At 35.9% G+C, this 140,595-nt stretch overlaps 16 protein-coding genes and 2 pseudogenes across 20 annotated transcripts; 9 read left to right on the top strand and 9 right to left on the bottom strand.

Annotated features, from left to right (window-relative positions):
• The first annotated feature begins 10,642 nt into the window (after window positions 1–10,642).
• LOC125224089 (alpha carbonic anhydrase 7-like) lies at window positions 10,643–12,145 on the top strand. The gene is made up of 7 exons (XM_048127438.2): window positions 10,643–10,810; window positions 10,893–11,104; window positions 11,180–11,286; window positions 11,387–11,501; window positions 11,583–11,750; window positions 11,840–11,893; window positions 11,965–12,145. Exons 1-7 carry the CDS (start codon window positions 10,726–10,728, stop codon window positions 12,043–12,045), a joined length of 822 nt encoding a protein of 273 aa, XP_047983395.1. The 5' UTR covers window positions 10,643–10,725; the 3' UTR covers window positions 12,046–12,145.
• Window positions 12,146–15,256: 3,111 nt separating this feature from the next.
• Window positions 15,257–16,560, top strand: LOC125221003 (carbonic anhydrase Nec1-like). The gene is made up of 7 exons (XM_048123127.2): window positions 15,257–15,341; window positions 15,426–15,643; window positions 15,710–15,816; window positions 15,923–16,037; window positions 16,106–16,273; window positions 16,355–16,408; window positions 16,480–16,560. The coding sequence occupies exons 1-7, from the start codon at window positions 15,257–15,259 to the stop codon at window positions 16,558–16,560; spliced, it is 828 nt and encodes a 275-aa protein (XP_047979084.2).
• Window positions 16,561–21,627: 5,067 nt separating this feature from the next.
• Window positions 21,628–22,663, top strand: LOC125224007 (zinc finger protein ZAT5 pseudogene; annotated as a pseudogene).
• A 2,271-nt stretch (window positions 22,664–24,934) lies between these two features.
• On the top strand, window positions 24,935–27,086 carry LOC125222522 (Ankyrin repeat family protein). The gene is made up of 6 exons (XM_048125183.2): window positions 24,935–25,122; window positions 26,035–26,126; window positions 26,245–26,323; window positions 26,409–26,503; window positions 26,646–26,741; window positions 26,821–27,086. Exons 1-6 carry the CDS (start codon window positions 24,951–24,953, stop codon window positions 26,905–26,907), a joined length of 621 nt encoding a protein of 206 aa, XP_047981140.1. The 5' UTR covers window positions 24,935–24,950; the 3' UTR covers window positions 26,908–27,086.
• A 451-nt stretch (window positions 27,087–27,537) lies between these two features.
• On the bottom strand, window positions 27,538–30,497 carry LOC125222521 (ras-related protein RABC2a-like). Its single transcript, XM_048125182.2, has 6 exons — window positions 30,106–30,497; window positions 29,272–29,340; window positions 29,046–29,111; window positions 28,445–28,566; window positions 27,959–28,087; window positions 27,538–27,867 (listed from the first exon to the last, which is right to left on the bottom strand). Exons 1-6 carry the CDS (start codon window positions 30,242–30,244, stop codon window positions 27,760–27,762), a joined length of 633 nt encoding a protein of 210 aa, XP_047981139.1. The 5' UTR covers window positions 30,245–30,497; the 3' UTR covers window positions 27,538–27,759.
• A 1,154-nt stretch (window positions 30,498–31,651) lies between these two features.
• LOC125221868 (small ribosomal subunit protein bS16m/bS16c-like) lies at window positions 31,652–32,957 on the bottom strand. Its single transcript, XM_048124178.2, has 3 exons — window positions 32,824–32,957; window positions 32,570–32,615; window positions 31,652–32,031 (listed from the first exon to the last, which is right to left on the bottom strand). The coding sequence occupies exons 1-3, from the start codon at window positions 32,954–32,956 to the stop codon at window positions 31,821–31,823; spliced, it is 390 nt and encodes a 129-aa protein (XP_047980135.1). The 5' UTR covers window position 32,957; the 3' UTR covers window positions 31,652–31,820.
• Window positions 32,953–36,035, top strand: LOC125221867 (uncharacterized). The gene is made up of 8 exons (XM_048124177.2): window positions 32,953–33,084; window positions 33,198–33,361; window positions 33,436–33,605; window positions 34,200–34,276; window positions 34,618–34,683; window positions 34,820–34,894; window positions 34,986–35,060; window positions 35,225–36,035. Exons 2-8 carry the CDS (start codon window positions 33,210–33,212, stop codon window positions 35,591–35,593), a joined length of 984 nt encoding a protein of 327 aa, XP_047980134.2. The 5' UTR covers window positions 32,953–33,084; window positions 33,198–33,209; the 3' UTR covers window positions 35,594–36,035.
• Window positions 36,036–36,200: 165 nt separating this feature from the next.
• On the bottom strand, window positions 36,201–43,712 carry PIP5K9 (phosphatidyl inositol monophosphate 5 kinase). Of its 3 annotated transcripts, none has more exons than XM_089062498.1 (10): window positions 43,527–43,712; window positions 43,248–43,369; window positions 41,536–42,851; window positions 40,947–41,114; window positions 40,071–40,236; window positions 39,215–39,325; window positions 38,346–38,533; window positions 37,705–37,862; window positions 37,285–37,447; window positions 36,201–36,782 (listed from the first exon to the last, which is right to left on the bottom strand). In XM_089062498.1, exons 3-10 carry the CDS (start codon window positions 42,804–42,806, stop codon window positions 36,506–36,508), a joined length of 2,502 nt encoding a protein of 833 aa, XP_088918624.1. In that variant the 5' UTR covers window positions 42,807–42,851; window positions 43,248–43,369; window positions 43,527–43,712; the 3' UTR covers window positions 36,201–36,505. The 3 variants fall into 3 exon arrangements, with proteins under 3 accessions (XP_088918624.1, XP_047980132.1, XP_047980133.1); XM_048124175.2 differs by having other exon boundaries at window positions 43,248–43,302; XM_048124176.2 differs by lacking the exon at window positions 43,248–43,369.
• Window positions 43,713–57,426: 13,714 nt separating this feature from the next.
• Window positions 57,427–58,336, top strand: LOC125185652 (thaumatin-like protein 1). Its single transcript, XM_089063145.1, has 2 exons — window positions 57,427–57,478; window positions 57,669–58,336. Exons 1-2 carry the CDS (start codon window positions 57,427–57,429, stop codon window positions 58,334–58,336), a joined length of 720 nt encoding a protein of 239 aa, XP_088919271.1.
• A 3,465-nt stretch (window positions 58,337–61,801) lies between these two features.
• On the bottom strand, window positions 61,802–63,516 carry LOC125224104 (UDP-glycosyltransferase 73D1-like). The gene has a single exon (XM_048127449.2). It carries the CDS (start codon window positions 63,363–63,365, stop codon window positions 61,923–61,925), a length of 1,443 nt encoding a protein of 480 aa, XP_047983406.1. The 5' UTR covers window positions 63,366–63,516; the 3' UTR covers window positions 61,802–61,922.
• A 2,131-nt stretch (window positions 63,517–65,647) lies between these two features.
• LOC125222838 (uncharacterized) lies at window positions 65,648–73,243 on the bottom strand. The gene is made up of 22 exons (XM_048125675.2): window positions 73,200–73,243; window positions 72,304–73,089; window positions 70,958–71,029; window positions 70,628–70,832; window positions 70,375–70,474; window positions 70,076–70,171; window positions 69,880–69,972; window positions 69,619–69,762; window positions 69,433–69,528; window positions 69,259–69,340; window positions 69,124–69,183; window positions 68,994–69,046; window positions 68,727–68,893; window positions 68,191–68,407; window positions 68,050–68,107; window positions 67,919–67,975; window positions 67,595–67,840; window positions 67,149–67,213; window positions 66,964–67,020; window positions 66,785–66,878; window positions 66,261–66,401; window positions 65,648–66,191 (listed from the first exon to the last, which is right to left on the bottom strand). The coding sequence occupies exons 2-22, from the start codon at window positions 72,985–72,987 to the stop codon at window positions 66,063–66,065; spliced, it is 2,916 nt and encodes a 971-aa protein (XP_047981632.2). The 5' UTR covers window positions 72,988–73,089; window positions 73,200–73,243; the 3' UTR covers window positions 65,648–66,062.
• A 2,853-nt stretch (window positions 73,244–76,096) lies between these two features.
• LOC125218760 (uncharacterized) lies at window positions 76,097–81,622 on the bottom strand. Its single transcript, XM_048120510.2, has 8 exons — window positions 81,305–81,622; window positions 81,023–81,220; window positions 80,825–80,953; window positions 80,715–80,755; window positions 80,469–80,637; window positions 76,913–80,395; window positions 76,739–76,836; window positions 76,097–76,653 (listed from the first exon to the last, which is right to left on the bottom strand). The coding sequence occupies exons 1-8, from the start codon at window positions 81,389–81,391 to the stop codon at window positions 76,470–76,472; spliced, it is 4,389 nt and encodes a 1,462-aa protein (XP_047976467.2). The 5' UTR covers window positions 81,392–81,622; the 3' UTR covers window positions 76,097–76,469.
• Window positions 81,623–84,316: 2,694 nt separating this feature from the next.
• On the bottom strand, window positions 84,317–87,643 carry LUT1 (Cytochrome P450 superfamily protein). Its single transcript, XM_048119472.2, has 9 exons — window positions 87,147–87,643; window positions 86,337–86,633; window positions 86,039–86,236; window positions 85,798–85,899; window positions 85,451–85,591; window positions 85,271–85,378; window positions 84,972–85,054; window positions 84,727–84,889; window positions 84,317–84,596 (listed from the first exon to the last, which is right to left on the bottom strand). The coding sequence occupies exons 1-9, from the start codon at window positions 87,612–87,614 to the stop codon at window positions 84,534–84,536; spliced, it is 1,623 nt and encodes a 540-aa protein (XP_047975429.2). The 5' UTR covers window positions 87,615–87,643; the 3' UTR covers window positions 84,317–84,533.
• A 4,463-nt stretch (window positions 87,644–92,106) lies between these two features.
• On the top strand, window positions 92,107–93,823 carry LOC148933493 (uncharacterized; annotated as a pseudogene).
• A 4,243-nt stretch (window positions 93,824–98,066) lies between these two features.
• LOC125224250 (protein RGF1 INDUCIBLE TRANSCRIPTION FACTOR 1-like) lies at window positions 98,067–99,424 on the bottom strand. Of its 2 annotated transcripts, none has more exons than XM_048127617.2 (4): window positions 99,236–99,424; window positions 98,895–99,077; window positions 98,590–98,805; window positions 98,067–98,388 (listed from the first exon to the last, which is right to left on the bottom strand). In XM_048127617.2, exons 2-4 carry the CDS (start codon window positions 99,066–99,068, stop codon window positions 98,197–98,199), a joined length of 582 nt encoding a protein of 193 aa, XP_047983574.1. In that variant the 5' UTR covers window positions 99,069–99,077; window positions 99,236–99,424; the 3' UTR covers window positions 98,067–98,196. The 2 variants fall into 2 exon arrangements, with proteins under 2 accessions (XP_047983574.1, XP_047983573.1); XM_048127616.2 differs by having other exon boundaries at window positions 99,148–99,422.
• Window positions 99,425–110,964: 11,540 nt separating this feature from the next.
• On the top strand, window positions 110,965–115,138 carry VPS37-1 (Modifier of rudimentary (Mod(r)) protein). Its single transcript, XM_048127924.2, has 7 exons — window positions 110,965–111,212; window positions 111,797–112,021; window positions 112,409–112,496; window positions 113,347–113,386; window positions 113,468–113,514; window positions 114,371–114,491; window positions 114,736–115,138. The coding sequence occupies exons 1-7, from the start codon at window positions 111,196–111,198 to the stop codon at window positions 114,897–114,899; spliced, it is 702 nt and encodes a 233-aa protein (XP_047983881.1). The 5' UTR covers window positions 110,965–111,195; the 3' UTR covers window positions 114,900–115,138.
• A 4,427-nt stretch (window positions 115,139–119,565) lies between these two features.
• On the top strand, window positions 119,566–125,594 carry LOC125223012 (aspartic proteinase 36-like). Of its 2 annotated transcripts, none has more exons than XM_048125954.2 (10): window positions 119,566–120,070; window positions 120,378–120,507; window positions 120,601–120,851; window positions 121,062–121,245; window positions 122,758–122,895; window positions 123,488–123,561; window positions 123,664–123,760; window positions 124,052–124,118; window positions 125,131–125,202; window positions 125,304–125,594. In XM_048125954.2, exons 1-10 carry the CDS (start codon window positions 119,832–119,834, stop codon window positions 125,471–125,473), a joined length of 1,422 nt encoding a protein of 473 aa, XP_047981911.1. In that variant the 5' UTR covers window positions 119,566–119,831; the 3' UTR covers window positions 125,474–125,594. The 2 variants fall into 2 exon arrangements, with proteins under 2 accessions (XP_047981911.1, XP_047981910.1); XM_048125953.2 differs by having other exon boundaries at window positions 119,568–120,070; window positions 121,062–121,289; window positions 122,733–122,895.
• A 217-nt stretch (window positions 125,595–125,811) lies between these two features.
• On the bottom strand, window positions 125,812–132,521 carry LOC125221008 (uncharacterized). The gene is made up of 12 exons (XM_048123133.2): window positions 132,284–132,521; window positions 132,062–132,189; window positions 131,884–131,946; window positions 131,519–131,640; window positions 130,296–130,411; window positions 129,397–130,207; window positions 128,155–128,886; window positions 127,755–127,976; window positions 127,241–127,336; window positions 126,970–127,164; window positions 126,698–126,811; window positions 125,812–126,454 (listed from the first exon to the last, which is right to left on the bottom strand). Exons 1-12 carry the CDS (start codon window positions 132,382–132,384, stop codon window positions 126,194–126,196), a joined length of 2,961 nt encoding a protein of 986 aa, XP_047979090.2. The 5' UTR covers window positions 132,385–132,521; the 3' UTR covers window positions 125,812–126,193.
• Window positions 132,522–140,595: the final 8,074 nt, after the last annotated feature.

Genomic DNA, 140,595 nt, shown 5'->3' with positions numbered 1-140,595 from the left:
TATAGAGTGCCAAATAATAATATCCACTAATTAAATAAATCAAGATTTGGAAGATATGGAGAGATTTGTTGGTTGTAGAGGCCGAAAATTTGGAGGATGGTTAGGAGAGAATTTCGAATTCTAGGCTATTAACTTAGCCTATGATTTAAATTCAAATATTTCACGGAGTAGAATAATATATCACGGAGCAAGAAAAAAATTAAATCTCCCCAATATATATATCAAAAGTGGCGTGTATTTTTCCTCTTCCAACAAGGAATAAATTCAAATCCTAATTTAATTAGGATATGGCAATATCTTCTTAGATATGACAAGATATGGTAGGATATTCTAACTTATTTATATTTATTCATGGAGTAGAATAAATAAGAGATCAAATAAATAAATAATTCCCTCTTCTCCAATATATGAGATTTTCGAAAATCTCATGGGAAAAATCAAAGTGGTGGTTCGAAAATTCCATGTAGGATTTATAGAGTATTTGGGCTTTGGATTTAATTTGGATAATTATCCCAAACAAATAATTAAATCCAAGAAAAATAGGATTCCTTCTCCAATAATCAATAATGGCCGAAAATTCCACATGATTTAATAATGCTCCTATTAAATTCTCACTCATCCCTTAGGAAAATAATTCACCCACAATTATATTTCTCCGCATCAAATATTCACACCCAATCAATCATTTCGTTACTTCCTCTTCTTTTTCTCAACGCATTGACCTTTCAACGGCCACGTCATAATTTTCCCATCTTTGACTATTCAATAGCCACGTCAACATTTCAACAAGTTGACTATTCAACTCAATCTCAATTCTCATACGCAATTAGGTCACAAAGACACTATGCAATTAATTACTCATCAAATAATTCACATATCATAGCATTTAAGGCATTTAATGCAAAAATTTTATAACCCGAAAATTAGGGTTTGAAAAAGTGGGGCGTTACATAAATGCTTGAATGTCTTTTCGAAAGCAAAATGCTTGAAGGTATTGTTCTATAAATTTTTATGTATCCTATATAAATTTTTTAATACAGGGTGAACATTGAGCTTACCCTTAATATTTTCACGTTACTATTATGGATACTATATTTATATTTATTTAAAATTTTCCCAACCACAATAGAGCTCGATCCTTGAGCTTGACCATTAAACTTTTATGTCACATTGTTAATTCAGATAAACTGTAATTACTTGATTAAAATACGAAATTCATTTAAAAATTAAACATAATTAAACTTTATTAAATTTGAAATTTCATAAATATTTTAAATGTAATAAACTACATGAAAAATTAATTCTAATTAGTCTTATACTTAGTTAAAATATTGAAAAATAAATAGTACTAATATTTTTTTGATAAAGGAGCAAAATAATAATGTTTGGCGATTGCATTTCAAACTCTAAGTCAAAAGTGTATACTCCTTTCGTCCGCTATTAGAAGTCTCATTTGAATTTGACACAAGTTTTAAGAAATGTAAGTGAAATGAGTTAGTAGAATATAGGATCTACCTACCATTCATATTTCATAGTAACTGAACCGGGACTCCTGACGGTAGACAGAGGGAGTACAAAATCTTTGATAATGTACTCCCTATGTTTCATATTTTTATCAACTTCATCATAGTCGCACCGTCCCAAAACCATTACTCCATTTTTAGGGGATAGAGGGATTATATTAATTGAATATATTCCTTCCGTCCCACTTAAAATGATACGTTTTTCTTTTTGAGATGTTTCACAGACATATTTTCTAAAACGAAACACCATCAATTCTGCTTTATTCTTTTTTTTTATTCATGAAATAACATTATATAAAATATTATGTTGTAAAATAAGTGTTTCACATTTAGTTTTTTCTACTCATGAAATAACAATATATAAAATATTATGATGTGAAGTAAGCGTTTCACATTTAGTGAGACGGGAGGAAATAAATATTAGTAGTACTTTGTTGATATCATTGCGTGAAGATACTTTTAAATTATCTCACGTTTTCGCACCGCATAAAAAATTGGATGAGAAACAAGAAAACTGAGAGAAGTTATAAATATTCCTCTTTCACCCGTCTAAATGATTTATGATTTCTATAAAGTGAAAGAAAATTAAATCTGAATTATTTGATTATTTTTTGTAATATGAGCTTATTTCAAATTTTATTATTTATATCATCATATTTAATTTTAATAAAGGAAATTTAAAATTGCCTCGATGTGTCCAACCGTGCACCGCGTGTTGCACTAGCGAGTCACGGCGTTTTACAGCAAAGAGCCGTGGGTGCAGCTCGAGCCAGCAGCTACGAATTCACGGGCGATTTGCGAGAGCTGATGCTAATCCTTTTGTAAATCGATGTGTGTATAAAAGCAACTACCTCAAAGTGGCGCTTTTTGCGTATGGACACAATTTTTTTTCTTGATAGCATTTGACTATTGAGTATTGTTGTAGTAACTTGAAAACTAGTGGACCACCCCAACTTTGAATCTACAATTCCATCCATCTCTTTAACTGCTGTGTTTTTCAATTCCCTCGATCAAAGCTCCCATATTTTCCACTCCTGTTACCTTTTTCAATATGTTAAAATTTAAAAAACATTGGTGTGTGAGCCTCATTTTGGAATTTTTGACTATGCTTCGTGTGTAGGTCCATCTGAAAGTGAACTACCATTATTTCTTTACTTCCAATTTGTCAGTTTCTGTTGGATCCTCGAGATCTGCATAAATAGTTTCTCAGGGAAACATTTATAAAGGATGATTCGAGATTATACCTTTTACTTTTATAACTATACAAAATTTTACGCGTTCCTTCGATCTTTCTTCAATTCTTCTCATCCGCGAACAATAGTAATAGTCCATATATGACACTCCTATATAGTAACGCCTACTTCAATACATTGGGTCCAATTAGTAATTTTTGGCATTTATTTTAGTTTAGTACAATTAATTATCAATTCGAGTTGCTAGAGAAATGATTTAGTTTATATATACACTACTTAACCTATTATTAGGTTTTTATCAATAATTACTTCCATTGAAAAGTTCAAAGTAGTAACTCTAGTGCTTGCCATATAAGATGAGCTGTGGAAGGTTAGTTAGGAAGAATAACTCACTTTAAATGACATTGTCAATGACGTATCTTCCATTCAGCTCAATTGAAGAAGTATTTCAAGTCCGGAATTTGCCTTATTTAAGGCCAACTACATATATTTATATATTACCATCATTTTTCGTGTCGAGTACATAGTGCATATACTTAGATGCAAAATTTAAATTTCATAGTTTAGCATTTTAATAGTTAGGATTTTAATATTGGGTTCAAACCACTACTAATAGTTATGGCTTTTTGGTATTGACTGTCGCCAAACACACTTGCAATGTGAACAGTAGAGATTGTGAAAGAGAAATAACTAAACAATGAGTGATAGAAATTAAAGATATATAAGGTAGTTATTGTTAAAAGCAAACGTCGAAAGACCAAACAAAGTTGAAAAAGTAGCAATGTCTCCGCCATAACTGTACTATTTATTACACTTTTCATTGAGGACTAAACATTGTAACAATAAACAAACTTCTAAAATTTTGCAGCGTGAAACAAAAAATGAAAGTTGTGGGAAAAAAGAGAGTCATTTTGCAAAAATTGTAAATAAATAAAGGCAATTTGGCTGGTGAAATAAAAGAGAGAAGGGTATTCTGCAAAAGTTGTGTAAATCTGAAAGCAGTTGGTGAAAAAAACCTAACTTACGAGTTTTAACTTACTTACATGTTTTGAACACATGAGATGCTAATATGATAACCTCATATACTATAACGTGGATATACATATATTATGCTCTATATAAAAAGTAAAAATTGCTTAATAGTATAGTCTAAAACAAAGTTCATTACGATGAGCCGGCGGAGATGCGTTAGTGTGCATTCACAGGCCATAGCATACAAGGTAAGTGGAAACATAAATTACTAATTTAGGTAGTGCAATTTAATTGAATTCATGTTTTGGCACAGGAATACGAGAAATGGGATTTAAAGAGGTGGGTTTCACTAATGGACCACAAACTTTTTTCCTGACTTTAAACTTTAAATGGAATCTTCCGGCAAATCTACTGAGAGGAAATATCGAGTACAAAAATATTAAATGCTGGTATCTATAATATATATACATTGATGATGTAAGCCAAACAAATTATTTGTGCTCAGATTACCCAACCTGCCCTTTATAAGACCATCCACTATAGATTTGGACACTTTTTTTTGATATTTTTTTTTTTATCCAGAGCCACTTTTTATTTGTCCATGGCCATAAAAAAAAGTTTTCGTAGTAATAGTGAATACTTTTGTTAGCCACATTTCACTTTATTTTTATTCTTTGTATATTTTAATTCAATTAGACTTAAAATTATCGGACTAAAAATAATTAGAAAACGAGATAATAATAAAATTAAAAAGTGCGATGGGACCAAATATTCGTTGTATTAATGGATACCGGAAAATTATACAACGAACATTTTATAAAAAAAACATATAAAAACAAATAAAAACACCGCCACCATCTACTCGGTGGTGGAGTCGGAATCCTCTGCCTCTTCTTCGTCGCCCACACCCCCAGGCGCCACCGCCCCTGCCCCAGCCGCCCCCAGCGTCGCCCCTGCCCCCGGCGCACCCGGCGCCGCTGGACCAGTCAGCCCCAGATCCTCTCTGATCCTACACATGAGCTCATGGTATATCGCTTTGGTGATCGGGTCGGTGGCCGACTCGTAGAAACGGCAGTTCTCTTGCAGTTGTTTCATCAACTGCACATTCAGGTTCTTGTTCAAGACCACATGGGCCCCATGGTCCACGGACTGAGCTCCAGAAGGCGCATGCGCGCTGCGCGATCCAGACGCGGGCGCCGAGTAGCGGGAGGAACCTGCAGACATTCGGGCGCTGCGGATACTGGCCTTCTGCCCCGGAGGGCGTGAACGCCTAGTGTGTGTATCAGAGGGCTCTCTCGTTTGGGCGTCGTTGAGGTCGATTGATTGTCCGCCGCCGCTGCTGCTGCTGTAGTTCCCAGCTCTGTTGCGTCTATTGCACTTCGCCCCGTGACCTTCAGTCTCCTCTGCACAAATGGACTTGAATTTCGGCAGTTCTCGAGAACGAGAAACTCCTCCCAGTGGGTGAACTTAGGCTTCCATAGCGCGTTGTATTGGGACACAGACAGAGCCTTCACGTCGGCTTCGTTGCAGCCACTCTCAGCGTTGAGGAGGTTGTTGCCGTAGATGCCCGCGAACTTCCTGGTGGGTGTCAGAATCCTCCCAAACTTTTTCCGGAACTATTCCGCGTCACGCGGTTTGGCGCCTCTCGGCTTGAACTCATTGTAGGTCAACAAAACGCGCTTCCAAAAGCCCATCTCGGTCTGATCGGTGCCAACACAGGGGTCTGATGTGACGGCATCCCATGCCCTCGCCCTAGCAATCGACTCGTCTTTGGTGTAGTGCCCACCCCGACTCGCTACCGCCGCTGCCGCTGCCATCCCCGTCGCCGTCGCCGCCAGCCCTCCCCCCACCGCCGCCGCCGCCGCCCCTCCCACCACTGCTGCCTCTCCCACCACCGCCGTCGCCGGAACATCTCGTTGGCGGGGTCTCCGGTAGGCCCGGACTCATCAGCCCCATCATCTGCTCCAGTGTGAACCTATCGAAATTAGACAAAGGAGTCTGGGTGCGCTGGAAAGAGTGAGAGGGGGTATCCGGACGCGGATGGTTGGGCGAGTCCATAGTGGGTCGATAATCTCCGAATGCCGAACGACCCAAATTCCTCTGATGAGATGACTGACCCCGATATTGGGTTTGTTGCCACGGCGGGGATGTCGGTGACCACGACTGGAATGGAGGGGGACTGGGACTCGATACCCACAGCTGAGATGGCTGGGAAGAAGGATAGTATCCGTATCCCAATTCTTCCGTGTCGGGTGAATCTTCGTCTCTCCCGTGCATTTGGTATAAAATTCTAAAGAGTGAAATTGGAGGTGGAGTGAAAATGGGTGTGCAGTGAAAAACAAATTGGTGGGGTATTTAAATAAGCCAAAAAATTAATTACAAATTCGAAATAAAAAGAAATTAAAATAAAAAGCGGCGACCGCCGCGGCGGTTTCGCCGCGCAATAGATAGGCGCGCGGCCGCCGCACTTCTCTCTCCTCCGGCTCGTCCACGCCGCCTTCGGGGCGAATGCCCGTTCGCCCCAACAAAATCGTCCGCCTCCGGGGCGGACGCGTCCCGCCGCGATGGGGGCGGCCGGCGCGCCGCGCCTATAGTGGATGCTCTAAAGCACTTGATCAAACTAACAAACCCAAATCAAGGGATTTTTTTTCAGTATCTCTGCAACATAAGCATTCACCATAAGAAAATGATGAAAATAAACAACATTGTGGTCTGTGACTTGTGAGTGAAAGAGAAATTAGTCGCGATCGAGTTAAAATGAGTGTGATCATGATTAAAGTAGGAAGGTGGAGAGAGGTTAAGAAAATATGAAAATGGTGTTTTGATGTGTTACTAATGTTAATAAATGGAATAAATATCTTGGCCAAGTTTGATAGGATAAAGTGTTAGATTTGATTGAATAGTGTTTGGGGTAAACACCACATTCCACATTAGAATAACTACGGTGCGTTAATATAAAGTTACAAGATATATATAAGGTGTATTCCAACTCTACTATTATAAAGTCTTTTAAAAAGTGTCTTAAAAACAAAATCGCAGTGGTTTAATTAAAAACTGACAATATTATACTCTCTCCGTCCTAATAAAAATGCAACATTTGATTTTCAGCATATGATTTTATGCAGTGTGATTTAATGAAGAGAAGGTAAAGTAAGTAAAAAGAAAAAGTAGAAATAGAGTTGTTTCTATTTTATGAAACGTTTTATTTTTATTAGGACAATTCAAAAAGGAAAACGTTTATTTGTAATGGAACAAATAGAATATTAAAATAAGTTCAGATGTGAATCGACAATTTGTTGGTGCAAAATCATATCACAACGGAGAATTAGTCAATTTGCAAGCAAGGTGTAAGTATTACCCCCAACAAGCCTTATAAAAAGTGTCCCACAAACTTACAATATTTTATTATTATAGATATTGCATCACACACTCTACTTGACTAGTAATTGAACATCAAAGGTCTGTCGACTTGGCCCAAGACGAAATTGAATCCAGCTAGGCCTAGGCATTGTTAAGAACGGATTCTCGGGGCCTAAAGTTGGGTCAATGGCCTGCAAATTCTTGGGCCCAAAAATAGTTTTATTATCTCATTTGAAAATGCCATACATGTGTCAGCTCTTAGAACTTAGATGATTTCTGAACCCGATTTTATTAAATTTAATAACAATAAACTTCATGAATGACGAACTCAATTCATGGTTCTTTGGCTTTTACCATTTGGAATTGCCTGTATCGTATATTCGGATCCACAGTCAAAATTGGTCTCCCTATCTATTAAATTGGTCTGTCAATAATTATTGGTCCATACATTATCTAACCACTGCGTGTGACCCTCCATGACCTCATCTTATGACAAATGTTGCATGCCATTTCATTCACTACAGTACTACTCCCTCCGTCCCACTTTAAGAGTCCCAGTTTACCATTTTTGGGTGTCCCACTTTAGGAGTCCCGGTTGAAATATTCCATAAATGGTATTAGGCCCCACATTCCACTAACATTTTTCCACTCACATTTGATTATAAAACTAATATAAAAAAGTAGGACCCACATTCTACTATCTTTTTTCACCAACTTTTCTTTACATTTCTTAATACCCGTGCCGAAACCGGGACTCCTAAAGTGAGACGGAGGGAGTATATTATAACAACCGAGCTTATATAAATATAATCACAGAAAAAGACGAATGGAAGAACAAAGATAATAATATTAATATTGTTAGTGGCGCAGGGCCCCGGGTCGATGAGGTTAAAATCCGAGGTGTGGGTCGATGAGGCGACAGGGCGTGTACCCCAGCATTAACTGACTAAGAGCATTCCCAATGGAGGTGGCGAATTCTCGGCGATAAATCGCCGGTTATCGCCGAATTATCGCCGGCCATTGTGGCGAAGTCGGCGATAATTCGGCGATAATGTTGCCGTTGCTTCGCCGAGTGGCGTTCTAACGCCGGATTATCGCCGAGCGATCGCCGGCCACTGTGGCGACGCTCGGCGATAATCGGCGATAATTAAAATTTTTTTTTTTTTTTTTTGAACCCAACGGCTATTTTACATTCCACCCCTATAAATATTTCCTCCACTTCCTCCATTCATCACCCACAATCTTCATTCTCTCCATTTTCAATCTCTTCTCCCAATCTTCAATTTTCATCAAAATTATGAGCTTTTGGAAGAAAAGTTCCCGATCGGGTAAGGATAAGGGTAAGGGGAAAGAGTCGAGTTCACAAATTCCCAACACGGATGAAGCAAACGAGCAGTGGATGCAGTCGTTGTTGGCGATGGGTTCTCCTCCCGGCCAACTTCCATACGGGGGTCCGTCTCCTTTGCAGACTCCTCCGGCGCGGAGACTTTCTCCGTACTTCAACTCTGCCGGCAGAATGCCCTTTCCAGCCGACGATGTGTATCGGCCCCAGTTCGACACCCCCGGATCAACCCCAGGCGACCAAGAATCTCAGGCCGCGACACTGAGCGCGGAGGACTTCGAGGTGGAAGAAACGCCCACCGAGCCGCCTTCTAGGAGCGGGAGGGGGAAGGCGCCGGCGTCGTCGGCTGCGACTGATACGGGTTCCGATGAGAGGCCGAAGCGGGTAAGGACTACTTACACTCTGCAAGAGTCCGAGCTGATAGCCGACTGCTGGGCGGACACGTCACAGGACGCGGAGCGCAGCAACTACCAGACTGAGATCATATTCTGGGAGCGGATTGCCGCGAAGTACAGGAGCCACAAGACTGCCTCAATGAAGGACCATGGCAGCGAGGCGATCCGTCGGCATTGGGAGCGCCTCATGAGGGACTGCGGGCACTTCAACGGTATTTATTCTAACTTGATGACTCACATGACGAGTGGCCAGAACGAGCACATGGTCCGAGATGAGGCCATCCGGATGTATAGTAGCCAGTACTTGTCGACGAAGGGCTTCAAGTATTGGAACATCTACGATAAGCTGAAGGATCTCCCCAAATTCCGGACGGGAATGCACGACGCGCTGCACGGGAAATCGGTGCGCTCGCGACTTAGCGTTTCGGAGAGCGAGGGGAGCGCGGCCCACATCGACTTGAGTGGGGATGGTCCGCACGAGCGCCCGGAGGGAGTGAAGAAGGCGAAGGGGAGGCGGAAGGGGAAGGGCGCAACGTCGGAAGTCGCGTCGGAATCCGTCATCGACTTAGAAAAAGCCACTTATTCGAGCAATGTCGCCAATCTGACCCAGATGTACACGCTGTACTTCACCGGCGGCGGGACCCCTGAAGAAAAGGCGGCCCTCTGGAAATGCATCCAACACCTGCAGAGTACGCTGGGGCTCGATCCCGACGCCCCTCCGGCCCCTCCGTCTTAGATTTTTTTTTTTTAAATCTTTGTTTATTTGCGTTTTTTATTTGTAGTTTTTTTTTTCTCGTTGTATTATATTTTCCAATGATTAATACAACGATGAATTGTTCATTATTAGTCTATTTATTAAATACATTTGTAGGGAAAATTAAATAATATAAAAAATAATGATGTAAAAATGAAATGTTGAGTTAGGGAGAAATAAGGGAGAAATAAGGGAGAAACCAATGTAGCACTTGGCTAAAAACTGGGGATAAATTTTGGTGCTGATGTGGCGCTGATGTGGCAGGAGTTAGGGAGAAATAAGGGAGTTTTTAGGGAACTCCATTGGGAGTGCTCTAAATATGTTATCTAGAGCATGCTTTTTGATACGAAAGTATAGTTTTTTCTGTTATTTAGTACTAGTACTATTATTTATAGTATTTTAAAACCTAATATAAATACTTATGTCACTTAATATGATTTTTTTTTTTTTTAAAATTAATCTTACACAGGGTAGAAAAGAATTATTGACGGTATTTAGTTGCTGATAATTATTTAATGAATTCTATTAATTGAGTTATTTTGGGTACAGGGAATATAGGGAAGATGAAAAGTATATATATTATATTTTTTGAAATGATTTAAAGTAAAAATGATTGATCAAAAAAGGTGGACTGCATACTAAAATAAGAAAAAGCAGAGAATTCAGCCTAGAAAAAAACGAGTCACGCCCCAGATCAGTCGCCCGACTCGCCCCCTTCGTCGCTCCAGTTGCCCCCGTATCTCGCTCGGCCCACCCATGTTGGATAATATATTCATTATTCACATTTCTCTCAAAATTGCATAGTTAGGTAAGAACAAAAAACGCAACCCTCAGCTTTCTTGATTATACGTTACTTCTTTTTCTTTTTTTTTTGGTGAAGGACGACGCGTATGAGGTATCATAATCTATTATTCTTTACCTAAAAAAGATATTGGTAATTTGCTGTCACTGCCGGTTTATTAATAGTTATATAGCTAAATCGAGTTTCACACTACGACACACGACAACTTTGAGGAAATTTCTAGTCCAGCACGACGCGCAACCAAATTCAATTATTTTCCGTGTTATAAATACTAACATAACATCGCCTACTCATTATTCAACTTCTTAATTAACAGGAATTCTCATATATAATCCCATCTAGAAATAGTTTTTCTATAACAAAGATCAAGAAAAGAGAGAAGAAATGGAGAGTAGAATTACATCTCTCTACATTCTGGCCCTCCTTGTTATTTCTTGTATTGTTCTGTTTTGCAATGCTCAAGAAGTAGGTATGTATGCAAAATCACCTTCCTCTTAGAATTCTCAACCATTGTTTTTATTTTGATTGTGACCTTTTTTTTCTGGTTACAGAGAATGAAAGGGAGTTTGATTATGGGGCAAAAAGTGAAAAGGGTCCAAAAAATTGGGGAACGATGAAAAAAGAATGGGGTGCATGCAACAATGGCACTTTGCAATCTCCAATAGATATGTCAAATGAAAGAGTAAAAATAATTTCAAAGCCGGAAAATAGGATTTACAAAGTTGGTAATGCAACTGTCAAGAATAGAGGGCATGATATACAAGTAAGTTTATTCAATTACTATACTATATATTGATGTGTTAAAGATCAAGAGATAAGCATATTTATGTTGATGCAGATTGAGTGGAGTGGTGGTGCTGGATCACTATTCATCAACGGCACCGATTACCCTCTCGAGTATGCCCATTGGCACTCTCCCTCAGAGCACACTATCAACGGCCGGAGGTACTTTCTTGTGAATATGTTTGTGTGAGGGTTCGTTGATGCACACCAGAATTCCACATTAGTATGTGTCTTGTCTAGTATTGATGGTTGTTACCAACAGGTACGACATGGAGCTGCATTTGGTGCACCTAAGCACAAATCCTAATCTGAAAAATAGGATAGCTGTCGTTGGAATCTTGTACAAGATCGGAACGCCTGATCAATTTCTTTCCAAGGTACTAACAAGATACTATAGTAAATTGTTAGTAAGAAATTATTTAATTTCAGTGCCTAATTAATTGTATTAATATTCACAGTTAATGGCAAATATATCTTCGATCGTTGATAACAAGGATGAAGAGAGTGCTTTGGGAATGGTGGACCCCAACGAGATACAGTTTGGTAGCAAAAGATTTTACAGATATTTGGGGTCACTCACAGTCCCTCCATGTACAGAAGGAGTTATTTGGACCCTTAATAAAAAGGTACTCCATATAACTTCTATTAAACCACATTATTTTTCATAATTTATATGGAAGTTGAATATCTGATCGATCATTTTAACGACTTTTAGGTGAAGACTGTTTCCAGAGATCAAGTTAGGTTGATGAGAGAAGCTGTTCATGATGTAAGATTTGAATTATTCCCAATTTGATTTTATAGAGTATATATTTATGGTTTTGTTGTTTAATTCGACAGTACGCGGAGGAAAATGCTAGGCCGTTGCAGCCTCACAACAACCGGGATTTGTACCTTTATGGCCCAGGGGATTCCAACTGATTCAATTTTTTCACTGTATGAGTTTGACACATGTAAACATAATAGTGGTAATGATTTTGATGAGTTTCTTTAATATAGTTCAAATTCATCTTTTACTTAATCCCCCGCTAATAGAATTAATGAATATCTTGATGAAGAAAGTATAGAATTCATAATCACGTTAAAGATTACACGGTGATGAGTGGATTAATTTGTACAAAGGCTAAGGCAAAGCAGCCTAAGCTGAAGATGGATTTGAATTTTGAACAATGTTCCCAAGTAGTGAAGGAATAAAGGAACAACACTCGTGCATGATGTGTGGTAGTTTACCTCAGATGTTATCGCACCGTGGATCCAAACCAAAAACAGAGCAACACAAATAGGTCTTTTCCAATAATTCTACGTAATTAAACAAGCCAAAGCTTGATCTATTTTCTCACCATTTTGTTCCCACACACCTGAGGCAGTCGAGATGTGCGGTATGGCAACGTTGCCAAATTTAGATATGTTAGCCTATATATAGCCAAATTTTTCATTTTTGAGTCGACAACTTCTAATATCAGAAATAAGATAAAAAGATAAGTACTACTGTACTAGTGCATGATAAAGATTTTATTTATAAATTGATTGGCGGGACTAAGCTAAATTTAACAAACATCATTTCCACATATTGGATTAAAAAAAAATACTTTCATCTGTTTCCCCCCAAAATAGAAACTCTTCAGTCTTCACTTTTTAGGCTGTTTTCAATAAATAGAAACTTTCCATTTTCTTCACTACTTTTCCTTTTCATCTCTCTTATTTTATTCGTTTTTCTCTTCCATCCTCTTACTTTATCAATTTTGAATTAAAATATGTGCCATTTTTAAAAATTCCAACTTTTAGGAAACCAAGAAAGTATAAAATAATTTTGTCCAATCAAGACTGAATGTTGCTTTCATTTGAATTTGCTTGGAGACTTATGCAGATATTAATCATACAACACTTTGTTACTTTTATTAAAATTTGAAGTTATAATCTTCCTTTTCTTATATATTTATGTATAAAAATGTATATATAACTGAAAAGTACACTTATAAAAAGAATGACCATAATTTCGTTTTCTACTTTTTTTAGTGCATTTAAACGGTTATATGTTTACTAGTAACTTAATATGAAAATAAAAATTAAATTATAACTATATAAGTGTATAAATATATTTTTATATAGAAGGAAATTTTTTTTGGAAAATTCCATATTTTAAAATTATGCAATATTTCATAAAAGTGGTTTAAAGAATATCTTCTAAAATTAAGTTGATATATTTAATTGGATGTGAGCTATTTATATTTTAATTTGTCAAAAATTAATTGATCGGGGATAAAGCAACTTTGGTGTGAAGGTCCACTAAATATTTTTTCTTGATCAAAAGCCCTAATATTCGGTTAATTCCTATCACTACTGCCCATGGATTTGAATTAGATGCATAATTCTCTATATGTAACCGCCGCTTATAAAATGTCGGCTAATTTGGTCATGGAAGTACATTAATTCTTTGTTCTTTATTTGGAAAACTTCCCTATGACCATCTGCCATATAAATGGATGAAATTATATAATGTAATTGCCGCTTATAAAAATGTTGGCTAAGTTGCTTTCAATGGTATTATAATTTATTTCGTTATTAGTTATAATTAAGTTATTCTCATCGTATAATGTAATTGCCGCTAGTAAAATGCCTAAATTACTTTCTCAAAACTCATTCTTTATATATTGATAAATTTATTACCAATATCCACAGACCACAGTCCACAGTCCAAAATTGGTCTCTCAATATACAGTTAATGTTCCATATATTAATTATAACATCTAATTACCATTGCGTGTGACCCTCCATGATCTCATTTAAAGACAAATATTGCATGCCATTTCATTAAATCACTATATAATCGAAACAAATGAGCTAATAAATAATCACTAAAGAGACGAATGGAACAAACGTAAGGGAATGATGATGCACGATTTATATTACTCTAATACCACCATTGACATAGCCAAATTACATTTCGACTGAATCTAGCAAATTTTGAAAACGTGTGATAGTACAATGAGATGTTGCAAAATGAAATGATGCAAGCTAAGAGATGATGGAGTACTTTGATTTTGACTTTTGCCACAAATTCAATATAAATATGTTGAGATCCTTATATTCTGTTGACCATTAATGCACCAATTTTCCGTTTCTATCAAAATATTTGCCTAATGAGTAATTGGTGATCGATCTTCACCATATTTTTCCATAGTAAATAATTTTGTAATCACTCTTCACCATATTTTTCCATAGAAAATTTGAGTCGTTATTCACATTTCTCTCCAATTACTGCAATGTAGCTAGTAGGTACGAATAAAAAAATTGCTAGCCCGGCCACCCATAACTTTCTTGAAAACAGAACATAGTACTCCATTTCTTTTTTTTTTAGTGAAGGAAACGACACATACGAGGTACTCCCTCCGTCCACCATTAGGAGTCCCATTTCTCAATGGCACGAGTTTTAAGAAATGTTAAGAAAAGTAGATGGAAAATAGTTAGTGGAATAGGGGTCCCACTTGTATATATTAGTTATAAATGAAATATGAGTGGAATAAGTTAATGGAATGTGGGACCTTATTACCATTTATGGTAAAAGTGAACCGGGACTCTTATTTGTGGACGGACTAAAATAAAAAAACGGGACTCCTATTCGCGGACGGAGGGAGTACGTAGTATCAAATTCTATTATTCTTTACCTAAAAAAGATATTGGTAATTTGTTGGTACTGCGGATTTATTAATACTCTCTCAATCTATGAATAAATGTCTCTCAATCATTTTTGTAAAAAAAAGGGGTGGAAAAAAATTAATAGAATGTGCTCCTAATTTTATATTTTGATTTTATGGGTGAATGAATTAGCTAATGTGAGGTTCATTTGCTAAATATTATAGAAAAAAAATGAGATATTTATTGGTGGATTGATAAAAAAGGAAAAAAAAGACATTTAATAGTGGATAATGGACGGAGAGAGTATATACCTAATCGAGTTTCACATTATGATACACACCGACTTTGAAGAAACATGCAGATAATTTCCATTTCAGCACGACGTACAACCAAATTCAATTATTTTTCTTGTTATATACCCACATAACCTCACCTAATCATCATCCCATCTGCAAATATTTTTTCTATCACAAAGATACAAGAAAAGAGAGAGAAAATGGAGAGTAGAATTACATCTCTCTACATTCTAGCCCCCCTTGTTATTTCTTGCATTGTTCTGTTTTGCAATGCTCAAGAAGTAGGTATGTATGCAAATCACCTTCCTCTTAGAATTCTCAACCATTGTTTTTATTTTGATTGTGACAATTTATTTTTTCTGGTTTCAGAGGATGAAAGGGAGTTTGATTATTGGGCAAAAAGTGAAAAGGGTCCAAGAAATTGGGGAAAAATAAAGAAAGAATGGGGTGCATGCAACAATGGCAATTTGCAATCTCCAATAGATATTTCAGATAAAAGAGTAAAGATAATTTCAAAGACGGAAAATACTAAGGTTTACTACAAAGTTGGTAATGCAATTTTGAAGAATAGAGGGCATGATATACAAGTAAGATTAATCACTAGATATTGATATGTTTAAGATGAAAGGATAAGCATATTTATGTTGATGCAGATTGAGTGGAGTGGTGGCGCTGGATCACTATTCATCAACGGCATCAATTACCCTCTCCGGTACGCCCATTGGCACTCTCCCTCAGAGCACACTATCAACGGCCGAAGGTACTTTCTTGTAAATATATAAATGTCTGTGTGAGGGTTTATCGATGTACACCAGAATTCCACATTAGTACTTGCCTCATCTAGTATTGATGGTTGTTAACAACAGGTACGACATGGAGCTGCATTTGGTGCACCTAAGCACAAATCCTAATCTGAAAAATAGGATAGCCGTCGTTGGAATCTTGTACAAGATCGGAACGCCTGATCCAATTCTTTCCAAGGTACTACTAACTACTACTAATAATTTAATTTTTCTAATCTCAATATCTATTCGTATCAAAATTCACAGATAATGTCAAATATATCCTCGATTGTTGATAACAAAGACGACGAAAGTGCTCTGGGAATGATGGACCCCAACGATATACAAATTGGTAGCGAAAGATTTTACAGATATTTGGGGTCACTCACAACCCCTCCATGTACAGAAGGAGTTATTTGGACCCTTAATAAAAAGGTCTACTACTCTTGTTTTTCCTAATTCATAATTTAAAATGTGGAAATTGAATATCATTATCGATCATTTTAACGACCTTAGGTGAAGACCGTTTCCAGAAAACAAGTTAGGTTGCTGAGAGAAGCTGTTCATGATGTAAGATTTTTGAATTATTCCTAATTTGATTTTATAGAGTATATATTTATGGGTTTTGTTTAATTTGACAGTACACAGAGGAAAATGCTAGACCCTTGCAGACTCGTAACAACCGGGATTTGTACCTTTATGGGCCAGGAGATTCCGATTGATTCTCTCTTTTTTTATATTTGTAACTAGTAATGATGATGGGCTGGGATTTTGATGAGTTTATTTCATCTATACTCCATTTCAAATACAACTATTTATTAATCTCCCTGCTAATAGAAGTAATGATTATTATATTAATAAGAATTAAAGAATACATTTTCTTATCATCTAGTCCTATTTATTATGATAACTAAACTTAAATTGATATTAGTCTTAGTTATTATTACTCGAATCAACCACACATCTTATTAAAATTATCTTCCATGCAATTTTAGGCAACCAAGCAACAAAATAAAATTCAACACCATATTAATCTTTCACAAAACATATCTTAACTTATCTCATACTAAATCCCACTCTTATTTCATCTCTCAATTCGAACAACAGTTATGATGAGTGTGCACATATGTGACATGTCACCTGGTACCCGTGTATGCATTAGTTGAATTAGAGGTGCCCAAGGTTAACGGTTCCGGCGGTTAATCGTGAAACCGTACCAGTGGTTACGGTTTCGAACCAGAACCATGAGAATTTTTCCGAACCAAAACCGTCGATTTTAGAACCGTGGTTCGGTTCAGATTCAAAAATTTCCGAACTGAAACCGTGCCGGAACTGTCGGTTTTGGGTGGTTCTAAATCGGAACGGTAAAAAACTGCCGAATAACCATGAAACCAAGCCGAAACTGTAAAAAACTGCCGAAAACCGACGGCTCGGAACCGTGAAAAACTGTAAAAAAAAAACCTCCGAAAAACACCGGTTCAAAACCGGAACCCGCGAAACACCCTCACAGTTCGGTTCCGGTTCGGCAATTTCCGAAACTGGAACCGGCGGTTCCGAACCGTAGGTACCTCTGAGTTGAATATATTAGTCAACCAATTCATAATTAGCCGGGTATGCATAATAATAATAATACGGAGTGGACTATATATTTTTTTAAGTTGAGCAGTTTCAATCAAACATTCCTCATCTTCCAAACAAATTACTTCCGCATGTCAAGATTAATCATAGCGACTGAATCTATAAAATTAGGGGATGCATCCAACAGACCGAGATAAATTGCATCTCCAAACTACTTTAATATTGGTAATTTACTTGAATAGCTTGAAATGACTCAAAAGATTTTGTAGTATTATTTTAATACGTAACTATTTACAGATATACGCATGCTATTATATTTCTAAATCGCGTTAATAGTCATTTAAATCACGAAATTTGGTCAAACTATGGTCCATTCCATGAAGTTTAAAATTGGAATACTAAATCATGAAGTTTCAAGTTTCAATTTTTCTCAATTATCTCATCTATATACAATGTATCGTTTTTCTTTTAGTTTCACAAAATGTCATATTTTGATGATGTTTGACATTTTACATTAAAATAAGAAAATAAAAAATAAAAGAAAGGAAAATAAACAAATAACTACTTAATTTTATGAAACACGTCATTTTGAATATCATTATAAGATGACACTTTGTATATAGATGAGACAATTGAGAAAAATTGAAACTTCATAATTTAATATTCCAATTTAAATTTTGTGAGACAAATCAAAATTTGACCAAACTTGATTATTAAAATGACTATTAACCCCATAGGACCAAACTTTGACCAAAATGACTATCACAAACTTTAATAGTTTCCACTGGCAATAAAAAAATAATTATATTAAAATGAAATGAATAACCATATAATAATCATATCTGGCTTTTAGAGATTTTGTAATCATATCATTAACATTTTTTAGTGGTAATCATATCTTATGTAATCTAATAACAAATGAAATGTTACCATATTATGTTTTTGTTGGAAAAAATTCAACAACTATTTAGTTCGTGAAATTATATGTCAAGTTCAACGTTGGAAGAAATATTTTTATAATTTTTTTTGTAATATTAGGCGTCAGTATCACTATTATTAAAATGTTCCTCCACAGGTTTTCGACCTCTTTTGTGCTTAGAGTTAAAATATATATCGACAGTTTATCCAATTTATCTCAATTCATTACATAAGTATCATAATCATGCGAAAGTAATAGACTTTCCTTTAACTTCATTAATTATAACAAACAGAAAAGAGATCCATCGCCACCAAACTGTGTATTTTACTTGAAAAATAAATTAAATTAAAGAATTTCTGTAAACTATTTCAGAAGGAAGCTCCTTAATTATGATAATTTAAGACACTGCAAATGTCAATCGCCGCCTCTTACGCCACTGGCAATTGAAAAAAAATAAAAAAATAACTAGTGTACAAACTAACGTAAGATGGAAAGTTTAGTATACTTCTCCAACATGTGTGTTTGTTCTTCCTTCCGTTAGTATATGTTTATATTCTTCAAAAATTGGGGTTTTACGCTATATATTCTTCATTTCTTTATAATTTATTTTTAATTTTAGGAAAAGGAAAGAATAAAAATAAATGCTTTAGTTACTAGATGGAAATATATATGCTGGCAGAGAAGACAGTTACGTGCCCTCAGCACACTCGTAGAGTATAGTTATAATTAATCGCAATATACGCCAAGAATAATATCTCTCTCAAATTTCAAATTATTAGAGCCCACCGCCCAAAATATCAACATGTTTCTGAGTGGTGAATCATTAGTTTTTGCGGCTTCCTATTTTTGCTATTTTATATCCGAAACTTAAATAATAATGGAGGGATGCGCTTTTGATTATTAGAGTATGTTATAGTATCAATAGCTCTATAATTGATTGTTTTTGTACTAATGATCACACTAATACACCACATACTTTCTTTTTGGTGTAAAATTGTGGTCAGTGACAATGGAGGGAATCCAATTTGAGAAATTTGCTGCGCGTAAAATAAGTTATAATACATGTTCTCAATATATATAGATAATGTTTTTAAGTAATGGTCATTAAATATTTTAAAAATACTTTCGGCCACATCAAAATGGAACAGTTGACCCTTTCGCATTTCAATATACAAATATTAGTCAATTTTAAAATTATGGAGTAGTAATTTTGTTAAATATAAAATTATTTTTAAATCATAACTGTTAGGAGTACTTATTTGACTTTAGTGCCACCTTTAGATTTTTAAACCATGTTAATCAAACCCTAACATATTATAGTCACAGTTATCCCACAATACTAATTTTTGGTGAAATTGGTGATGGCACGCGGAAGCCAAACTAATTATTCGATTTACGATTGCAGTTCACAACTGATCACTGTGGCGCGGAAATGGGGTTGGAGCTCCGCTTTAATCCACACCATCACGAATCAAATAAGCGTCACGTAATTGCTGGGAAATTAGTTTCTTTGGACAATTATGAATTGTAGCATGATTTAATTCGCATAGTTTAAAAGTTATGTGATTAATAAAAAATAAGTAAAAAAATAATTGAAATGATAAAATTTTTTTGTGAACGACTAAAACCTAGTAGTACATTTTTTAGTTGAATGGGCTAAAGGCCTAAAATTGTGTAACGTGTGTAACACTTTACGGTAGATTTAGCAAACTAATTGGGCTAAAAGAAATTAAGTTTAGAAGTGCATTCTCGATGCTAAGGCCATCCGCAACGCTGTCTCTTATCCGTCTCTTAACCGTCTCATCTCTTAACTATTCATGGGTCCCACTGTACTTTTCAGCTCATCTCTTGACTAAGAGACAACACCTGCATCTCTCCATCTCTTAACCATCTCTTATCCATCTCTTAACTATTCATTCAATTTCATTTTTTAATTTTTATTTCCAACAAATTCAATTAATAAAAACACACTTAATTAAATAAAATAAAATCACAATTTAAAGGCCTAAAAATTTATAAAATACATAATTATAAAATAATATAATTAAATAAAATAAAAATTACAATTTAAAGGCCTAAAAAATTTAAAAATGCATGATTAAAAAATACATAATTAAAAATACATAATTAAATATTAAAATTTACAAATTTTTTTTTTCGAATTTTCATTTTTTTTTTAAAAATAAATAAATTTATGACGTCATAATTCCGACGCCCACTCGCGGGCCGTGCGAGTGGGCGTCACGCCATCGCTTAGCGCGCGCCACGTGGCCGCGCGCGTCGTCTCGCCAGCTCGAGGCCGGCCTCTTCCGAACGCGTCGGGCGTCGAGACATCTCGTCTCGTCGAGACCGAGACCGCAACGAGGCAGCGTTGCGGATGCTCTAATGTTAGGTATATAATGGGTTACACAAACTTACGCCTCGGGATGCTACATATTTCTAGCATCTAGCAATCTAGCAACTAAGTCTGGGTGTTGTGTGTGACACGCATATTTGTTACGAAATTAAGTCTTCTAGAGCAGGGAAATAATTGATATTCCTGGGTGCCACAAACACAAAGTGAACGTGCAATTATTCCATGCTTTACCAACTCTAATCATTGGGTAAAGTCGTCATTAGGGATTTAAGTAACTATATTGTTGTAGTACTATTTTTCATCGGCACTATAAGTAATGTTATACCAATATTGTAAGTGCATGGCAACTGCGCAAATAATTTTTGTTCCTATAATTAATAAAGTAGACTAATTAATTATATGCCTATTTTCTTCTGATATTATTTTTAATTAAACGTAACTATATAGTTAAATTATATGTCTCTCATATTACCATATACAAGTGTCAGTTTAAATGCATAATAACATATTGACATTGATATTAAAATTGAGGAATCATGAGGTATAGTTGTTGCCTTACTGGAAAAGGATCAAATTTTACATTCAAAATTCAACGTATTTAGAGTGTAACTGTAAACCACTAAAATTAATCCTGCCTTTCTTATAAGTTATAATCTTCATTTGTCTTATTTAAACGCATCCTAATTATCTGACTTTAAATGCAATCATTAGTTGAAGATGTGAACCTGCAACACTTACAGCTAGGAATTGTAAACACTAATAAATTGGTTGGAAGGACAAATTTAATAGTAGTATAAAAATGGAGCTATGAATATGTCTGCATTCACATTAGAAAGTGTATAACAAATAAAATAAAATAAAATAAAGGAAAGAAGAGAAGAAGTGGTGAAGGTAGCGCAAATTCTGTGGTGCCAGGCTTGCACTCCAATTCTTCACAAGGAAAGGAATCGTTCCCAAAAAGTAATGGGTTTGCTTCAAAGCCAACCGATTCTCACTCCTTCCCTCACTCCATTACCATCACAAACAACCACACCCATATACTATAATATTCATGTTTCTGTATCTCACTTGTTCACGTTACTACACTTATTTATTCCATCTTAAGTTGCCACTGCAAGAAAGGAAGAACCTCATCATAAGTGAACATTTTCACCTTTCCTTCTTCTCATATTCTATATATAGCAACTCTTTTTCATCATTTCCATTCAACCAAAAGCCATGATGATGCTGCAAGAAGTTAGTACTATGATCAAGGGGAAGAGGAGCAAGCGGCCGCGCTCGGCCTCCCCACTCAGCGTTATAAGCGACGTCTCCCCTTCCCACTCCGCACATGATGAGGAGGAGGAAGATATGGCTAATTGTCTAATCCTATTAGCCAAAGGGAGATCATCACCACCACCGGCCGAGGAGGCCTACCAATGCAAAACGTGTAGCAAGTGTTTCTCATCCTTCCAAGCTCTTGGCGGCCACCGCGCCAGCCACAAGAAGCCCTTGATGGATGACACCACGGATCTCTCACTTCAAATCTCAAGCTGCAGATCGGCATCGTCCCCGAGCAAGACTAGGGTTCACGAGTGCTCCATATGCGGCGCCGAGTTTGGCTCCGGCCAGGCCTTGGGCGGCCACATGCGCCGCCATAGGCCCATTCCGGCCAATCATGGAGTCAAGAAGGCGAGGAGTCTCTTATCCTTAGATCTCAATCTTCCGGCACCGGAAGATGATCAACCGGAATCTAAGTTTCCTTTTCCGGCAAAGGAACAAGTCATAGTCTTCGCTGCTTCGCCATTGATTCACTGCCATTATTAACTAGAATATAGATTTATTTAATTTGTTGTATCCATTCTTTTTTTATTTTTTACTTTTCATTCTACAAATTTCACATGAAAAGTAGTGAAATTCGTTGCCATTATTCAATATTCATATGCTCATAAATGTAGTTGATTCTTTTATATATATTTACCACTTTTAAGTATACATGTTCTTTTGCATTCTTCAAACACTATTATCTTCATTTACAATCACCTAGCCTACCTTAGTATTAGTAAAATTCGCAAATACTACTACTATTAATTAATCGTATGGTATGCATTTTGTTCACACAACGTGAAAGTTACAAGTCATAAATTAATAGTTGTCAGCATTACCTAAATTACAAGGTTTTAGTGATTATGATAAGCTGCACTATCTCAGGTCCACACACAACCACTAGGGAATTAGGTCAATTCTGTTAATCTACACAACTATTTTATATATATAGATGTCAGCCATGTGATATAAACTCTGCAGTATATATATCTAGCTAATCCTTTTCCTTCATTGCATATTTACATAAATTTTTTTTATGTTTTCTTTATTAAATACTACTAGTATGATTTTATTTTGACTAACATTCTGTACGAGTAAATATTGAAAGTATATTTTAGAGATAACCACAATCCAAACTTAGCGTCGCCGAATAAGTCATATGACTCATATCAATAACGTTTCAGGGTTGTGACTAAACGATGTCTACAAATTTTCCCAGCCGTTGTAAGCCTTAATTAAAGTTTCAGAAAAATCTAAATTTTAGTAATTTTGTAGTATATTGTTGTGGGACTGGTGATATATTTCCTCAGATACTACGTAAATATATGTAATGAAGTGTTCCCATATATCCTTGATCCGTGACTCGTGAGAGAGCAATGTATATATCCAATTAAATGAAAATTCAGTTTTTTTTTTCATGGAGAAAAGATTAAATGAACGTAACATAAATTAATATGTTTAAGGAGGGAGAACGTCGGGACATATTTTCGTAGAAGGAATTACATATTAGTCACATAAAATTCGGTTAACTACTCATAGTCTCATACTGTCATACATTGTTATCTGAAAGGCATTAAGAAATATGCTATGCGACTGGATTGAAATGTATCCACGTGATGGGTAGTTATATTCCCACAATATTTTTCCAAACAAAGAAATCCATGTTTTCTGGGGATCACATTGAATGTTACTCCACCTTGTAAATTTAATCTTTTCTTTATCATTTGCCCACTACACTGCTGTTATTAGGCACTCGTCACTCGCCACAACTAAAAGCTAACATGCACATGCTTCCTGCTCTCTCTCTCTCTCTCTCTCAAACACACACACACACACACAAGTTCAAATTAAATTATTGACGTTTTGCATGAAGTTAAGGCCCCTAAACAAACGGTAACATGATTGAATTGTATCGGCTAATAAATTTATGAACCCTAGCCTATTGATTTGAGCTTCTATTCTAATTCCACTTCATCTAATCTTATACATGGATCTACAAAGTATTGTTTAGTATTTATTTTCATAGATTGTTAGAATTTTTTTTAAATTTAATTTGATTAATCTTATCTTTAGTAATTATTATTATGCTATGATTAATTGGATTTGAGAAAATGATAGTATTCTTTTGTAAGTACTATGTGTGGAGTATTTTAATAAGCAAAAATCACTAAAAAAAGCGCTAGAGAGTATTTCTTCATTAATGAAGTAAAATCCGTGTGGTCAAAAGACTTACATCCAATTACACCCAAGTACTCTGGAATAATCTTAATTAGTGGCGAGATTAAAAATATATGGATATATCAGCGCAGGTAATTAATGTTATGGTTAGTAGATAGTACTCAAATCCCGATAATTTAATAAAGAATAATGAGTGCACCAATGAGAGGTTGGATTAATATACTATACTAATTTCCTGTGCATTTTGATACATAAAGTGCCCTTAAAATAATTGTTGGGGTTGAGCTTAATTCGGATCCTTGCCACCCACAGAATGATGAGCCAAATTAAGTGTCATACAGTACTCCACTTGTTTAATAGAGGTGCTCCTGCCTCCTCAACTCACCTTTTATTGCGTAACAACCAGCTGTTTATTAATATAGCCAACGATTTATGAGATATGCTAGTGTTACGTACAAATCAAATTTTGTGAGACAGGCTATTTAACAGGTTCCAATGTCAATGCATATATATCGCCATTTTTTATTTAGTTTTTCGAATATTTACTTTCACCAACGAAAAGGGAAATCTAAATCAAAGTAGAATGCTGGAAACAATTAATTTGATGTTTTGGACTCAATTAAAGGTCTACTGTTATTAAATGTTAAACTTATTTCCATAAAAAAGCTTACTTTATGAAAATTGGTAATGGAGGTATCATGGGCCTTGGGTATTGGGCCTAAAAATCCCTACTTATTTTGTAACCGCTGTGTTGTTGCAGAGGAATCATTTCAAAGATGGCGGTAGCTGATGGACGACGCGATGACGACGAAGACGGCGCCGCTCTCTTCGAGGAAGAAGGTGTCGACTACGCCGAAGACATCGATCTTTCCGATATACCTATTCACCTCCGTCCCCTCGCCTCCTCCGCCGAGTCTGGCAACCTCGACGCCCTACGCCAAGCCCTAGGTAACTTCTACTCTCTTACAATCGCACCTTTTTTGGTTTTTTGTTCATTTCTCCTACCGGCGTAGAGCCTGGAAACATTAGGTTCCATCTAGATTTTCAGAAGAGGATGCCCGATTTTAGAGATAGAGGAATGTATGTGGTTTGTATTATATATGGAGGATGAGATTTAATGCTTATGGTCCTGCCTTTTGGTTTTTGACTAATTAAACCTAATCCTAAGGTTGTGCTACAAATGATTCTTCCTGCATACTGAACACTGTTGCTGATGTTATTTTCATTATACTTATTAGTTTCACTTGAGTTCACTTGATCTCTGAAACACTTTAGCTGTCGCTGTCTAATATCTGTTCTATGTTGTTCTACTTTGTGCTTAATGATTACGATACTACATCTATAAATTCAGTTGCTGCATGTTATATGACCAAGAACTTTATATGGAATTGTGATGTTGAAATCTAATAATCACCCTCTAGGATACCATAACTTGAGTTTGTAACCATGGATAGACTTTTTGTGGTGGGTTCGATCGATCAGCTCTGTTATCAATGCTTTTTAGATGTGTTGATTGCTCATTTGTTAATTCATAAAGCACATTAGGAACATAACCACATATTGTGCGGTGCTGCTTGTGTATTCGCAACTGTTAAATTTGTTTGTATGCAAATCTCATAGTTTTACTAACTGAATTCTGGAAAGAATGTGCTTGTCAACAGATATATTTTCTTTGTTATGTTTTTAAAATATGTGGCAAGTTTCTAAGCAGCAAGATCAAAACCAATGGCTAGCTGCTAGTCTGAGTGTGTATCACTTGAGTTAGCGAGCCCTCTGACTGAGAACATTTTATACTTTCTATGATAAATTTGGTTGAGGTTATTTTGTGTTCTGACTCTCGAACCTTATTGACATTTTCAGATGCTTTTGATGGTAACATTGATGAACCAGTGGAAGATGGTGATACTGTTCTTCATCTCACGTGCCTCTTTGGCCATTTGAATTGTGTCCAGGTTAAACAATAACTTATGACTATATGGTTAGAGTGAAAATCCCTTATTCCCACAGAGAAGGATGTTTTTGGAAGCTATAACTTGCAATTACCAAATTATAATATGGGGCACTATACAGTTTTTGTTGGAAAGAGGAGCTAACATGGAAGCAAAGGACGAGGATGGAGCAATTCCCTTGCATGATGCTTGTGCTGGAGGTGAGTTTATTGCTTACTGTATTCATATTGCCATCATGCTCCTTAGGGTGTCTCTTTATTTCTGCTTTCTTAAACCACTTTGCAGGCTATCTGGAAATTGCCCAACTACTTCTAAGCTCTGCTAATGATCCTGTCCGTGTGAACAGAATGTTGGAGACTATTGATATGGAAGGGGACACGGTGAGTATATCTTAGTGTTATCATGCTTATTTGCAGTGTAATAGTGTACGATCTTTTAGTCTTGTTCTAGCTCGAAAAGAATGATATGTGGATCAAGTTGTTTTATGATCTTTTAACCTCTTTTTTTCCTTCTCAATATTAGCCTCTCCACCATGCTGCTAGAGGAGAGTACACCAATGTTGTAAGGTTGTTGCTTTCATATGGAGCTTCTCCAAGTACAACAAATCTATATGGGAAGGTCAATATATAGTTGAAAATCTATTTTCTGCAATCTTAGTTTTTTTGATATCAAAGTAATTAATGAGTAATTTTGACAGACTCCTGCTGAACTTGCTGATGCTGGAACTGAAACTAGGAGCATTCTGGAAGAGGCTCAAGGTGCTCTACTTCGCCAGCAGGCCTAGAAATTATGATGGCACCCTCTACTGCATTGCATATAAAGGATTTCTAGTGCAACTTACTAACTTGAATTACTAGGGTCACCATTGAGTTCAATAGATGAAAATGTATACCCCCTATGAAATGTTGCTACCCCCTATGACACGATCTGATTTTGGTTTGATGCGATTCTTCTCCCCTCTCATAGCCTTTCAAGTGTTTTCATCATTATATTACAGTTGTTGCTAGCCACCTTCCCTCTTCCCCTGCGTTGCCCTGTCTGAAGAATTTTCCTGTCAATCTGTGTTGTGTTTTAACTGTAACCAAGATGTAGGAGAGAATTATACTGTAGGTTTGATGCTGCATTGCTCATTTTTAAGTATAAAATTTGTTTTGCTAACTGTCAACATAAAAGAACAAAGCTGTCAGAATCTGTGTTTTTGTTTTGCTTCTTGTCTGAGGCAAACCCCATATTTAATCTATCTATGCTTTTGGAAACTAGAAATACTAATCTTCGCTTGCAAATGAATGCTCGTCCTATTAAAACATACTAGTTGTATATTTCAGCCCTTATGCTGCTTATGTTATCTTCACCATGCTACATCAGCTCATCATGTAATATGCATTAAAACCAAATATCAGGACGGAACCGTTGATTTAGGTGTATCCTCAACCGGACTAATATAGATCAGAACACCAAAGTGATCAACAGCTTTACAAGTGTTAACAGTTTTACAATAAACAGCAGCACATACACAGAGTGATACCCAGAAGCAGTAGAGGGAAAAGAAGCAAACTATCATTTACACATTGTGAACATATGAACCCGCCGCTTAGAAAGCATGTGAAATGTTGTCTGGCATCATCTCATTGTGATTCTACGTGCAGCAACCACCACTGGGGGGTGTCTGATGTTCTTGTTTCTGTTTCAAGATATTTCTCTTCACTGTTGATCCTTCTTCGAGCAGCCTTGGCACCTCCATTATCTGAGGAAAATGGGAAAAACGAGACAGTTAACTATATCTCTAAATAAAATGAAATAGGTCATGTTATCTTTGGATGGTAATGCATGTAAACCTTCAATGCTAGTTCTGAGAAACATTGCTCAACATTTTCTCGAGTTCTGGCGCTGCATTCCAAGAACAGACATCCAAGGTCTTTCGCAAGACTCATCCCTTCTTCCCTGCTTACAACTCGTTCAGATTCCTTAACGTAAAAAATAAGCACTTGGTTAGACAGAAAATGTGACAAAGTTGTTTTAACAGACAGCACAGACCAGCTGAGTTTCTTGCAACAGACGAATACAATTGGAATTAAATCATAGACATCCTATGTAGGCTAATATATAGCCCTCTAGAAGCGTGATCTGTATCTGTGCCCAATTGTGCAACACCAACTAGGTATGTGCTCGTTAAGAACATTGAACTACACTAGCGTACAATAGTGAATGGAATGTGAGAGCTATTTACATCAGAGTGGTAAAATAACATTTGTGCCTTGAATAATGTTTCACGAGCATAAAAGTAAAGCAAAAGGATAAAAAGAAGCGAGACGAGGATTAACCCTATCGACTTTATTCCCAACAAGCATCTTCAAGCAATCCTCATTGGTGGAGTATAGCTCCAGCTCCTTAGCCCATACATCAGATAAGTTTGTAAATGTATCTCTCCTTGTAACGTCATAAACTACAATGAGAAGTTAACCGATTGAATTGGTGAGACATCAAAAGCTAAAGATTTTCTACATAAGAATATTGAGAACAAGAGGATCTGTAAGAACACAAAGCTAATGTAGCAGATTAAAAGTATGGAAGGTGTATACTGTAGGAAACTATCTTTCTCTTTCAAATGAGAAGAAAATGGAAATTTTCTCAATCAGAATTTGCATTTGCTCCAACTTAAAAGTGCCAATTTCCAGAAGGGGTCATAGGAGTGATTGACTGTAATATAGTACCGGGTGTCATAGGTTGGGATTAAACTAGGAGAGACATGAAGAGTGGTATGTAAAAAAAACCCCGAAGAGATACATTTATAATTTGGCCGAATCAGGTGCATACCACTTTGGTGAAAAAAAATCAGGCCATTTCCCATTTCAATAACAGAACATCTCAATATTCTCAACCAGGTAAAACTCATTAAACTTTCTTGGTTCATTCATCGCTTACCGAGAATGATTCCATGAGCACCTCTATAATATGAGCTTGTTAGCGTCCTAAATCTTTCTTGTCCAGCTGCAAAAGACATAGTAAATTCATTGTTGAGAAGCAAAATGACAGAAGCATTGTCATCATACATCTTAATCATGGACTCAACATAACAGAAGCATGAAAATTACTTATAATTCCTTTAAAAATTGATTGAGTAAAGCCAAGATTGCTACAAAGATATTACCTGTGTCCCAAATGGTAAGCTTCAGTTTCTTCCCACTAACAGTGAGAAACTTGATCTTAAAATCCACACCTAGATTTTCAATAAAACAGAAGTACACAACAGTTATAATCATATGAGTAATTTGGAGACCCTTAATTTTTAAAGATTCAAATAAACCATAAGGTCGGTGAATTCTAACTTGTATATTAAAAAACTATTAATGAATAAGGAGGGCTCATAGTTGAACAGCTTAATATTCCTAGTGTTCTAGCCATAAGATTTCGGCTATCCCTCCACTCATGTTAGTGGTTTAGAATTTCAAACATCTACCTCGACAACACCAAGGTTTGCATATTTTTTAATGCAGCATTTACACCATGTGTAGTGCCTAATATCATTGTTAATATATATAAATCTCACCGGAGGTTGCATGAAAATGACAACACCCAATGAAGTAAAGTTGAAATAATTTGACCAAATCTAAATTGCTGGTTACTCATGCCAAATATACTCTACACCTGAAACAAGATACAAACAACAAGCCAACTGATCGACAATTCATGCCTAATTTAATCTAAAACTAGAATGCTAACAGCACTTGAGCCGGTTTCTACGCTACCAAAATAGCTCCAATATCTAACTATCTACAACAAGTAAAGAAACAATAACCGAAATCCCCGCTTGCATCAACGTCGACGAATCAGTCCAGCAGTAATCACAAAAACAAACAAATCCAGGATCAAATTCAACAAAAAAAATCAACGAAATTGAAATGAATTTGCATAAATCATGAATCTGACAGCTTAGCTCACAACTTGACTAGACTTCACGCGATGAATGAGAGCGGATAAATACCTACGGTAGGGGAAAGATCGTCGACTACGTTGGAAATGAAACTGACGAGCAGGCTGCTCTTGCCGACGGCGGAATCTCCGATGAGCAGGATCTTAAACGATAGATCATAGTTGCTCTGCCCCTGACCTGAACTCCCCATCGGAGCACGTCACTTTCTCTCTCTAGAAATGTACAGTTACCTTCTCTCTCTAAATATGTAGACGATAGAGCAGGTTAAATATAAGAGGAACTCTCTGTCCTTGTACCTATCGTGTAGGTGCTCAACAACCTCAACAGTGACAATGCGCAATCAATTGGAGAGGGATGGAGAACTCAAAAGGCTAGGCTGAGGAGGAGGAGCTTTTTTATCTCTCTACCAAATTTGAAAGGTAACGTTTATTCCTTTCTTTTTTTTGATAGATTAGAATTAGATTCGATTCCGTTTTTGCGAGACGAAACGCAACGTGGTTGCTGTGACTGACCAAAATGGCAATCTTGTAATTAAACGATAAAGTCGGGGGTGATGGAAGTTATGATGGATGGGCTCCATCTGCATATATTTTGGTAGGCCTTTTGTGATTGTAATTAGGGTTTTAATGGGCCTGCTTCGATTATTTTTTAAAACAATTAACATAGATCGATCCTACTACCAAGTGCTACTTTATGCCGGTTTAAGGCTGTAAATCATGATTAAATAAGTGAAATATTCAAAACAAAAGTATGGTTGATAGTAGACCATCGTTTTCACTTTTTTCTCTCGAATCATTGATATCGTATTTTAATTTAATGCTGCCCCAGATGAAGGCAGCTTCATTCTTTCTGAAAAGAGAACTGAAAAGGTAAGATAATAAACCTCATACTAGTGTTTACGCATATTAATGATGGTTATGATTGCAATTGGGCATTTGTGACGGCCCTCATGTGGACACACTGGGCCCATATAAAACAAGTGATATTATGTAACAAAAGAAGACACAAAAGGACCTTCTACAAGGAATTGGTGTTCTGTGAAACGTGGAATTAATTATGGTGCATGCATCTCTCTCTTTCTTTGCAATACAAAGACAAAGGGAGCACCTGACATACCATCACCATAGGCAATGCCACTATATGCAACCCCATTTTTCTGTGTCAATAGACCCAAATAAAATTCATGTTAGATCTTCAACTAGAACCATTTTGGAAGCATTCGATAATCACCGAAAATCAGCATGTTGGAGGAAAATGAGGAAATTATCACCGACCAATATGATGTACCAAAAATAGCCTTTGAAGAAGCCTCCTTTTCAAAAACTTAGACCCTTCTAGGTTTGATCGCATGGAATGATGGGATGGGATGTGATTCTTCCTTCCATTTCATTTGTTCGGTAAGATAAAATGAAGGAGAGAATGGAATGAAAATGCAAAAAGATGTCATTCATACACATCTTCGTTCCATTTCCATCCTCATTCAGTCCACCCTTTCATTCCATCATACAAAGAATGAGCTTTAGTACTAGACTCACCCTCCTACAGAGGGAAAAGATTGCTCTATCCTGCTTAATAATTAAATAAACAGCACACATGATAATCACAACCAACAAACCAGCTAGGAAAAAGCTGATAATGATCTACTAAGCATAAGAAAGGTTGATACAAACCATTTTTTCTGGATATCCCTCTAGTCCATGTTCAGGGAAGGCATACATGACAAAAAAGGTCAACAATGCACCAACTTATATCTTAAGCCTGAAATGTCAACAACTCTCACTCTCACCATCATCAACTTTCTGCTTTACTTGCATCGCCTCTGTCATAAAACGCCCACTCAGTGGATCAACTGGGCGCATGTCTCGTGCGCCTCCTTTCCGTCCCATTGCTAGCATGGGAGGTGGGGGTAATAAGCCTGCTCGAAATAGAAGGCGCTGAACAGGATCAGAGGGCTGTGCGCCAACGGAAAGCCAGTACCTGTATGGTGATTGGAGACATCAGGATATCGGAACATTCGTGCACTTTAGCAAACATATACTCTCTTTTACTGTCCGTGGAAGCTTGAATAAATCTGAAAATCTATGATGTTAACACCAATACTAAGGGGCAGTTTGGTAGGGTAGATAACTCTTCTATCTTGAAGTTATGTGACCAAAATTAACCTAAAATGTGTACTTAATCCATGTTTATGTAAATTGGCCCGCTGACGAGAAGTTGATAGTACAAGGCACGCAACATGAACAAGAGGGATATCCAGAAAGAAAAATGGAAGTTGAGTTAATTCACACAGCTGCTAACCATAACTGGAGAGTATCGCATCTTCGGACACTAGCTAGCCAAAATTCGATTGTTAACACAAAAAATTGAAAATACTAGTAGTACAATTTTGGGTAATTATAGTGTGAGACTCTCCTATATTTTATCCAACAATCAAAATGTCAGCAAAGAGAAGTCGTGAGATGATTCTTAAAAAATGAACAAGTTTGAAATGAACTAGTGCTATAAAGCCACTTACTTCACCCTGTCAAAGTTAACTCCCATTCGTTTGCCGCCATCCTGACCTGCATAATATTGCAAATCAAAGCTGATTAGCCTTTTGTAGATAGAACTGAAGCTGCAATCAGCTCTGTACAAGGAATTACGCAGCGTAAAGCGCATAGAATCTGAGGATGAGAATCGCAAATAATATTTTTCGAATAAAAACAATGTATATCGGGACTCAACAAAAAATTGAAGCAGTTGCGTAATTAAAATAAATTCTAGGGTTACCAGGAAGGGGGTTGTAGTAGCCCAACACTTCCAAATGTTTGCCGTCTCTAGGAGATCGGCTATCTGCAGCCATCAATCTGTAGAATGGCTTGTTCCTACATCCAAATCTCGACAGCCTCAATCGTACTGCCATCTTTAACTGCGTGCGAGAGTGAATTCCAAAGGGGGAAAGCTCAAAAGAGGGTTTGGTTTCCGGAACACAAATTTAGCTAATCGAAACCAGAGAGGAGCAATCTCTACCGATCTAACTTTTGTTGTTGTGTAAGCGGATATTTGGGCTTCTTTGTTAGGCCCATAAACTCGGGCCCATTCTTAAACAATAATTTGACTTTTATTATGCCGTTTATCTCTCTCATCTCCTCCATTCCGCGCAGATTTACACAGAAATGGACAGGGAGTGGGGTTCGAAGCCGGGAAGCGGAGGCGCCGCTACCGCTCAGAATGAGGCCATCGACCGAAGGGAGCGGCTCCGCCGACTTGCCCTCGAAACCATTGATTTGGCCAAAGATCCCTATTTCATGCGCAATCACCTTGGAAGGTAAAAACCCTAGAATTTAGCGCCTAAGTGCTTTCTTCTTTTGATTCGCGTTCTTTGACGTGATCTTGTTGCAGCTACGAGTGTAAGCTCTGCTTGACCTTGCACAACAATGAGGGGAATTACTTGGCGCACACACAGGGAAAGCGTCACCAGACCAACTTGGCTAAGCGAGCAGCTCGTGAAGCCAAAGAAGCTCCGGCTCAGCCGCAACCTCATAAGCGCAAAGTCAATCTGAAGAAAGTTGGTAAATGATCAATCCATTTGCTTTTAATCAACGTTTTAATTTGTCGATGAATTGCTGTTTCCAGTATTGCTTTATTTCGCCTAGGCTTTTCTAATTGTTTTTTGGTAGGAGTATTATTTTTGTCCCCATCATTCAAATGCTTCGATTGTAGAAAGTTATTTTCTAACGCGTTAGTTTATGGAGTACTACTTATTTGCACCGTGAATTTGTGAATATATGAAAAGAAGTATCTGTTTTATTGAAATTGATCATGCATTTATTGTTTTCATCAAGCAATGTGCCTGATATAACTTCTTAACAGTATAAAAGTAACATTTGAGAAATTAACTACTCTGTAATATTTTTGGAGTCCAAATTACATTTTGTAGAATTCTCATAATAATTGGAACCGTTGACAATTTGTTGCTAAGTCACTGAAGCTTAATAGTGCATAGGTGTTTGATATTGTTTGTGTTTGGTTGTTGTATCTGTCCAGGGTCATTCTTTTACTGATTTAGTTCTGTACTTATGATTAATTTATATGGTTAAGCAATTATTCAGTTTTCCCTTCATACCATCCTACTGTGTAGTTAAGACTTGTTCTTGCTGTGGCAGTTAAAATTGGTCGGCCTGGATATCGTGTGACCAAGCAATTTGACCCAGAGACCAAACAGAGGTCACTGCTTTTCCAGGTTTGCATTATGTGCTTTTTGTATGTTTTATCATGCAAATCAAAATAGCCATGCTTGATATTCTATTAGAATCAGTGTTCACATATGTAGCAAGTGTTTTCTTTCTTATTTGTGCGCTTCTGGTTTATTTTGAAAATTTGTTGTAAGGCACCTCCTTATTGCAGCTTATTACTACGATATCATTCTTGTATAGCCTCAGCATGGGGCATAGGATGCCAAAAAACAGACATGAGTTTAGAATTGACATCAATTTCTGCTTCTTAGTATGTCACATTGTGACATTGACAGCCAGAAATTAATAATGTACTTTCTGAAGTATTTCTATGATTTGGTCATTCCAGATAGAATATCCTGAGATTGAGGACAATACAAAGCCAAGACATCGGTTTATGTCATCCTTTGAGCAGGTACCTTCTTTCGCTGCAGCTAGCCTTATACATCTGATATTGAGTACCGGTTACTTGTACTGATTCTCTTGTTGCTCAAATTCTTTTTATCAATGCGTTTCCATTTATATTCACGCAACTCTGGATGAAATTGCAGAAAGTTCAGCCGTTCGATAAAAGGTATCAATACCTATTGTTTGCTGCTGAACCATATGAAATTATAGCTTTCAAGGTAATAATTCATTCCCACTATAAATGCAGTATGTATGCATATAGTCAATTACTAATTCTGGTAAGCTCATCCCTTGATGTTTATCTTTTAGGTTCCGAGTATAGAGATTGACAAGTCAACTCCCAAATTCTTCTCCCACTGGGATCCAGACTCAAAGATGTTCACGGTATGAACCACTTCTTTTAAAAGTGTACATATCATGGTATAAATGATACTACACACCTAGTTACCTAGCTTGGTCCTAGGTTAACTGATGAAGGCTGCACATCACTGGTATCTTACACTTGAGAATCTTATGCCTTAATCATGTTTTCTTTGTGGAATGTGCAGTTGCAGTTGTACTTTAAGACGAAACCACCAGAGGCAAATAAACCTCAACCTCCTCCTGCAGCTAATGGGACTTTGCCGCCACCACCTCCTCCACAAGGACCCCCTCCAGCACCACCAAGTGGTAATCCTCCTAGGCCTCCAATGCCTGGATCCTTACCTCCTCCTCCTCTAACCAATGGGCCAAGGCCTATGCCTCCTGGTGGAAATCTGCCCGCCCCACCTCCTCCCCCTGTTGGCAGTGGTCATATGGCAAATTTTACCCCTGGTGCACAAATGGGAAGGCCTCCTATGCCACCTCCTCAAGGTTTCCCTGGGCAGCAAATGCAGGGTCCTGGAATGTACCAACCCCCTCCACCTAACATGGGTTGAACCCTCAAATCTGCTACACATTCTGTGTGATAGATGTTATATGACAGAAATCTTCTGGTGTAAGGCTGTTTCATTTATACAACAGAAACCTACGATGGTGGACAGTGGTCATCTTGGATGCAATACTAGTGTGGAGTGGGGGCAATAAAGATTGAATTGAAGGAATCGTTTTCTGGTGCGAGTGTGATTGCAGTTTGATTTCTGCGTCTTTGAAGCATTTTTGTAAAACCGCGCTGTGAGGATAGATATGGTCCATGTTGTATCAATAGAAGACCTTATAGCCTCATTATATGCTGATTGGCCTTGTTGAAAAAGGAAATTGTATTCTACTACCATCTCAAGTAGTTTTCTTCAGGCCTTCACTGTTGACGAATTCCTCATTTTGCTGCAACCTTATTGTCCACATTTGGCTGGCATGTCGTCATTGAGATTGCTTTTACTACTCGTTCGCTTTTAATACTGCAACAACTCAAAAGCATGTCTACATTTGATATGTATATTTAGTAGTATCTTCAATCAAACGAGAGGCCTTGCCTTGTTAAGCAAAATATAGAACTCTCAAGTGATTTGTTTTTTTAAGCGGGAAAATTTAAACTAACAGCCATAGTTTCTCAGTGCAGCTATATATTATCAAATAATATGATACATCTACTGTCAAGTAGCTGGGATTGTTGAAATTTGACAAATTAAATATAAGTGTTTATTTACTAGGGTAGCTCGTAGAATACAATAACAAAATTACAGAGTTTATGCATGGACTCAGAATAGAGTCGATCAGCTCTGCTCAACCTATTAGCAAGATCCACAAATATTCAGCCAGCAAAAAAGATTTCCACCGGCAGCTTTTTTATGGTTGGAAAAACTGGCTGTCTTCATTGCCCAAAATGACAATGAGAAGATCGCTTGGGTGTTCTATCCTGGGACACCATTTGATGGAAACACCTTTTGGATGAATTCCAGAAAGCGTTCTGAGTAGAATTTCGGGTCAACAGCAGAGATCTTCACCGAATCAAATTGCACGGATTTGTAGGCATGTTCTATCTTTTTAGTTATATTGTACTCTTGCAGGATATCGATAATGCCCAAATATAAGACCACGTCATAAACCTCCTGAAAAGCTTCCCTAGCATCATCCCCATGAAGTTTCTCGGCTCTTGCTGGCATATTCACCCCAAGTTGGATCTGGAGCCTGTTAAAAAAATCTTAGTATGACAGAGATATGCTGCATGGAAAAATGTTGGTCCAGTCGTTTGTACAAGTATAAGGCTTGCATATCTTGTTGTTATTGTGGTTTCAATGTTAAGACTATAGTTCTAACATCCAAAGTCAGAGAGACTTCCGTGGTATTAGAATACCTACTTACCTATGGTTAAAACTCCATATAACATTCTACCTTTTCAAACAGCTTTGAACAGAGAAGATATCTCACACAATCCCTCTAATTCAATTATTGTTTAAGATGATGTTCAGTAAAATCTGGAAAATTGTGATATGGTTCATCATTTCATCCTAGAGGAACCTCACATGTATAGAGCCTTCCCACCTCATTGAGATAGTGAAACTAACCTCTCTATACTCATGGACCTTAGTGAATTGCCTCTACTAAAGAGATCTAATCTAGTAATAAGCTTTCAAATTTAAAACAATTAGTGAAGACTAAAATACTAAAACGTTCAGTTACATTGTATTACCTTGCTGTTCCCGGGAGGAGAAGATCTACTTCCTCATCCCCAGTTGAGGATGATGCACGCAGTCGGCTGCCTCTAATATGTGGTCCCGTAACCACACTACTGTCGTCAGAACTGCGTGGGACCAAAACAAGGCCTTGTGGTGATATTTCATCCTCCATGGACTCTTGAGGTTTTAATCAGCATCAAAAGGGAGAAGATCATCAGAAACTTGGAAAGTTCGAAGTTGAATAGTACGCATTATGCTTTTGGCATGGATATTAGAATATTGGCATGCTGTGTCCTATGCAAGGTAGTTTCCTACATGAATTTTACTTAAAGCAAGAAGCGGAAAATCAAATACTAATGCGACTGTCCATTTGAAGATGTACACAAGTTCAATACACTCCAGATCTAATGAGTGGTTGAACATGCCGAACTTACCATCTTCAGCGACGATCCCCAATGCATCCACAGAGATGCGCTGGCTATAAGACATTAGAGAGCGTAGATGTTGTGGTGCTCGATAATGAACTCCGAGTAACAAGCTGTAATCCATTATGTCCTCTGATTCCAAGAATTTGCTGTCTATTTTGATCTGCCTGCATGTAGATGAATCAAATAGCAGAGCTACTGTGTTATCAAGTAAGCCAGGTAAGTTCACTCTATTATCACATAGAAAAAGAACAAAACTGACCATGAAAAAAACACCAAATACAAGCATGCCAAGTCAAAACAAAACTTAGGTCTTTTAATCTCTAAACAGTTGAGGATTAGTCTCTGTTACACTGAATACAATAAAATAAAAGTTGGATTTGGGATCAAAATTTGATTGGATGGTGCGTATTAATTTTCTGGGAAAATTATTTTATTGGAAAGCAATGATAAGCCAAATCACTAGGACCTAAATGGTAAAATCTTGGTGATGGCATTTTTAAGAAAAGTTGAATATCCATATCTACAGATATCAAAGATGGAGTTCTATGATAACAAAAGAAGACTAGAAACTATGAATTTTATTAGTGAGGGATGGCCATAGCATGGAAATAGAGAAAAACCAAGAAAAAGGATAAAACCCCACTTACTCTAGAAGTGCATCTCGCCAAGTTGGTTCCAAATAGAAGGAGTAGTTCAAATCCAGATCTTTAAGTATAGTATTCTCTTCAATTTCAACTTTGTCAGCAGATCGCCCCAATGAAGAACCTTTAAGATCAAATCTTCGATGGATTCGTAACTCCGTGCAGAACATATTCCCCATCACAACAAAGCGAAACTGCAAATTGGTAAGGAGGTTTGGCATAACAATGAGAGAGTAAAGCAAGTTCATTAAGCAAAACCAACACAGACATAATTGCCTGAAGAAAGTGTTGCAGAAGAATAGGTTTTATCACTGGTGCTTATAGTGCAACCACAATGTGTAAGAGGCCAGTAGTTACTGGGCCATCAATCCACCAACAGTTATACATAATACATATGAATTGTGGATAAGACCTTGAAGACGTAAACAGAAGAGGGGCCCAAATTATCTCACCTTTTCCCGTTTTAAACAGAATGTCATTGATATCATAAACACATGTTATCCCTGAATTGGAGAATTAAAGGACAAAATCTATTGGTGATCTATACAAACATTTTGGATCCATCATAGCATAGGTAGTTTCTATGGGAATAACTGAGCACAATATTTAACTGTAACTCAAGTGAAGCAGAAATAGTTATTTCAACGGTACTATCAATAAGTAGGGGAGGTCATTTCCATTGTAGGTGTCTTTCTGCTGTTTTTATATAAATATTAGAGGTTTCATTATTGAGTGAGGTTATTTAAACATCTGTTAAGCTTGGAAAAATCTGAGTTATTCTGATTATAATCATACAGGAGTTTGATATTAGAAAAGAAAAAGATGTCATGATGGGATATTAGTGGCACAAAGAAATTTGTCATAATCTCCCTTACCTTTTGACCACTAGAAGGTTTAATCCTGTGAAGACCAAAAAACTTTGTTATGAGGGTATTATCATATCTGCGCACATGATTATGATAGTTTGGAAGCATCCGCAGCAGAACCTACAAGTGAGATCATTGGTCATAAATTCATAATAGCTCTGGCAGAAGAATACAATATGCTTTAAAATGATCATACACAAGGTACAAGCTAATTTGAAGGTTTATAAATTTCGAAATTTCTTCATTCTTCTCCATTTTTTTAGCTCCACAATTTCCTTGTAGATATTACTAGCATTCTCATTTCTACTTTTCTTTATTGAATAACTTAATTTATATCTTCCATCCTTATTTTAATTGCTTCAATTATCTATCAGGGTAATATTATAGTCTAAAAGCAGACTTTCAGTTGAATGAAGTCATCCTATCCTGTGAAATCAGTTCTTACACATTTCTCTACCCACGGGCGGATCTACTTTGGAGATGCAGTGGTCTTCAGTCAAGTGCAACCCCCAAATCTTTCATGATACTCATATATTATATTAAGCCTGATTTAATGATTAGAATACTTCAACAAACCCATTATGTACGTGTGTGCCTCGAGCAAATAAATCAGACCGAATACCTAAATATTTTTGTTCTTAATTTTATATATTGAAGTCTTGCAGGCACAACTTATGTGAATACAGAAACAAATAATTTAATGAAGCTTAGTTTTCAGCCCACCAATCAGCCTCTTTGGAACCAAACAAAATAGTAATAACGAAAATGGGAAATGCAGTTTGTAACATTCAGACAATGCAATATAAGTAAGGTATAAAGAAATTCAGAGCAAGACAGTAAGAGGTTTTCAGATCAGATATTGAACCTTAACTTCAGACTTCCGCAGTGTTTTGATCATAAAACGATCATCTTGAGACAGGAAAAAGACACTGCCACTCTTCCCCGGAGATGAAAGTTCTCTTAGGGCATCATTTCCACAGATTGACATCATGTAGTCAGCAGCATCAATTCCAAACAACTCTCTCAGGTTTCTGTAAAGGAAAAGAAGAACATTGATGGGAACAAAAGCAAAGTAAAAGGAGGAAATTAAGCCAGTAGGAGACTGTGTAATTGTTTCAGTTAAAGCGACACATAAATCCATTTTTATGCTTTCTCCATCCCTGAAAAGTATGAACATTTGGTTCGTGTAAGTAGTGTAAGTAGTGTTAGTGGAGAGTGGGCTCCACATCATTAGTAGTGTAGTGTAATGGTATAAGTTGTAAATAAAATGATGAGTAGGGGAAATGTGTTGTTAACTATTCCAAAAATTAGAAAGTTCATACTTTTCAGGGACGGACTAATAAGGAAACAGTTCATACTTTTGAGCAGGGGCAGATCTAGTAAGGCGTTAAGAAGGGCATTTGCCCCACCTCAATTTTTTTTCTCCATATATATATTGTCTATAATAAAATTTATTTCTTTTAATTTTTTACTAAATGCCCCTCCTCAAATTCTTAAATTTTCTTCATAGGTAAATTATCCTCCTTTTTTACAAATTCCTGGCTCCATCCCTGCTTTTGAGGGACGGAGGGAGTACTATAAATGATAAGAAACCATATGAGGGCACAAAGATGTGAAACAGAGGCATGAAACGATGAAACAAAAAATTAAAAGACTTCACTAATCTCACAAGTATCCATAACAAGAAAATTGGCATCCAACAGCTGATAAGATGAAAAGGATGTGATGCTCCAGGACAAACCTGAAAACCATAGGGCAATAATCTTTCCACTTGAAATCCTCAGACTGATGCGAAGGTGTCAACTGTGAGCCTTCTTTAGGAAAATTCATCCAAAAGCTGGCACGAGGACCGAAATCAGTAGTCCTGACTTCTCGCCTTTGTATGGGGGTAATTTTACCCACAGTATATCTGACCATATTATGACAGCTCTTAAGTATTGATTTATGAAACAGGTCAAGAAGATAGTGAATATCAGACATAGTATGGAGAAATAAATGATAGTTGTATCTGAGGTACACTATCAGAAATCAGTTGTGCTCAACAAATGAAATCTGAAAAACAATCAGTTCTCCTATCAACCAAACTTCATAGGCCTGAAAAACTACCTCTAAGAATTATTAGTTACAGAACTCCATATGATAGAACAATAACTGGCTTTATGATAATGCAAAAGAATGAGATGAGCACTTCATCTTATTTTGATGGCTTTGTTGATTCCATGCATAGATGCAGATGCAACTTTGGATGATCTTTAAGAAATAAAAATTGCTATAAAAGCCATCTGGTATGACATACTGTATATTTTGTTCCTGTTAATATATATTCTTACCTAATTCCGAGCTGCAAACTTAACATCAAATCATAACTCCTATGGCCTTTGATAATTTGTTCGCCTGGCCTCTTTATTTCTCTTGCAAGTTTCTTTTGCCGCCTATTTGCTCTTCTTGAGGTTGGTGAAAAGCGGTTGTTTAATACGATTTCAGTGATCAGTACCCCTTGCATGTATTCTCTTTCCAGTATTGGAGAAGTCAAGTCTTCATCTTCTTCACCTCCCAGAATGCTATCAGAGACACTCGATGATCTCACATGCCCTAAAACTTTCTCAATGGATACCTCAAGGCTCCAACGCCTTTCAAGGGACACATTTGAGGTGTGAGATTGTTCCAGATGTAGTAGGCCTCCCTTGGAGAGTTTATCAGATGCATTCTCAACAGAAGCTCGGTTCGAACCAACCTTAGCATCTCCCAAATCTGTTGCCGTTTCATGTTGAATATGGGAAACCTGATTCTGCTTTCTATGGTCGGGTAGCAGTCCTTTTTTTCTCAAAGCATTGAGATACAACTGCTGACTAGCTGGAAGCTTCCTGCCATTTGGATAAAATGTACCTTTCCCATCCTTCAGCCCCCGTGTCCAAGTTCCAACATAGCAACCACCATCAACCCATGTGTATACTCCAAACCCATGCATCATACCATTCAACCAGTTGCCTTCATATGAATCACCATTAATCCAAGTGAGAGTTCCCTTACCGGACATTTTGCCCCCTTTCATATTTCCCGAATACACATTTCTGTTGGACCAAGTGTACTTCCCAGGTCCTTCTGGGGAACCCTGGATCCATGATCCTTCAAACACATCTCGGTTTGGGAAATCTTGATACCCCAAACCATGCTTTAAATTCAACCGCCACCGACCCTTATAGGTCAGTTTGTCAGGTCTAGTATACGTTCCATTACCATGCATATAGCCACCTGAAAACTCACCTTCATAGATGGCACCAGATGGCCATTGAAGTTTTCCATGCCCATGCCTCATCCCACTTCTCCACTCACCCTCATATTTACAACCATCTGACCAGACATAATCCCCTGCCCCCTCCGGCACATTGCCATGCAGGAATCCAGAATAAGACTCTCCATTGCCCAATAAGATCTTTCCAGTTCTAAAGCTGAAAGTTTCTAACGAAGAACGAGAAACCTCTCCATTAGATTCATTTATACAGCTTTTCTCATTAGATATGGAGGAATCAAGTGACTTTGTCCGGTTAGATATAGAGAGTCCTCTTTCAACATTACTCGCAGTGGCCCCAGGGCCAGACATGCATAATGCTCAAGAGTTTCAGCCGTCAAATGCTCTCGTGAGATCCTGAAAAGGAATGCACTTCAAAATATCTTCCGAAAAGAGTCACTTTTTCATAAAATAAAATGAGTTTAGCACACCAACTTCCCAAACACTCGGCCAATGTAATTGAAAACAAAGCAGGTTGGAAGACTACACAGAGAAACAAAAACAGATCCCACCCACATTTAATTTTCTTAGTCCAATTTCTCCATTCTAAACATATCAGAATATCAATGATAACAAAAGCAAAATGTCAATTGACTCACTACCAAATAATTCAATTCGAATCAATATGCAATAACTGGATTGAAAGGAGGGGGGGAAACTTAAAAATTACTCATGATTAAAGTTAAACCACAAAAAAACACTAGGAAAAAACAAAGTAAGAACAGTCAAAAAGAAACCCCAAAAAAATCGTACTGGTACTGCGGTTTTAGCTTCTCAGCTGCTGCGCTCAAACTTCTCTCTCTTCTTCCTGCGGAGTGTGAGCCAAATTAACTCATACATACGTTGACCTCCCTAAACCAATCTTCAACATAATACTGTACGATAATAAGATCGAAAATACTTGTTTTACAAAAAAAGGCGAAAATTAAAAAGAAAACCCCAAAATCTTGACTTCAAAACAAAACAAACTAGTCAACACACGAAGAATCGCAGAAGGGAAAATGAGAATTGAAAAAAAAAAAAAAAACAAACCTTTAATGCAGCGGAAGAGAAGAGAGAGAATAATGATGAGAATTGAGCAGCAATTGTGTGCAGCTGAACTCTTTTCAGATGGATTCGATCCTGCTAAAAGAAGAAAAATTGCGAAGGAGTCGAATCCCAATAAACTCAGTTAAACTGAAATGACTTAAAACTGCAAATTGCTTTGTGGATATTAAACTAACGTTAAATATCTTATCACATCAACCACCATCTCTTGTGTATATTGTATTATTTCTAGTAATTTTTTTATTTTTTATTGAATGGTCAATTTTATGGTCCATAGGTCTCTATCAAATTCCATTTTGTACAATTTTTGGTTTCATATACTCCCTCTGTTACTTCCATAGTAACCGAAACATTTTATTTTGCACACTCATTTTGAAAAATAAATTATAAATAATTAAAATGGAGAAAAAGTAAAATAAGAGAGAGAATATTGTAGATAAGACTCTTCTCTACATTATTCTATATCTTACTTTACTCTCTCTCTCCATTTTAACTATTTAATATCATTTTTTCAAAACAAATGCAGAAAATGAAATGCCTCTATTATTGTGGAACGAAGGGAGTACTGTTTAGTTTTCCCTCCGTTTCACTATAATTGAGTCATTTTACCATTTTGAGAAGTTTCTTCATAGTTGAGTCATTTTCTTATATGGTAACTTTTTCCTCTTTCTTACTTTATTTTCTCTTACTTTATTCTCTCTATTTTATTCACTTTATACTTTTTTCTCTCTCTTACTTTTTTATCTATTTATTTAATACGCTTAACATTACTTTCTAAAACTCCGTACTGAAAAATTTCAGCCTCAACTATTATGAAACGGAGGGAGAACTATTTCTTACGTGCCACCTAAATTTTGTTTTAGGTCATTTAATTTAAATTCATATGGTTTTCGTGCGTTAATCCATTTCATTTTTTCAAAAGTTGCCGTTGGATTTAGAATGGAAATTTCAGACACATTGACAAAAATAGTACTACTAAATTGAACTCCATGAAGTAGATAAAGGTTGCTAAATTAATTTATTACTAGTATTATATGAGATCTATTATTTTTGTTCAAACATGCTAACAAAAAGTATTTGTTTTGGGGACGGTATTTAGAAGATTAATGTGTTAAAGGTTATTGTGGAGAAAATGAGTAAGAGAATGAATAAAATAAGAAAGATGAAAATAGAGTAAAGTATGAGATAAGATAAAGTTTTTGCCAAAAAAAAATGATTCAAATACCTTGGAACAATCCAAAAAAAAAATACGACTCAACTATATTATAAAAATTACTAGTAAACAAGACAACATAATAGATAATTGTGCACCCAGGTCCAATTCACCAGGTCTGTTCATCGGATTTCAAGTCAGCCTTACTCGTATTGTAGACTAATCGGGTTGAAATTTTATCGGTTCATAAATTTTTAACTCTAATCCTCCGTATTTAGTGAACTATTCTCCGACCATTCCATGGATTTCGGATTGCAGTGGCATTCCTAAATTTGTATATATATAGTGTGTGATGTGTATGTGTGTGTAGTGTGTACATTTTATGTGTTGTGCGTGAGCTATTTTGTGTGTATTGTGTGCAGTTTGCGCGCACATGTTTTGCATTGCGTGGCGTGTTATGTGTGTTGTGTGTATGTCTCGTGCGAAAGTGTTCAATACTATAACTATTTGAAATTCCAAATAGTATGCAAATCAAATTATGGATCGAAGAAATTTGAAATTGTAATTTAGTTTTAGATCCAAATAATTTTAATTGTACCAACATTGAATTTGGAATTAAAGACTTCAATTTCAATTGTATACCTAGGAACTTAGAGTTTGGATGAAAAAAATTTTAGAAAGTCTTCGAGATATATGCATTGCCCTGTCTATCACTGTGACTTTCAACAAGCCACGAAATTCCGATACAAATACGCACGAAATTAATGTATTTGGATCATGTCTTATTGGATTTTTATCCTTATCAGATTAACCTGTTAGAAACCCGATAATTTCAAGTTGGATTAAATTTGGTTAAAGTAACTTACTAAAAAAATAATAATATTATTATTTTAAAAAAACAATGCTTTAGTTTAATTCTTTAATTTTGTGCAAATCAGATTTAAATCATGAATGTAAAGTAGGTTAAAATATCAGATTTATTAGTGTACTATCCTATTTTAATTATATGACCTTCAAGTAAGTTTAGTTGTGTAATATCATGTTTTAAAAAATTAGATTTAATCCTAAAAAATGACCCCCAGCCCCCTGTCTGCACGAGATCTGGACTCGGCTTGATTGTTTCTACTACTTTTCCAAATTTAAGTCTATAATGTCAAATTTGAAACGAATATTTCAAAATTCAAATTACCAGTATTTACATTGTGCCGTTGTAACTTAGTAACAATCACTCACAACTGTAATGTGATTTTTAAATGCACCATGCACTGTGTTACTAATTCAATAGATAATCATATTTACAGGCAATATTCAGGAATATCCTTCACAATATTCTCAATTTGATCAACTGGTGTTAATTGCAATAATTAATATTGATTTGCATAGATTTAAACTAAAATAAATTTGTTGATTCAAATATTAACAAAATGTATGTTTTTTAGTTCCTTATCATATAAATACAATAGCTGCATACCTATTTTATGCGTAGAGCATTATCTAAATATAATAAATAAATGTTGTTCCTCTACTTTTTTTTATTTTATTTTATCAACAAATGAATATAAATTTAAAGATAGCGTTGATTCGAATCCAAGATCTTTATTCTCCAAGATTATCACACTACTACTCGGTCAACTCACATGCATAATGGGAACCTCTACTTAAAATTATGACGGGAGGCTTGTGAGTTGTGTCAATAAATGATATAGTTATAGAAGAAGCGTTGCCAAAAGGGAGCATAAAATAAAATAATTGAAGGCCCATGAAGTGAAAAGCTAGGCATTACGATTGCAAATGGAAAGTCAGAACATTATTGTTGGCCCTGTGAGGTAGGGCGAAGATCTAGTAAATTTACAATTAAATTCAATAAAGCATATGGGTTTAAAAAGGGGTTTGAGTATATTATATTTTCAATTTTAGCTTGTTTTAGAAAACATCTTATCTTTTATAAGTTCATGAAATACTGCCAATTTTCAATATTTTTCATAAAATGACCTGTTATTTGAAATTTGGTCACGAAAAACTTTTTCATCTCACTAGATTCCACAATGTGTGCACGGACAGAGTGTAGACATTTTTTATATAGAAGGATATTTTATGAATAATATTATAGGAGACTGTAATACTTTGAACAACGATGACATTTTCACAAATATTATGAAATTGGGTAAATTAATTTTAATTTTAATTTTACCTTTGTGAAAAAAATTCACCTCACACTCTAGCGAGATTAGTGTAAATTTTTTCATCACCAAATTTCGTAAGACGGAATATTTTATAGAAATGGTGAAAGTTGGAGGTATTTTATAAATTACTACTACTATGAAATTGAGAAATTTTCTAAAAAATTGTAACGGTTTAGTTTTTTGTTGTGGGTAAAAAACATTAATACTCCAGATAAACATCACTTAATAAGGCTGTGAGAAATAATCCGAAATATAAAATTATATTCAAAATAAACTGCCGATAATAACATTTTTTTATTTAAATTACATCTTCAAAATTGATTCAAACACGCATTAATTTGGTGATTAGTTTGCACTTTATTTTACAAATGATAAGGTCACGTACTAAGTTTGAATATTTTCGTAGGTAGGGGCCAATTCAACATTTCAACTAGGCTAAATATGGTGCTGTTAGACGACAAATGTAGAGTTTATTGATTAAATAAACTAAGATTTATGGATCACGGTCGGCTCCCTATTCTAAAATTAAAACTTCTTCAATATTTTGAACCTGTCAAGGTCCACTTACGCTTTAAAATTTATTAAAAAAATACTAAAATTATTTAACTTTTCCAAGGCCATTTTTTCTTTTGATGTTAATTTAAAATGAAATTGTAATCCCACGTATATTAGTACATAATATTCTACCATGCTGTCATGCATACATAATATTCTATTATACACTATTTAAGCACAGTTTATTAATTAAAACCGTAATAAGTTGTAGATAATCCAAGGCCTCTCAAATTTTCAAATAGGTACGTTGTGGCCCACATTTCAGATGTTGATTTAGAAAGTTTATAAAGTTTTTCATCGGTTTGTTCAATTCATTACCTAACTAATATCCGTACTTTTCAATACAATATTATTTTGTATTTGTATGGCTCGGTGCTGTAATTGTCACAGTCGGTGGAATATTTATACTAGCAATATACTTCTATTATAAATCTAATAGAAAATGCAATAATAATTAGATCAAGAGATAAGACCTTTCTGTACCAGTAGATAAGAACTAGTTGCCTTCAAATGGCCTAGCTAGATATATATAGATTTTGAAAAATAAAAATACATAAAAAACGGATGATATGCTACTTATTTTATGTGAGCTCATTACGTATGTAAGTATTATTTTCGTTTAATGTATGTTTAGTACTCCCTTCGTTCCATAGTAATGGAGACGTTTCTTTTCGGTACGGAGATTAAGAAAAGTTGTGTTAGGTGAGTTAAGTAAAGGGAGAATAAAGTGGAAAATAAAAAAGGTAGAATGATGAAGAGAGAAAAAAAGTAAGAGAGAGTAAAGCAGGTGTGGAAAAATGTGTTGACTTTTACTAAAAAGGGAAATGACTATATTACTATGGAACGTACCAAAACGGCAAAATGACTCTATTACTATGGAACGGAGGGAGTATTATTCGTTTTAATTTATATATTTAGTTTGGTTCTATTATGTTAAAAAAATGTTATTAAAATTTTTAATTTCATAACATTCTTAAAAATCAAAGCTCGATTTGCTTATTTTCTCTATAATTTCAAACAAATTAATAAATTAAAAAATTAAACTTTGATTTTTATTAATTTTGTGAAATTAAAATTTTCAATAATATTTTATAATGTAATAGAATCAAACTAAATATATAAATCAAAATGAATAATATTAAACGTGCGCCAAATGAAAGTGATGCTTACATAAGGAGCTCACACAAAATATGTAGCATATAATTCATGTACTAGTAATATTTTCTAAAATATAGTTAGTACTACTATATCTAAACTTTAAATGTAGAATTTGAATTTATAAAAATATTAATGAATTTATGTTAGTTTTGTCCTCAAGAGATTCAGAAGTAAAATGAAAAAATGAAGAAAAATCTAAAATGTGATTAATGATAATCTAAAAAGTGACGATATTATATTTTAGTTGTGGAACCGATGTAAAGCTCATTTTAAAAAGACCTAATTTCAAGTTCTTTCTATATAATTTAACCAAAAAAATGAGTAAAACCGGTTCGACCTTATGGCACGTAAAAATATGTGATGAAAAGTTGATAAAAATTAATAGAATTAAAGCAAAGTAAAAGGTCCAGGAAGTGTGTAGTAGTAGATTATTTGGTTTGGAGATAGTCCAAATTTAGGATGATGATGCTATCGTGATCGTGGTTATGGCAATGGTACTAACACAGACAAAGACAGCCTTTACATTTGTCACCTCATACTTTCTGCTTTTTCTCATCATAATCTTTAACTAACTCCTCCTTTTCATCACCATCAGTTTCCAATATATTATTCCATTTGCATCAATTCATAACAATCATGCTTAGGCGAATAAACATTAGATTATGTATAATTAGATTATGTATAGTCGTATGACATATTTAGTAGGGGTGATAACTCATCTAAGAACGATATTTTTATTCATAAAATTTCATTCTTAGATAAATTATCACCTCTATCAAATATGCCAGTAGTATATATACTATTCTGGCACCAACGCTATTTCATAAAAACAGTTAATGTGTTTACAGACGTAAACACAATTTTAGATATGTGGAATAAAGTCAGAGAATAACTCTCAGAGGCAGTTAGGTAAGGAATAAAATTTCAATTCACGAGAATTTAGCATATGTCAGATCATGTCAGGCAAGAAAGTAATACTATTGTAATTATAATTAAAATAGGAATCCACACGTACAAATTACTAAAGGGGTAACTGCTTTTAAAGTCACCAATTTTCCATGAATTCCGGTTTTTCCCACAAACTTTAAAAAGTTCGTGTAATGTCACGAACTTTATTGTCGGTTGCCATTTTCCCATGTCAGGTTTTCCGGCCAGATTCAAACTGTTCGTTTCCTATTAAGACAATGTCCAAATTCTTTTTTCTTACTATCGTTATCTTCGTCTTTGAAATAGCTTCGCGTGGGTACCTTGTACGCCTCAATCGGAACTCGAATGAAGAAATTATGGTCATTTGATGAAGGCTGCGACCTTTGTGCGACCTTGTACCATCATAATGGCCATAACTTCTTCATCCGAGTTCCGATTGAGGCGCACAAGGTACTCACGCGAAGCTATTTCAAAGACGAAGATAATGATAGTAAGAAAAAAGAATTTGGACATTGTTTTAATAGGAAACGAACAGTTTGAATCAGACTGGAAAAACCTGACATGGGAAAATGGCAACCGACAATAAAGTTCGTGACATTACACGAACTTTTTAAAGTTTGTGGGAAAAACCGGAATTCATGGAAAGTTGGTGACTTTAAAAGCAGTTACCCCATTACTAAAAGCATCCGCAGCGGTGTTATTGATGAATGCGGGAGCTCGTGCCATCGGCACGGCGAGTAGCGTGCTCGCCGCTTCACTTGTGCCGTCGGGCTCTTCGCCAAGAGCTCCATCCTTGGCAGTGGATGGGACGCGTGGCATTTTTTGATTGGGCGTTAACTTTATTTTTTAACAAAATTTGAAAAAAGTCAGAAATAATCCGAATTTTTTTTTCAGATTCCCAAAAATCTTGCCATTTTTTTGCCGTTTTTACATTTTCTTTTAGTTTTTTTTTTTATCCCAATTCATTTATAAATACTTACATTCATATATTGTCCATTTTTTCAATCAAATTATCTCTCCCTCATATTTCTTTCATAGTATTTTTTTTTTTATTAAAACTCACCTTCATCTTCCTCTCTCACTCACACGCTCTCTTTAAATTCAAAAATGGATCCATACTAGTGGACCTGATTATTGTAATAGTTTTTTAGATATTTTTAATGCATTTTAATATTGATTTAAATTGAATAATAAAATTGTGGGATCCATGAATAGTGTAAGAGCCGGACTTGCGAAAAAACATGAATATTGATGTTGTACTTCTGTGAAAGAACAGAGAAAAATGAATAAAAGTGAATCCGGCTCACATCCGTGCTCTCATAAATGTGGATGCTCTAACTCTCTAAATAAATAAAATAAAAAAGAATTTTAAAAAAGACTCAGAGAATTTTGAATAATCCACAAAAAGAGCATCTCTTCATACCGACTTTGGTGTCATAATCAGATAATAGCAGCACACAATTCCAGCTGGGGTTTTGTCCGGCAGCCGCCGACCACCACCGCCTCCTAATTTTTATTTCAAAAATTGCTGCTTTTTTAATTGATGTTTATGCTTTATTTAGTTGGGATGACCCTTTCCTGCCACCTATTAGTATTTCATTTGCCACATATTTTAGCTTTGTGACATGATCAATTTTGTTTAAAACCAACCTAAAACTAAAAGGACGTTGTTTACTAAAACCAGATGCTACAAACGCAATCCAAGATGTTATTACGTGCTTTCTTCGTCCCATTAAAAATAAAATATTTACTTTTCGACACTAAATTTTATATAATGTTATTTTGTGATCGAGTTATTAATAAGAAAATAAAGTAAGGGATGAGAAAATAGAGATGATGTTATTTTCATTTTAAAAAACGTTTCATTTTTTATAAGAAATAAAAAAAAAAAGAAAATGTTTCATTTTTAATGAGACATAAAGAGTATTAATCTATAATAAACTAAAGATTATTATCTTCATTTTCTTTTTTACTACCGTCTACTATTGTAAGTTGTTACAAATTATTGGTAACAGTAGGTAGGACGAAATTCATACAGTAAATTTGAACGCAGCGCGCACCTCTATCTGGTGTACCATATTTTTATTTGACTCAAGATGTTGTTTATTCAAAATGAAATAATAGTAAGAATTATGGAAAATGACGAACATTTCCGAGAGTTGGGATCAATACTATAAAGTCTTGAGCTGGTTCAGAATTATTTGATCAATTTTGCTATTTTAAATAAGTGCTGCATGATTTTAAAGTTTTGAACGTCGAATCATGATTTTGATTTCTGAATACTTAAAAAATGTTGCTAAACTTCTTTTGTTAAAGTTAACTACTCTTTAAAATGTAGTATTGAAAAATAGTAGTACTCCAGTATAAAATTATTTGTTGTTCTCAAATCTCAATGCCATTTTTTCTTCTGATTTCCCTATTTTACTTGTTTTCGGGGTCTAGCGCATTTGCAAATTTGTAGTACAAAACAGATTACCATAATAAAAAACCAAAGTATCCGTTTGACAACTTCTTTTAACCTTTTTTCATTCACTCTATATTCATCATTTTAACATTTCTTTTTTTAGTTTCAGCAACTCTTAATCTAACCTTTGACAATGTAATCTTGTTATGCATTATCTTATGAGAAAAAATATATATAAAGATGATTTTGGATAATTTGGACAAAGTTAACTAAAAAGTAATATGGGGGTAGTCGAGTGTCTAATTCCTTCCACTTGTGTCCGACAAAAGTTGCACAGCCAAGTTGACCATAAACTAATAAGTAATATACTCCTACCTCTTTTTTTTCTGAGAAAATTATCATTTATTTCATACTTTTTGGTTGATTTCTTTTGTCAATCTCATAACTTATAATTAAATCAATCAATTAAATCACAACTTTTGTATTTTCTTCAATTGTCCGATATAATTAAATACTGATGAAATTTGTCATTTAAATCATGAACTTTAGTTTAACTTCTGAATAATTTAACATTGTTCAATAGTATCGTAATCTATTTCTAGATGATTAGTATTATGTAATTGGTGAAGATATGACGACGAAAGATAAAAATCACAACATATTTCATCAAAAGTGTAATTGTACGAGACAATTGAGAAATACAAAAGTTTGTCTGATTTTATAAGTTTGACCAGAAGTCAACCAAAAGTTATGATATACTACTCCCTCCGTTCCATAAAAATATATGCATTCCATTTTTAGAAAGTTATATCAATTTAACAATGTAGGTCCCACTATCCACTAACACTATTTTAACTACTATTATCATCTTCTCTTTTACTTTACCATAGCATTCTCCCCGGCCCATTTCTCTTACTTTAACAATTTTATCTTAATTCTCGTGCCATATCCATTGTCCATATTTTTATGGCACGGAAGGAGTATCAATTTTCCCTTTATTTTTATCTCATAATATGAGTTTATTCGGATAAACTTGGAAATAATATGACAAACTTCGCAACTGACTTGAGCTAATAATTATTCTTCCCGCAAATATTTTAATCTCCGAATTTAAAGTCTTCGAGAATAGTTCTCATATACAGAGGCGAACGCAACAAATTGTTATAATAGGACTATATATTCTAAATTTATATGAAATGATCATTTTCTTATATTTTATTATCTGGATAGCGCCTTTTGCACGACAATTTGCACAAAATACTAACAAAATTATAGTAAAAAAATTAGTTTGGTAACCGATTTGATTATCTTTTTTTTTTTAAATAAAAAATAAGTATAGAACTTAAACCACCGTTCAGATAGAAGAAGTATCTAAAATCCAACTAGCGGACAATATAATGTTTTGTTTTTTATTTCCTCGATAAAAAAATACTCCTAGTACTAGTTTTATTTGTAAGTTTTCAAAAATAATGATTGAGTAGGATTTTAATTTATTAAACACGTATACCTCATTTGTGTTTTAGTCAATTTAGGCCGCAGTTTACTTTACTAGCTAGGGTCTGGTATATAACTTAATGTGATTAATAATTAATTTGGTTAAACCAGAGATTGCCCCCACCTAATATTTACCCAATCAGCTAATCAATATTTTGCGTTTTGACTTTTTCAATTTTCCCCATATCAATTATGGTTGAACAAGAGCAAGTGCCAAACACTAAAATTTCAAAAGTCCCATCACCAATCATAGTTTCACGTTATATGTCTTTCTATATTTCCATGTTTGAATCATTACTTTTTAATAGTCATATTGACAAGCCTGCCCTTTTAATAAAGATAAAAATACGAGACGAAAAATGTTTCAAGAAATAGTACGTGACGAATTAGTTCATTTACCTACTTATAGATTTAAGATATCAGCCAACCTGAAATTTTAAATTAAAAAAAAGGAGTTCAACCATCCGATTAAATTTTTAAAAATGATAATAAATGAATAATAGATCTAAATTCAATGAGTTTATACTCAGAAGTCAAGAGGCCTAAAGTTATGGTTCCACGTATACATTTTCCTTACAATAATTATTAAACCAGCTTTTTCATAGCATAAATAATTGCGAACAAAATTATTTCGAGAAAATATGTAAAGGTTAAAATAAGTTTGCTGACTTATTACCGACCTTTCTGTATATTTTTTCCCCAATTAGGATCACTATCCACAGCTATAAGTCTATAACGTGATGAATAGTGTAATGGCATGACCTATGATAACTAAAAAAAAAGATAATCATGAGTTAAACTCCCTTTAGCATTAATATTTCATAGTATATTACCAAATTTCACAATTTTCAGAAAAAGAATTGTTGTAAGAAGATCCAAAATTGATATCAATGTCACCCAAAAAATTTATTACAGCGATACCAAAATTTCAAATGCTGATGTATGCTATTAGCTTTTTTTGAACAAGTCTAGGAAAAATATAATAAGTACTAGCCCTTAAAAAGGCTAAAATTGGGTAACGATATTTTCTTGTTCCAACCATATAAAACAAACTGAATTAAAATTATTAATATGATAAAGCAAAATGCGAAATGACATCAATTAGAAGTAAACATCCGCCTCGATAAAATACCTTTAATTCGCTATTGTTTTAACCACATGTATTTTTATATATTATCTTTTCCAAAGTTGTAAATGAATTAATAATTAGTGCTTGTAATTTTACACTAATTAACCTAGCTAGGGTTTCAATCACAGATATATTATTACTATAGCAAAATTGTTTTTTTTTTTATCTACATTGTCTGCTTCTACAACATCAAGTCAATTTTTTTGATCAAATAATCTTTGCCCGCATTTTTGCAATATTAATTTACTAGGCTGGTATTTGAATATAGTCTCTCTCTATTTATCTTTTTGGCATTCTCTCCTGTACATATAATAACAGCCAAATTGAGTGTGTTAGTTTATCATAATAGCCCAATCTTTAGAGTTCGAGTCCAGCCTTTGAAGAATATAATGAAAATCAAGTTAATCGTCATAATTTCTGTTATTGGGCCTTAGCAGAGTAAGATTGGGCTAAATTGCTACTGAATTCAAATGATTAATGTCGGGCCTATACTGAGCATAATAGCCCACAACTTTGATTTATTGTTATATTGATATTGAAGTTTTGGTAACATAATTGGGGAAGCGACTTTTGAAGAAAAGTTAAAACCCAATCTTAAACCCTAAACCCTCACTCTCAAGCCTCAACCTAATTCATCATTTTGCAGTTGGAGCCAAATTCTCAGACAAAGACAAAGATCGCATAAGTTCTATATAGAAGTATGAGCTGAATTTGTATACTGTTGAAAATGTAGAATTGATTTGGATTGAGAAACCTCCATTGGAGCAAAAGAGAAAACTACAAAAGGCGAGAGAAACCGTCCGAGTGTGGAGGTGGAGAGAAAAAGGAGAAATTTTATTAATGGGCTACATTTTTGCTAAGTGTTAATTGCAAAATACAAAGAAGGCCTTATATATAGGCACAAATACAAACAAATAAAATGCTAAACACTAACTAATAAAGGAAAACAATATCAACTAATTACATTTTTATTTTTAATTTCAACATATACTACTTAGACGCCACACAACGTTTGGTTTCCGCTGATGACGTTTTTATAGATGAATTCATGAAGATAGGGAACTGTTAATAAAATTATGAATGAATTTGAGTTTGCTTACTTATATTTTCTCAGTGTAGGAATGTGGTTGTGGTTTCAACCTTTTTGTATCTACCTTCTCTACGCTTCAGTAGCATTGAATCATTGATCTCCAGACTCCAATCATTTGATGTCTTATTACTCATTATTCATCTAAATTTAGGTTATCAATATGAAATTAATGAGACGTTAAATTTTTAAGTATTAAACTACTATTTGACGTAACGATACACTACGAGAAAAAAATATAGTAATTGATTATTAATAACTAGTCTAAACTTTTGCTAAGCAGATACTACAATAAACTAGTTGAAGTTGACACCACTAATTGCTAAACCACCTCAATTAATGGTACTTTCAATATTTTGTCAATGAAATCAGTATTGAATGGTGATAACAATTATCAAAATTCGAGATCAGGAACAAAATTAATCTTAATATCAAGGTAATAATTGTATAAATCTCAATATTGATGATAAGCAAAAATATATTATTTAAAGATTAGTTCTATTTAATTTTTGAAGAAAACTGATGAAATCTCTTATCCATTATAACAGTAATGAAAACCTAGTTTTTGTTGTGCCACATATAATGACAACCATCCAATTTGAAGTTCTAGCAAAAAGTTATGTTGGAAATCAAACATTCATTAAAAATATGCATATAATAATAAATGGACAGTTCAATCATTTAGGAATTTGTAAAAAAATCTTTTATCTTTTGCCATTGGTAACCGTACACATTATCAACATTTCTCTTGCCTTGTGAATATTTCTATCCCGGTCGACAAATAGTGATGTTTCTGTAATATTTGTTAGAATTTTAAATGTCTTTTTATTATTTTATGGTTATCACTTATAATCTTATAATTTCAATTTTAAAAACTTATATTTGTCTACAAATTCTACGTAATTTAGTTTCATTAAAATTTCGTTTATAAAGTCATTTTATTGCTCTTAAGTTTTTAACAACATTGTTCTTTTTTATTAATATAGAAAAATGAACACAAACTTGATGTCCGTATCACGGTGGACTCAAACTTGAGACCTTGGGGTTAAGATATTACCACTCTATCCTTAGGTCAATTCATACACATGCTAATATACTATGAATACGTTAAGTAACACAATATCTCCGTTAACGTTAAGTCATACCTCATCAATGTCATGATGTCATCTATAAAAATTATAATGATAAATCAAATCCAGTGTTTGAAATTGGTCATAATAATTATGTACCTAACATTTTTGTGCAATACGCACGAGGTCAAATTTTTTAGGAAATTATATGTAATGTGGCATTTCAAAAATTATGCGAGGAAGAAACTGCAAGTGAATTATACTCCATTATTTTTATTTATCACGTACCAAATAACTCAACCATATATGTTATCAATTTTAAACATGTGTACATCATATCAACAATATATTGCAAATAAGAAATTGAAATATTTCGTCATGATAAAAAATGAGAAAATTTTAAAATGCATTGATTTTACTATGAATTTCCAAAGTTGCGACACAAACCAAAATTTAGCCAAAAAATCATAATTTTTGTCCCAATTTTTGTCAAATATGTAAATAAGGCAGGAAGCAGTTACATTCATATTTCATTCATATTTCATGCTAGATATGAAATTAAACATGATTTTACATATTTTGATTGGAGAATGCAGCTTTTATTGGGCGTGCTTAGAACGCCTTTATCGACACTATATATATATGTCACATTACACAATTTACATAACAACTGAATTCAAATTCAATAACAAATTAACTAGCTACCGTTGAAGTAATCTTTAATAATGGATATTAAGATCTTGACTCCCCTTCTTCTGACGATATGTTGTTTTTCATGTAATGGATATTAATATCTTTATCCTTAATTATAGAGTATTTATTTATTTATAGCAAGAAAATCTACTAGTATTACACATTTTTTGGAGTTCTCATGTATAAACAGTACTAATGCATAAATTTGGATAAATCCACTTAATTTTGTTGTACAATTTCCCAGGAAAGCTAAAATCATAAAAACATGTTGCAGGGGTCGTTGATTCGGCTGTATTCACTGTGAGAAACAATTGTCCATTCACATTATGGCCGGCAGCTTTAACAGGAACCGGTTCACCAGTCCTAACCGGGTTCGAGCTACCATCGCAGGCTTCAAAAGCTCTGACCATTCCAGCTCCATGGTCTGGTCGAATCTGGGCCCGATTCCAATGCTCCAACTCAGGAAGGTTTACATGCCAAAGCGGTGATTGCAACTCAGGCAAAATCGAATGCAACGGCGCTGGTGGCACGCCTCCCGCTACGTTGGTGGAATTCACATTAGCAGGAGACCAAGGCAAAGACTTCTACGACGTGAGCCTTGTCGACGGATTCAATCTACCCGTTAAGGTGACCCCAGTCAGTGGAAACTGTCCGTCCACGAGCTGCCCGGTCGATATCAATAACAACGGCTGCCCCAAGGAGCTGGTCGTGAGGGGGCAGAACGGCTCGGTGGTTGGTTGTAAGAGCGCATGCCTGGCATTCAATCAGCCGCAGTATTGCTGCACTGGCGCGTATAGCACTCCGGCTACGTGCACGCCTTCGAGCTTCTCTCAGATATTCAAGTCGCGATGCCCACAGGCTTATAGCTATGCTTATGATGATAGAACCAGCACATTTACATGCCCAACTGGGAACAATTATCTTGTTACATTCTGCCCATGAAAATTGTGTTTAATTTGGAATAAAGTTTAATGGCAAGATGGATATTATGGCCATCATCCACTAATTAAGGGAATTGAATTGAGTTGTTAAAGGTTTTCTTTTATAACACACGTATAAAATAGAGAAAGGTAATCAGAAGAAAAAAAAAGGTATTTTAAATTAAACTAAAAGTATGGGTTATAACAATTTATACTCCCCCCACACGCCATAAGCGATGCGTTTAATTTTAGGCACGAAATTTAAAAAATTGATATTTAAAGAGTTAAGTGAAAAGAGAGTGTAAAATATGAGACAGAGAAAAGTAGATGATCAGTGATGAGCAAATAAAATAGGTAAGAATATAAAGTAAGAGAAATGAGATTTTGCTAAAAAGAAGAATGATTCATTTTAGGTGGGACATTCTAAAAGGAAAAAGTGATTCTCTTGTGGTGGGACGGATGGAGTAATAAAACGTATTATTGTATAAAGTAATATTTTTCTATCTATTATAATAATATTTTTCTATTTTCCTGGAGCTACCAAGGCTAACTATAACATGTCATGTACATATGTTAATCAACTCTAGACACTGAAAAAAACCAACGACAGTGCCCCAAAACCCACCCCCAAAATCCAGCACAACACATTTTTTCCCTACACTTTAGCGGTAGCCCCAACTTCAGCCCTAAATTCCGTCACAATTATTTTCACCATATTCATCTTCTTTTTTGTTGTTAATTTTTGTGTTATCAAATAAAGTAAAATAACATAAATCCGTGGCGGAACCGCCCCAAAATAGTGTCATCGTCATCGGTTAGTTTTGGGGCCCGTTGAGATTGCCCCTAGTGAAAGAGTTGAGCAAGTCAATGTTTGTCTTATTTGAGTTGTACTATAAAGATATGAATGTTAAGGATCACACATAAATATCAACTGTTCAGACCAATGTTTCACACAGACTAGGAGATTTCAAGGAAGGCATATGTGTATGTTTGGAGGTTATTGATGAAGATGATAAGAATGTGCTAGATTTGTCAGAGATTACTCTCTACATCATGGAAAAGCTACACAATATGAGCCATGTTGAGTACAAAATCCATCCCACATTGGGAGTCTGAGGGAAGTTGGATGGTGTATATAAATCCTGTCCAACCTCAATTTGTTAAGGCCTTTTGAGGTGACCCAATAATAAATCCGTGCGTGCTTGACCAAAGCGGACAATATCAAATGTTTGTTGTTGCCGACAATCCGAACAACTGATATCTAGAGCCTAATTTTGACCAGGGTTTTGAATTCCGCATTTGTTAGGGTTTTTGTGTTAATCGATCAAGATGTCTGCTCTGAACGTGAAGATCGACATATTCACTGGAGAAATAGTTTCTGTTTATGGCAGATCAAGATGTGATCTTTGTTGAAGCAGCATGGATTGTGGGTGCCGCTAACGGAAAAAGAAAAGACGAAGAAGGTAGATGAGAATGATGATGGGTGGATAACCCTAGATATAATGGCCCACTCGATAATCATGATGTGCCTATCTGACGAGTTATCATCAAAGTTGTGATCGGGAAACTTCGGCTGCCTTCTCGACGAAGTTGGAGAGTTTATACATGACGAAGTATCTAACCAATAGGTTGCTCCTGAAGCAACGTCTGTTTCGATTTTACATGCAGGAAGGTATGCCCCTTCGGGATCATCTGGAAAATTTAAATAAAATTTTGCTGGATTTGCGCAATGTTGATGTTAAAGTAGAAGATGATTATGATGTTTTAATTCTGTTAGTTTCTTTGCCTGAGTCGTACGAAAATTTCGTTGAATCTTTTATGACTGAGAAAGAAGATCGGCAGCATGCGACTAGTTCAGCCACAGAAAGTCAAGCATCGAGAATATCTGCTACGAGACAAAAGAAATCTGGAAAGAAGAAGTCAAACTCAAAAGGTCCTCAGCCCGGCGACATCTGTAGGTATTGTAAAGAACCATAGCACTGAATGTATGCTTGTCCAAAGAAGAAGAAGAAAAAACAGGCAAGAAAGAGGATGCTAACGGTTCTGCAAATGTTGCAGAAACTGATGACACGAATTCTGAAGAAAGGTTGGCGCTAGTCACAGATGAACAACTACACTATCATGAAATGGTGATTCTTGACTCAGGAGCATCGTGTCATCTATGTCCGCACGGAGAGTATTTCACCACTTATGAGCAGATAGATTGGGCAATATTTCCATAGCCAACAATGCTGTCTGCAAGGTGGTTGGCATTGGCTCTATTAGAATAAGGACGCATGATGGGGTGTTCTACACCTTGAACGATGTCAGGCATATTCCACAGATGATCTGATATCACTGAGTACCTTTGACAGTAAGGGACTCAGTTTTAGAGGTGAAGATGGAGTAATGCATATTATGAAAGTTTCAAAGGTGGTTCTAACGGCCTTGAAACGTGGTACTTTGTATATTCTTAGAAGTTCCATCGTGACAGGCTCTGCTGATATTGCATCATCTGAGATTCCAGCTGAGAATATGACAAAGCTATGGCATATGAGGCTTGGTCATATGGGAGAACGAGGGATGCAAATTTTGTCATAGCGTGATTTTCTCTCTGGACATAAAGTGGTATCAGAGCCAGGTCAAGTGGGCCCAAGGATGACTCAAGTTCGAGTCAGGCCCGTAATGTCTCGATGTGTCAACTGCGTCTGTCTGTTCCCGATATGATCTGGTTTGAGGGAGAGGTTTGTTGAGTACAAAACACATCCCACATCGGGAGTCTGAGGGAAGTTGGAAGGTGTACATAAATCATGTCCAACCCCAATCTGTTTGAGGCCTTTTGGGGGTTAACCCAAAAATAAATCCGTGTGAGGTGGGCCCAAAGCGGACAATATCAAACGTCTATTGCAATCGACAATTCGAACAAGTCCTGGTGCAAAGAATAGTTTCGATATTCTTCATGGGGCGAAGCTGAAAATTGTACTAGTCCTTTCTATGTAAGATGGCTAGGAATATCACGACCATCCTCATATCAAGGGTAGCTTAAGAGGTTGCATTTTAGTACAGGATTGTGTTCTCAGTTTAGAAGTTCATTGACTCTGAACATGATAGAAGTTTTGATATACTGAAATTTCCTTTTGAGATATTGTGGGAGTGTGACATATGTCCTCAAGATGGGGAAGATGTACCCGAAATTATTTTGGAAAAAGAACATAAAGATAGTGACCAATTTAGTTCCTCCTTCCGTTCGTCATTACTTGTCATTGGTTTCCTTTTTGATCCGTACATTAATACCTGTCACATTTACTTTTTATTACTTTTAGTAATGAACTCCACATTCCATTATTTCATTTTACTCACATTTTATTATAAAACAATATAAAAGTAAGACTCACATTATATAACTTTTCCAACCATTTTATTATTACATTTATTAAAACTCGTGTCCAATCAAAGTGTGACAATTAATAGCGGACGCGGATAAAGTATTTATTTGTATGCAATCGTGTAAGATGAAACTTTTACTTATTTCAGTAGGTCAAACAAATTACAAAATTTATAGTCTCTTTTATGACAAATTTGGGTAGTTATATATGTTCCCAAAATAAGGTTTTGTACAATAAGAGACATCAATTTGAAATGAGACGTGATTGGTGGAGAATATCCTGAATGAGAAGCGCGATATTACGTTGAGCAGATCCTCCCGTTTCCATCTTACTCATGGCGATAACCCCTAAATCCCGAGCCCTCCTCCGGCGATCTTGACCCTCCATCAACACTTCCACCGCCTCCTTCACCTGCCCCTTCCTCACAACAACTCCCACCCTCTCTTCCTCGCCCCATCTCACGGGCATCTGCACCCCCACGCGCACCCCTATCCTCAACACATCCACGATCAGCTTCTCATTCACGAACTGCTCCGCGAACATTGGCCACGTCAGCATCGGCACCCCTGCGCACACCCCCTCGATCGTCGAATTCCACCCGCAGTGCGTCAGGAATCCCCCGACCGCGGCGTGGGATAAGATGAGGAGCTGCGGCGCCCACCCCTTTATCACCAGCCCCCTCCCCTTTGTCCTCTCCTCGAACCCCTCCACCCACTTCTCCATCTCCCCGTATCTGCTTATCACCCAAACAAACGGATGCTTGGAAGCTTCCAGCCCTAGCCCTATCTCCTTCAGCTGATCCCCCACCAGCCTGCACTGGCTCCCCAGGCACGCGTACACCACTGATTTTTCCTTCTTCGAATCCAGCCACTCCAAGCACTTTTTCTCCTCGATCGAAGCCTCGTTCCCTCTCTCGAATTTATCCTTGGAATCCCGGTTGCACGGGGATACCGGCCCGATGCACCAGACCTTCTTGTTCATCGCGTTCCGGTACCCCTCGCAGCAGCCGGCCTCCAATTCGGGGAAAGTGTTGACGACAACGCCGTAGGCGTCGGACTCCGCCTGGTGCATTTGCTCCCTGATGTCGTCGAGGTCGGGGAGGGCCACGAAGGAGCCGGGGAGGTGGGCGCGGGCTATCTCGACGCGGACGGGCAGGCCCGGGATGAGGAAAGGCTCCCATTCGGATTGAACGGCGAGGTGGGGGCTGTGGAGTTTGAGATTGTGGGAGGTGAGGAGGGAGAAGCAGCACATGCCGTGGAAGACGAGGCGCGGGATGCGGAACTTTTGGGCGGTGGCGGAGGTCCAGGAGAGGCACTTGTCGGAGATGATGCAGCTGGGAGGGGGGTCGTGGTGGGCCAGGAAGTGCTCGAGGGGGGCCTGGAGCATGTGGAGGGCGGCGTAGAAATGGCGGATGAGGTCGCGGGAGGGGAGGCTGTCGAGATTCTCGCAGCCAGGGGGGAGGCCGACCTCGAGGGAGGGGAAGGGGAGCTCGATGAGGTTGATGAGGAGGCCGGCGGCGCGGGCGCGCTGGATGCTCTTGGCGAAGCGTGGGGTGTTGTGAGGCGTGGTGACGAGGCTGGCGGTGACGCCGTGCTCCGCGAGAAGCCTGGCCATGTCGATCATGGGGATCATGTGGCCTTGAGCGAGCAGTGGGACCAGCACGAAGTGAAGCTGAGCAATTGCCATTGATCTCCAACTGCAACTGTATGTGTATATATGGTATTTATAATGGTATAATGGATTAACAAGATTGGTATTGGATTTCTAGGAAGTTGCTTCCAGTCTATCAAAGTGAGCTTGACTAGGCTGAGTTGATTGACTCAATTCGGTACTACATAGTATTGTTCATAGTATTGCTGCACTCAAGTCCAGCTTTGCCAGCACCGGGGTTTACGTTTATATACCGACATAATTTTAAGTCGTCTGATTCTAGAATAAATTATTTATTGAATATGGCATGTTCTATTTTGACTCGCCTCAAATTTTAAGAAATTGTTAAATTTTGTGGAGATAAATGGAGAAATGAGTTAGTAGAGTGTGGACTTCATTTTTATAATAGAATGTGAATGCAAAGATTTAATTGAATAGTACCACTAAACCCTAAGTAAATAAGATTTTAAATTGCGAACCTCTCAAAATCGATTTATTAAATTCATTATGTTTTTTATATAAAAAGTTAATAAGGATCGGAGTGTAATTTTAAAAAGGTGGTACTCCATGATTTAGTCTTACTATATGACAAAGGTTTTTTTTCTCGCCGATTCTCGATAATTTTCTATGATAAGACAATCTTCAAATTTTCTCTATTTCGGGCATCCTCTTTTTCTAAACGTACTAGAAAAAATAGAGATGTTCAATTATATATACAAACTTGATCATGCCTCGATATTTCTTTGGCTTGCCTTTGCCTACACGTTGGTTACTTACATCTATCTACCTATATTTTCGAATATATGTAGGTGTAAATCAATAACAAGACTGATTTCGATAATAGTATATCACTTTTGGAATTTACATGCTTTCAACTAGTATAGTTTATACGTATATGCTTTGGTAGGTGTTCGAATAAAAACTTATTGTTATCATGAGAACATAGAATTATTTTCATAAAAAAACAAAATAACGTGGAACTATTTTTCACATTAGAATATAAAACCATTTTCAGTCCTTCGTGAAGATGTTTGTTAGATATATTCTGACTTTTGAATGACTCTAACAATAAAGTTTGAATGATATTTTTTTAAATACTCCCTTTGTTCCTGAAACTAGACCTAATTTGTCATTTTAGGATGTCTTTTAAAAATAGAAAAAATTATATTTAATGATTTTTTTGTATTTTTAATAAGGTGGTCTCATTCTTCACTAACAGTACTCCAATCACTTTTTTTTTATCTCTCTTACTTTACTAATTGTACATTAAAACGTATGTCGTTTCAAAATGTTCTCTATTTATTAGGGACGGGGGAATAGTAATTAATTCTACTGTGAATGCATTAATTTTAAAGTCATAACGAAAAATTTGTAATTCAGAAAAAGACTCAAATGTTAATATATTCTTAAAACATTAATAAGTTTTACATCAAATCTTATCTATCTACCTGACTTTGTGAGTAGAATTCACCGCGGAATCCGGATACTAAGATAAGGCTAAAAATTTATGCGTTCCAAGCCAGCAGGAAATTGCGTGATTCGACCAAACTATAGGATATAATATGATGCTATGAAGTAGCATTGTCTTTTCCTTTAAATATTCCAAGGCTAGGAGGTGAGAGACTCCTAACTCATTAGACACGTAACTTTGTACCTAGCCTAGCTCCATATAGTATTACTCCCTTCACGGGTCCCTTCGTCCCGTGAAAGAAAAAGTTATAAAACCCTCTCTAATCCTCTTTCTCCCTTGCTTTAATTTCTCTTTACTTTAACTAGTACTCCCTCCATCCCGGCTAAAATGACACAATTCTTAGTCGGCACGGGATTTTATAAGTTATTGGTTAAAGTATTTAATTGGAGAGAGAAGGTGTGTGTAAGTATTAAAGTAGAGAGATAAAGAAAGATGAATATTTTAATAGCACTGAGAAAAAGTGGTTGAGTGTATTAATTGGAGAGAAAAAGTTACCAAAAAAGAAAATGTGTCATCTTAGTTGGGACAAACTAAAAAGGAAAACGTGTCATTTTAAGCGGGACGGAGTGAATAGTATAATTTTCTCAAAACATTTGAAAAAAAAAATGAATCATCTTAATTGGAACGGAGAGAGTAATACTTTAATTAGTAACAACCAAAATTACAAAATCTGCATTTGTTGAACTATTTTATTTCGCAACAACCAAAATTACGTATACTTGTCCGGATCCGCGAATTTGATTGAGGTTGATGCTCCATCATCTTTTTTTTTTTAAATATGTAATCTAGCATTTATTAAATCAGATTATATGATTTACAACTAGTCATATATATCTGCCATATCAGATTAATTCAGAATAAACTGATCATAATTAAACAAGTAAATATTTTAGTGTTTTATACAATCAAATTAAACAAGATACAAAACTACATTTTGTGTCCCACCAGATATGCGATAAACACCCTCCACTATTACATAGCATCACTTCTAACACCGGCCAATAGTTACTTATTTACATGCGACAACTAAAAATTACAAAAGGTGAAAAAAATAAAGAATAAGACATCACCCTCATGTCTAATAAACTACAGGTAAGCTTTTTTTTATACAATTCAACCATTTCCTGCCGGGATCAAGTCTTCTCATCTTCTTCGTCCACCCATTACAAGTTTACAACTAATTTCCGCTTCGGTCAGGAAACTTGTCGAATCAGATTATCTTCATATAAATAGCATAACCTAAGGAAAATGGCTCTTAATCACTACAATGGAACATCATCTGGATCTGCTTCATCTTGATTGATAATTCTACATTTAGGAACTGGTTTCTCTAACATGGATGTCCCCTTGAAAGAAATCATTTGCCAACAGAATTTTCTGTAATTCAAAAGCTGCAAAATACAATGGATCAGCTAGCAATACACATGCCTAAATAGGTCGGGAGTAATTCTATTGCATACCTTCTCATCTGGTATCTTGTTAAACCCAAACTTCTCTGTCCAAATTGACTTTGCCTCGTCTGTTGCTGGGAGAATAAAACTTTTGACATTCAGAAATGCAAGCAATTTCTCGATGCATGAATAAAGTAGTTGAAAATATCCCTGCAAAAACCATTTAATTACATCAGTACATGTGCAACAGCAAGTTAGTTCTCTATACAAAAACACAGCTAGTTCTCAATACAAAAACACAGCGGCAAATCTTGCTGCACATGAATCATACAGTTGATAGATTTAAGTGCTGGCAAGAGAAGTTAATTGGACTACCACCACGATAAATAAAATAGACTAAGAGATGGCATGGTGCGCGTTATACAGCATATGGACAGAAAATATAGGTGTATTTGTCTTATCAACTTCCAATGAGAATGTGGTACATAGTTGAGTAGGCAAAAACTACATGACTTGCTTTGAATCACCAGGAAACAAGAACAGATAAAATATCAGGAAATAGAGAACACAAGATTTTGTGAGTGGTAAACTACCTTTCTCTGATGACCAATATGTGTTGCGGCCAAAGGAAGTTCAGCAATTTCTTCTCCAAAAAACCGAAGCATACCAGCTGATACAACAGTTGAGCTGAAAGATGGGCAAGAATTTATCGATCATAAAGAATATATTATCAATTGATGATATAATACACAGGAGCAGAGATGGTTCTTACTTCACGGTCAAAATAGCACAGTATATCCCACTAAAGTCTAGACCTCTTATATTCCTCCTGACAGAAAAACCAAGAAAGTGTCACAAAGTAAGGCAGGTAGAAGCAAATGGCTACTGAACATACTGATAATAGCTCTAGTCAATAATGAAATTATGTCTAGTAAAAGGCATATAAGAAGTGCATACCCATAAACTAAAGATGGAATGAAGTCACGTCCAGTTTCTGAATCAACTATAGGGTCAAAACAATCCTGAAACAGTCGCAACAATCAAAAGTTAAGAAAACTTGGAACAGCCAAAAAACTCCACCTAGAGATTACCATTTTTCCTCTAAAACACCGTGGGGGTATGACCAGTCACCATAACTATTTCCCACATCATTTAACAGAGAATATTTTCTATAGGAGTCCATCAATGATTTTTATCCATTAACATGGATTCCAATTTAACCCTGGATATACATCAATCTTGCCATAGTTCCATAAGTTGGGACAACAACTTTACTCCACTAAGAAAATGGAGTATTTATCATGACAACTCAAAAGGTGAACTTTTTACATCACATACTGATTAACTACCCAGAGTAGTGATATCCATCAAAAAAAATGAAACTTAAAATTGCAAACATTTACATGAAATATAGCTACAGCCTGCGATAGCAACACTCTGGTTTCCCGAGATGAACTTTTTCCATTCAGAAGTCTCCATCTCACATCAAGATCAGTGTCAAAAACTGAACTCTCATCTGTTAGCTTCTTTCTTATAATGTCCAAGGTGGAATCAGGGAGCTTTTCAGAACCTGCATTCAGTACATTCTGCAGAGCAGAATAAATCCATTTGCAGTTCCCAGAGCAGAACCACTTCCCTTTTGGAAGTTCCTGTAAAAGGGGTATAAGGATTTTATAGAAGCAAAATATATTCAATGCAAAGTAGGCATCCTTCTGCTGAATTCTAACCTTCAAATCAGCCAACTTGCATTTCTTCAAACAGCCGACATGATATTCCTTTTCGCACTGGAAAATAGGTAAAACCTTATTTACAGTATAATATTCCACATAAGAACCTAAGGAGCAGAAATGAAGACTACCTGATCACACAATATAACAGTACGGGGACCAAAGCCAGACTTACTAAAATCATAGCCCCTGAAAATGAAAAATACCAGCAAATTTAAATGATATTTTTTTTTTTCAGTTTCTTCAATCTATATATGTTTAATGGGTGCTACCTGCAGATTACGCATGCTATAACTTCTGCTTCTTCTGGGTTCTTGACAGTTCGAATGCAACGATTGGTTATTTGCTCAATTGGATCATCAATAATTGACACTCTCCCAGCTGCAACAGCATTGGCATTCCACTCAACATTTTTTTCTCTAAGAAACATGTTCTGGCAATAGGTGCAATACCATTTACCACGAGGTATGCTCGATAGAGATGCACATTCTGCATTAGCACATATGAGAACAAGGTGATGTTATTTCATAAACAAATATGAGAAACAAAAATCCCAAATTAATTTAAGTAGTAAGTAAATAAAAAACAAGAACCAAAAGAAAGTACATGGCTATAACTAAAAGTGGGAAAAGAACAAAAGAAGTGTACAAGAGAATAAAAGTAAAAAATAGTATGGATAGAATGGAAGACAGGGAGTATTTAGCAATCAAGTCAACCTAGGAAGTTAACAAGAAATGTATGGATGACATGTATTTAGCAATAAACAAAAAAAAAACTGTCCAGATTAACATCTTCTAAGGATAACCACCTTTGTGAAAGGCTCTCGGACAGCCATCACATAGAACGAGTTTCCCACCATCTGCGCAGATGATGCACAAGTAATCATTGTCTTTTGAAGAACACTTACGCCCTTTCAACAGAGAGACAGCAAACTCATGGAGAGACACACCATTAGATGTGTAGATATACATATAGCTGCAGAAATATGTAACGTGTTCAGGAGTTATGTAAACAGAAAAGTGTGATCAAGACACATTGATGATCCAAAGAATAATGATAGAGAATAGAGACTGACGGTTTCTGGCGGGAAGCCCAACCAGCATGAGCTTCAAACTGAGATGGGCTAACCTAATCATTGTAAAAATGATAAATCAATTTGTCTCCTGAAACAATCAAGTATTTGAGAAGCTAGAACAATATCATACCAAAGTGCTACAGCAGCGGCAAATTATTCCTGGTCCCATTTTATAGCCATCGCGCAACTTCTACAAATGCACTGGAATGTTAAAAAATGCAGAAATAGCACAAGGAGACGTTAATTTAACATCAATGTTAACCACCTTGCCATTAGAATAGTAAGCAACTTCAGTTCCATCTGGCAATCCATCATTCTCGAAGACCAGCTTGTGCATCATCTGATCCCTGGTAACACAAATTACATCATAGTCGTTTAGTATGTGCAAAGGAATAACAGAAAAGGTGCACACGTCATAATCAAAGCTAAGTGGACAGACTTTTTAGTTATCTTCTTTGAGGAACTTTTTGAGTTCCCAGAGAGGGGAGGAGATGCAATATTTGAGGACTTTGAGAATGATGCAGTACTTGACAACCTGCAATACCAAAAGAAAAAACTAAATAAGCCATAGTTACTGAGTTTCATATCATATCAAATACATCAACAAATAGCAATATGCACCAACTTCATAAGCTTCTTTTTCGTAGTCTTGTTCCTCAGTATGCCATGAGAGGAAGTACTGCCATTTAAAGTTGGATCCGATAATGATTTGGAATATGTCATGATAGCACTTCCAGGAGGCTTTAAAGCAGTAGCTGATAGTGACAGCCTGAGTATGCCAAACAACAGAAGGAAATTGTTATAGGTAACATTTTTTCAGAACAAAGCAATTAATGAGCATAAAATCTCCCACAATAGAGAGAATAAGAAAGCCTAAGAGCCCAACATCTTAGTTATCTTCACTTGGCCCTTATTTCTTGTTGCACCACACAATGAGGATTTTCCTGATGATTTTGTACAGGCCTTGAGCTCTGAATACCTGGAAATGAGCAAACAAATGCCACATCCTTATTTTCTTTTATTTTCAGGAATTTGTAGGGAAAGACAATCTTAATCACTAGAAGGTAAAAAAAGATACATACTTTCTCTTTTTTATTCCTCGACAACCTCTTTTTAGGGGACCGCCATGTACTTCACCATTTTCAGAAAGTGATAGACCTAATAATGGCTTTAGAGGTCTGAAAGAGAAACCAAAAAAAAAGTAAAAACAAGAGAACAGATTTATAACAAGATCATAAACTTTTGAGCCAATGAAACTCAACAATCACTCCAGAGTTTTCAACAGTTCATTAAGAATAGCAATGAGTAGATTTCACACAATCAACATTGAGTTTTTGAGGGAGAAATGTATAAGCAATGATCACTCAGAAGGATATAGCACCTTGATTTTACACTTTCTGCATCGAAATCTGAATTTAGAATAACCATGCAAGAATCACAGAGTAGTTCCACCCTTGCAGCAGATGTCGCAAGAAATGACCCTGTAAGAAAGAAAAATAAAGCTGTCTTTTTTAAGAGAATAAATTAGTTGTACCAGAAGATACAAGAAATTAAGCATAACAACTATCTATATGCATGTATGTATATGACTATGAACAAATAGTAGAAAAGAATTAACAAACCATATTGCTTACCAGAACAGTTCCTACAGATGACAGATTCCTTCAAGGGAATAGGGCCTATGAAGTTCTGTATTGTTTCTTCTAAAGTTTTAACGGATGATTTTCGGCATTCTTTGACCACGTCCAGGAGGCTCTTCCCATTCTCCAAGCATATATATTGTGATGCACGTCTATATGAATTGCAGGCATGTATCTCAAATTGGCAGGGTGGAACTACCTGGACAAAATTATGAGAAAAAATCAGGCTTCAGGTGATATGTAGTTAGGTACAGTGTACAAAAGATGACAAATTCAGATTTTTGCTGCATTGGCTACAAAGAAAACCTCAAGATTAGTACCCACCCGTACTCCCTTGCAGAAACTACAAGAACACAGGATTCCAGCATCTTTGATCGTACCACGTAGTGGGAATCCCTGCGATGATGGTACGATCAGTTGAGAATCCTGAAGAAAGCTTTACATATTGATGGTGCTCAAGTGTATAAGAGACAATAACATGGAGCTGCTAGATTAATATCTTAACTAACATTCAAACAATATCAAGACAAAATAAATATTTGAAATGTTAAAAAGGATATCCCTAATCCCATGACCACAAACAAGTTAACCCAAATGTACATGTGATAGGCATGGTCTGACATTATCACAATAGCTAAATAAGTTTTTAACCAAGTCACTATAGATGATATAAACGAGTTACACTTTGTCCCTTTAACAACTACAATCCTCAATGACACTTGTAAAAAGAAACAGAGTTTCCATGACAAGCATCTGATGATTGGCTCAGCCAATCAATCTTATTCCTTAATCATCAACACTGCAATCTAATCCTCAGCAAATTGATGGCATAGGTTTTGCAGTTGATAATGAAGCACATAGCATACCCAAACGACCCAAATTGAGAAAGACAGCCGATTCAGGTAACAAACCACAGTGCAGGATCCAGTTAGGCAACAACCATGGAAGATTCTTAATATTTGAAATTAAAAATCATATTATATGCAGAAGGAATATAAATTGCTGCTCAACAAATTTACACAGTTTGGATGTTATTTTTTAAAGGAAATAATAGTAATAACGATAATAACAACTACAACAAAGATGCTTTTAATATATGAATTACTCCTTGTAGGGGTCAGATTCTTCCCTTCTTCTCTGATGGGTAGAATGACAGTTAAACTATGGCTCACTCACATCCTCTTCCTACTCCCAACATCTCTCTCTCTCCACGATCCCTTCCCATCCAGAGCCGCAAACCACCCACATAATTTTTATCTTACATCAAGAGAATCAGATTTGCTAGAGCAGAACATATAAATCTATGTATGAATTACATCCTGATGTGCCTAATGCCAATAACCATTTAGTGATGACTGACAATGAAATGACACTGATATTTTTCTAATGCAGAATATACAGAGTTATGTAAGAATTTAAGAAATACGCTCTGACTTGCCTAAATCAATTAATAATGGCAAGAATGAAATGAACTACCAAATAGTATAGTCATCCAGAAACAATGGAAACAATAATAACAGATCAAAAAAGGGAGTAAAAATTGAAAAGACCAATCTAATATCAGTATTCAGTAACATCGAATTAGTAGAATTAGTCGGCAGTAGAATAAGTAACAGCACATCAGTAAAAGAAGTAGTACTAAGAAGACATATTATGGCTGATCTAAATACCCTCTTGCCGCCATTGTAGAAAACTGGATATCCTTCTAGCAGCCCAGTCTCGAAGAGCTCCCTAACTGTAGTTGGCCGCCCTTTTATAAGAACCTTCTTAGACATCTTCATCTCCATTTTCTTAGTCTTCGTACTACCCAACAGCCCCAATTCTTCACTCATCGATCCGTCTGCCTCCAAGATCACCGTGTCCGTCAGATTACCTAAATCCCCATTCTCCATTTCAGAGTCAACAAGCTCAGAGCGCATAAACCTCCGTCTCCTCGGTGCCACCAAATGAATGGGTGCCTCTTTCACTTCAATCTCCATCATCTCCCCGTCGCTCTCCCCTCCCAAAAACCCCAAATTACCCCCAACTTCAACCACATTCGACGCATGACCACCATTAACTACGACTTCATTTTTCAAACTCACAGCATCCTCAACTTTAACTGATTTTGCAGAATCTGCCTCAATATTAGCCGCACAAGAAGCTCTATCCACACTTCTACTCTTCAACCTCTTATTCCTCGTATAAACCGCAAAACCATTCGCCTCACTCGGCCTCACCCTGGGAACATAGCAGTGATCCATCCAACTGGAACCGTTCGATTTGGGTCGGGTCGGATCTCCTGAGTCGGTTCCAGGTTCAGGCTTAATCAACTCACTCGGATACTCGATATCCAAACCCGATTCGGGCTTCATTGCCGTTTATCCGCCTCTTTCCTCGGATTCTCAGAATTTGGTGATTCTCCGCTCGCGAACGCTGCAGCAGCGGACGGAGGAGACTCAATTCTGATTATGGATCTGCGCAAGTAAGATAGTAATTGAGTTGCATGCATAGAAGAAGAGAAAGAGGGTTATATCTGGAGTTTGTTTTGTGGGATGTGAAAGCAAACTAGAGAGAGAAACCCTACCAAGTGAGTGAGAGAAGTAAATATGCAGAGTGACAAAAGAATCTTTTTGGTTGGAAATTAAACCGATCCAAAATTGTTATTCTCATGTTAACTTTTATTTCCGTTTCAAGTTATTAATTTTGAAATCTTCCAAACTTATTAGATTACTCTTTTATGATGAAACGAACATAAATCTAAAGACTGCACACGGAGTACTTAAATTTGATTCTCTTATGATTAAATGAATATAAATTTAAAGGCTGCACACGGAGTACTTACATTTGATATTAAGGACTTGAATCTGAAATCTTTGGTATCAGACATTATTAACCTCTCTGCCGTTTGGCCAACTCACCCACACAGGTGATACTACTCTCTTCGTTTTATTTTAAGTGGAGCATTTCTTATTCGTTACGTGATTTTATATAGTGTTGTTTTGTGAGTAACGTGGAAAGAATAAAGTAAGGGAGAAAAAAAAATAGAGAAAGTAATATTTCTATATTTAAATGTGTGTCATTTAGAGTTGGACATTCCGAAAAGGAAAATGTGTCACTTAGAGCATCTGCAATAGTGTGAAGATCGTCCGGTCGAGGCCTCTTCATCATCCTCGTTTGTCATCGTCCGACCATTACAGATCGACGGACGAGCGAGGCGACCGAAATTTTGGTCGCGGACGACGTGTTGTCCATTGCTCGTTCGACGCGTCGTCCGCCCATTGCAGAGACACGGACGAGGACGAGGACGAGCGACGCATTTTTTTTCAATCTATAAATATACCTCATTTTCACTCATTTCTCACACAACATCTCTCAAATCTCAAATCATTTCCCGCTCACTCGCTCACTCTTCCAAAATGCTTCCCGGTGAGGATCCAATTTCTTCGTAACTTTTCTTTTTCGGATTGATACTCGGAATTGAATGATCATAAACCTTAATTTGAATATCTAATATATACTCATTTAGTTGTAATTAGTCATTTAAGGGTAAGTTAGCAATATAACACATCCTTAGACTGTGTTTATAAACAATAAGAGTTCACCAATTTTAACTTAGATTTTGATTTAGACATATTTTATTGGTTATGAATTTAACCTAGGCACAATATTAATTTGGCACTATAAATTTAAATTAGGGGAATTTGTGGGATAACATACATATATATTAAATCACTTTCGAAATTTGTGAGTCTATGAGAGTTGGATCCCTTGTTGTGCTCCAACCACAGCAGGGCTGCAGTGGCTCACCCATCACCATTATTTTAATATTAAATTTTATTTTATTTTTTATTTTTTTATTAATAAAATATATGTTTGTGTGTACAACAGCTTCTGTTGTGGTTGGAGCACCACATGGATCATCTCCGAGTACGTGACAACTCATTAATAATTAGCATTTAGCTGGGAGAGATTACCCAAATAATTAATAATTTAAATACTTAATTATATAAACCTTATTCTTTAAGATGCATTTTCCAAATCAGTATGAGATAGGTTTTGCAATCACTTTTTGTGCCATACCATGCATATTTCATCGAGCTTGTTGCGTGTTGATGATTGAATAGGAAAATTGAAGCATACTTCATAAATTTACAGAACGACAAAATAATTTATTTTATGAAGAGGAAAAACTACCGCCGTTAATCTTTATTGATGTACGTGCTGGATAAAAAACAACAAATGTGTAAACCTTACTTGGAAAGTTAATTATGAACAAAATTCAGAAAGAATTGTGAACTGATTAGATGCAAAGATATACTATTTGGATTACGTTTCTTTATAAGTAGTATGCAAAAATGGGAATCGGATTTTAAAATATTATACACCAAATTATTACCATCTCGAAGAGGGACAACAAAAATATGTTTCTTGGTAACGTAGGATCAGAATACTCTTGAACGTCAAAGTTACCTTTGCCTTATAGTCCTAAATTATCCGACATCCTATATTTCAGAACCGCATGCATAATTGAAAACTGTTCCCCATTTAAGTGATGTGCGCATTATACATAAGTTATCCACTACTCTAGAGCACTACAATTAGCTAATAAAGGATGAGTTAAGTGATTGGAAATAGCCGGTATAGTCGCTTTAGGATGGATTAAAGAGATCCCTTTTAAGTTGTTGTTAAGCAAAAGCAAGCAACTAAATCAAGAAAACAACAAAGTGAACGAGGAAAATAAATATAGTAACGAACTTATTTTCTTGCCTTATAAGATGTTGACTGCTGCAATGGTAATAACAAAACGGACTACAGCGGTAAAATTAGCAAAAAACACACATTATTATGACTACATAAATCTAAAAGCGCGCGCGTTACAAAGAAGCAGCATACATTTATTATAGTAGGAGTAATAATCTGCTTAACCCTTGAGATTGGAGTAAGGGGAAGATGCCAAAGGATAGAAGTTGCCCTATAAGACAAGAAGCACAATTTCAATCAACCCAAGACCGGCCCGGCCGCCTGCAGCATATTCGGCGTGCGATCTCGACGGCGGCTGCCATGGGAAGATTAAGAGAGTTTGATGAAGAAAGATGGTGTGCGTGTTATAAAGATGAGAGAAAGAGCAATAAAAGAGCGAGGTGACTAAGTGGCTTTTGTGTAAAGTAGGAACCAAAAAGGAGGTATCTTCCTAGGATATGCCATTGGCATCTCAATATTCACACACACGCACTTGTACTCTAATTTCACTTTTTTTTTAATTTGGTCACTTTGATCAATTTCCAGCTGCCGTACATGCAGTGTCTCCCTTTTTTTATTCATCACACTGAATTAGTTAAATATGTCACCACTACTTTTTATTTAATAAATAATTATATATATGTGGCGTCATAAATTCACCAATACCAATAGGGATTAGGGGTTGTTTCTCTGAGGTTGCTGAGTTGAGATTTGAAGTTTATGGTTAGTGACATAATCTCAGAATCGGATTATTCTTTTATGCTTTATTGATTGTTCCAAGACTAGCACATTTTGGCCTTTGGTATCCACATAAGACGTATGCCATCCATTACATTATTAGTGTATAAATAATTACACTAGTTTGAAAACTAAACAAAGATTCTTGAGCGTGCAAACTTGCCATATGGTGATATGGAGTATCTCATTTTTCTGAGTCTGCAATGTGCATACAACATCACTTATTACTTACTCCTATATGGCTGCATTTGCTGGTGCATCTATTACTTTACTATAGTGGTTAAGAGAGAGGAGAAATTAAAGAGTGATGAGCAGTTGTTGCATATATATATATATATATATACTAGGGCCGGGGCCGGGGCCGGGGCCGGGGGAGTCATGAGAACCACCTGTTTCCAGTCCTGGTTGCTCTGAGCTTCATGACAAGATCCTCGCGTTGCCCCTCCACTTCCGCATACTTAAGACTCATCTCTAGGTAGCGCTGCTTCAGGTCCCGTAGCTCTGTTTCCAATGACGACTTTGTTCTTTCATACTTGTCTCTACCCCCATTCTTCTTCTGCCTGCAAACACATAGTTGATCATTTGAAAAGCGTATGTTTCTTGCATGCACGTGCCTTGAGTATACTAGCATATATGTATTCTTACCTCTCAGCAGTTTCAGTCTCTACCATCTGTCTCTTTGTCGTGCTATCCCCACTGACAGCGAGAGGATCTTGATCATGGAAATCTAAATTATGAGCTCCCTGAAAGGCGGAAAGAGTGGTAATTAGTGAAATTATTGAAGTCTGAAAGAAGACACAGAAGAGAAAGTACTACTACCTCTTTGTGACGGTTACTTTTCTCCTCCATCACTCTTAGATTATCTTCAAGAGCTTGCACTTTCTTCAAGCATTCGTCTTTCTCCACCTCCAGTCTGTACATCTTCTGCTGAAACTGCACGTTCAATCTCTTCACCTCAGTCACCTCGTGTTTAAGATCCTCATTTTGGATGGATATAATCTCTTTTTCACTTAAATCCTTCTCCATTTGCTGAAGCTTTTCTTCTAGCCACGACTTGCTCCTTTTGCATTCCTCCAACTCAGACATGGCATCCTCAAAGAATGTGATTTTCTCAGACAATGAAATCTTCTCTGTCTTCAGTTCCTCATAATTCCCTGAGATAGTATGCAATGCAACCTCCAGTTTCCCCTTATCGACCTTGCTTTCTCTGAGCTCGTTTTTTAAGACTGAGACTTCATCTTCAAGCTCAGACATGATTTGTAGCTGAACCTTCAAACTGCTCATTTCTCTGGTAAGCTGCTGGCACTCATATTCAGAGATGGTATGCTTCAATTCAATGTCATTCAAGTCCGTCTTGAGTTTCTCTTCGATTTTCCTGTAATTTGCCACTAATTTTTTATTTCTATCATAGTCAATCGTCAATCTGTCAAGCCTTCGATTAGACGCAGCTAGTTGATTTGTCAATTCTTCAACTTTCAACTCAGATTCTTGCAGAGCTGCATTGAGTTTGTTTTTGGCCGATTTAGCTTCCTGGTGAGCTTCTCGAAGGGAACATTGCAGCTCAGCCTTTTCTGCTAGTAAACTGGAAGCTTCAGTGGAAATTCTTTCCCTTTCTTCATAAGCATCGGATAGTTGCTTGCTGAGGCTTTCCACCTCTTTTTGAAGGCTCTGAAATTCCGTTGTCTTCTCCAAGAGTAACTGCTGCAAACTCTCCTCTTCAGCAAGTTTCTCTTTCTGGTAGCTTTTTTCTTTAACAAGTGCATCTAATTCTGATTTGAGATGGCTCTCTCTCAGCATGAAGTCCTCTTGGACTGACGCGAGATGATCTTGCATAGACTCGACCTTTTTGGTGCAATCAGCCAGACTTTTCTCCATTTCACTCAGTTGATCCACCAGTTCCAGACATTTCTCATGCAGTTCCTGGTTTTCCCTCTTCAGTTCTGAGTTCAAATTTTGAAGCTCTGTAGTTTCTGCGACAGAACTAGCAGCAGACGTCTGCAGCGTCTTGTTTTCTTCTCTAAGGCACACACACTCTTCTTGAGCTCTTAGCCACTGTTTCCTTATATCTTCTGATTTTTGTTTGAGATCCGATATTTGACCCTCCATTTCATCTTTGCTTTCACGGATCTCGTCTTGGAGACTAGTCATGCTAGATTTGAAATCCTCAATTTCCTGCAAGCACACTATCTTTTCATCTCTCAATTGATGCACTTGAACTTCCTGATCAGAAATGCACGCCTGCAACCACGTGTTTTCTTCTAGCAATTCTGATAAACTGTTCTGTAGTTCATGGCTTCTTATTTCTAGCTGCTTTATGTTAATTTCGAGATCAGTGTTAGCAGAAACATGGGAACTAACAGCATCTCTAAGAGCTGTGACATCACTTTGAAGATTCTCCATGCATTCTGAGGAGATTTTCCTCTCTCTTACTGCAACTTCTAAATCCTGCTCCAAACGGCTCGTTTCCTGTTGAAGTTTAGAAACTTGTGATTCTAATTCTTGTCTTCTATGTAAAAGAAAGTCGGTCTCCTTTCCCTTTGACAGAAGATCAGCCTCCATATAACCAATCTCAGATCTTTTCTGTTCCAATTCCCTCATTAGATTTGCACTATTCTCCTCACTTTTGGCCTTCATTTTTCCAAGTTCTTCAACTTTCAAAATGCTCTCTTCCATTTTCTTTCTAGCCTCAGATATAATGGCATTGCTCTTATTGATCTCAGCCTCATGATTCCTAAGAATTTCAGCAGACTCAGATATCCTTGTTTCCAAGAGCTCGTTGAGCTCTAGCAACAGGCTACGGATTGATTCAACTGACATTCTAGTAGTGTAAACCTTTTCCGAAATCACGAGGCCGTGAAGATAATCGCTTCCATTCTCAGACCTTCCATACCATGGCTTCATCACAAGGTGAAAAGCTTTATCCATTTGTTCTAAAATTTCAGCAAAATGCTGAGAACTTTCAAAGCCAGAAAGCTGCACCTCCACCCTGGCCTCCTCCCTGATCGCTCCTTCCAGGTTGGAAACTTCATATCTCGGGTCACTCACTTCAGACTCCTCGCTGGGACATGACGTTGGGAGCTCACTCGTCACTGAGCCAAAAGACGAGCATTTTCTGATGTTCATCTTATTCGAATCCTTGAGCTTGAACAAGAGTTCAAGATTTTCATCAGTGAGCTCATTGCAGTCCTTCTCCAACTCTCTGACTTTTTCTTTCAATGACTCTATCTCTCTGATGAGATCCAAATCACTTTCAGCATTCTCTTTCAACTCTTTATCTTTGATGTAATCTGAAAGCTTCCCTTCCAAACTGGCATTTTCTTCCTCTTTGGCTAACATTTTGCAATTATATTCCGCTTCCACTTGTGACAGAACCTCTCTATGTGATTCCCTTTCCTTCTCCAACTCATCATTTTTATCACGTAAAGCTTCATCGAGCAACTGAATTTCAGATTTCAGATTCCTCTCCGACTCCCGGAGCTGCTCCAGCTGCAGCGACAAAGTCCTGTTTTCCTCTGAACTTTTATCCAAAGAATTCTGTAGATCTACAAAGTTCAACTTGAGAGATGAAAGATTCTCTATCTCAATCCTCTGTTGTTCTATTGTCTCCTCGAGTTCTTGAAGAACAGAAACAAGCTCAATATTTGATTCTTGGCTTTGTTTCAGTTGTTGGCACAGGTCATCATTTAAATCTTGTTGGTACTTAATCTCACTTTCCAACTCCTTCTCGAAACTCCGAGACTGAATGATAGGGGCTTCTCTGTTAGCCGCCTCATTCCTGGCCAACTGTTTCAGATCTTCCATCGCCTTCTCGAGTTGCCCCCTTAGGCTGTCCTGTTCTGCATATGCGGCTGAGAGCTCCACTTCCGACTCTACCTGCTTCTTTGATAGATTCGAGAACTCCTTCCTTGATATATCCAGATCAATCATCAGCTTCCTTGCATTTCTCTCCCACATCTTGGCTTCTGCTCTGAGTTCCTCAATTGTGTCTTCTGCAGCTTCCAGAAGATTCCTCGAAGAACCTACATTTGACATTGACCACCTGCTCACTGATGCTTCATTATGGAAATTCTCTCTTAAATACATAGGTGACTGGTTTGATGGTGAATCACCACCAGGTCCACCACCACCAACACCATCATCAATTGAGTAAAACTCAGGTAGTAGATCACCACCGTTGCTTCCCCTGCCTCGTCTCTCATGAGATCTATATTCGTCACTCCTCTCTCCAAATGAGTTTTCCCTCTCATAGGATCCCTCCATAGAGCTGATGCTGTTGATCACAACAGTTGCTTCACTTGCTTCCTGATGCAACTTTTGTTAAACGAAGACAGAATATGGGCACATACATAATAACAAAACGAGAGTTTCAAAAGACCTCGCTGTCTAATTGCAGTGGACGACGAGAGGAGGTAGCCGGATCTTCCGTTGTATGTTCATTAATACTATCACTCGACTCATCTGATCTACGTGATTTCCTCCTCAGGCCAACGTGATCCACATCCTCGACTTTTTCTTGAGAATCGGAGTTCTTGGATCCCTCGTCTCTGGAAGAAGAAGAAGAAAGCAATGTCAGCTGGATGTTCAGAACCAAGAAATGAGAATCTGTCATAGAAACACCAACCTGATCTTTGATCTAGGAAGATTTAGGCGCTGAAGTTTGACCTGAAAACCAGAGTCAGGCTTGTCACATAAGTACATTGGTAGATGTGAATTTTACTCAGTACAACAGACCTGCAGAATTGTTCCATAGCTGCATTTTTGAAGAGGCTGTGAAACTGCAGCAGCAGAGGCCCTTGAAGTGGTATGCTGTGCCATGTTGATGATTGCTTCTCCAAGGGTGTTGGCAGATCTTGTTGAGCCCTGAAACACATTTCCAAAATCATTATCTAACTATTTACCGGAAACATCGAATGAAATGTTAAATTGTACCGTTGAAACAACAATCTTGAGGAAGCAATCCTCGTAGGATTTAGAAGAATCATATCTAGAAATGTAGATAGATTCGGTGACAGTCTCGGACCAGTGGCAACTCCCATTCTTAACAAGTGCTTTACCCAATTTGGCAATTGTCTTGCCAGTTTCTGCAGAAAGCAAAGACAGAAAAAGCCTGTCCCATCCCTTTGGCACCTGAATTCAAACATTTAACTCAAAAATCTGAATGAATGAATGAAGAGAATCTTCACCATTCACCAATATAAAACGTGCATGGACCTGAAGGGCTTGAAAATTGGAGAACTTGAAATGAAATCCCTCTTTTTGTTTGGAAGATCTGTTGGTTGGCCTCTGTAGCTTCAACATTCTGCGATTTTCTTGAGCTACAGAGCATTAGGCAAGAAGATATCTATCTAGTAAAGTGAGGATTGTTGTACATTGTAGTGATAGTAACAATGCAGGGAGAGAGAGAGGGGAATTAGCTGGCTTGTCATTTTTCTTTCAACCTATATGTATGATAGAAATAAACAGTTGATTGTTTGGATTTCACGTGGTGAGTATATGGTATTGTTTCTTGAGCACTCAGCTTCTAACTTCCATGCTTCAACCTAAATTCACTAAAAGACAAGTTAACTCAGCATTTCATACCAGCTTAATTAAATGCAACAATACTAGGAGGATATTAATTAATTAATACTGCTACGTGTTTAATATTTTCGAATTTTGAATGTCATGTGCTATTAATATTTCATCATGCGTATAGTGCGGTGGCTTCAATTTAATTTCACACAAGTATATACCTATATTACTATTATTATTATTATTGACTTATTGTTGTTGTTATTACACTGTAATTTCTTTTTCTTGAGTGGGGGACTATGAATTGGAGATAGCTATACTAGGAAACTGATGACTCTAAACTATTAGTAGTATTAGTGCCACCTAATCCATAGAGTTTAAGGGCTTATCAGAGATTTCAGAGGTTGTTGTATTCAAATTGAACATAGCCTATCACCAACAATAGTTGGAATTAGGACCAAAATTTTCTTATTTATTTTTGCCTACCACGCTTGGGGTTGAGCTATGAGATTATTAACTCATAGCAAATGCTTTGGACGAAAGTATAGTGATTCACCTATTTTGGTAGTCTGTCAAAGATCAGCTGTTGAATAATGACTAGACGTTATTGATTTTATCTTTTTTGTTTAAAATCAAATTTATTGTATTAGTGTGTGTATAAGTCAATCCGTGTCTCCAGATCTAGATCTTCTCATATTCAATTTTGATAAATGAGTTTATATGCTTAGATTTTAAGATCATAAATCACATGACCAAGACTTAAATTGTTGACATTAATAGAAGCATTCATATAGTCTGTTTATCCAAAAATAAGTCAACTTCATTAGAGTTTTATGCTACTGAACACATATTTTGATTGTTTTAAGGGAGACTTTGTACTCCTCAAATTTGAATATTAATCGATTCTTTGTTTAAACACTCCAATAAATAGAGGAAGTTTCAATCTGATAATTAAAGAAGATAGATAGATTATGCATAAAGAACATCGATTTTGTTTATCTTTGTTTTTTAGTTATTTAGCAGCTTCTTGACATTGGTAGTTTCACAATCTGCAGTCTCATTTTTTTTTGTTTTATATAAAGTCGATGCTTTCAATAAGAGGATTACTTTTAAATTGATAATAGTCAATAGATCAATATGCAGGTGACATCAAATTACTAAACCGAAATTATAAAATACAATATTATTATAAATTTTAAACAATACTGATAACTGATACATCCTGAAAATGTAATTTGATGCGTAGCATATTTATGTAGATTGCATTGCACAAAAAGTTGAAGGTAAGTTAGCTGGGTTATAAATGATTGTTAGTTGTTACTTGCAACGCAACAACTTCGTTTGATGCTATATGCCTATATACATCAATTCAATTTATGATGTCCAACTATTCTACCATCCACAGTAATGACCACATTCTCAACATTATGTCAAATCCCAAATCTATTCCAATTGTCAATAAGTAAATTAGCTTCATTTCAGCCATAATATATTGGCATTGCAACCACAAAGTTTAAGCCTTAATTAGCTACAACTCCATATTTTATCATTTCTATCATTTTTTCTTATCATTCTCCGGTTTCAAATTTTATTTAAATTATGATATTTGTAAAACTGAAAATTCAAAAGTTAATTAAAATAAAAAAAATAGTAGTATATTAATTAAATACAAAAATTGATATCAATAAAATACCAAAATTTTAGAATTTAAATTCCTAAAATAAGCTCTCGTTGTTGTGTATCCAAATTTCTTCAATTAGATCTTATTGGAGTTGGTCATAAATTCATTCTTCATGGATGAAAGCATGCAGACACAAATAAATTCATTCTTCAGAATTGAGGGTTGCGCATGAGTTTGGTTGTCACGGGTAAATCCTGAGCTAGATCTAGATTCATCTTCATCCTAATTAGTTGCATTTTCTCCTTAATCATCAATTATTATACTATTACAGTATAATACATGCATACATCATGTCGACGATTCATGACTGATACCACATACGCACCATACTCACTATTGCATACCGTGCTTGGAGCACACCGACATTTCTTATTAAAGTTCAATCTAATACAATGCCTATCATGTCTAGCTCGTCTTACCAAACTCTACCCCGAGAATAAGATCAATGTGGAAGTCGAATGGAACCGATTAGTGAAGTAGGAGCAAGCACATTAAAACTCTAACCATTTGTAAGCATATACTAGGACTTTGTATTTCCTTCTCGTTGCTTGCTAATGTGTGTTTCTAGCGCGTATAATATAATTTGAATACGTGTTCGACAATTCTCTACGCCATCTTAAATAAATTCTTGGTGTCTTAATGTTATTCGATAAATAATTCTCTTCAAAATGAGCGCCAAAACAAATTAGGGCAAGGTGAAGGGAAAATAACCACCCGTATTCACCCAGACATTTTGGAACAAAAATGCAAAAAATTGGTTTATGTTTTATTTAAACTAAATTGATGACTATCTTTTACTATTCATTTTGACCATTTCGAGTTCCTCTCTTATAATTATTGGGATGGCCTAATGGTGTAATGTAGACAACACTTAAATCTCTTTCCAACCTCGAGCTTTGTTGATAACTAATTGAGGCAGTCTATTTGTGGAATGCAGGCAACACCAATTTTCTGTGTCTCTCACAACGACCTCTGTGTCAGCTATCTTCATATAGAACGAATTTAAATAATTATAACCAACCGCAACGACATGACCGAGCATCTTTAATTCATTAAAAAATGTAGAATTACAGTAGGGGATTCGTATCGTGTGAAATACATTACACTATCTGCAGCTTCGTTAAGAAGCAGCAACATAAGCGAAAACGGATTTGTGGATCGGAGAATTTCATCTAGTAATGCTAATGCATGGTGCTGATGCTAATAAATGCAAACAACTGATTAAATCACCTTATATAGCAATCACCTTCAGGGATTTGCTGCAGCAGAGGTGGATGCAGTTTGTCTTTGGCTCAATTTCATGTATAGGCCCTGCAACGTAGTCATGCTATTTCAGTTACTGCAGAACAAGCCAATATATGGCTAGAAACCCTTTCTCCCTCTCTAGAATATGAAATCACTCTCTTAGAAATCAGAAATTAGGCATTGAAAAAAAAATTACGTTTGTTGTGTGGATAGTGGCTCCAGTAGTCATGCCGATAGTTTGGTCTGGGATTAACTCAAAGCTCATGTGCTGCAGAAGTACTGCAAGGGATACAATTGCTTCAAGTAAAGCAAATTGATCGCCTACACACTTGCGCGGCCCTCCACTGAATGGGATATATCTGAAATATAGCATTTGGAGATGAATTAGCTGTAAAACTATTAGAGCCTCAAAGAAGAAATAACTGAAGTTCATGTGCATGCCTATAATCTGTGTTCGCTTCATTTGGAACTGGGCTATCTAAATCGAATCTTTCTGGAAAAAAATCATCAGCCCTTTCCCACACCTTCAAATACAAAACAAGAAAGTTAATTCCTTAGTTTACAGCACAAACACGAAACACCTGCACCTCTTGATCTACAACAGCCTAGTGTTACTGTGGATGTAAAACACCACTAAACTTGACCCATTCAGTCAGTTCAAGTCAGATTAGCTTAGAATCACTCAAATCAGCTCCTATTAGAGTTTGCTTTGTTCCTCTTGGAATCTGGGAAAAATATACCTCTGCAGAGCGATGGATATTGTAGACTGAGATCATGATATCTTGACCAGGATAGACCTTGTAGTTCCCAGGTAGCACGTCATCAACTTGAGCACGTCTCAACAGGACCTAATGAAATATTCATGCCAGATCAAAAGCAAGCACACTATTGTCAAGTTGAGGAGTGACTTTGCAGCTTACAGGTGGATGAGGATAAAGACGCATTGATTCATTGATGCAACGTGTCAAAAACTTGAGATTCTTTATGTCTTCATAGGTTGGAAGCCGACCCTGTAAAACTCTGTCAACTTCTTCGTGTGCTTTTCGCAAAGAGGGTGGATCCTGTATTACAAAACAAGTAAAGAACAAAATGATAAACAACAATACACCGTACAGAAAAAATCAATAAATTCATGAGTGAAGTTTTAAGAGTTATGAATCCTTAAAAGGGTTGGAAGTGGAGAAGCCTCTGAAATTGCATTCAAGTTGGTGACAAAATGCTGACGGTACAGAAAGATGAGTGACTGGAAGGAGAATAGTAACTACACCTTACTTAGCAAATATGCTGTCCAAGTTAACACAGAACCGGTGGTCTCATGGCCAGCAACTAACATCGATAGAAGGTCATCTCTCAGCTGGGTACTTGATACCTGAAACAAAATGCAACACTTTGATGATTGTGCTTCATTGAAACTCAAAGGACATGTAACAAATATGAAAAAATTGCTAAAGCAACTTATACCAAACAGAGACAAAAATTTGTTTGATCGGAGCTTTCAGTTTCAATACCTCCTCTCTGCTGGCAAGCAAGAAGCGAAGAATGCTTGGATCTGCATCATTCACATACTCCTCCTCATTGATCCTCTCACCCTCAGCTTCAACAATCTCCCGGCACTTTGCTATGAGCTCCTCAACAGCTTCCCTAATTATAGAAACTGCCTTTTCAGCCTTGATTTGTCTTGGTATTACTTTACATAAAGCATTAATCTGAGGGATGACATGTACACACAAAGAGATATTCAAAGTTAGTGTTGCTATTTACTATGGAAGTGATACCACTGCAGAAAGAGTCAAATGAATAACCTGCCTTCCAGTACGGTAATAGATCAGTTGAGCGAAGCTCTGCCTCTTTCAATGCATTATAAACTGCATCAATAACTGGACTATTGGTCGTGAGAGAATCAAACTCATAGTTAAATAGAGCTAATCCGATAACATCAAGAGTTAGCTGTGAGAACTTTTCCTCCATGTTTACAGCAGAGCCATTGACTAAACTGGGCTTCAGTCTCTCAACCATCTGCTCAGCGCATCTGCAAAAGACCCGTTCAACTATTATCGACAAGTACTTCTTGTGAAGTGACGGAACCACGGCCCTGCGCCTTACCTATAATAAGAACATATTTGACCTCAAAAACAGTAAACACATGCAGGAAGCATACTAGAACTCAGAAACAGGGATACATAAATTTTTAGAAGGATCAAGCTACATCATATGATGCTTTTACTAATACTAGCCCATAGAGTGAAAACAAAATGCATACAAATCCAAACCTTCCAGTAATTATTGTGTTACTACGGCAAGACCATGAAATCTGAAAATCTGATGGTTGTAACATCTTCAAATCAAATGAGGGCTTTCCTTCAAACATCAGTACTAGGCTACATTAAAGTAATTCAAGTGTTTCCATTGCAATTATGCTACACTCAAATCTCTTCCAAAGTGAACCCTAAATTCCAGTGAGTTAATAGCACAGAGTGAAAACTAATTCAACATAAACAAACGGTAATACACACAAATAGATTGCAATCTTATCTAAAATAAACGCACAAGAGAGAGAGAATCCTGATTTTAACATCAAAAATGAAAGCGCGAAATCTAGGCATAGAGAGAAATCACCGTCCAAAGAGAACCCTCGGCGATGGCGAAGCCGGAACCAAACAAAAACTCAGAAACCTCGGCCACGAGGCCCTTGGAGTACTTGGTGCCGTAATTCCGCAACACATACTTGGCAATGGCGGGGTCGCTGACGATGACGAAGTTCCTGGGACCGGCGGAGAGGCGGTAGATGGGGCCGTACTCGTTCATCCACTTGAAGAGAGGCAGGAAGAGGGCGCCGCCGAGAAGATCGGAGACGTCATCGAGCTTGGCGCTGGCGGCGGGGATGTTGGAGTCGTCTTTGGGGCCTAATGTGGCGAGTGATTTGGTGAGGGACGTCAGCCAGTCTGGGCTCACCCATGAAGTGGTCGGCGGTGGCTTGCCGTTGGAGGAGTTGTTAATGGAAAGGGAGGGAGCAGGGCAACGCCGGCGATGGAGACGGGGATGTGTGATGGGGGATAACACGGAGAGGGATAATGCAGATGACATGATAGCCGCTACTCTCTGTTTTTCCCGGTCATCATCTCATTTTAATTATAATAATTTTTATTATACACTTATACAAAAATATCCTTACTAAATTTTATTACTTCCTCAATCATATTGACTCATTTCTATTACACAGTTTTTAAAATGAATGTGGTAAAATTTAAAATAAGAAAGTAAAGGAAGAGGAATTAAAAAAAAGAAATTAATGTACAATAGAAGATAAATTTTTTGCAAAAAAAAATAAATAAATGACTTAACTACGTTGAAACAATCCAAAAAGAGGTACTATTAAATTTTCGATATAGAGATTAACTCATTTAGGTGAGTTTATTTAACACATAATCTATGTCTCTTAATAGGTGATTTTATTCTTCTTCCTTTTTTAGAAGTTTTTCACCCAAACCACCTCCCCGTGGATTAGATCCATAATTACCAGTATTATTTTGAAACTGTTTTAGAGTATTTATTGTTTGTATGTAATTATATATTCCATCCTTCCACAAAAAAATAGACTAGTTTTGACATTTGGGTCGTCCATAGGGGTGTAAATTCGGGTACCCAAATCCGAAATCTAAAAAATATCATACCCAATACCCGACCCGGATATGAATTCGGGTACCCTAATACCCGATGCGGGTACCCGAACCCAACTAATCGGGTACCCATAAACCCGGAAGTATTATATTTGAAATTTATTCTTTTATATAAATTAAATTGTGATGAGAATAGAAATTATTAAAATAACACAAACTTATACTATTTATTGGTTGTACGTAATCCACAAAGTCGAGATAATAGAACAATGAAATATCAAAGCAACCAAACATATAATCTAAATAATGTCAAAGCAACCAAACATAATCCAAATAGTAAACTAAGAACTTTATAACCCAAAATATTTTTCACAAATACATAATTAATCGGGTTTAATCGGGTATTAGTCGGGTACCCTAATACGGGTTTCGGGTACCCTAAACCCGAAGAATCCTAACATTAACTACCCAAACCCATACCCGAACCTATAATTTCGGGTTTCGAGTACCCAAAACCCGTCGGGTATTGGGACTCGGTCGGGAATACCCGAAACCCGCAGATTAAATTTTCAGGCCTAGTCGTCCACTAAAATTACACTAGTTCTAAAAATGGAAAGGTAAACAAATATTAACCTTATACGTCATTCTAAATGTGGACATCACGATTCACACTCCACTCACTACAAAAATCTCGCGATTTAGGAGTGGAATTTAGCAGCGGATAAACATCCGTCACTATTAGTAGCGGATTTGTAACGAAATATCCGTTGCAAAAGTTAGTAAGGGAATTTGTAGCAGATTTTCATTTGGCGGCATAATAGTGCGCCATATTTAGGGACGAATTTAGTAACGGATCCAGTCCGCTAGTAATTAGTAGGAGGCATATCCGCTACTAATAATTATTTCTTTATTAATAAAAATCTAAATTACAAAATTAAATAAATATAGCGACGGATTCATATTCGCTAGCAAATAGTAGCAGATATATCCGCTACTATTAATTATTACAAAATTAAACAAAAGAAATTATAAAAATAAATAAATTTAGCAACGGATTCGTATCCGTTAGTAGTTAATAGCGGAATAAAAATGTCCGTTACTATTCTGCGGCTAGAATTTTACTTATTATTTTTTATTTAATTTTGTCATTAGTTAATAGCAATACAAAAAATATGATATAGGAAATTTTAAACAAATTCTCACGTGATTTTGAGTTTGATCCAAAATAAATATAATCCCTCCATTTCGCAGTATTTTTTATTTAATTTTGTTATTAGTTAATAGCAATACAAAAAATATGATATAGGAAATTTTAAACAAATTCTCACGTTATTTTGAGTTTGATCCAAAATAAATATAATCCCTCCATTTCGCAGTAGTTGAGTCATTTTTTTTTGCACAAAGATTAATAAAAAATAAATATTAAATATATTAAATGAAAAGATGATAAAATTGGAAAGAGAAAATGCAGAGAGAATAAAGTAAGAGAGGGAATAAAATAGAAGACGAAAAATATGTTGCTTTTTGCTAAAAAGAAAAATTACTCTACTATGGATGGCAGACAATTTTTGATACGACACGATACGACGACACGGACCCGCACGAAATTAACACGACACGAACACGCACGTTCAGGATTTGGGTCCTTATAGGGTCGACCCAATAAGAACACGAAGATAACGGGTTGGGTCGGGTCGTGTTTGGGTCGGGTTTGGGTTACACGTTAAGAAAAAAAATTATTTTTATTAATTAAAAAATTATTAAACTTTAATTTCTAGTTATTTTTGTTGATTAAAAATATTATACTTTAATTTTAATTAATTAAAAAATATTATACTTTCATTTTATTAATTAAAAATATTAATTAATTTTTCTATAAATTTTAAGAAAATATTATGCTTAGATTTTATTAAAAAATAATATTTTTAATTATTTAATTTTATTATATAGATTTAATATTACTATAATTTAATTTCATTATTTTGATTAAGAAAATAATTATTTTAATTTGGTATTTTTTTATTTTATCATGTAATATCAAGTTTATATCGTATAATAACATCATGTTTTAGTCGTTATCGTATTGTGTCAAGCTAACTTACTATCATTAACAGAGAGTTGACTTTTTTATTTGTACATGATAATACGCACGAACCCGCTGGGTTGGGACACATAAGAACCCGATGATTTCGGGTTGGGTTGAGCTTGGACACGATTGGGTTGTGTCGATAATGGGTTGACACGATAACGACCCAACACGCACGATCTGATAGCCCTTGGAGCATACTAAAGTATAAAAATGACTCAACTATCATGGAACAGAAGGAGTACAATTTTTAATTAAAACAATATTTTTTTTTTAAATTTGAAGATATTTAATTTCAAATTTAATATTTTCTTAAATTATTATAGAATGATTAGTATGTAATTTATTTTAATTTACTTCATATTTTTAAATTTTATTTCAATGTATAATGTTGAAAATGTTCGACAATGTATGTACAATTTATGTATGTTTATCGTTATCCAAATAAATATAAATGTACATAAACTGTATTCGTACATAATATCCCTAAATTTTAAATTTAATTGAATTATTTATGTATTAGTTTTGTTGGGGAGTGATCAATTGCTAACTACAACTAATTTAAGGCCACATGATTTTAAAAAACGTGTGGTCTATAATTTGCCACGTGTAATTTTCGTTTTTATTAATTAAATCGGAAAAGATAAAAAAAAACGCCAAATTAGGGTTTTGGATGAAAATGTCAATATAGTGTTTCGAAAATATCAACACAATGCTTTGAGAATGTCAACACAAATTTAGGATTGACATTGTATATGCTTTATATTGACATATTATCTTAGCTGCATTGACATTAACCTGTGTACGAAAAATACGAAAATTCTAGATTTTTTTTTTCAAATTTTAACGTCGGAACATATGCATGTAGTATATCGTTGGAATCCTTATAAAATTATCTTTAATTTGATATATGTTATATGAATTTAAAGTGTTGGGATTTCTTTTAAAAGTTAGTTATAACTAACTTGACATTAATACCCCTATTGATTTTTATTGGAATTAATCCTATAGCCTTATTGACGTTTTTTGTTGATCGTATTGACATTTTGTGGTTGATGATATAGGCCTTTAATTTGAATATCTAATGGCTATTATTGAGTTGTAGTTAACAATTAAGCATTGAGTTAGCAATATAACACTCCCCTAGTTTTGTTATTAGTTAATAGCAATACAAAAGAAGTGACATAGTAAATTCATAATAATTTTTCACATTATTTCAAACTTATTAAAATAAATATACAATTTTTAATTAAAATATTGTTTTTATAATTTTTATGTCATTTAATTATCTGATTTTTTTTTGGAGCTGCAACTAAAATTATTTTTTTATGTTAATTATTGATAGTCAATTACGTGATAGAAGATGGGTGCAAATAAATTTTTTAAGTGGTACTCCATATAATTGGATTATTACTTTCACTCAACTCACACACCACAACGCACGACTCAACCCTTAACTCCCACGCCGCTTCGACGCCACAGCCTCTCTCGACGCCGTCGCCGCCTCCATCGACGGCCGCCTACCTCGACACCTGACGACCGTCCCTGCTTCTCCTCCCACGGTTCTCTCTCTCTCTCTCTCTCTCTCTCTCTCTCTCTATATCCCACAGTGCACATCTTAATTTTGCCTAATCTAAATTTTGCCTGTTCAGTTACTTGCTTGTGGGTGTGGTGTTCCCTCATATATTGAATAGGATGAAAGAGGAGCACCAATTCTAGCGTGTATGGCTAAATGGTTCTAGTTTATGTTGGATCAATTCTAATGGGTAATTTCTGTTTAGTTGGCAATTTTGCTTTATTAGGATTATTATTTGTTACTGATATCAGATTTTGATTAACCAGAGTGATGTTTTTGATGATATTTAGAAAGCCATCCTAAGAGTACATTAGGATTTATACAACAGAAAGTGGTGGTCATGCGCCTCCCCACGCGGCAGGGCTCGGAGATTGTGGTGGTCTACGTGCGACACCCATGGCTACCTCCACGCTTCTCTACTCCCATGGCAATGCTGCCGACTCGGACAGAAGTACGAGCTCTTCATCGAGCTCAACATTCATATGTGCGTCAATCTCCTTGGGTACATATGCTTTTTTCGTCTTCAATCGGTCAATTCTAGCAGTTTTTGAATGAATTTGGTTCGCAGAAAAGCATATAAAATTGATTAAGCAGATGCGATTTTCCGTTCACATTATGCTAAAACTCTTTTACTTTATTTGGATTCTGAGTTTCGTGCTCTAGGTTCATGCTCATCATTATAATTTGGAAACCTTTGAAAGTAAGAAAATTTCTCGAGATTGAATTTTTACCATAGGAATTGTGTGCTTTGCTACTGCTACATCTAGTGATAAATTATAGAATAGTTTGTACAATCTGTGAACTCATATATTCACATGTGAGTGTGTGTTTGGGTGTGTGTCACATATTGTAGAAAAGAATAACTTTGTGAAGCTTCTTTGAATATGATCAGGTATGACTACTCTGGATATGGGCAGTCGACTGGGACAGTGAGTGCTAGATCTGATGCTTTTTGTTGGATCTTTCTCTTGGAGCATATACTGTAACTGTGAAAAAGATGGTTATGTTGGTTTTTGTTTGTAGCCCAGTGAGCATAATACAAATGCGGTTATTGAAGCTGCTTTCAAGTGTTTGGAGGAGAACTATGGCACCAAGCAGGAAGATGTTATCTTATACAGTCAATCTGTGGTAAGTGGCCCCACTTTAGATCCAACAACTTGTTTGCCTAGTGTACGAGTTGTTGTTTTGCATAGTCCTATACTCTCTGGTGTGAGAGTCATGTATTTTGTCAAAAAAACTTATTGGTTCGACATCTACAAGGTTATATCTTCCCCATAATGTGAAATTAAGATGCAAATTTCTTGCTTTCAATTGTGTTGAATTAATGTATTGTTGTTGCGTTGTCTCTTGTTGTAGAACATCGAAAAGTCCATCCTGCTAAATCAACTGTCCTCATTATTCATGTAAGTATCAGTATTTTTCTATTCGTAACTTTAGAAACTCTTATGTTGAAGATGAGGTATTAATACTATATCTGTGTTGGATGCTTCTTGCTTATTTTGACGTAACTCAATATTTCTCAAGTCTTCCTTGCCTATTTGTTATGAATGTACTATGCTGTGTACTAGTTTTCATGAATTGCATGCTAGAGTCTAGTTTATACCCCCCATTTAAGTGTTTCTTTGCAACATAAATGATCTTGTGATGGTTTGTTGTCAAGGAACTGCAGATAAAGTGGTTAACCTTTCACACAGTGATCAGTTGTGAGAACTCTGCAAAGAGAAATACGAGCCATTGTGGATCAAAGGAGGGACCACTGAATACATCAAACATCTCAAGAAGTTTGTGGCAACAGTGGAGCGATCTCCATAGCACGGAACGAGCACGAGGAAGAGCATAGATATTTTTGATGCTCCGAGGAAGAGCAGCGACAGGAGGGAGAAGCCAAGGCGTAGTATGGACAAGCCCGGGAGATCAAATCACCAACCACAGAATGTTGATAGTTTTAGGATGTCGTTTGAGGGAGAAGCCAAGGCGCAGTTCATGTCCCAACAGTCCCATAACTCGAGTTATTCAGTTGTTCAGTCTCTAGTCATGATTGTGAAGAATTATGAGTTTGACCTTTTTGAGATTCATTATTATCTATATTTTAAAGTTATGACAATATCGAACTTTATGTAATTTGAAAAATACTTATTAGTTTATCTATTATTATTTTTTGCTACAAAGAATTGTTGTTATTTATTTGTTGAGATGTTGGTTTGTAGTAAACAGGTTGTCGAAACTGGGCAAACAATAAAATAATTGATCCGTAATATAAATTTAAAGTTAGCAACGGAATAGCAACTGAAGTAAAATATAAATAAATAAATAAAAAAACTACAGTAGCGGAATATATCCGTTGCTAATCTCTTACTAATGAAATTCTACTACTGATCCGCTAGTACTAGCAACGAATATATCTGTTGCTAAACTTGATTCATTTTCGTTTCTGTTTTGATTTCAACATTTAGTAGCGGATTTCGTCTGTTGGAAATCCGTTGCTAGGTCTTAGTAGCGGACTTTGTACGCTACAAGTGATTTGGCAGCGAGGTCTTTAGCGGCGGACAATATCCGCTACTAATCCGCTGCTAATATGATTTAGCAAAGGAATTTAGTCATTTAGCAGCGGAATTTTCCGTTGCTAAATCGCGAGATTTTTGTAGTGACTAATACTAATTCCACCATGCACATTTTCTCTCACTCTCTCTTATTTTACCAATTTCATTAAAACTCGTATATATTGTTTACAATTTTATCTATTTTTATGAACGGAGGGAGTGTACCAGTAATATTTTATACCCTGAAATTCATACTCCATTTGCCTTTTAGAATCTTTTGTACCCTACTTTAATTTCTAGTTTTGGTAATTAGGATCTGATTTATTTGCTCAATTCTTCTCTCTTGATCGTTATACTTTTGCTTTTTTAAGTTTATCTCTTGTTTTACTTCTACTTTTTAGACTTGTCCCTTATCGCTATAAGCTATTAATTATTTCAACCTTTAGCTTTAATACTTCGAGAGGTTAGTCAAATCTAAGCCTTAATTAGGAAGTAAAGTCTTGATCCAAGTGTATGTCTAGATATTGATTGCCTATATTAGTTCAGTTTACTAGTTTTCCTTTTTACTTATGTCTAGGATTAATAGTTCCCACACCTAAATTGTGGAGCTCAAGGGCGTAATTTCTAAATCTAAACTCAATCTAAAGAGTGACGGTATTACCAAAAAAACCCTCAAAACTCAAGCTGAGTTAACAATTCAAATATTTCCACTTTGTGGATTACGTACTATACTTGTTAGGAGTTTGAATAGTGAGAATAAGTTTGTGGATTACGTACTATACTTGTTAGGATTACGTACAATCCAAATATTTCCACTTTGTGGATTACGTACAACCACAGAAAATCATATCTTCATATTGCACAGTCGAAATACGCCGAATCAAGATCTTGATGGATTGAACGATGGAATAAGTTTTCGTTGAAGAACGTATAGTAATATATATCAGCATACTAGCTCACCAAAACACTAATCGTATAGTTGGATTCAACTTTTTGAAGTCTTGACACCGTCTCCAACTACGTCTACACTCCCTACTCCTAGTTAAACCAGAGGTTATGTCCAATGAGTGATTGGATCCTCAGTAGTGGTTCATGGTTTTATTATTTTAGTGTTATATGAATGTGATTTAAATAAATAGCCTACTATCAGCGAGTTGTAGCATTTTGTTGGATTGATGAAAAAAATTGACTTGTATCTCATATTATCATATTTGAAGGGATGCCTTGGTGTCGTGGACGGAACCTAACAAGAAGATGTATCCATCGTATAAGTATAAAAAACAACCGTTCTACATATTTTGGCAGCATACATACAATTGGTGACGAATTCGATCTTACCATTTCCAGTCACCGACGGCCAGTTCTTCATAATCAAGAAACGAAACAAATGTTTGGAATGAGCTTTTGTTTACCCGCACAATTATTTATGGTTAAATAACGATGCTATTAAACGATTTTACTAATATGAAGTGAGTATTTAGGAAACCTAATAGAGTAGTATTCTTTTTTTTTTCAAAATGCGCGCATACCAAACCGTAGAAATTATGCACATTTTATTTTTGTTGTTTGAGCCTGCTAATATTGGGCCTACCTTTTCTATATCCAACTATATAACCTTTATTGCATCACAACTAACACAACTTTAGCCCATTTAATAAAATGATTGCTTAATTTGCTAGTCAAGTTTTATACCTAAACAAACTGTGAAACTAATTATTTTTCATATAATTCAAATATTATGTCTACATACTAATCTTTCTATTTTCCAGTCAATCCGTTCGTTTGAAAAATATAATAGAGGATCAATGCTATTGCTATCCATCAACTTAAGTTAACTAAAAAGAGGAGTAGTTAATATGATAGCATGATTTTGATAACAACAATTTTACAATAACATGGTCCAAATGTATCGGTTATTAAAGAACCAAACTTCCACTTGCATCGCCACCCTTAATTATTTACCCAACAATAGTTTGATATTGTCTGTTTTCGGTCAAGCTCATACGGATTTGTTTTTGGGTCACTCTCAGAACTAGTTGGAGTTGAATAGAAATTATATACGCCTTTCATTTCCTCAAACACTTGATGTGGGATAAGTTTGTACTCAACAAACTTGGGACTGGACAGAAATTATATACATCTTCCAACTTCCCTCAAACACCCGGTGTTGGGATATGTTTGTACTAAACAAACCTCCCCCTCAAATTGAGACCACATCAGGAACAGACAGACGCAGTCAACATATCGAGACATTACGGGCCAGACTCGAAGTTGAGTCATCCAGGCCCAACCCTTTGGTCATAATGTGCCTGACCCATGTAACCTGGGCTCTAATACCACTTGTTTGGATTGTCGACTGCAACAATAGTTTGATATTGTCCGCTTTGGTCAAGTCTGCACGTATGTGTTTTAAAATCACTCTCAAAAAGTCCTCAAACTAATTGGAATTGGATATGAATTATTCTAACACCTTATACAATTGCATTACTCAATAGTAGATGTGTTCTATAAGTAGTCAGGTATAGCAATTGAATGCGCCAGATATTGTAGACTAGTCCAGTCAATTTGATATCTGCACGCTTGAGTTATATAGTCAAAAACTTATAGCTAGTACTAGTACTAGTACTTGTGGTAGTATTTAATTGATTTGTAGGGAGACCAATTTGTTGACGAGTGAAGGTGCATTTGTTCCATTAAATATTACTCCACGCATGTCTATAAGATGAACCATTTAAGCCCTATGTTGCACAAACTGACCAATCCATATTTTACTTGTTGGCCTATAGTATGAATTTATATTCAGAGGGTGGACTCCATTACCTAGTGAGATTAAAAATTTAAAACATTTGAATTTTTGAAAGCTACTTATAGATTAGTAATAATCTCTCTCTATCCGCGAATAAGAGTCTCGATTCATAATTATTATAAATGGTAAAAAGACTCCCACATTCCACTATCTCATTCATTTCACATAGCATTTAAAACTAATATATAACATTTATTCCACTAACTTTCTTCCACTCATTTTTTTTACATTTCTTAAAACCCGTGCCAGAAAAATATGAGACTCTTATTCACGGATGGAGGGAGTAATTAACTGGTTATAGTAAATTAGTTGCCGAGAATATCCATTGCTTCAAACCACGAGGAAAGGAAACTTCGCTCTAGCTACTTGTTGAATCAATAATCTAATCGATCACTCAAAAGTCCTTTTTTATTAATAAACATTTATAGTCATTTTTTATTAATAAACATTTATAATCTAATCAAGATGTATACGACTGAACCTGAATCCTAATTGTTCGGCTGACAACCCATTTTGATATAATCTTAGTTTTAGTTTGTGAGATTAAATTAGATAGCATTAAGAAAAGAAGAGAGCATCATATTCAAACCGAATTAATGTGATTTGGCGCATTACATGTTATAATGTTAATAAAAATAAAATAAAAAGGTATACATGGAGCATGTGGGTTGATTGATGGCCCCATGAAAACTATGAAACGGGCCGTGACGGACTCAGCAAGAAGTGGCCAACTGTACTTTTTATAATTTTCTTTATTAATTACAATAATTAATGTACACCCTTGTCTTGCAAACAAATTTCAATAACAATTCTTTTGCATTATTGATGTTTTCCATCCTCAACAGATTTTGTTTTTTGTTGAGTTGGGACCCCTACCCACCACCCACCCAAGGAAAGAAAGAATCCCCCAATTTGAATTAAAAATTGCTACCTATAATTGCTTCTTTTTGGGACAAGGACCCCAAAATGTGAGTTGTATTTAGGAGTAAATTATGAGCCTTAATTTAAATTTGAAGAAAAGTATTAGGCAAAAAGAAAGAATTATGACCTAAAAGGAGCCCTTTGAGGAATGCCTTTTCTTCTTGATCTTGAAGGTGGAGGGGGCGTGGGCGGGTATATGTCTTGTTGTGACCCCTCACGCAATTCCCCCTCTTCATCTCTCTCCATGTATGATGCCGATGCCGATGTCGATGTTCCTTCGCTAATTAACCCATTTCCCTTTATCCCTACAACCTATATACAAATACATCAATACTAGTAGTATTAGATAAATGATGATGATAATGAAACACGCATTAGATAACAAAAAAAAAGATGACATTGACTGGAATGAGTTGGTTATGCAATGAAAAGGATGGAGATGATGATCATCATCGTTCATTCTTTATCAATGGCGGAATTGGCAATTGGGATTTAGAGGGAGAAGGTGCTGACCTTGCATCCCAAAGAGCAGAAGAGGAATGTGTCCAAGAGGCTTCTCCCGCAGATTTGGCAGAGATGAGAGACGGCCTTGCCGCCTTTCGGCTGAGGCCTCTCGTTGAGGAACAAAACCCTTGCGCTGTTTATTACATATGTCTGAACTCCGCTTATGTCCAAAACCTTCTGAATCTCCGAAACCCTCACCACATCGTGGTACGAAGATCTCCGTATCTACAACATTGTTCGAATTTCCATCATTGTCATCAGTGTTACTAACATTCAACCAAATTCATAATGTCCGTGGAAAATAATGAATTCACCTGAATTACTTGATGGTCTTTGTGTTTGGAGGAGCGGCAGTAGTAGCAGAAGGCGTCGGCATTGCAGTCCAAGCAATACATGTTGCATTCGCCGCGGGCCGCGTCGCCGTGGATGCGGCAGTTGTTGAAGAAAGATGTGTTTAAGAGCCTCTCCAGCCACGGAGGAACCTGCATTGTTGTACCCTGCCACAACCCAATCAATTAATTAACCAAAACTTTAATTAAAGTGAATACAATTATACACAGGCATTACCATAATCAAATATGGATTCCTCCAATGATGAAGAAGAAGAAGAAGAAGAAGAGAAGAGAGGAGAGAGAGGGGAGGGAGAAGGCCTAACCTAAACAACCAGCAACTTAAAAATCAACAACAAAACTACACCTAAGCGAAGGAAGGGACAAAAAGCCTAAATTATGATGAAATTAAAGATGGAGCGGTTAGGATCAGAAGGGGTGGCTCAGGATTTCGGTGGGCCGTTGGATGAGATGAAAGAGAGAGAGACAAGGGTTTGGCGCTTACGCTAACAATATTGTTTCTACGTAGACATGAAGGTGCGGCTACACCCCACGCTACAAAAGGGCTTGCAGTATTTGAATTCTCCAAAATACCCTTGACACTTCCCATATTTCACGCTTCACTAATAATGGGCATGAGATTTAGGCAGGATGTCACGTCCGAATCAAGATTTATAATCCAACGTAAGCTAATTAAACTACCAAATTCTTTTTTTTTTTATTAATTTCCTAATTTCACTGTCACCAAGATATTCATATCCGCCTCTTCTTTTTTGGATCAATTTCGTTGGAGATGAATCACCTTCAAATTTAGATGTTATACGTAAATTAAATTAATATATTCACTTCGTCAAATAGTTTTTCTTCAAATTAAAGACCAGTATATATCTTACTATATGTACATATCAATCAATGATTATTTATAAAATTGTTAGAAGATATTATTTCAATTAAACGATGATAATGTATTGTGTCGATATTAATATACACAATTGAGATGGATATAGTTGGAATTTAGTTATTTATACAATGAACATTAATATTCGAAGGAGTATTTACCTACTTTCGATACCCATTTTTTGTGTGGTTTCTAGACTACATCAAATATTACGAATACTTTCCAGGGGCATATAGAGTTTTTAATAAATTAAAAAAATTATATGAATATTGATTTTATCAAGTGATTATACCTACCCTTTTGCCATGTCATCAAGGGCTCAAAACTCTCCAAAATAGGGATAAAAGCACTCTTGGGGTGGCTACTGCATTGACAAAACTTATCTACGAGGATTGCCTAAGATAGTTAAATTGACTCTATTTTCTTTTTTTACATAAGAACCGGTATAATTAAAAATAACGACCGTGATTAATCAAATAAAGGCACTGAAAGGTGACTTCCCCCAAATTATAAACAGACGATCGGATGGTCCGACGATGTTTCGTATTCAGACTAATGCTCCAAATTTTTCAAATATTCATTCAGTTACGTACGTGTGACATACAATTTTTTATAAAATCAAAGGTTAATAACCCTGTTGATATAATTAATCAAGTTTTTGCTTTAATATACATGATCTACCATTTTTTGTGATCTAATAAGAAAACGTTCATTTTCCACGCAAAATTTTGAATGTTATGAAATCTAATAATGACAAAATCATCATTTTGTTTCCAGTAATTTGCCTCACTATTGTTCCATATTAATGAATCATGGTTCCAAGTTGTGTGGCCATTGATTGGATTTACGTACTAAATTAAAAAGCTCGTTCATATTAAGAAAAATGATGTTGATTAATGTAAAAAATATTTAATTTTATGAATTATAGATTTAATGTGCATAAGATAATTCATGAAAGCTTTGTTATAAGAGAAGATGCAAAGCCATCAATTATATATTTCGCACACATATCAGGCTAAAGATGAAAACGAAAAAAGAAGAATGGGAATCTATAACTGGTTGAATTCAAGAAACAAGTATGAAGATATGAGCAGGAAAGAATACATCTTTATTGTTGCCGGCACTATCAAGTTTGGCACAAAACTAAGACCATTGGGATTGACAATATAGTATAAACAAATAGAGAATACATAGCACTCTTCAATCTTCAATTATAGTTATCTTCACTCCTCATTATGCCTAATGTGTGAATTAATTAATCAAACATCATGTCTTATTATGCCACTACTAGTACATACATACTTCTCAATACATATTTTGTTTGTTCATTGTAATACAATATTTGTAGTGGTATATCATTTCTTATTATCCATAATATATCAAACTAAATAGACATAAGTTTACTATGCTACCATGATAAATTACAAATGTTTATGTGCGTGAAATCAACTTCTTAACTATCAATCATTTTTCTTCAGAAAAAATCTAATCGTTCCCAGTCGATCATTAATTGACCTCTAATAATAAGTAGTACTAGTATGTTATTAAAATTTAAACACTAACTTAGTATAAGTATAGAATTGTGTTATATTAAATGAAGATTTTGAATTCTGACTTTAAGACATGCAACCGCATATATACAAATTAAATTATGAATCACGCGCACATTTACTTGTTTCATCATATAATGAATTGTGAATCTAATAGGGTACTTAATTAGATCTCGCTGAGGAAGAAAATATATGAAATATTAAAAATGGCAAGCACACATAATAATAGTAATACTTACTCCCTCCGTCCCACTTTAGGAGTCCCGATTGAGTTTGGCACGGGTTTTAAGAAATATAAGAGAAAGTTGGTGACAAAAGTTAATGGAATGTGGGTCCTACTTTTATATATTAATTTTATAATAAAAATTGAGTGTAAAAAGGTGAGTGGAATGTGAGGCCTATTACCAATTATAGAATATTCCAACCGGGACTCTTAAAGTGAGACATCAAAAAGTAATAAACTGGGACTCCTAAAGTGGGACGGAGGGAGTATTTAATTTTAAAGAATAAAATGAATCATGCCTCACAATATTTTTATATTCTAAATTGTGCTTTATTGTCAAGAATGTTTAGTTGCATGTTTAGTGTATTTGATGTGATAAGTAAGAGGTACTTATGGTGATAGGGGTGCGTTAAAATGATAACAACTCTTAAAATAACATCATACCACCATTCATAGCTAATCCTTTGTACACGTGGACGAATAATAAGCTGTCATATAGTAATAAAAAAATGCTCAAGTGCAAAAATCTCGGCAAGCAATATCCAACACGCTATATACATCAATCTATAGATCGTTGTGTAGAGTTTATAATATTGTTGTGTAGCGTTTATAATATTGCTGGATATGTAGTGTTCACAGTGTCATTTTAAGAGGTGTTGTCATTTTAACGAAACCTATGGTGATATCTTTATTCACAAAATTTGATATTAGTATAGTAGTAACTCAAAAATACCTGAAAATTAATAGTGAGAGATATATGTAGGTGGTATATGTATACATGATGTTTCCGTCATAAAAGGAAAAATCATTTACACAATAAAAAAAATAGAAAAAAGAGTTTAATTATTGCTGGGTCGGAACTATGTGAAAATAGCTAGTACTCCACTAAGTAAAAATTAGTTTAAATTATTCAAACTCCTAAACAAGATGACTATTCAATAATATGTACTGTATGTGCAACAACTACTTTATGTGATTAGCAAGGGAGCGATACTGACAAACATATGGGAACATGCGTGATGCGACAATGTACACTCGGAATTAGTGCCTAACTACATGTTAACTTTAATTATTCCACAATAATTAGTTAAGTTTAATAATCCAAACTTCGTGCTATAGAGACATTTTATCTTTTATATAAGATCCTTAACAACAAAACAATAAGTAATTATTTGATCAACAATCATTGAAATGTTGTTCATGATTGGTCCTATGGGTCTATGACCAATGATCATAGAAAAAATGATGAATGGGACGTGTCCCTTCTTTTATTATAGCATAATTTCTAGAAATATTATGTGACTATAAATAAGGAGTAGTAAATTTGGTCAAGATTTCTAAGAATGTGGTGGTATTATACTAAAAAACACTAGGATCTTGTGGTGAGATATATTCAATTCTATTGCCAAGTATACGAGAAATGAAATCATTAATCAATCAACATATTGTGTTGGATAAGTAACATATGCATAATTCAGAGAATTTTCTAATAATGTTGGATTTAAATCACTTACTTAATCGTCGACTTTGCAAATTGACTGTGAGCCACTTTGGGCCCTTTTGCAGGCTAAATAAGATTGGGCCGAATCAACAACCAGACTAATCTTTTTTAACAAAGTACATGTTCACCAATATTCCACCTTTAAACAACCCCTCGTATTTTCCCGGCAATCAAAACAAAAATATAAAGAAACCTTTGCCATTAGGAAAAAACGGTCATAATTAGTGATATTAAAGAGTAGATTCGACAAAATTATATCTTATGATTAATTATGTATTATAGTTAATTTATAAAATTGAATCTCATAATTTAAATCCAGATAGATAATCATATACTAATAATTACTACTAACTAAAATAATCTCACAACATAATCCTATATTGATAATCAGAGATTTAATCAAATGCAAATTCTAAATATCGAACAAGCTTCGAGCTATGATCTGGACTGTCAGAAAATGTCAACATATGACAAATAATAGCAAAAAAAAATGTCAATACAATGTCAATGATTGATGTTGTGTTAACATTTTTTTTACTGTTATTTTGTTATCTATTGACATTTACTAACGGTCCAGATCATAGTTTGGTGTTTGTACAATATTTAAAATTTGCATTGTATCACTATCCTTGATAATCATATGATAATGAATCATGACAATCGAACTTCACCTAAATGATAAATATTGTAATACCGCCATCAAAAAAATAGTCGTTGTTGTAAATAACATGAGTTTTATTGCAAAAATTGGTAAAGTAAAATAACGGTAGAGAAAAAAAATGGTTGAAATGTTATTAACATAGAATGAAACTAACTAGAGAGAATAAACTTATTACAAATAGACAAACATTAATTATGTGAATGGAGAAAAAAGAAATAAGACTAATTTTTAACATAAAAGTAAAATAATACTAATTTTTAAAATTTAAATAAAACTAAAATAAATAAATCAATAAAGAATCCTTAATTAACAAATTTATTACTATTATACAATGTCATTACTAAGCCTATTCCATAGCACAAAATAAATACCTAAATTAGCAAATGCTCAATACATTAATTAAGTTTAAAATAAAAAGTAAAATATAAAGTTCAACAAAAAATAAGAAATTAAAAACACTTTATATTACTATACTCACTTCGTGACTTCGTTATAGATAGTCTTTTTCTTTTCTTTTCTTTTCCCACAAAATTAACTATGTCTATATTTGGTACTCTTATGTTTTTCTAATAAATCTTTTACGTGGTGAGTCTCATTTACCACTAACTATACTTCAATTACCCTCCGTCCCATGTTACTTGAGGCGTTTCTTTTCAGCATGAGGATTTGAGAAATTTGTGTTTAGTGAGTTAAATAAGTAAGAGAGATGACCAATTGAAGATGACATATTTTCCCTTTTATTCACTCTCTCTTACTTTATTGTCACCACTTAACACACAAAATAAAGTTATATAATATCTCGTGCCACCCAAGGAATGAGTCATCTTCCTTAGGACGGAGGGAGTAGATGAGAGAATAAAGTAAGAGAGACTAAAATTAAAAAAAAAAAAAAGAATAAAGTGGGTGTGATTCAATGTATTGTTTTTAGCCAAAAAAAAAATGAGTCAAGTAACTTGAGACAACCCAAAATGGAATACGACTCAACTAACTTGGGACAAAGGGAGTATGTATTTCTTTTCTCTCTCTATTTTTTTGAATTTTTATGGGGTTTGGGGCAGAATGTTGTGGAGCAGCGGACGACTAAAGAGCTTTTACTGCGACACTCATCTAATGTCAATAGGGTACGTTGTTGTGATTCCTATTGGGGGTGGGTAAACAGTTTTTGGTTATTCGGTTAACCGAGAATCAAACTGAAATCGGTCGACCGATAATTGAAATTCACGGTGTTCGGGTCGATACCAAAATCAAACAGTTTACTATCTACATATTCCTACTCACCTTGTCAAACTCAAGTTTGACATTTTAGTTCATACCAGAGGAGGAAAGGTCGACATCAAGAAACAATTTCACACCTTGCTCAATGATCTAAATCCTTCCACAACTTATTCGGTCATCAAAGTTCATTGCATTCATGTTTATGAAGCTACCGCTCATGGAGCCAAACCAATGTCCTTAGTTTATAGTGTGTTTTTCATTACCGTGCGATATGTTGTTTAATGCATATTGTTTTATGTTTGTATGCAAATAAGTATATAAAATCATTAATTATAGTCTTTTTTTTTTCCCTCAGGGCGTTAGTATTGAAGCAACTTTTCCGTGAAGTTTACACGAGAGGTTTGGTGCAATACTTAAGAAAGTGAGGATTTTTTGTACAATTTCAAGTTTATTATTTATTATATTTTCATTGCGGTTTTGTAAGTGCATCCGGGAAAATTCAGTCCGGAGTATCTACGGAAGCCAACCTTCGAAGACTCCCAGAGACTGCTAGATATGCACGGTTCAGTGCACGGTTTCTCAGGGATGATGGGCAGCATTGATTGCATGCACTGGAAATGGAGAAACTGCCCGGTGGCGTGGAAAGGCCAGTTCACTATTGGATTCAAAGGCAGACATCCCTCGATAATCCTAGAAGTCGTGGCCGACTACTGTTTGCGGATCTGGCATGCGTATTTCGGTGGCCGACTATAAATATAATTATCATCACTTTAAAATTTACATTAAATATAGTACTATGATTAAACTCCATGATAATTAGTAATGGAACCACCGTGTACGGAATAAGTATTTTCAACAAGAAAACTCCACGAGAATTAAAAATAGTACTACAATATATTGAATTAGGTATTTTTTTACCAACAAAATTCTTAACGTTTAACCCTGTCAAGCATGTCAGCCTGCAAAAGAAAAAAACTTCTTAGAAATAGAACATGACTCTTATCCTAGGAATCACAAAAGACCAAGATGAAGAAAAACAATTTACCTAATGCATCTAAAAGTCAAAAACATATATGGGATCCATTTCAATCATTCCACCAGCAGTTTTTCGAAATGATACGTTCAAATGGTTCTCCCAAACATATCCTCTTAGTTTAACAAAGTTATATCCTTTGACAATTCAAACTCCATTATGTATGATAACCCATCGAAGGTGCTTTCGATCAGAAGTGGTTTAAAGTTTAAACAAATTAAAATAGGTCACAAATGAATACCGTTCCAAAAAAAAAAAAAAAAATCAATAGCCTCAGTATGAGAAAATGTTACCATCCCATCTACCATGGGTTTGTATTATTTCATCTGCTCCATCTACTATACCTAGTGACTTATGAGTTAATAAACACGTAGTGAATAAATACCACATAAGATAATTAAAGATGAGAAAGTAGTACCGATTAGTAGGTAAGAGACTTCATTCAATGGATCAGGGTATCTCCGACCACTAATAAAAATCAAAACATTATTCATATGCTCTAAAACTTGTTCAATCAAACTTACTCCTGAAGATGGTTTGCAATTTCAAGAATATGAAAAACATCATAAAAGTTCCAATGATCTGAGAAACCACCAAAGACAAACAACCTATTTCCTAAACAAATTGATGTGTGCCCAACACGAGGTGATAAAAGTTGGCCAAAAGTGTCCAGCTCGGACCAAATATAATGATCTATTGTTCAAAGAGGAAATATAATCATAAAAGTGTAAATTTAATTACCAAACATAATTTTATAAGAATCTACTCTGATTGTTAATTGACTGTCAACAAAGGATCCTCAATATACATGTATCAAGTGTGTGTACTTATTTGCAGAGTCTTGGCCCCCAACAACAATGATTTGGTTCCTCCTCCAAGATGTGAAAGTATGAGCAAACCTTGCACTTGGAGGATTACCATCTGTGTGTTTATACGTTGCTAGAAATAATAATCTCCAAACAAAAAAGAACATAAGCTTGAATATATGACTTTTGGTAATTCTGACAGGATAATATTTCATTCATACCAGTATGAAACGTATAAACATTGTTGTAAAATACTTCATTGTCGTTAAGGATGCTACGTCCCCAAAAATAAAAAAGTTTTTTATCAATAAGTACGACACCATGGCCTTCTCTTGGTTAAGGAACATCACCTGTAACGAATGGTGTGATCCACCTGTTGGAGTCTATAATGAGCAAAATTGTCGGTTTATAGACATTGAAGAATAAAAAACAAAAATATACTACAAAAGTATGTCTAAAACTCTAACTCAGAAAATTAATACAGAGAGAAACAGAGAGGATTGAAGTACAAGTTTTGAGGATATATAAATCCTTGAGTTGCCTTATTCCATCTGTATCACCAAAGACAAACAGATTTTGTCCAACTGCGGTGCTGCTGTGATTATCTCTTGGTGTAGGTAGTTGACCAAGCACAACAAGGCTACTCCAATGCATATTAACTGCATACAACAGTCAGAGAACAACTTTGATTCAAGCCATCTAAGAACAAATTTATTGGCCACACATTTTCCAGAACCAAGAATTTTGTTATATGACAATCAACTCAGGATAGACTTTACACATTAATAATATACGACCTAAAACAAAAAAATGCTCAAAAATCATAAGACAATGTTCTCTTTTAAAGATGTACGCTGTGAGGAGAAGCTCATAAAACTTATATAGTACTACTCCTACTATAATTGAAGGATTAGACTTTTTTTACCAAATTAATTTAAATTACCAGCACATATATTCTAGTGGAGACGGTCATTTTCTTGTTTTGGCTCATCTATATTGTTTGGTCAATCTAATAAGTATTATGTTTGAGTTACATAATATCGTGAAAGCATACATGGATTTAGATCCATAATCTTCAATGTTCTTAATGAATTTTTAAGTATGAAATTTGGTCGTATTTTGATCGTATTACTTGTCATCGGAGGGCTGCTCTTGTCATTCCATGTTGGAAATTATGTGCTCTACACTTACGCCTAAAAGACCTTGTCACCGAGGAAAAAAGAAGCCTGTCTCCAAGAAGAAGATGAAGAAAGAACGACTCAAGCAAGGCGTATCAGCTCCTGGAGAATAGACCTTTCAAACACCTTATGTTGTGAACTTTGTTGAGATACTGTTGCACCGTGTAGGCTTCTCGTTCAAATTTCCTAGCTGTTTTGTCATTAGACTAAATTGCATTTTTGCTTAAGACTTTGTCTAAATATAAAGTTGAACTATTTATACAAAAATCGTGAGGTCTGTCTAATAATAAAAAAAAGTATGAAATTTGGTCTTCCAAGTATTAACGTTTATCATAGGAAATGTATTCTGCATTCTATCGTAAAACTGATAGGAATGAGATTCTATCTATGTATTTATAGGTTATCATCTGGGGACCATAGCTCAATTCTCTAACTTTATTATAGTCTAATTTCATCTAATTATCAATTCTTCCTTTTCTGATGAACTACACTGATGTGACAGTCAGTTTAAAACAAGTGGATAAAGTGATATTGAGCAAAAATAAGAACATACTACATAGGGAAGTGATAAAATGCAAACTTATACATTGTACAAACTTAAAACTCCTCAACACAGCTTCAACACAGTTTCATTACAATATCAACACAGTGTGAAATTTCAAGATTTTAATGTCAACAAAGTATCAACACAATATCAACACAACATCAATCATTGACTACCGTTGAAATTTTGTTGACATTTTCCTGTTGATGTTTTTTTGTGATCTGTTGATATTTTTCAATGGTTCAGATCATAGTTTTGAGTTTGTACCATATTTAGAGTTTTCATTTGATCACATTCCTACTACGTAGATAGATATATGCATTTTTTTTTAATATTAGAACATATAAAATATCAGTCAAAACAAAAAAAAATTATAGTTATGATAATAACATAAAGGCATTATGCTAATAAAGATTTTTTTAACACAATAATCCATTTCCATTAATAGCTTCAAATACAAAGATATAAGAACATATATAAGTTCAAAAGTCAAAATGATATTTCCAATCGAGGGATGTCAAATCGTGCGAGTTGGATAGTTATCGGGTCAACCTATTATCGACCCAACCCAATAAGGTCAAACCCAACCCAAGCCAAAATCATCGGATTTTAACCCAACGAGTTCGTATCGGATTCGTGCAGGTTATGTGTAAACAAAAAAAAGTCAACCCTCTGTTAATGATAGTAAGTTACTTACTATATAATATAGTTTGACAACACGATAACGACTATAACATGATGTTACACGATAAAATAAGATATTAGTACAAAATTAGAATAATTATTTTCTTAAAAATAAAATAATAGAATTAAAGTATAATACTATTAAGTATAGTAGTAATATTTAATCTAAATAATAAAATTAAATAATTAAAATAATTACTTTTTTTTATAAATCTAAAGTATAATAACATTTTTAATTTAAAAAAATTAATTACTATTTTAAAAATTAATAAATTTAAAGTATAATATAATTTAATTAATTAAAATTAAAATATAGTAATATTTTTTAATTAATAAAAATAACTAAAATTAAAGTTTATTATTTTTTAATTAATAAAAATAATTAAAATAAGTCTTAACGGACAATCCAAACCCGACCTAACGTTCTTACTGGGTCGACCCTATAAAGACTCAAATCCTGAACGTGCATGTTCGTGTCGTGTTAACTTCGTGCGAATTTGTGTCGGATCAAAAGTTTCCAGCCCTTTATCGACTACAACAGTAACACATATTTTATCGAAAATAAGGAAGGATGCGAATTGAACAAATTTCACTTTTTATAATTTATTTTTCAAAATTTTAAAAACATAAGGCAGACTAGAATATGACCATCGTATTTATTAAGCAATTAACCAATTACTAGTCCATGGAGAAGAAGTTATTAGGGAGAAAACCAACACGTTTAAGTAATTTATTTTGAGTTTGTGTACTCAGGGCTTGATTGGTAGCTCTTAATAAGCTATAAAACTCTGAAAAGGCCCAAACTTGCATCCCTTTTACTACCTTCTCTCCTGTTTGGTAGATCTAGCTCTAGTCGGCAAATCCGGAAGAAAAACTTCGGATCTTCCACAAAATCATACTGATTTCGGCGTTTTCGGCAATTCCTTTTCTTCGAAATTGTGTGGTATTATTTTTTGCTGCATCTCCAACAAAGACAGTTTCCTCTTCTTACCGATTTTGCCCTCCAATGGCTCGGCGACGCAGCTGTTGGAGCCCAGGAAGAAGGAGCCAGGAAGGCCCACATTCGTTGCTCTATAATCACAAATTCAAGCCCCTGCAGGTATTCCACTGCTGTACATAGGTCTAATGTGAAATCGCCATAGTTGCAGAAGCTAAACTTTTTAGGGTTGGGTGAGGAAAGAGCCATTGTTGCATCGGAGCGCGTAGGGGGAGGATCTGCAGAATGGGATCACGCACTTGGACGCCTCCACCTTTGATCGGGGCCAATTCAGCCACGTCATCAGGACTCCCTCGATTCCCTCTGGTTCGGTTTGAGCTAGCTCCGGTGCGGCCATTGATGAAGCAATTGGGGTACTGTTAGGTTGGGGAATGCGAAATCGGAGGGGATTCCGGTGATAAAGGGAAATTGGGGTTTTCCGGATGAGGGTTTTTGCAGTTGGGAGGACCCCTAAGGCGATAGAGAAGGGGGGCAAAGAGAGGGAGGGAGAGGCAGAGATGGGAGGCGAAGAGAGGGGGAGAGAGGCAGAGGGGTCAAGAGGAAGAAGAGGGTAGGGGAAATATTTCATGTGAAAAAGCAAGGGCATATTTGTCCACGCAATGTTTAATATCATTTTCTAGTATAAAGGCTAATCGCTACCAAATGCTGTATTAACTTCAACAAAATTTCAACCAAACACCATTAGAAGTGGGATTACCTATTTAAAATTCTCGAAAAAGTCATTCTGTGGGAACTTAATAAAAGCCCATAAAAGCTAGTACCACCCTCATAGTCAAAACCACGCAAAATATCCCCAAAACAGCCAAAAAAAATTCTCCCGAAAATTAAAAACAAAAATAGAAGAAAAGGAAGCTAAACGCGATTCTAATCCGATCTTGATGCTACTGGAATTTCCCGCTGACAAATTGATTTGGTGTTAGGGTTTGGAACTTCTGATTCTCCATTCTTGTTTGATATTTTGATCAAGCCACCGGCGACTCAGACCTCTTCAAAGTCATGTTTAAGAATTTCTGGTAATCCGTCTTTGTCCAATCTTTCTCTCTTTTTTCTTTTGCTCAAATGAATCCGGTGACCTACCAATAAGTAAAGCATGTTAGAGATGCAATGATTGTTGGATAGTTCTCCATTTGTTGAAATCTATCTGCCTCTTATCAATGAAAAGAACGGCCTCGAGGCCAATCGTTAAGGAATTTTTAGTTATTTTCATTTTCTAACACTTAGTTAGGAATTAGGCGTATTTGTTTTATTTTTCCGGTATTGCTTGCATTCGATTTTATAGGTTCTCAATACAGAAGTACTATTAGGGTAGACAATCGGTCTTTTTTCTTTAATTAATGTTATTATCTGTTCTGTTCCTTTTTTGTTGGAGTTACAGTGTTTGTAATGTGATATTGCAGCATACCAGTTGTTAATGATTAATTTATTCAAATAACTCGGGGAGAATTTTTGGATTTTGGCTCTTTTGTCTAAGCATTTGTACATGGATTCGTGATGTGTCATTATCCTCAATTTATGTCAAGCTTTTTCAGCAATGTGCAAAGCAAAAGAAAAAAGGGGGAAGATATAACTTTGATCTGTTGGTTACATCTCTCCACAGGGGCTCTCAGGAGCCGCAACCTCAGTCCCGTCCTCAGGAAGTGCCCACAGACTCATGGTATCCACCTTCTGTCATTAGTTCATCCAGTTCCTCACGCCCCACAACACCTGGATCCAGTACATCTGGCAGCTTTGGCATATCAAGACCGACAGACCGACAAAATTCTTTGTCTAGCGTTTCACCTGCAGAGGCTGCAGGCATCATTGCTATGTTGAAAGATAAGAGGTGACCACTCTATTTATTTTATTAGTATATGTTTATGGCTGCCCTTGTATATGGCCTTATCTGTTAGGATGCTACATTAAAGGGGCACCCAATTTTTGATGGAAGATATTTGCTCCTTTTCAAATTTGGCAAATGTATGAGCTACTTGCAAAGGAGTAATAATTTTTCTGCACATGAAACTGATAAAATGTGCTTTCATGTTTGCAATTGGTCTGTCTGTATATATCTTGCACCGAGGTTCTAGCAAATGAATAAGAGGATCTTCACCTAAACTACTTTCCTTATCTATCTGCCCAGTAGAAGGATACATACAAATGTTAATGAATGGTTTTAGTTTATAGCGTGGGAGAGTTTCTCATTGTTATCTTTGTTGACTAACAATGTCAGTGTTGATGAGCTGAGAAAGCTTCTATCAGACAAGGATGCTTATCAGAATCTTTTGTATTCTCTGGAACCCGTCAAAACACAAAATAGGGTGAGTTGCACTTCAGACTGTTTTCTAATGCCAAATTCTGCAGGGACCTTTTTATTTCACTTTCAAGAGTGTAGAATGTTTATATTATATAGGCTGTCAAAAAGTATATGCAAAGTAGTATCTGAAGCAGTTGAAGCATCACATCTGGTGCTTAGAATACTCCTCGTGTATGTTGTTATCACCTTGGGAAATAGTAAACATAAAGATAATATGGTTGTTCTGTTTTGCATTTGATCATGTGTATCCTCTCATGATATATATGTTATGTACTCCATTTTTTCCCGAAGTTCTTCAACAAGTAGTTGGTATAGAGCCCATCCTATTTCTGTTTCCTGACTTTCTTTCTAGTTCCTGCTGATCTTGAAAAGTGGTGGGTCTTTATTTGCAATTTTGTGTGTGTGACTATATGCACATAATGAGAATATGAAATCTCATTCTCCACTCTATTTTTGTTTTTATCCACGATTATCCTTGTAGTTAATCACAGCATGCTAAGTTATGCAATCTACTTATATAAAAGGCTCGTCATTTTTTCTTCCTTGCCTTTTGAAGTCTGCGGAACTAGACTTGTCTTTTAGGTTTTTTTACTTGTGACTAGATTATACTATGAGTTTCCTAGTTTTTGATTCAGTGACTTTATGTAGCTATTCATTGTAGAAAATTTGTACTAACTGTTCATGAAATTTCATTATTTCTAGTTCATCTAGTGCTCATTCTTTTGCGAGTGTCAATTCTCACTTCCCTGCCTTAATATGTTTTTCGTTTTTGTTCTGTTAAGTTGCCTTCTCAGCAAATTTTGGTTATGCTTTTGCCCTTAATGACCTCCATCTTGTTGTATTTACTCAATCAGGTCAGAGATGAACTCAGGAATGAAACACTGCAGCTAGCAAGTAAGTTTTCTGTGCCCCACAATTTGCAGTAGCGTCACTGGACTTTCATACTACAAATGAAATTAATTTTTCTGCATCCAGGAGAGAATCTGGAAAAAGAACCACGTATAATGGAGCTAAGGAACCAGGTAAATTTTATAGCCTTAATTTTTCTGTTCACTGTTGTGATAATTGAATCAGTAATAAAACACACAAGTGCACGTAGTCTCCACATGGATTGCAAACTAAACTTTATGCTGATCTAATTCAATTACTTAAACTAAGAAACACTCCCTCCGTCCCCCATTATGTGTCCTACTTTTCCATTTTAGGATGTCCCTTATTAAATGTCTCATTTCGCTTTTACTATATTTGGTAAATGGACCCCAAAATGGTGTCTGACTTTCTCCCCTGCTTCAGCTACTCTTCCTTGATATCAGAGTGATGATGTGAGTGATAACTAGATGGATTTGAATGTTGTGGCTTATTCCATTAGGCATAGGAGCTAGTTTACCAAATTTAGCTTGTAGAATGACCAAGTTGCTATTCTTTCTTTCACGACAGGTGCAACTCTCCCCTCCTTAGGATTTTTCTGCAAAAACATGTCGATCCTCCATCAATACTCTTTTAGCAAGTCGTTCCCTACAAAGAAAATGTATATATAAGACTTTGGTTAAAATGTTGCAGTGTATTTCCTGCACAAAACTAGCCTACTCACTTCCTTTCTCCAATTATATGTGAAAATAGCATGTTTTGTCCTCATTTTTCATAAATATCAAGTATCCACCCCACAGAGACGAAAAACTATTAAGAGAAACACAAAACACAACAAAAGAAAGAATGGAAGAAAACAACAAAACTCATACATCAACTCTATTATAATTGCTTCAAAAGAAGTAAAATAACTCGTCTACAAGAGTTATCATTCACCATCATTTGTTCTTTAACTCCTTGCTTCCTAGTTTCAAAAGGGACTATATTCACCTATTTGGTTTCTGTCTTTAGTGTAGAATAATCCGAACTACAGAGTTGGCTGCTGCTCAAGAAAAATTGCATGAACTGGAAAGAAAGAAGGATGAAACTCTCAGATACTATTCTCCTTCATCACTCATCCATCGACTTCAAGGTACTCTAGACAATTGAGTTTCATCTGCTTTTCTTATTTCCTTTATGCCCTATGACATAGATATTTCATGTATGTTGGTTCTAATCATCAATATCTTGCTTCATGTGTCATGACTTTGTTTTCTATGATTTTTTTCTCACGACACTAATTGGCTTGCTAAAGCAGATCACTATATATTATTCAAGTCTTACCTCCTTGAATGGGTATTAGTGCATTAAACTGAGTTGTTATTTTACTATACCAGATGCCATGAGTAAAACTGAAGAGGACTCTGAAGCTCTGCACCAGCAGCTCCTTGATAGAGAAATTGATCTTTCAGCCTTTGTACAGAAATACAAGAAGATGCGACATACTTATCATAAACGCGCTCTTACCCACCTTGCGGCCAAGACTACTGCAACCAGCTGAATGCTATGCTTTTGGAAGCTGGCTACTTCTCGCCTCGCCGTCTTTGTACAATTGTTCTAGTAATGTAATACAATTGTTGCTTTCCTTTTTTACATATGAAATTTCAAATTGTGGAACAGATGATTTTGGACATTCCTCTATTAAATCTGCCAAAGTCCTGATAGTCTGTCAAATTCTGTCTTCTATTATGTGTAATTGGATATTGAACTTCGTTTGCTTGTTTTCTGCTTGTAACCTCAGTAAGTCGTGCTGCATCTATTCTTTCTTTGATTTAAATACTATATATATACAATTCATAAAACGCATAAGGGTCGATTTATGTTACTTGTATGTTATGAGTAAATCATGAATAGAGGTCAGTAATATTTTCCAACAATTCGTATCAGAGATTTGACCACATCAGAGCTCTAGGTTTAGAAGGGATTGGCGATCAAAATATTTCAAATTGAATTGGATTTTGGTTTATGGAAATATCAGATCAAAGATTATCTCTACGATAAAGACTATACTGTTGTAATTTTTTGGCTTTAATAATACTACTCCTCCTCCATGAATAATAGACTCAGTTTTACTTGACACGGATTTTAAGAAATATAATGGAAACTGAATGGAAAAAGATAGTTAAAAGTGAGTCATACTTTCTCCATTAGTTTTATAATAAAATGTGAGTGACATAAAGTTAGTGAATTTAAGATCTATTATTAAATATAGTAAAAAAATAAATGAGATATTTATTGGTGATGAATGAAGATGTCAAAATGAGACCATAATTGATAGATGAATGGGTATAAATGAATGATAACGCAAAGGAGCATGGTAAACATACAAAAGTAAATGTCCAAATAAAAAATGATGATAAGGTATGTCATGGTGCCCATAAAAAAAAATACTAATGAAACATATAGTAGGAAAATAAATCAAAATCGACCTAAACTGTGATATTTAGTCACAATATTCGTTAAGAATATCCTAACGATATATATCATATAAAAACAGAAAATAGGATCCCCAGAAGATTATATTCATGCCAAAGAACCGTTCCACTTCAATGATGGATATAAAGAATTTGAAAAAAAATATTGGCCAAAACGTGAGTTAGGAACCATGAATTAAATAAGAAGACACACTAGCTTAAGTTTCTGTTTCAGATAGAATTGTACGACAAGAAAACTAACCCCTCTTCAACTACCTCTACTGCAATTCATGTGGGTTTAATTCATAAGGGGACACCAATTTTGAATAAAAGCAAAAGACGATGGAATGGAATAAAGGTCTTTATTGACTCATTCCTTTTTTTTTTCTTTTTCTTTTTTCTCGTAGCATGCACAAGAAAATCATAGAATTAAAATTCTAGTTTATTTGTTAATAATAATAATTTTATGAATATTTTAGTAACGTGTAGTTTAATTTATTATTGAATTTATTACAAAATTAATTTGTACCACCTTTTGCACATAACTTGTGAAATCAGATATATCTATTCTCTACTGTAGTCTGTATATATACCTAGTATTTTTATTAGAGTTTGTGTATGATATTTATTCTCAAGAAAAGTGTCCATAATTTTAGCACGAAATAGAGTAGGTCAATACATATAGTATTATTAAACATGAAAACGTGCGCTACGACACTAGCAATTAGCATGGTCTTTAATGATTACTTCAAATATTTCAAGAATAGAGACACGCTGTCACAATGTGATTGACCGTTTTAAATTTGTAATTATTAATGAAAGAAGAACAATTTATCATTAGTTTCAATTAATGCCAAAATTATTTTATTTTAATTGCTTATTTTTACTTATTCTAAAGAGACGACTATTTGACCTCGTTGAAGAGTATAGCAGTAAAAAAAATTAGGTGAAATAAAATTTTTACTAATCCACAAATAAATGAATTGATTTTTAGTTGAAAATGATTAAAATTGTTGGGTGCAAATCTATGTCATATAGGGGAACAAGTAATATTGCAACTTGCAAGCAATATATATAAGTACTATTCCAATTCTATTATAGCGAGGTCATTTGGAAAGTCACCCAAAAATAAAATCACGAGGGCTTGGCTCAAAGCGATGACGAACCCTTATAGTGGTATCAATGCAATGTTCGGTCAATTGTATTACATGTTCCCTGCATTCCAAAGTGGTCTTGGTTTGTTGGGGTTAAAATGCAAGCAATATATAACTCCTATCATAATTCAATTAGTATGCGATCTTTTAGAAAGAGATCCAAATTCTAGTGTGCATAGATGGACCCTCATAGTAAAATAAAAAAGAGATCCAAATTCTAGTATGCATAGATGGACTCTCATAGTAAAATCAACACAAGGTATCACCAATTATTTTATACATTCATTCTCCAGTGTTTCTGTGTGATTTTAATCAAGAATTGAGGTGGCTTGTTTGGTTATGGTTTAAGAAGATACTATCTTTTTTAAGGTACAGACCATCTCATATAAAAAAATGCAAATAATATATTAGTGTTCTTTCAACCAGAGACGGATCTATATGATCATCACAAGGGGCCTCAGCTGAAAAAAAATTATTTATACTATTTTGATCATTAATTTTTAATTTTTTTTAAAAATTCTCTATATATGCCCTTTCTCTAATTCTTAAAATATATTTATATGTATTTTTGCTCTATCTATACAAAATTTCTGCCATCCCTGATTTCAACTATATTAGTATAATAAGGCTTTTCAGAAAATGAATCAAAACAAAATTACAAGAACTTTCACGAATTTATAATATAATATTACGTTGTTGAGTTCGACTGCATTTCGACATTATCACGATGGCAAATCACCCTAAAAGACTGCGTAGCATCAATCTTTTTTATATGGAATTTGTCCAAAATATTAGTCCAGATACTTATATCGATCTCCGGGAAGAAACAACAAGTCAACAATCCTTGTGATGTAAGAATAATAATAAAAAATATGGAGTATATATTTAAGGGTGCGTCATAAATCGAGAAGCGTGTTCATGAAATTAAGTCATTGTCTTACGATATCCGTTGCTAAAACAAGTACTACTAGATAACTTAAGATGATTAGCTTAAATGAAACAAAACTTATCCCCATTCAAGTAAATTCTTATTATGAGATGAAGGTAGTAATCGATTAAATAGCATCAATCATTTTCAATAACAATAGTACTATATTTATTGAAATATTGCTCCAAATTGATTGAGTAACAACTAACAACATTCAAGTTTCCAAGGTATATGCTGAAAAATAAAAGTCTTAAGAAAATTTTATATTTGTCCACTAAATGTATGCAATGATTAGGACAAGACATGGAGGTGGACTGTGGAGCATATAAAATTATAAATAGACCTTAAATTTACATCAATCTACACTATTTAATTGCAAAACGAAAAGGCCAAGTAATTTACGTTAACGGTGCATGGCAATAATACGTGCAAAGCCAAATAAATGGAAGTCCACTTATTTTATTCTCATTTTTCTATATCAAACCTTAAAGTTATTGACTTTTTTATAAATACCCAACATCTCCACTTTTTGGTCATGAAGGTTCCAGAATTCAATCTTTCTCTCAATTTCTTATTAATCAATAATTTAGTTTATCCTAAGCACTCTTTCTGCTGTATGATTTTGAATAATAATTAATTAGTTTAAAATATTTGATACTTCCGGGGTTTATATGTCCGAGAATCTTCAATATTTTAAGATGAAACTGAAAAATAATGTAGTACTACTCTATGTTGTGTGGCATATAGTATAAATGTGAATACTAATTAAATAGGGAGTACTACAGTATGTTGGATCTGCGAAGCCACATATTTCTATCTACTAGGGTCTAGGGCAACGTAATCACTGGCCATTGGAACACTGCAACTGATTTAATTAGCTTTATATCAGTCCCAAAACTTTAGCCTATTTGGATATTTTTTACACGAACACTACCAAATTGATTTCTAATTTTAAGAAGACAAAGTATTTCAATATATTCCATTTATAGATTCCTCACCCACAATACCTTTAATATAGGAGTATGATCATTTTATTTACTACTGTTTCAATAAACTATTTTCTTTATACATTTATTAATTACTCACTCCGTCCGCCATTAGAAGTCCCATTTATGGCGGCACAAGTTTTAAGAAATATTAAGAAAAGTGGTCGGAAAAAAGTTAGTGAAATAGATGTCTCGGTATATAGTATTAATTTTAAATTAAATGTGAGATGAATGAGTTAGTGGAAGGTGGGACCCTATTACCATTTATGATAAAAGTGAACCGAGACTTTTATTCGTGGACGGATTAAAATGGAAAAACGAGACTCTTATTCCCGGACAGGGGAAGTATTACTTAATTATATCCGTAATCTTACAACAAAATAGAGGAATGCATAGACTACTAGTAGTATAGGATATAAAGCATTTCACAAGCGTTATCCATGAAATTAATTTCACTCTGGGCTCTTACACCTAACACTATTTATTTTTTAATTTCTTATTTAAAAAAAAATCAAAACTGAAATATGCAGCCCGTGCCACATTGCGGGCACGTGACATGCGCGCTCACAGTTTCCACGCACAACTGTGTTACATGCGGTGTCTGAGACAACACACCACATTAGATGTTATCCGCGCTCCGTACACCCATTTTCAAACCCACAAGTTGCAGATTGCTAAACCGCTATGCTACTGTGATAATTCTCTTAAATAAATCTGCAAAACACACTAATCAACTTTTTTATAATCAGAGAGAGAGAGAGAGAGAGAGAGTGTATAGAAATTGTTTATGAAGTTTACTCCGTCTCAGCAAGCTAGTAATCCAAACACACGAAGCGCACCACTTTTCATTTCTCCCGTTCCTATTTCACTTTTTCTTATCACACATTTCATAAATAATTTGCACAACTATACTCTCTCTCTCTCTCTCTGCGGCCTTTTTGAGCGCCGGCAATGACAGCGGTGGCGCTCGCAATCGCTATTGCAGCAGCTGCTTTTCTGTCGACGGTGCGTGGCGGCGCCGGAATTGAAGGAGTGCTTACTCTGCAGAGAGCCTTCCCGATTGATGAGGAGGTGGAGCTCGACGTTCTTAAAGCTCGCGACCGTGCTCGCCACGCGCGTATTTTGCAGAGCTTTTCCGGCGGGATTGTCGATTTTCAGGTCGTCGGCTCTTTTGACCCTTACGTCGTTGGGTAACTCTCCAAATTTTCAATTCTCTGCCCTCTTTCCTTTTGTTTTTTTGTTTTGGAACTAAGTTAACTCCGCGGTTGTTTGATTGATTTTGAATTTACTTGATTCTTTGAAGTTTTGTTAGATTTGTATTTTGGCGACGCTGAATTTTAGTTCGTTATACAGGTTATATTTGCTATCTTTACTGTCAGTAATACTCATTAAATATGGCTGCATGCTTATCTTTGGGGTGAATCAGTATGTCTGGGTTGCCATTCAATTGGCTCAACTTTATGTTTGATGATTGACTCAGTGCCTTCATTTATGCAGACTTTATTTTACAAAAGTGAGATTAGGAACTCCACCACGTGACTTTAATGTGCAGATTGATACTGGAAGCGACATCTTGTGGGTTGCTTGCAGTTCTTGTACGGATTGCCCACAGAGTAGTGGATTAGGGGTATAGCTCTTACTCTTCATACAAGCAATCCTGGATTGGGCATTTGATTAGAGTAATTTGTGTTACATATGCTGAGTTGTGTTGTGCTTGCAGATTCCTCTCAATTTCTTCGACCCTGGTGCATCTTCAACTGTTTCCTCTATTTCCTGCTCAGATAATATATGTGCTTCCATAGTTCAAACTGCATCTGCTGAATGCTTCGGTGAAAGCAATCAATGTGGCTACTCATTTCAATACGCAGATCAAAGTGGCACAGCTGGTTTTTATGTATCTGATATACTATATTTCGACTCAATTTTGACCACTTCTCTAGTTGTCAATTCCTCTGCTCCTATCGTCTTTGGGTGAGCTTGCATGCTACTCCCCTGCATGACTAATAGATTCTTTTAGTTGGGACTACTCTCTGGGGGTTGAAATTCACTTGACTGATTTGATTGGAGAAATGTATTGATAACATCAGGCCATTTTGGCCCCAAGCTTTTATGCATTTCTTTTGTTTCTAGCAGTCAAATTTATGTTTAACAGGATTTCCATGTGCTGATATGTGGATACAGGTGTAGCACCTCTCTGTTTGGAGACTTAGCCAAATCCACTAAAGCACTTGATGGAATATTTGGGTTTGGCAGGCAGGATGTTTCTGTGATATCGCAGTTGTCATCGCATAAGATTACTCCTAAAGTATTTTCCCATTGCTTGAAAGGAGATGGTAATGGTGGAGGTATATTTGCTCTTGGTGAGGTATTGGATCCAAGAATCGTTTATACTCCCCTTGTTCCCTCACAGTACGTATACCTTCTAACATAGAAACTTTATAATCTTACTGACTTTAAATCACTTACACATGACACATAGCATTTACCATGCCACTTGCTTTACAGTCCAACAAAATGATCATGCAGTTGATCAGCTTGAAAACTGCTTAGTTGGTATTTCTTCCTATAAAAATGCATTTATGTTTGGTTTGACTTATTTATAGGCTTATAGCTATAATCCATGGGTATGTTTGTTCTGTTATCTTTGGTTGACAATATTGGGATCAGAAACATGATTGAAGGTCCTATATCTGTCTTTTCCCTTACATGTTATAGTGACTTTTGTTATTCAATGAATTATTCTATCAGCAAATTTTAAGAAGCATTAACATGATTATATGTCCCCTTAGGTTTAACTTATGATCATGCTGAACTATTTAGGGTCTCTGTTATGTATTCATGCTGATAAACCTCTATGGTTTAGGTACAATTTATATGCTTTCTACTGTCTAAATAATCCGCACCATTAATATAAAAGAGTTAAGGCCAAAAATGGTCCCTAACATATGGCTGTTTTACAAATTTGGTCCCTAACCTAACATTACCTTTTTGATTATTTGGTCCCCCACATATTAACTCTGACCCGAATTGGTCCCAAATTGACGGGACCTTCAATAATAGACGGAGCAGCGGCAGCGGCTGAGCGACGGTGATGTCCGGTGAGGGTGAGGCAACGACCTTTGGTGGTGACCGGTGACGAAGGCAACGGATTTGAAGAGTTTGAAATTTGGGGATTTCCGATTTGGTCGATTTGGGGGAAGATCTCTTCGAATTGGAGATGCACCTCAGCCGACGGAGGCCTGAACCATCAGAGTACCGCCGGCGTGGCGTCGGAACGGCGATGACGGAGGGAGGACAACGGTTGTGGAGTTCACCTCCTTGAGGAGCTCTGATTTGGGGGCGGATGAAACAAGTTTCTAACCTAGAAACTTGTTTTACGAAGTCGGCGCGGCGGCGGCGGCGGCCCGATGACAGCAGCGGCGGTTTTTCAGCCGGCGGCGGTGCCGCTGCTCTGTCTATTATTGACGGTCCCGTCAATTTGGGACCAATTCGGGTTAGAGTTATATGTGGGGGACCAAATAATCAAAAAGGTAATGTTAGGGACCAAATTCATAAAACAGTCATATGTTAGGGACCATTTTTGGCCTTAACTCAATATAAAATTATATTTCAGATGGCATTATGAATTATTCAATTGTTGACAAGAAGGGTGTTGCATTGTGATGTTAGTTGATTTCTTTGAGTTGTGTGATCTTGCAGTAGAGCCTTTGCACTTGATATTATATGCATTATGGTAGTCCTGAACTAACTGTGGAGAAAGACATCATGAGCTGAAACTGCATTGATGGTTTTATATCGTGAATCCATCTTTGATTATTCCATAGCATCTGATTTGTATTACTGATCTTACAGGCCTCATTACAATTTATATCTGCAGAGCATCTCTGTTAATGGGGAACTGTTGCCTATTGACCCAACAGTTTTTACAACATCAGTAAATCAGGGAACAATTGTTGATTCTGGAACAACTTTGGTCTACCTTGTGGAAGCAGCTTATGAACCTTTTATTGCAGCTGTAAATATCTCCTTCTATTTGGATCCAATTGAAGTTCATGATTTTGTGTGGCACCAGGCACTAATTAGACTAGGGTCTACCAGTTGACTAAAAACAAACCCTTCGGATCCAAAACTGCCGAAACATTCTAACTGTCATCTTAAATTTTGTAGTACAGGATAATAGGACAAGACTTTCCAGCCACTAAAAACTAACATATATGCAGCAACTGCAAAATGCTACATTCCGGTTTGTTTCTTTGCATGCGTCTGTCGGCTGTTCTTTTGTGCTTATCCAAATGCATGCATAATAAATAAGCAACTAAGGATTCAGACACTAAGGGATGTTGATCCCTTAGTCATATTGTTTCCTTTTTTTTTGTATGTAAGTTCAACAAATGCTGGGAATTCGTACCTTGTTCATATTTTTTAAAATTATAAGACTTCCTAAGGTGTTGGTTATGTTCTATTGCATGGATGTATAAATTATATGCAGACTACAATATTGCCAGATTTTGATGATGTGTTTTAATAATATGATCTCATAAAGTTGACAATTTTAAAAACCTACTGTTTTTACCCAACTTTAACTCAGATGGTTACTGGCCTCGCAGATAGCAGCTGCTGTTTCTACATCCGCCTCTTCAATTATCTCTAATGGCAACCAATGCTATCTAGTCTCTACCAGGTTTGGCTTTTGATAGCTATTAGTGTGGAAAGTTGTTGGGTAAAGATTCTTGATCTGACTGGTAGAAACATGATCTAGATATCTTTTTTGTTATTTAACCAGTGTAGCTGAGATTTTTCCACCGGTTTCTTTCAACTTTGCTGGAGGTGCATCCATGTTTCTAAAACCAATCGACTACCTCGTGCGCTCAGGCTTTGTTGTGAGTATTCCACTTCTCTATATGTTTTAATGTATTACTACTATTTCCTCACAGTTTTGCAATAATACTTTGACAATGAAAGAATTTACTTTTGTATTTAATATCATTTTGTTTGCTATCATTGTCATGGGTTAATTACTGTTTATATTGTGGCTACCCCCCGTATGTACGGCCCTCTCATCAGAGCTATATTGGCCTATTTCTGTTGCCCTCTGTAGTTATTGTCATTGCCTAATATTGTTATTTCATGTCACGAAATTTGTAAACTTCTAATTACTACCATTTTTTTAGGATGGCGCTTCAATGTGGTGTGTGGGCTTCCTTAAAGCTTCTAATCAAGGCACTACAATTTTAGGAGGTTGGTTTTCTTCAATGAAAATGATCTTGTGTAAATATGTATAGTGCCTGTCAGCTGATCGGCTTTCAGTTTTCAATTTTAATCATCTGAGCTTATGATCTGTGCATGCAAAACAGAACCCAAACCAAAATTATATACTGCCAAAGGAAACCTCAAAGCAGATTACCATTGTCTCATGGAGTTTTACCAGAACTTCAATTTTCATTTCACACTACCAATCTTACAGTCTACGCAAAATGCACAAGCTAAACATAGATTATGTACTGATCAAGAAAATCATAAAACGAATTGCTTTCTATGCTGTAGTTTTTCCTAAAGCTCTGCTGTAACTTGATATAGGGGTTTAAACTGAAAGTTAAAGCAACAGGGAGGTTCATATAAGTGTAGGCCAAAATATTGCTTGAGCCATGCCTAGAGCAGGTCCTGGAGTTCTGTAAGACTACAAGTGTATATGCACAATTAGATATCCCATGAACCATTTTTGTGCCTAGACAACTAAGGAGCACTCATCTCTGTTTCTGGCCTGTTGCATTGTGGCAAATTCTCTTGACATTGGATCTTTGCCTCTAATATTTTGTCTGCTGGTTTTGCTGCTATGGCACCAAAATTTGCAATAGTGGATTAGGAATGATTGTCGTGCATCTAAATTGCATGATTCTACAGTTGATTGAATTATTATAGAGTTATCAGATAAGCTCTCCATTCTTCACTTACCTTTCCTTTTAAATCATATCCGGTTTTATTTTCTTAAGCCCAAATTGTTACACTCCTATAAAGATTTTTCCTCTACATTGCTATCAATTTTAAGTATTACTCCAAATCAGCTGTTGGAAGAAACACCTGTCTTAGATATTAGTGACATGTACCAAACCGGATATTTTTTCAATTAATTTAGAACTGAAATTAAGTATGCACTGCTCTTTTGCCAGAATGTTATGAATCCACCTCATAACAATGTCAAACTTCCATATGTGAGAATTGTAGGAATTATATGCTATTTTCTTGTTTCCAGATCTTGTTCTCAAAGATAAAATCTTTGTCTATGATTTGGCTCAACAAAGACTAGGATGGGCAGACTATGATTGTAAGTTTAATTTCCCAACCATATTCATTCTCTCTTTTGTGTGTATCTTGCTGATGGTAACTTCATCAATTTTTCTTTTTCCAAATATTTGCTCTTTTCAGGCTCTTTATCAGTGAATGTTTCATTAACTCCTAGTAAAGACGAATTTATGAATGCTGGACAGCTGAGCGTGAGCAGCAGCTCATTTTTATCGACTAGCGCTGCCTTACTGTATATATTAGTGGTCATTCTTGTAAATCATTTTTCCTCGCCATTTTTCTATTTCATATAGGTGTTGCTCTTCGTTTCCTATCAATTGGCAGCAAATGTGTCTTAGAAAGGATGTATTAGGAATATTTTACCATCCCTTCATCTAGTTTATTCTCCCTTTATTTAGGGATTAGTCTTGTTTATTCATTTTTACACGTAGCTCGATGTATATGTACCCCAGATTTTCAGACCTGTTCTGCTAATGTTTGGAGATGTCGTTCGCCACCAAGCAATGAAAATCCATCTTATGCTGGAAACATGGATTCACTTACAATTATCCCAATGAAAATGTCTCATTTTCCTTGTTGATATGACCACTATTATCATTAAACGCTTCTAAATAACCACCACGACATCCAGTGAGTTAATATGGATCACATGAATACAATGTATGAAATTGTGAGAAATACAATAGTTCTCTGAGAATGAAATCCGTAGAAATGTCCAACAATACATCATAAAATCCTGAAAATACTATAGAAACTTCAACTAGCTTCATCAGTCCAAAATTTATGCGTTGGTGTTGACTATAACGGAAATCAAGCCTACTCTTTGTATCTGTTTCTGATTTCCTGTCATTCTGTTTTACAACATTGGGTAGGTAGATATATCTAACCATCACGACTTGAACTAGTTAAACCAGACTAGAGTGACCATGTTACAAAGGTTACTTTGTCCGACGACAAATGACCCATGGACTAAGAGTGTCGGAAAGCTAACATGAACTTCAAAACCATTCCACTCACCTCCACTTCTCCTGAAGCTCTTTCTTCTCGGACCAAACCCAGGTAACAAAAATTGCAATAACAAGGGCACCAATAGTGATTAGAAGCAGCGCGTAGCTGAAATCCTCAGTAAGAGAATCATATGTTCTAGAAGGTGCAAGCCGAGTGAAAAAGAGATCTGTGCCATAAGCAAAAACAAGGGTGGTTGACTCCAGCTTTGCAGGAACTGTTACAATGCCTCTGAGACCTTCCACCTTAAGAGCATGAGTTACATAAGACTGCAGAGATGGAAGAAACATCATTAGAAAATTATGATGTCCATCAATGAAAAAGGATAAAGCTTCTGAGGAAAGAGAGAAATCTTCGTATCATTGTATATCTACCAACTTCGTGGATTGTCAGCTTAAATTGAGACTCAAAACGCAAATATACACGAGATAATAAGTGATGCCAGAGTAATGAAAAAGAAGATGAAAATTCAGCATATTCCAGTTTTAGCAACAATCTCTAAATTTCATCACCTGAGGTATAATTGGTAATGAATCAGTAAGAGGAATAATTCCTTCTTCTTTCTCGGCTTGAGTAGGATTAACTGTTCTCCGGGGGTCTAAGAACCGCTTATCAAGAGCCAACACCTGATAATCAAAGACAAGGTGGAATGTTATCAACTGATTCCAGGTCAACCTCCGATACAAGAGAAATAATGTGAAACTAGGCATGCAAGATACAGAATAAAAGCTCGCAAAGATAAAGCCACAAATAACAATGACTACTGGTTACCATTAAAACTGACCTGATCACCAATTGTGCCAAGAAGAACCTGCTTGGAAGTAATACCTTTGGCCGTTAATGTTACCGCCATTGTTTTCAGAGAATGTGCAAAAAAATACGACTGTGACTTTGTGGAGACTTCAGGGCGAGAGTAAGCTGTTATAGGAGAAGTGAGATTATGTGTCCCGAGAACAAGCTTCAACACGTCTTTGTTTTCCTGTTTGTCACAATAGTTTATTATACTACATATCTACAGATGTAAAAGAATCAGAAGATAAGAAATGAAGGCATACCGCACGAGCTTGGTCATATATTTCAATGACAGACATCTCATATCGATGTGCTCTTAGGTTGAAGTAGTGATACACAACCCAATTTTCACTGAACACCTTTATAGAGATCAATAAGCAACGGTTAGTGTGAACAATGAAAGAAGTTTTTATCTATTACTCCCTTAGTCCGCGAATAGGAGTCCCGTTTTTCCATTTTAGTCCGTCCGCGAATAGGAGTCACGGTTCATTTTTACCATAAATGGTAATAGGGTCTCACCTTTCCACTAACTCATTCCACTCACATTTCATTTAAAACTAATACATACAAGTGGGACCCATATTCCACTATCTTTTTTCCACCCACTTTTCTTAACATTTCTTAAAACCCGTGCCACCCATAAGTGGGACTCCTAATGGCGGACGGAGGGAGTATAACTTTGGTGACAAAACTATAAATATTGACTGCACCAAGAAAATTGTGTGCCGAGTTCAGTTTCCTTTCTACAGTTACTACAACAGAAAGAGAGAGACTTACAGCATGAACAGGACCTACAGAACCATGATGGGTCACTCTGTGCAATATACGACCAGTTACCGTATCTATCAAATAAACAATCAAAGATGATTCATCTGGGGTAACAGAACCAATAGGACCAACAGCTTTAGGCGCAACAGTTGCCAAAAACAACAGATTTTTTGATACATATTTGTACATGACTTCCTGGTCGGCAGTCACTTTTGCTTGTGTATGAACTACCTAAAACAAACATGAAACCCAAAATTATATCAGAAGATCAGCCTGAAAAGGAAATTACATCAACTACAGAAACCAGCAACATAAATTTGCAGCATAACTCTCTTGAAGGAAAATCAAAAGTTTTGTAAAACCAAAATTCTCGTTGTCACAAAAAGAGGATAAACGATAAAAGGAGTACCTCATTTAAACTTCTTGTTGCAGTTGCAGCAATCTTTTCTGACTCTGAGGGGAACACAATTGACCATAAGTCCCTCGAGTCAAAACAGAAGTTATCTGCCTCCTCTAGAACACAATTTTTATGCACACTATGACCCCTTAGAGTACCCTCTTCAGTTTCAGCAGAGTACCAGTATATGTTCCCTGATTCTCGCTGAAAAATATCAAGAGCCTCAGCAGTTCTCGGATATAAGTGAGCACGCCTGTTAGCATCTAATAGCAAATGCAATCGCTGCTCCAGTGAATCAGTAAAAGACAATGGAATAATGTGCACAATGGAATGAACAGGTTCCATATGATTGCGCTCCTCCCCAGTGTACGCATCGACAATAGATAGCAATCCAGCAGAATCTAGACTGTCTCCACATCTTCCAACAATCAGAACAGATGGATTCTGGTCTAAAGCATGATGATGAGGATCCTGCCACTGATGTAAGCTAATCCCTCTAGGACTCTGACACATCTCTGACTTGCGAAGAGTCCTAACTAACCGAGACCACACAATTCTCCCATCTCCAGTGTGCAGTGCAAAAAGTTTTCCTGCTCGTGTAAGTACTATAAGAAGCTTCCTGAACCCATTGCGGTCCCGAGTCATCTTGCTTTTCCCAGAGCTTTGTAACCTCATCTTCTGTATAGCGGCCACATCATCAGGGGTTGCTATCATTAGAGTTCCTTTGAGCTTCAGCAGATGACCCTTTCATAAGAAAAAGAATATAAAAGAGAAACCATTAGCGCACTGCTCTGCTTTTTCTAAGAGTAGAAAAGGATAGATCAGCAGATGCAATATCATACACAAACCACTCATTTTTCAACAAGCTAAAGTGTTTACTTTATCCATTTCATCCATGATGCACACAAGGTATCCTTCGTGACAGCACATGAAGTTGAAACATGTTCTCAGCTTACCCACAGTGGATAAAACAAACATACTGTTAGTTAGAGTTAAATAGTTTACTTTTAGTTAGCATGACAAATGACTAAGAGGTCCAAATTCTATAAAATCAAAGCAGGGGCCTATTATGCTCTTTTTGAACTATTGTTCCTATAGCATAAAAAGATTTAAACCCCAAGAAAGGTGAGTAATGTGGTCAACAAGTAAAATCTGAATCCATATGAAACTTTATAGGCTTAGCCATCTCTGCAAATAAACAAAATATATCATAGAAAATAAATCTACTAATGCCTTAGTGTTGTGAAATTTCACCTTAAGCCATTCAAAAAGGTTGTTCTCTACTTTCGCCACTGATACACCATCCTTTTCAACGGGTAACTCTACGGGTTTTACATCTACAATGGAAGCAAGTCCATCTTCTCTACTCCAGACGATCTCGCCCTGCTGTAACAAAAATAACGAATCGTCTTCCATGACAATCAAAACCCTGAATCCATTTGACCTGTCCACGCGGACATATGTATTGATGAAAACCTTTTGTACTTTTCCCCTTTGATTATCCAAATGAATTGTTTCCTCAAGTAAATTGGATGTTCCATCCTCACTATCAAGCTTCACAGTCAGCAGAATCTTACCATCACGATGCTGAACCAAAGCAAATGCTTGTTGGCCTCCTGGGAGAAAGAGAGCATCACTCACAGCAGTTGCATGACCAAGTTCTTCAACAACCTTCAACTCTCCTCTACTTATAACTTTAATAAGGGTTACAGAATTATCAGTTTCTAAAATAAACGCTCCCGGAATATTTGATGGTGATATAACAGCTGCCCTTCGTAAATCTTGGATGAGATGAGAGAGATGTGTCTGGTGGAAGCTAATCAGCCCATCGTGGAATTGTATAGTAACCAAGCTTGTACCAACAGAATCTATTGCTACTGCTGTGTCGTCTGTCACAAGTGACAAGTCCCCAGAAAAACCACCAGTAAACTCCATGCTCTTATATTTCAACAGCTCGCCACTCTTAACATCTAATATATAAGCACCGAACTGGTGGGTACCAACAAAACCCACTGCAGAGATTGTATCACTCCCATCTGTATAAATTAGTTGTTGGACATTGATCCTGCAAAACATGAGAGAAAAATTCAACCATATTCTAGATAAAGAAAATATATAAGATGTTGGTATTTCGAGTTTAAAGGTGATCAAACCCTTCAGAAGCTAATTCCTTTTTCCAGATAACTTCACCATCAATGCTTGAGATAGCATGAATAAATCCACTTCCATAGACAAACATTACATTCTCCCTGTCAACCTTAAAATTAGCCTGCATCAAAAAGATGTCATGTTATACCAATTCCTGCAAGTCTATTTAATGATTTGAACCAAGAAGATGAATGGCTAACCAAAGTCGGTAAAAAATAGCATAAAATAATCTGATATTGATCAGGAAGAATAGCCACAGTTACATTTGATTTGTTAGTAGATTTATTTCCTTATTAGTAGGATCCCTTTGTGATTCAGTTTCAGTAGTACTAGTTGTTATCTTTTAGAATAAGTTGTTATCCTTTTGTTATTCAATTATTCTATCCAGTCCTTTATCAGTTAGGACTTTGTAAGTCTCTATAAATACTTCCTTCGAGATTGAAGAAAGGTATCCAAGGGGACAAGATTTTGTGAACGGCAGTTCACCGTGGTCTCGTTAAGAGGATTATTTCTCTGTTATTTTATTTATGTCAATAATATGGTTATTTTCTGCTTCGTTTCTGTTTCGGAGTGTTCTCAGATCTCAATTTCGTTTTCAGCCCTTGGTGTTCTGCTTTTCACTCCATATCAGAATCATGACTAGAATCATGGCATAATGGAGCCTCTGGATTAATCATAATTCTTTCATGATTTGTTACTTAAAATTTGTAATCTCTTCATACTCCAGAAATACTTGAGCAGTAATCCATTATCCCAGAATAAATCAATTCAATATCAAATCAGTAACAATTAACAAAGAGTGATATACTGGTTCAGCGAGTAGTAAAAGTGAGTGTGAGGAAACGCTTAACAAAACAATTCATAAAGTTCATACAGTTTGGCCCTTCTGCACTTAATGATCCCACACCAGAGCAGTAACTACATATAGTGAAGATTAAACCGAGTTGGATAACAAGCCAAGGGATGTGGGCTCACACCAAAATGACAACAAGAATATATCCTTTGTAAACCTTTTACACTAAATTCATTTAGAAACGGATCAAGTTTAGGGAAGCATAGTTCCAATATCTTACATTTCAAATGAACTGCATAGTCAGGAATGTCCACATTCATGTCTAACTAAAAATCATTTAATATGATGCTAATCATCCCACAAAAAAACTGACTGTTTAGCATTTAAAGACCCATAGGACATCACTTTAGGATAGTTTAAGCAAGTTTCACTCACCGGAACTAGTAATAATGGCTTCGTAGGCTTTGGGCCAAGAAGAGTTGACTCCCACACCATCTGACCATCAGGAAGGTTCCAGGCTCTTAAGATACTTCCCCCAGATGACAGAGTAATAACATCTGCAAACAGATGAATGTAACATAAAAGATAAGGGATCTACAGCAGTTTATTTCTTTAACCAAACAATGGGCTGATAAAAAACATTCATGTTACTATTATTTGAGTAAGTTATAGCAAGCTGATCAACCAATCTCCAACAACAAAAGGAGGGAAATATATCCATTCTAAAGCTAACAAATTACTAGTATTATCATATCATGTACATAAAGCTAACAAACAAGCAAAATTAGGGCCATGCTTACACTTTCCGAGAGCTATATCGATTTGATCGATGACGTCACTGGGTGCCAAAACATGCCTCCAAACTGCGCCACAGTCAAAACATTACTCAACCGATGCGGCACATTACATTGCAGAGTGAGCAACGGTAATAACTTACAGAGCTAAATATTATTTGAATTTGAATAAAAACACACTCACAAATCTCGCCATGGCGAAGATCAAGCGAGGAGACGACGTTTTCCTCAGTGGATACGACAACGCGCTTTCTCGCCGCCTTCTGTGTGTGGAAAACTGCGTGCTTCACTTTGCCTATATACTGTTGATGCCTGCGCAATTTCGAAAATTCAATCGTCAATTACACTAACAGCCAAAATCATGATATTGTAACTAATCGTACAAGCATCGGGTGAAGAGAGAGACCAATCCATAAGGCCGACTTGGTCTTCATAGAGAGAGAAAGCGGTGTAGGAGTAAGAGAGAACGATGAAAAGAAGCAGATAAACCCTAATCGCCGTATTCATGACGACGATTCGTCAAAATTCTTGAGAAGACAACAAAAGCAACAGATCTGAGGGAAAGAGGCAATGTGCACAAGGCAGCCCCTTCTGTCTACTCTCTACACTGCATCAGAGTTTTCCTTTTTCTTTATTTTTTTGGTTTCGTAATTAGCTTATTAAATCAAAAAATTGAGATATTTTGGATTACGATTGAAATTCTCAAATGCAATCTAAATCGATTAGTATTAACTATTAAAACAAATTACTCCATATCCTAATCATTTTGTAACTATCTTGAAAATATTTAAATTTTCAATAAAATATCTAAAGATTTAATTTTTTTTATATTAGATATTGTATAATTATTTTGAATAAAACTCAAATTGTGGAGTATGAAAATTTGTTAAGTATAATTTTCCATATTATTTCTTTTTTTACTACTATGATATGGTAGTATTGTAATTAATAACATATACTTTAATTTAATTGAATTTAAAATTTAGGAGCATTGTAAGGGCATGTTTGATAAGTTAGTAATACCAAGATAGAGAATTATATATGGACATTTCTAATTGTTTGATATCATAGTTAAGCTTAACTCAAAGCCCAATGTAAGACCAGGGCCCTATCTAATCTTACCAAAATTATAACATTAACCTTATTTATGTATCTCACCAATTTGTCAAGTTAAGCCATGTTATTTAATATACAATACAAATTTAGATAATTTCTTTTCTATCAAACAACAACAGAAAAAAATCATATCTCTGCATATCTTGACATGAAGCCCGTATTTCTTATCTTGTTTTACATATCTTCTCATAACCCATCTTTTGTATCAAACGAGTCCTAAATATACTACTTCTTTCGTTTCATAATAGATGACATACATGAAAAATGATACTCCCTTTCGTTTCATAATAGATGACATACATGAAAAATGATACTCCCTCTGTTCCATAGTATTGAAGTCATTTTGCCGCCCGCAGGGGCTTAGCGCAGTTGGTTCCGGGGGAACAGATATTGCTACAAGGAGCTGGGTTCGAACTACTGGCGTGTGGGAGCTTCCATCTCTCAGGCACAAGTGTGAGGCCTTGGGAGATGGGCTCCTGTCAGGACAGTGGGTTGAAGGCCTCCTCTCTAACGGGCCGCTGTGTACCCTAATTGAAACCCCTCACAAACTGTCGGGCCGGGGTGTGGGGGCGGCCAGGGTGACCGCATCACCTTTTTGCTACAAGGAGTCATTTTGCCATTTTGATACGTTGCATAGTAATTGAGTCATTTTCTTATTTAGTAAAAGTCAATACATTTCTTCTCACTTACTTTACTCTCTCTTACTTTATTCTCTTTACATCTCTCAACCTTTTTCATTTTTTACTTTACTTTTCCTTTTACTTAACTCACCTAACACAATTTTTCTTAATCTCCGTGCCGAAAAGAATTGCCTCCATTACTATGGAACGGAGAGAGTACGAAATTTTAGGAGATGTTTTGTGTGTTGTGTGTTCAATGACCATATTGTCCTCCATCATGGAATTGAGTTTCTAAAACATGAAAATCACAACCTCACAGAAAATGCTGCAAAATCATAACCCCACAACAAAAAAATGCAATCTTTGTTGAAATCGACTGAACTATAGATTGGATCTACTTCTTTGTTTTGCCTGGATCTACTTGTCACGACGCAATACTAGATCTACCCGGATCTGGAAATATTTAAACAATTATGCAAACAAATTGTGGAAGAATAAGACATTGCAATGTGTGCAAGAGGTGGATTCGAGTAGGATAGGTGGAACGGTAAGGGAGCACGACGATTACCGGCGTGTGGATTCTTCTCCAGTGTGAAGTCTTCTTGTGGCCGAGGTAGTGAGAGAGCGAGAGAGAGGGGGACAGAGAGCGAGGGAGAATCGAATGACAAGAAAGAGAGAGAAATTTGTGCAACGGAAGCCACGATTCAAATTTCAGGGGCAAATTAGAGAATTGGTATTCAAATATTGTCAACTGTAGCCGACAAGTTTTCAAATATCACCTCCCCTCCGTGATTCCATTTAGCAGAAAAAGTGCTACAACAGTGCGGGCCGACCATCAATTAAAGGGTCATGCAGTGTTAACTATTGATAACCGAACCATCATAATTGACCAAATTTTACCCTATTAATGGCCAAAAAAGGGTAACCGAACACGCCCTAATGTGAGAAAGAACTTTTTTTCATTTTTTATAGGACAAACTAAAAAGAAAGTGTGACGTTTTTATGGGACGAATGTCAAATCATTATTGGACAAACTAAACGTATATTTATCATTTAGAAGTAAAGGTAACTATTAACTTTTTTGCGTGAATTTTATGAATCGACCTCATAATCATGTCAAATCCGTAAGAGCGGAATGAATATAATATGTTGTTTTCTTGTTTTCAGATCTTGTTCTTAAGGGTGCGTTTGATTGGTATGATGGGGCTTGATAAGGCCTCCTATCTACCTTATATCAATGCTTTGGTGCCTGATATACAACCCCTTCGACCCAGGATATACTCCATGACCCGCATCCATTTAAGATACCAACCTGCCACAGCGAGATGAGCCTACCCAGTAATTTTTCCCCGATAGCTCACTATGTTATTGTTCCGGTTAGGGGACTTTAAGCAGCATTGTCTATTACACCCGTCCCCTTCTTACCCCTTCCATCGATTTTAACCCCAATTTCAATTGATTTCAGATCATGGTCCTCATTACCATCGGGCGACCGACGTTTGTATGTACAATAACTCCGCCGACGAATTTAGGTGCACCAATTTTGACAGTTCGTCTCAATACGGGTATTAGGTCGTTTAATTGAAATTCTTTAATTTGATGCAGTGCGTTCGACCTATCTAAGGCATTTATCGGCGGATAAGATCGAGTCTAGATCGATTCTCTATGGCTGTTGAAGATGACAATCCTAAAGTACACTCATTGCATCAGTCATCCACTTCGAATTGTTTTAAATTTTGTCTATTTGTACCCAATTTCGCAAAATTGACGACGACTAGTCGTGGGATTACAAGGCACGATTTGGCCTGAGTTTAAGTTTGGAAGCTGATAATGGAATTTGAACAAGTTTACCTTCAAATATGTTGGGTGTCTGAATTTGTGCTTTTTGAGTGTCAATTGCATTAAACGTCTTGATCTCAACATTGAGTTATGGCTTTGATGTTAGGAATTAGTTCACAATTGGGCATGATCGAATAGTGAGTGAATGGTTTCATTTAATTGATATCCTTTGAGTGTCTTTTGATTTCGAACTTGTGCTGCGTTCCAGGAGCGAATAGATGGGTATTCACACTTGATTATAATAAATTAGCTCCTGCTAATTTGTGTAGAAGTTCTTGTGTGTGTCATTGATTCAACAAGAATCTAGGACATTGTGTAGTTTATGATCTTTCAGTCACTAGAAAATCTGTGTGTAGATGTATAATGAGTCCTCTTTATAAATTTGGTACTATTTGTTTAGATGTTCTTGTGTTTATTGATATTTCTTATGTTCAATGGGCTATTGTGAATTTAAATTATGCGTCATTGAGCTGCAAATCTCTGTGTTGCTTGATCAGGGTGAACGTAGGCGTAATGAACTGACAACCATGTTGATTTTACTAGAAGAGATACTGCGGAATCATCAAATTAATATGTTGCTCATATCATTTATAATCACCCTTATTAGGCCAGAAATTCGCAAGCGCAAACGATGAGATAGACTTGGACTTTCTCATGTGCTCGACTCAATTCCTGATCACGTAAAGCATTTAGATAGACTTGTTCGTGTAACAGATCGGGTATGTGTGGATAATTTAAGAATGGACAGAAACACTTCGGGCGTCTATGTCATCTTCTCCGTGATCGTGTAGGATTGATAGACCAAAAATTCGTCAGTGTAGAAGAACAAGTTGCTATGTTCTTATGTGTTTTGTCACACCACAAGAAAGCTCGTATAGTTGGGTTCAATTTCATGCGATCGTCCCAAACCGTGTCAAAGTACATACACATTGTGCTCTGTGGGGTGCTCACGCTTCACAATCTGTTTTTAGTAAAGCCCACCCCTATAGACAATGATTGCTCTGACTGGCGTTGGAATTGGTTTAAGGTTTGTACATTCCATCCATTTTGTTGAGCATCTTAAGACTTGCTGTAATAATATATATTAGTATTTCTGAGGTTTGTAAGTAGACCTCTCAGACTCAAAGTGCCTAAAAGTAATAATGTTGTTTAATACCATATTAGATGCGTGTTCTCTAAAGCAATAACCATCCATTTTTTCATACCATGTCAATGTAGTCCTTCAATTGCTTTAACTATGTTCATGTCAGGTTGTTACTACCTCTGCGACAATGCGTATGCAAATGCCAAAGGCTTTATGACGCCATATAAAGGAGTATGTTATCATTTGAAAGAATGGGACCCTGGAAGGCAAGCACCTCAAATGCCGGAAGAGTTGTTCAACTTGAGACACACGAAGGCCAAAAATGTCATCGAACGATCGTTTGTCGTGTTGAAGATGCGATGGGGTATACTCCGATCTGCAAGTTTCTATCCAATAGAGGTTCAAACCGGCCTGATTATCGCATGTTTCTATTATACAATTACATAAGGAGTCAAACGGCGGTAGATCCAATCGAGGCTGAGTTGGGCAATCAAGCCAACGAGGGGACGTAAGTGAGACTGGATCGGAAAACTGTGATCATATCAGTAGTGTTGAACCTACAACATTGTGGACCAAGAAAATAGATGATCTTGCAAGAGTTATGTGGGTGGAGAGAAATAATATGTAACCGTGTATGTCGTGAGCTAGTTGTACCCTTTTGCATTTGCATTACAGTTTTCTCTTGGATATTGTTAATTGTTTGCCTCTGTTAGAAACAGAATTGATAAATTGCATTTAATCATATTGTGGTACTTTACGTTGTATGATTGACAGGTCCAAAGAGTGCAGTGCAGGTTTGTACTGCGATATGTGTCACTCGATCTAATAGGTCCAGAGGATTGTTCTAGACCTTAGAGGCTAGAAGATCATGAGACTTATCAGAAGGGGTCGTTGGGTGCACTCTGTCCCTTCAAAAACCTCAACCCACTATACTACAACTAGCACAGGGAAGTAAAGGATCGATCCCACGAGGAAGCAGGTGTTACGGAACTGTATTTGAGGATGTTTTGGGAAAGGGTTGGCTGCTGCCATGCAATTTTTGTGGGTCGAGAACTTAAAACTACTGGGTCTGAGAGATAAGCGAAACTTTACTCTACCTATTGGGTCTAATAGATCAGGAGAACTTTACTCTACCTACTGGGTCTAATAGATCAGGAGAACTTTACTCTACCTACTGGGCCTAAGAAACGAAAGCGTACGGGACATGCATGACTCAGAGAAAATGAGATATTTTAAAGTTCTAAGACAGCTGGGGTAAACTTAACTAGACAGACTTTCCTAATTTGGACAGACAAGCATAAAGTGAAAAAGCAAGACAAGTTCCTTAAACTACCAGGGTCTGGAAAAGCATGCAGAAAAGTAAAAGAGACAAAGTAGATCGTACTAACAGGTCTAGCAGATATGCAGAAAAAGTAAAGTACATGTAGAAAAGTACTGACATAAAGCAGATCTGGCTCTAACTACCAACAACTTCATCTTCTTCAGGAATCAAACGAGAATAGCAGAGAAAACAGAGTTTTAAACACCATGAAAACAGAGTAACCTTAAATCTAACTTAAAACGAGACTTAGAACGAGAAATTAAAGCCTAAACTAACAGATCTACGCTACTGGACCTAAAGGATACAGAAACAGAAAGTAAATAGACATAATCATGCATAACGTAAACATCAAGCACCAAATATGCGAAACTTCAACTCCAAAACACCACGATTCAACAAGTCCAAACATCTTCATATGCAAATTCCCAACCTCCAACAACAAACACAAATCTCAGCTCCAAACATTTAACAACAAACAAAGAACGAAAGCTAAAAACAAGAGATTAACATAAATTCAGAGATATCCAACCAAAAGCAAACATAAACTTCCATAATACTAGAAATAGGTCTGAATCCAGTAGATCAAAGCAAGAAGCTAGAGTTGCGAAACTTAAAACCAACAAGGTACTAAACGAAAGCAAATAAAATTGTTTCTTCGCCTCCTCAAGGCGGTGTTACACAGCAAAATAACTACGATGACGATGAGAACCACGGTGGCCAGAATCCTCCATGTCCAAGTGCGCAGCAGTCGAAGATGAAATTTTGAAGTAGAGAGCTAGAACTAGAGCTAAGAGAGCTTAGAAGTGGCTGTTCACGGATCTCCTTTCTTCTTCAAGGTTGAGCTCTTTATATATGTGAGGCTCTGATCCCTAGGGTATCCCCTCTGGTGATTTTACGCTCCTGCCCTTGAGTAAGAATCTTTAAAATAATTTGCTCTCGCTCCATTCTGCTCCTGTCGCCAACTTTTGATTCTCCCAGGTCCGAACGACGACTCCTGATTTTTGCTTCAATTTCATCTCTTTTGCATCTGCCAGGTCCGGTAACAACAACTCCTGGGTCCGGCAGATTTACTTCGCACCTGAACTCAATAACGCACATTAGTGCCCCAAATGCACAGAATTTTAACCCTAAACCGATGCATGAAACGAGCCTTATCAATGATTTATGTGGAAGTATTCCCCAATTTGGATACTGTATCATGGTCTTGAGATTTCACATGTTTATTTCTAATTTATTCCGAAAATAAATATTAGATAAACCGAATATTACACATACAATTAACTAATACCAATTACTAGTTCATCATAGTGAACATCTGCAATGGAGTATATGGCATAAAACAAAAATAAAATTATTTAGTATTGTTGGTTATTTACCACGACTCAAAAAAAAAAACCACATAAACACAATAGCTGCGGCTTTTATATGGCATAACACCTTGTCTTATTTCCAAAATCAACAGAGACTTCGACCATAACGAGAGAGTTACTATAACGGAAAAACGCCCACCAATACACTCCTAAACCCTACACTATATTATCGTAACCGACTGAGGTACCATGAGCTAAACCATAATGATGGAAAACTTGGTTCACGCCATGCACCTTAACAACAAGGAATAACAGCTACATACGACCAACAGTAAAAGGCAAAACAAGATAGCTACTACATGCATACGATGGCCAGCGATGAACTTAAGAACGATCAAACCACACAGAAAAGATGACTTCATTAGGGTCAATGAGTTTGAAATGACAATGATCTCCCACGACCAAATTGTTGCCATTTTGGAAACGACGCCATCCATGCTTCACCCAAATTTTGGTCGCGCTATGAGCGAGAGTGACTAACCATGTTTTGCCGTTCACATTAAAGTACACGGGGTCAAACAAGGCCGCCATATTAATGTGGCGCTGCCAAAATGCAAATGGGATCTCGAGAGTGCAGTTTATGATCTCCGGCGATAGGTTCACGACGAATGTCGGGCAACCGTCTTTTTCTAACTCACTCGGACGGAAACATGGTCATCATCGTCCGAGGTATCAACCTATGTCTCCGACGGGTCATTGTCGTCCGAGATATCAACATCTTCAGCGTAACCGTTGTCCGAGAACTCATCTTCTGCCGCTTATCATTTTTGAAAAAGGGGGTCAACTGAGCGTTAGTCTTAAATTGCAAAGATAATTGCATACTACAAAAAACGACATCAATGTATTTTGTGCATATACTCCTGTTCTAAATCACTTCGAGTGGGGCATCCACTACGGGTTTTGTACCTTTTGACCTGGAAAATCCCCACGTCTACCAAAGTGAATGTTAGAAAGTATTGATCCACAATGCGGTTGTGGATACAGAATTCCTTCCACCCAACGTGGAATTGCCAACCACTGGCGATCCGAAGGAGGCGTACGGGCCATGCCCTGCCCCTAGCCATCACAAGTCGGCAATCAAAAGGGATATCCGCTCCATAGGTCGCAACAAATTCGGGTGGAAGACGCTACACAAAGTGAGAACGACTGGAAGTCAATAACTACATCAGATTATCGGCACATGCAACGGTAAAAAAATGGAAAAGGAAAGACATTACCAACTCATCCATAAAGTGGACCTCGGAGAACCTTTTGAAGAATGAGGGGAGCCTAAGGTAATCCCTACCATCATTGCTGCCCATGATGCAAATTCTTCAAACTGTTAAGTCTGATAGTTGCTTGATTCGTGGACCTTGAATGAGGGTTTTA

This window comes from Salvia hispanica, chromosome 1 (genome assembly GCF_029641045.1).
Source record: "Salvia hispanica isolate PSC_SH4W2 chromosome 1, Shi_PSC_v1, whole genome shotgun sequence".
Taxonomy (NCBI): domain Eukaryota; kingdom Viridiplantae; phylum Streptophyta; class Magnoliopsida; order Lamiales; family Lamiaceae; genus Salvia; species Salvia hispanica.
Note: the sequence above shows the minus strand (reverse complement) of the source record. Positions and strands in the feature narration are given on the sequence as shown.

What these genes read in the sequence shown, in the direction of transcription:
- LUT1 (XM_048119472.2), bottom strand. Translation starts at nt 87,614, where the DNA reads ATGTCATCTGCATTATCCCTCTCCGTGTTATCCCCCATCACACATCCC. An exon ending in ATCTATTACCGTACTGGAAG is followed by an intron (nt 86,237 to 86,336) that starts GCAGGTTATTCA and finishes GTCATCCCTCAG; the next exon opens with ATTAATGCTTTATGTAAAGT. An exon ending in GTCTTTATCCTCATCCACCT is followed by an intron (nt 85,379 to 85,450) that starts GTAAGCTGCAAA and finishes ATATTTCATTAG; the next exon opens with GTCCTGTTGAGACGTGCTCA.
- PIP5K9 (XM_089062498.1), bottom strand. Translation starts at nt 42,806, where the DNA reads ATGTCTGGCCCTGGGGCCACTGCGAGTAATGTTGAAAGAGGACTCTCT. An exon ending in TATTGCCCTATGGTTTTCAG is followed by an intron (nt 40,237 to 40,946) that starts GTTTGTCCTGGA and finishes TTTCCTTTACAG; the next exon opens with AAACCTGAGAGAGTTGTTTG. An exon ending in AACCTTCTAGTGGTCAAAAG is followed by an intron (nt 38,534 to 39,214) that starts GTAAGGGAGATT and finishes ACCAATTTGCAG; the next exon opens with TTTCGCTTTGTTGTGATGGG.
- LOC125224104 (XM_048127449.2), bottom strand. Translation starts at nt 63,365, where the DNA reads ATGGCAATTGCTCAGCTTCACTTCGTGCTGGTCCCACTGCTCGCTCAA.
- LOC125224089 (XM_048127438.2), top strand. Translation starts at nt 10,726, where the DNA reads ATGGAGAGTAGAATTACATCTCTCTACATTCTGGCCCTCCTTGTTATT. An exon ending in TTGCAATGCTCAAGAAGTAG is followed by an intron (nt 10,811 to 10,892) that starts GTATGTATGCAA and finishes TTCTGGTTACAG; the next exon opens with AGAATGAAAGGGAGTTTGAT. An exon ending in TGAGAGAAGCTGTTCATGAT is followed by an intron (nt 11,894 to 11,964) that starts GTAAGATTTGAA and finishes TTAATTCGACAG; the next exon opens with TACGCGGAGGAAAATGCTAG.
- LOC125221867 (XM_048124177.2), top strand. Translation starts at nt 33,210, where the DNA reads ATGGACAGGGAGTGGGGTTCGAAGCCGGGAAGCGGAGGCGCCGCTACC. An exon ending in ATGCGCAATCACCTTGGAAG is followed by an intron (nt 33,362 to 33,435) that starts GTAAAAACCCTA and finishes ATCTTGTTGCAG; the next exon opens with CTACGAGTGTAAGCTCTGCT. An exon ending in AGAGGTCACTGCTTTTCCAG is followed by an intron (nt 34,277 to 34,617) that starts GTTTGCATTATG and finishes TGGTCATTCCAG; the next exon opens with ATAGAATATCCTGAGATTGA.
- LOC125221868 (XM_048124178.2), bottom strand. Translation starts at nt 32,956, where the DNA reads ATGGCAGTACGATTGAGGCTGTCGAGATTTGGATGTAGGAACAAGCCA. An exon ending in CTACTACAACCCCCTTCCTG is followed by an intron (nt 32,616 to 32,823) that starts GTAACCCTAGAA and finishes AATATTATGCAG; the next exon opens with GTCAGGATGGCGGCAAACGA. An exon ending in GTTAACTTTGACAGGGTGAA is followed by an intron (nt 32,032 to 32,569) that starts GTAAGTGGCTTT and finishes ATCACCATACAG; the next exon opens with GTACTGGCTTTCCGTTGGCG.
- VPS37-1 (XM_048127924.2), top strand. An exon ending in TAATGGAGCTAAGGAACCAG is followed by an intron (nt 113,515 to 114,370) that starts GTAAATTTTATA and finishes TTCTGTCTTTAG; the next exon opens with TGTAGAATAATCCGAACTAC. An exon ending in ACTCATCCATCGACTTCAAG is followed by an intron (nt 114,492 to 114,735) that starts GTACTCTAGACA and finishes TTACTATACCAG; the next exon opens with ATGCCATGAGTAAAACTGAA.
- LOC125222521 (XM_048125182.2), bottom strand. Translation starts at nt 30,244, where the DNA reads ATGGGGAGTTCAGGTCAGGGGCAGAGCAACTATGATCTATCGTTTAAG. An exon ending in CGATCTTTCCCCTACCGTAG is followed by an intron (nt 29,341 to 30,105) that starts GTATTTATCCGC and finishes TTGAAAATCTAG; the next exon opens with GTGTGGATTTTAAGATCAAG. An exon ending in TGCTCATGGAATCATTCTCG is followed by an intron (nt 28,567 to 29,045) that starts GTAAGCGATGAA and finishes TTCTCATTGTAG; the next exon opens with TTTATGACGTTACAAGGAGA.
- LOC125222838 (XM_048125675.2), bottom strand. Translation starts at nt 72,987, where the DNA reads ATGAAGCCCGAATCGGGTTTGGATATCGAGTATCCGAGTGAGTTGATT. An exon ending in GTTTCTGCAAGGGAGTACGG is followed by an intron (nt 70,833 to 70,957) that starts GTGGGTACTAAT and finishes AATTTTGTCCAG; the next exon opens with GTAGTTCCACCCTGCCAATT. An exon ending in ACAAGATACCAGATGAGAAG is followed by an intron (nt 66,192 to 66,260) that starts GTATGCAATAGA and finishes TGTATTTTGCAG; the next exon opens with CTTTTGAATTACAGAAAATT.
- LOC125221003 (XM_048123127.2), top strand. Translation starts at nt 15,257, where the DNA reads ATGGAGAGTAGAATTACATCTCTCTACATTCTAGCCCCCCTTGTTATT. An exon ending in CACACTATCAACGGCCGAAG is followed by an intron (nt 15,817 to 15,922) that starts GTACTTTCTTGT and finishes TGTTAACAACAG; the next exon opens with GTACGACATGGAGCTGCATT. An exon ending in TTTGGACCCTTAATAAAAAG is followed by an intron (nt 16,274 to 16,354) that starts GTCTACTACTCT and finishes TAACGACCTTAG; the next exon opens with GTGAAGACCGTTTCCAGAAA.
- LOC125185652 (XM_089063145.1), top strand. Translation starts at nt 57,427, where the DNA reads ATGGATATTAAGATCTTGACTCCCCTTCTTCTGACGATATGTTGTTTT. An exon ending in GACGATATGTTGTTTTTCAT is followed by an intron (nt 57,479 to 57,668) that starts GTAATGGATATT and finishes AACATGTTGCAG; the next exon opens with GGGTCGTTGATTCGGCTGTA.
- LOC125222522 (XM_048125183.2), top strand. Translation starts at nt 24,951, where the DNA reads ATGGCGGTAGCTGATGGACGACGCGATGACGACGAAGACGGCGCCGCT. An exon ending in CGCCCTACGCCAAGCCCTAG is followed by an intron (nt 25,123 to 26,034) that starts GTAACTTCTACT and finishes TGACATTTTCAG; the next exon opens with ATGCTTTTGATGGTAACATT. An exon ending in CAACAAATCTATATGGGAAG is followed by an intron (nt 26,742 to 26,820) that starts GTCAATATATAG and finishes TAATTTTGACAG; the next exon opens with ACTCCTGCTGAACTTGCTGA.
- LOC125224250 (XM_048127616.2), bottom strand. An exon ending in AAGACCATCAAGTAATTCAG is followed by an intron (nt 98,806 to 98,894) that starts GTGAATTCATTA and finishes ACAATGTTGTAG; the next exon opens with ATACGGAGATCTTCGTACCA. An exon ending in TCTGCTCTTTGGGATGCAAG is followed by an intron (nt 98,389 to 98,589) that starts GTCAGCACCTTC and finishes ATTTGTATATAG; the next exon opens with GTTGTAGGGATAAAGGGAAA.
- LOC125218760 (XM_048120510.2), bottom strand. Translation starts at nt 81,391, where the DNA reads ATGTTGAAGCTACAGAGGCCAACCAACAGATCTTCCAAACAAAAAGAG. An exon ending in CTTCCTAGATCAAAGATCAG is followed by an intron (nt 80,638 to 80,714) that starts GTTGGTGTTTCT and finishes TTCTTCTTCCAG; the next exon opens with AGACGAGGGATCCAAGAACT. An exon ending in CACTGCAATTAGACAGCGAG is followed by an intron (nt 80,396 to 80,468) that starts GTCTTTTGAAAC and finishes AAGTTGCATCAG; the next exon opens with GAAGCAAGTGAAGCAACTGT.
- LOC125223012 (XM_048125953.2), top strand. Translation starts at nt 119,832, where the DNA reads ATGACAGCGGTGGCGCTCGCAATCGCTATTGCAGCAGCTGCTTTTCTG. An exon ending in TCTGCTCCTATCGTCTTTGG is followed by an intron (nt 120,852 to 121,061) that starts GTGAGCTTGCAT and finishes ATGTGGATACAG; the next exon opens with GTGTAGCACCTCTCTGTTTG. An exon ending in AGGATGGGCAGACTATGATT is followed by an intron (nt 125,203 to 125,303) that starts GTAAGTTTAATT and finishes TGCTCTTTTCAG; the next exon opens with GCTCTTTATCAGTGAATGTT.
- LOC125221008 (XM_048123133.2), bottom strand. Translation starts at nt 132,384, where the DNA reads ATGAATACGGCGATTAGGGTTTATCTGCTTCTTTTCATCGTTCTCTCT. An exon ending in ACCTTTTTGAATGGCTTAAG is followed by an intron (nt 128,887 to 129,396) that starts GTGAAATTTCAC and finishes TTCTTATGAAAG; the next exon opens with GGTCATCTGCTGAAGCTCAA. An exon ending in TTGGCACAATTGGTGATCAG is followed by an intron (nt 126,812 to 126,969) that starts GTCAGTTTTAAT and finishes TTTGATTATCAG; the next exon opens with GTGTTGGCTCTTGATAAGCG.